Raw genomic sequence first — 144,179 nt, forward strand, 5'->3', positions numbered from 1 at the left:
TCCCACAAATAGCTCTCCTTATAGTGCTCCACAGATAGCCCAACCCTGTATATAGCCCCCCTGTAGATATAGCCCACCCCTGTATATAGTGCTCCACATATAGTCCACCCCTGTATATAGTGCTCCACAGAAAGCCCACCCCTGTATATAGCCCCCCGTAGATATAGCCCACCCCTGTATATAGTGCTCCATAGATAGCCCACCCCTGTATATAGCCCTCTATAGATATAGCCCACCCCTGTATATAGTGCTCCACAGATAGCCCACCCCTATATATAGCCCCCTGTAGATATAGCCCACCCCTGTATATAGTGCTCCACATATAGCCCACCCCAGTATATAGCCCCCCTGTAGATAGAGCCCCCCGTAGATAAAGCCCTCCCATAGATAAAGCCTCCCCCATAGATAAAGCCACACACTTTTTTATTACGATAAAATAACAAACTATTCAAACTCACCTTAATCCCGTTCCCACGCGGTCCGGCAGCAATGGAGACCTGCTCTCTTCTGCGCAGGTCTCCTGGGATTGATTAGAGCGTCTATGAAAGGCGCTGATGGCAGGGAAGAATGACTTTCCCTGTCAATCAGCGCCTTTCAAGGACGCAAGCGGCGCAAAGTATCGTGCCGCTTCACTCAGGCGCTGAGTGGCCGGGCACGGAACATACCCGGCCATTCATTGCTTCTAATTGTACCTGTGTCCTATAGACGCAGGTACAATTATAGTGCAGGAGGGGGTGGCGCTGGTGCCCCCTCTAAGATGCACCCAGGGCGCATGCCCCGTCTGCCCCACCTAGCTACGCCCCTGACGAGATCTAGCACATTATCCCCTATCAACCAACTGAGTGAAATTATTGTCTTGAATTGTGGTTAAAAATGTACAGCTTAAAGCACATCCGGCAGCCTCTATGTCCCAATTAATTTAAAGATAGTTAAAATCCCCTTTTTTATTTGTTGCAGCATTTAATCCTTTGCCTGTTCAGCTATATTAAGTGTCTTATAACAAACTAGAATTAGCAGTTTACCATTATTGCCCACCCCAAACATTCACAAATTTTTGGTATCATTTAGAGACTTCTCTAGAGATAGTAGCTTTTGTTGCTGATAATTTTTCAAGGGAGTAAGTGGCCTGGGACCTGGGTTGTTCACCAGAGATATTTTTTTAAATGGGAAAAATAAAAGAAGGTGGGTTTTAAAGGATGGATCAGGGAACAGAGATCAGTTTTATTAGGTATGCGGTTATCGAGGAGAACCTCTGAGATGGTGAGGTTCCTTAGTGTTCTCCACATAACACATGTACCCGAAAAAAAATAGGTCTAGGTCAGTCTTGGATCGGAGGCTTATCCCATGTAGCTGTAGAATCCCAGGGAATTTTTTATTTAAGGGAATATATAATGTACTTATTTTTAGTTTTCTTCATTAAATGTAAGGTTTTCTTCACACTTATGGTTTGTGGTTTCCATTGCAACAAGTGAACACATTGATTTACAATTGCATGCATTGCTATTTTTCTGGTAAAAATCTATCAGGCCTGCCAAAGGAGTCTCCAAAGGGTGACGACAGTGTGAACATAGTCTATATAAAGAAGAGAAGGCTGATGTGGTATATATAAAATATAAATATATAAATTACCCTATAAGAACCAACGCAATCAGTTATTCTTCTTGTGGACCCCACAAAAAACATAGGGTTACTGCTTGCAGTTAAACGAAGTGCAATTTTATCACAAAGTTCGAAAGCATTACTGTATGAATAGTTATGGTTAAAAATGCAAATTTTTTAAACATTTTGGGCAGACAAGTGGCAAATGAGTTTTAACACTGAAAAATGTAAGGCTATGCACTTGGGTAGGGAAAATACATGCCCCCATTACATACTAGATGGGGAAATACTGAGTAAAACTGACATAGAAAAAGACAGGAATTTTAGTAGACAGTAAATTTGAAGCCTACCTAACTTTTTCAGGTGACTTTCCAGAATAAGTTGTCATATGTGTGTTCATGAGAAATAACACCTTTTCTGGTCATTATATGACTCGTGTCATGCATTTTTTTTAATCAGTTTTCCCTTCTGCAGGCTCTCTCTAATTCTGAGTTTTCTCTAAGCAAGTGAGTGGAGCCAAACTGTTATCACGTCTGCTATACACTGCACACATAGAAAAGGAGAATCCTGCTCCGTTATCTCTATCACACAAACACGCACACGCACACACACACACACACACACACACACACACACACACACACACATATAGATATATATATATATATATATATATATATATATATATATATATATATATATATACATACACACTACCGTTCAAAAGTTTGGGGTCACACTTAGATTTATCAAATGAGTTGCAAAATGACTAGAAAATATAGTCAAGACATTGACAAGGTTAGAAATAATGATTTTTATTTTAAATAATAATTTTCTCCTTCAAACTTTGCTTTCGTCAAAGAATGCTCCATTTGCAGCAATTACAGCATTGCAGACCTTTGGCTTTCTAGCTTTTAATTTGCTGAGGTAATCGGGAGAAATTTCACCCCATGCTTCCAGAAGCCCTTCCCACAAGTTGCATTGGCTTGATGGGCACTTCTTGCGTACCATACGGTCAAGCTGCTCCCACAACAGCTCTATGGGGTTGAGATCTGGTAGGTGAGCTGGCCACTCCGTTACAGATAGAATACCAGCTGCCTGTTTCTTCCCTAAATAGTTCTTGCATAATTTGGAGGTGTGCTTTGGGTCATTGTCCTGTTGTAGGATGAAATTGGCTCCAATCAAGCGCTGTCCACAGGGTATGGCATGGCGTTGCAAAATGGAGTGATAGCCTTCCTTATTCAAAATCCCTTTACAATCTTCCTCTGTCCAATGTCTGTGTGCTTTTGCCCATATTAATCTTTTCCTTTTATTAGCCAGTCTCAGATATGGCTTTTTCTTTGCCACTCTGCCCTGAAGGCCAGCATCCCGGAGTCACCTCTTCACTGTAGACGTTGACACTGGCGTTTTGTGGGTACTTTTTAATGAAGCTGCCAGTTGAGGACCTGTGAGGCGTCTATTTCTCAAACTAGAGACTCTAATGTACTTGTCTTGTTGCTCAGTTGTGCAGCGGGGCCTCCCACTTCTCTTTCTACTCTGGTTAGAGCCTGTTTGTGCTGTCCTCTGAAGGGAGTAGTACACACCGTTGTAGGAAATCTTCAGTTTCTTGGCAATTTCTCGCATGGAATAGCCATCATTTCTAAGAACAAGAATAGACTGTCGAGTTTCACATGAAAGCTCTCTTTTTCTAGCCATTTTGAGAGTTTAATCGAACCCACAAATGTAATGCTCCAGATTCTCAACTAGCTCAAAAGGAAGGTAAGTTTTATAGCTCCTCTAAACAGCAAAAATATTTACAACGTTTTTAACATAATTGCGCAAGGGTTTTCAAGTGTTTTCTAATCACCCATTAGCCTTCTAACACAGTTAGCAAACACAATGTACCATTAGTGAACAGAAAAGCAAAAAGCACGGCGCCACATAGTGCAGGTCAATGAGGTTTAAAAGGAATGTTAGACGTGGTCTATTATGCTCACCACGTTAGTGCTTGGAAAAGACAATGAAAAAGTCCACAGGTGCTGCTGCCAGGATCCAAACCGGTAAACCGAGTGGTCACCACTAGTTAGAACGTAAGGAGGTAGTGGAAAAAGGGAGGATCCTATGAGGCGCTGCTGCGTGGCTGTTGAAGGAACTCAGCGATGATAGACAAAATGATATAAATAAATAAATGTTTATTGATAAACATTGATAATAATGGCTACGCGTTTCAACGCTGTACTAGCGGAAGACGCTAGTACAGCGTTGAAACGCGTAGCCATTATTATCAATGTTTATCAATAACCATTTATTTATTTATATCATTTTGTCTATCATCGCTGAGTTCCTTCAACAGCCACGCAGCAGCGCCTCATAGAATGTACCATTAGAACACTGGAGTGATGGTTGCTGGAAATGGGCCTCTATACACCTATGTAGATATTGCATTAAAAACCAGACGTTTGCAGCTAGAATAGTCATTTAGCACATTAACAATGTATAGAGTGTATTTCTAATTCATTTAATGCTATCTTCATTGAAAAAAACTGTGCTTTTCTTTAAAAAATAAGGGAATTTCTAAGTGACCCTAAACTTTTGAACGGTAGTGTATATATATATATATATATATATATATATATATATATATATATATATATATGTATGTATATACAGAAGCTGCAGCAACATGAAGGACATTATACAGCAGTAATAAACAGTGTAGCTCTGAATCCAGCACTAGGGTGAGATATAACTCTTACCAGCAGCCTTTGTCTCCTCTCTGCTCTCCTCTCCATAAACTTCTATGGACTGAGTCTGTGTCTCTCACTCTGCTCCCTCCTCTTGCCCCCCATACCTCTCTATATACTTCTACAGGCAGCGTGTCTGTAACTTTGCTCCTTCCTTTTGCTCCCTCTCCCCTCTTTATTGACTTATATTGGCAGCATGTCTGTGTCTTTTTCTGTATGCTCCCTCTTCCTGTTCCCTCTCCCCTCTCCATATACTTCTATGAGCAGGCTGTGAAGACACCCCCTCCCCACTTTCTGCAGTCCGTCTCCTCTCCTCTGATATTAAGGACGGATTTTGCTTAACAACTTGGGTGCACAGCAGATTACAGGAAGGGAGACTGCTAGTGACAGCAACTTTACACAGAATTTGCAAGGATAAAACAACTAAATTACAATTTTGATATATAACAGGAATACTATTATATTAGCATAAGTTGTTTGAAAAGTTAGTATTCATTTAGCTGTAGCAACCAGATGCACATGATGAGAACATGGCTGTATCACTTTATGAATCACTAGTCAGGCTAAACATGAAATATTTTGTACAATTATGGGCACCAATGCACAAGAATGACATAGTAAAGCTTGAATGGGTTCAAAGACGGACAACTAAAGTAATAATGGAATGGTAGAAGATAGTAATTAAAAAGATCATCAAAATTAGGCTTATTTAGTTTAGACCATAACTATGTTTAAATATATTAAAGGCCAATATAGAGATCTCAGGATCTATTAATACTTAGAACTTTAACTATAACAAGGGAGCATCCTTTACGTCTAGAGGAAAATAGGTTCCTACACAAAAATAGAATGGGCTTATTTAATTTGTCTTCCAGAGAAAGTTGTTACAGTGAAATCATTAAAAAAGTTCAAAAGGTACCTGGATGCTTTCTTGAGAATAATAATATTTCAAGTCAAGAGTACTAGATTACTGGAGATGGGTCGTTGATACAGGGATTTATTCTGATTGCCATATTGGGAAATAATTTTTCCCTAAGATGAGGAAAGTTGGCTTTTATTGGGTTTTGCTGTTTTCTGGACCAACATTGCGGAAGAATAGGCTGAACTGGATGGACGTATGTCTTTTTTGGGCCTTAAAAAGTATGTTACTATGCTACTATGGAACATGCTCCCACAAAATTTGATAATTGCTTAAAGATTTATGTAAAAGTTAAGGCCCATTAACATTAGTATGACAAGCTGAGAAGTCAGCTGCAGAAAACAGGAATTGCCATCCTATTCTGTGGGCTCCAGTGGCTAGTGTGAAATTTAAAAGATTTGAAGATTTTTTATATGGATATTCACATGAAAATACATAGTAATGTAGTATTATTATAGTAATGTAGTGTTGTTATAGTAATGTAGTGTTGTTATAGTAATGTAGTTTTGTTATAGTAATGTAGTATTATTATAGTAATGTAGTGTTGTTATAGTAATGTAGTATTGTTATAGTAATGTAGTATTATAGTAATGTAGTATTATAGTATTATTATATTAATGTAGTATTATTATAGTAATATAGTGTTGTTATAGTAATGTAGTATTATTATAGTAATGTGGTATTCTTATAGTAATGTATTATTATTATAGTAATGTAGTATTGTTATGGTAATGTAGTATTATTATAGTAATGTAGTATTGTTATAGTAATGTAGTATTATTATTGTAATGTAGTATTATTATAGTAATGTGGTATTCTTATAGTAATGTATTATTATTATAGTAATGTAGTATTGTTATGGTAATGTAGTATTATTATAGTAATGTAGTATTGTTATAGTAGTTTATTATTATAGTAATGTAGCATTATTATAGTAATGTAATAATAGTATTGTTAAAGTAATGTAGTATTATTAGGGCATGCCCAGACGTGGCGGAATTCTTCCGCAACTGTCCGCATCAATGCCGCATCAATGCATCAATGCCGCACAGAATCTGCGTTGCAGATTCTGTTGCGGATCTGCCCAAATGGGCATTAAATTGATGTGGACTAGCCTATGCGTATTGAGGGGAAAGTACTTCCCTTCTCTCTATCAGTGCAGAATAGAGAGAAGGGACAGCACTTTCCCTAGTGAAAGTAAAAGAATTTCATACTTACCGGCCGTTGTCTTGGTGACGCGTCCCTCTTTCGGCATCCAGCCCGACCTCCCTGGATGACGCGGCAGTCCATGTGACCGCTGCAGCCTGTGATTGGCTGCAGCCGTCACTTAGACTGAAACGTCATCCTGGGAAACCGGACTGGAGAAAGAAGCAGGGAGTTCTCGGTAAGTATGAACTTCTATTTTTTTACAGGTTGCTGTATATTGTGATCGGTAGTTACTGTCCAGGGTGCAGAAACAGTTACTGCCTATCGCTTAACTCTTTCAGCACCCTGGACAGTGACTATTTACTGACATCGCCTAGCAACGCTCCCGTAATTACGGGTGCATACACGTAGTCACCCGTAATTATGGGTGCACACACACGTAGTCACCCGTAATTCTGGGTGCACACACGTAGTCACCCGTAATTCTGGGAGCACACACGTAGTCACCCGTAATTATGGGTGCACACACGTAGTCACCCGTAATTACGGGAGCCCCATTGACTTCCTCAGTCTGGCTGTAGACCTAGAAATACACATAGGTCCAGCCAGAATGAAGAAATGTAATGTTAAAAAAACAATACGCTCCGCAGCACACATAACATCTACATTACATCTGCAGACTTCATTGCGGAATTTTGAATCTCCATTGAAGTCAATGGAGAAATTCCGCAATGAGTCCGCAACCAGTCCGCCACACGTCCGCAACAACCAGAGCAATTCCGCCACGTCTGGCCATGCCCTTATAGTTATGTAGTGTTGTTATAGTAATGTAGTATTATTATAGTAATGTAGTAGTATTTATAACGACTATGGCCGAGGGCCGTCGTTCAGACTTACCCTCTAACGGTCCTGGCCATGAATACCTGTGTCCTTGGCAACATCTTCCTCCAGGGAGATGCCGGCACTAACTTCCGGGTTCTCGGACTGTTTCCCGCAGGGCGCGCGCACCCGCGCGTGAACGGCCTTAAAGGCCTAGTACGCGTCAAGCTGTAATTACTCAATAATTAGCCCAAATGGCTGCTGGACTATAAAAAGGGCTCTGCCCACTTGATCCTTGCCTGAGCGTTGTTGTATACCTTAGTTTGTCTTGCAAATGGTCTCCCAGTTCCCAGTGTTACCCATTCCTGCTGCCTGTACCCTGTATCCCGTGCTATCGTATCTACAGTGCATCTACTAGCCATCTACAGTGAAAGTCAAGTTGTGTCTCCGCTACTGTCTACATTGCCTCAGGTACCCGTTCTGGACTATAGACATTGTTTTGTACCTAGTTGGCCAGCTGCTACCCCGCTACACGGTACGGCCCAGTGGGTCCACACCCCGCTCCGTGACCGTATTATAGTAATGTAGTACTATAGTAATGTAGTATTATTGTAGTAATGTAATATTGTTATAGTAATGTAAAATTATTATAGTAATGTAGTATTGTTATAGTAATGTAGTATTATAGTAATGTAGTATTATTATAGTAATGTGGTAATGTTATGGTAATGTAGAATTGTTATAGTAATGTAGTATTGTTATAGTAATGTAGTATTATTATAGTAATGTAGTATTGTTATAGTGATGTACAATTGTTATAGTAATATAGTATTGTTATAGTAATGTAGTATTATTCTAATAATGTAGTATTATAGTATTATTATAGTAATGTAGTATTATTATAGTAATGTGGTATTGTTATAGAAATGTAGAATTGTTATAGTAATGTAGTATTATTATAGTAATGTAGTATTACAGTATTATTATAGTAATGTAGTATTATTATAATAATGTAGTGTTGTTATAGTAATTTAGTATTGTTATGGTAATGTAGTATTATAGTAATGTTGTAGTATTATAGTAATGTAGTATTGTTATAGTAATGTAGTATTGTTATAGTAGTGTAATAATAGTATTGTTAGGGCATGACCACACATGGCGGAATTCCTCCGCAACTGTCCGCATCAATGCCGCACAGAATCTGCGTTGCAGATTCTGCAGCGGATCTGCACAAAATGTGCAGAAAATTGATGCGGACTGGCCGCTGCGGACTGCAGGAAAAGTGCTTCTCTTCTCCCTATTCAGTGCAGGATAGAGAGAAGGGACAGCACTTTCCCTAGTGAAAGTCAAAGAAATTCATACTTACCGCCCGTTGTCTTGGTGACGCGTCCCTCTTTCGGCATCCGGCCCGACCTCCCTGGATGACGCTCCAGTCCATGTGACCGCTGCAGCCTGTGCTTGGCCTGTGATTGGCTGCAGCCGTCACTTACACTGAAACGTCATCCTGGGAGGCCGGACTGTAGACAGACGCAGGGAGTTCTCGGTAAGTATGAACTTATATTTTTTTTTACAGATACATGTATATTGAGATCGGTAGTCACTGTCCCGGGTGCAGAAACAGTTACTGCCGATCGCGTAACTCTTTCAGCACCCTGGACAGTGACTATTTACAGACGTCTCCTAGCAACGCTCCCGTCATTACGGGAGCCCCATTGACTTCCTCAGTCTGGCTGTAGACCTAGAAATACATAGGTCCAGCCAGAATGAAGAAATGTCATGGTAGTAAAAACAATACGCTCCGCAGCACACATAAGATCTGCGGACTTCATTGCGGAATTTTGACTCTCCATTGAAGTCAATGGAGAAATTCCGCCATGAGTCCGCAACCAGTCCGCCACTGCTCCGCAACAGACAGAGCATGCTGCGGACACCAAATTCCGCTCCGCAGCCTATGCTCCGCAGCGGAATTGTACGCATCGTGTAAACGAACACTGCTAAATTAAAGTGAAAGTCAATGGAGAAACGGCTCCGCTGCGGATTAACGCTGCGGAGTGTCCGCAGCGGAATTTAAGTGAAATTCCGCTATGTGTGAACCCGCCCTTAAAGTAATGTAGTATTATTTTAGTTATGTAGTATTGTTATAGTATTGTAGTATTATTATAGTAATGTAGTATTGTTATAGTAATGTAGTATTATTATTATAATAATGTAGTATTATAGTATTATTATAGTAATGTAGTATTATTATAGTAATGTGGTATTGTTATAGAAATGTAGAATTGTTATAGTAATGTAGTTTTATTATAGTAATGTAGTATTACAGTATTATTATAGTAATGTAGTATTATTATAATAATGTAGTGTTGTTATAGTAATTTAGTATTGTTATGGTAATGTAGTATTATAGTAATGTTGTAGTATTATAGTAATGTAGTATTGTTATAGTAATGTAGTATTGTTATACTAGTGTAATAATAGTATTGTTAAAGTAATGTAGTATTATTTTAGTTATGTAGTATTGTTATAGTATTGTAGTATTATTATAGTAATGTAGTATTGTTATAGTAATATAGTATTATTATAGTAATGTAGTATTGTTATGGTAATGTAGTACTATAGTAATGTAGTATTATTGTAGTAATGTAATATTGTTACAGTAATGTAGTATTATTATAGTAATGTAGTATTGTTATAGTAATGTAGAATTGTTATAGTAATGTAGTATTGTTATAGTAATATAGTATTATTATAGTAATGTAGTATTGTTATGGTAATGTAGTACTATAGTAATGTAGTATTATTGTAGTAATGTAATATTGTTACAGTAATGTAGTATTATTATAGTAATGTAGTATTGTTATAGTAATGTAGAATTGTTATAGTAATGTAGTATTATTATAGTAATGTAGAATTATTATAGTAATATAGTATTATTATAGTAATGTAATATTGTTACAGTAATGTAGTATTATTATAGTAATGTAGTATTGTTATAGTAATGTAGAATTGTTATAGTAATGTAGTATTGTTATAGTAATGAAGTAGTATTATAGTAATGTAGTATTATTATAGTAATGTAGTATTGTTATAGTAATGTAGTATTGTTATAGTAATGTAGAATTGTTATAGTAATGTAGTATTGTTATAGTAATGAAGTAGTATTATAGTAATGAAGTAGTATTATAGTAATGTAGTATTATTATAGTAATGTAGTATTGCTATGGTAATATAGAATTGTTATAGTAATGAAGTAGTATTATAGTAATGTAGTATTATTATAGTAATGTAGTATTGTTACAGTAATGTAGTATTGTTATAGTAATGTAGAATTGTTATAGTAATGTAGTATTGTTATAGTAATGAAGTAGTATTATAGTAATGAAGTAGTATTATAGTAATGTAGAATTATTATAGTAATGTAGTATTATTATAGTAATGTAATATTGTTACAGTAATGTAGTATTATTATAGTAATGTAGTATTATTATAGTAATGTAGTATTATTATAGTAATGTAATATTGTTATAGTAATGTAGTATTAGTATAGTAATGTAGTATTGTTATAGTAATGTAGAATTGTTATAGTAATGTAGTATTGTTATAGTAATGAAGTAGTATTATAGTAATGAAGTAGTATTATAGTAATGTAGTATTGTTATAGTAATGTAGTATTAGTATAGTAATGTAGTATTATTACAGTAATGTAGTATTGTTATAGTAATGTAGTATTGTTATAGTAATGTAGAATTGTTATAGTAATGTAGTATTGTTATAGTAATGTAGAATTGTTATAGTAATGAAGTAGTATTATAGTAATGAAGTAGGATTATAGTAATGAAGTAGTATTATAGTAATGTAGTATTGTTATAGTAATGAAGTAGTATTATAGTAATGAAGTAGTATTATAGTAATGAAGTAGTATTATAGTAATGTAGTATTGTTATAGTAATGAAGTAGTATTATAGTAATGTAGTATTGTTATAGTAATGAAGTAGTATTATAGTAATGAAGTAGTATTATAGTAATGAAGTAGTATTATAGTAATGTAGTATTGTTATAGTAATGAAGTAGTATTATAGTAATGTAGTATTGTTATAGTAATGAAGTAGTATTATAGTAATGAAGTAGTATTATAGTAATGAAGTAGTATTATAGTAATGTAGTATTATTATAGTAATGTAGTATTGTTATAGTAATGTAGTATTGTTATAGTAATGTAGAATTGTTATAGTAATGTAGTATTGTTATAGTAATGAAGTAGTATTATAGTAATGAAGTAGTATTATAGTAATGTAGTATTATTATAGTAATGTAGTATTGCTATGGTAATATAGAATTGTTATAGTAATGAAGTAGTATTATAGTAATGTAGTATTATTATAGTAATGTAGTATTGTTACAGTAATGTAGTATTGTTATAGTAATGTAGAATTGTTATAGTAATGTAGTATTGTTATAGTAATGAAGTAGTATTATAGTAATGAAGTAGTATTATAGTAATGTAGAATTATTATAGTAATGTAGTATTATTATAGTAATGTAATATTGTTACAGTAATGTAGTATTATTATAGTAATGTAGTATTATTATAGTAATGTAGTATTATTATAGTAATGTAATATTGTTATAGTAATGTAGTATTAGTATAGTAATGTAGTATTGTTATAGTAATGTAGAATTGTTATAGTAATGTAGTATTGTTATAGTAATGAAGTAGTATTATAGTAATGAAGTAGTATTATAGTAATGTAGTATTGTTATAGTAATGTAGTATTAGTATAGTAATGTAGTATTATTACAGTAATGTAGTATTGTTATAGTAATGTAGTATTGTTATAGTAATGTAGAATTGTTATAGTAATGTAGTATTGTTATAGTAATGTAGAATTGTTATAGTAATGAAGTAGTATTATAGTAATGAAGTAGGATTATAGTAATGAAGTAGTATTATAGTAATGTAGTATTGTTATAGTAATGAAGTAGTATTATAGTAATGAAGTAGTATTATAGTAATGAAGTAGTATTATAGTAATGTAGTATTGTTATAGTAATGAAGTAGTATTATAGTAATGTAGTATTGTTATAGTAATGAAGTAGTATTATAGTAATGAAGTAGTATTATAGTAATGAAGTAGTATTATAGTAATGTAGTATTGTTATAGTAATGAAGTAGTATTATAGTAATGTAGTATTGTTATAGTAATGAAGTAGTATTATAGTAATGAAGTAGTATTATAGTAATGAAGTAGTATTATAGTAATGTAGTATTGCTATGGTAATATAGAATTGTTATAGTAATGTATTATTATAGTAATGTAGTGTTATAGTAGTTCAAATAACTAATTGATTAACAATAATTTTGTATGCTATCAAATTTGAATGTAATGCGGCCGTCAACTTCACATTTTTTCTATGTGCGGACCATTTACCCGGCCGAGTTTGAGACCCCTGATCTATAGCATTATTAAGAGCTGTGTTTTGGAACAACTATAAAGTTCATGCTGCTGAAAGGACTAGCAAATGGATGAAGATCTCAATATACTCATTGTAAGTAGCATGGGGAGCACTTATAAGCTGTGTTTCTAATGCATTTAAAATGGTGTATTGACACAATGATAACATTTTCACCAATATTTATTGTCATAATGGACTGCACACAAATTTAATGCAACACCGGCTAGATAGACAGAGCATGTATAAACCTTCGGAATTATTATATTTCTAAGATTTACTTAGAATGAAAGCAATGCACTCAACCAAGCATTAATATTTCATGAATTTCTATTATTTCCCTGTTACAGAAACAGCAACTTCTCGATCAACCACTTTAAGGCTTATATAGCTCTTGGAGCTGTGGCGAATAGCACAGGACAGGAAAGACATATCTGCTTGTGTCACTGAATTAGAGAAGTGCATAAACTTTCTACTACTACTACTCTACTATAGAGATACAAACACTTGAATACAGAACACATGTAAAATCCTTAGATACACAGAAGAGAGCTGGCCCAAACATAACTGCTAACATACCCAATATTGTATATTATATTATTCAAGTTTTGCAATAACATTTAGTGCTAATGTCTAAATAAACGTGTACAATAATGCATACAGGAATTCTATTTCTAGACAAGGTGTGCACCAGGGTGAAGTCTAATTGCAACCTCCTAAGATTATTTTGTATCTACAAACTTCAGTCTATTTATTGAGTTTGCTTCAAAAAGATTGCAAGTGTTTTCTTCTGGGTCTTTCATTCCTGAGACTCTGTTGACATCTCACGTTGTTCATGAGAACTGTAAGAATCTAATGTGTCATTTCTCTGCTTTAGAATTTGTTGCTTTTTTCATTTACATTCCCCACCTATTATAAGGTCAACTTGGTGGACATGCTTTTAAAATATTGTGGTCATTCATAGAGGTACAATGGTGAAACACGTACATTTTGTGGGGACCCCTTCCCGTTTTTTGGGGAAAAAAGTTACAGCTATAATATATTAAAAGTTTACAATTACCACAAATATCTTTATTTATTACCATAAAGTAAGAAAGTGACGGTACCATGCACTGTCCAAATAATGCCACCACAATGCCCCAATAGCAGAGTTACAATATGCCAAGAAATGATGCCATACAGTGCCCTAATAACACTGCCTAAAAAACATTGTTATACAATACCTACATAATAGCAGGGCCTTGTTTTTAACCTGTGGGTGACGCTTGACGTCTAGGCTCGTCATCAGCTTCATTACGTATCATTACAAGAATAGACACCATGCTAATTGGATCAGGAGCGGGTTAATGGCTGTAATACACAGTCACAGCCCCACTCTAACGGCAGAGATAAGAGAAAAATCTCATCTCTGCCGTTAACCCCTTGAATGCCGCGATCAAAGGAAAATGAGATGGGGGACCCCCTTTGATCGCATCACAGGGAATTCCTGTGACGCGATAGAGAAACACACCTTGTATGGCCAGACAGATCAGGGTCCATTATAGGACCCCAGGGCTGTCTAACCATATTTCCTGTTGTTAGGGCATACATAGGTATGTCCTAATAACTGCCTGTGTACTATCAGTACACAGGCTAATGTACTGGCATATAGATATATGCCAGTACATTATAGTTAGAAAATAAAAAATAAAAAATCCTGTTATGGGATTAAAAAACTAAAATTTATTCATTCAGCACTCAGCAGCTGCCTTCCCACCCGGGCGCTTGTTCTCTCAGTGGTGTCGCTGCCGCTGTAGCAGCCGTAGCATGCATGAGGGCGCCCGGACCACCCCATGGCCAGCGGCGCCGCTAGCAGCGACACCACATTCAATAGTATCTGTGACCTTAGGACTTAGGATACAGATACTTTTAAACACTATAGCAGAGCAGGGTGGTATCTCCCTGCTCTGCTGTTAGGGATCTGCCAGGTACTACGTCTAGGTATACTCCTGGGATTAAGCAATCCACACCTGAGGCCAGACCTCTTAGACTGACACCGGCTCCCACCAACCAGGGTGGCAGGCTCAGGAGTGGGAGAGCCTATCGCGGCCTGGTCAGTCGGAGTTAGCTCCGCCCCCTGTCCATTATTACCTGCCGTGTTCTCTTCCTCAGTGCTTGTAACTCTTCTGGATTCCTGGCCCCACTGCTGCTTGCTCCAGCCTGCTTCTGCCGTGCTTCTGCCTTGCTGCAGTTCCGCTTAACCTGCTTCGCTTTGCCCCTGGCTTGCTTCCTTCTCCGTGCTCACGTTGGTATACTCCACTTCATCCTGGTCCTGACTTCTCATTCACCGCTCCGTTTCCTCGCGGCGTTCCGTGGGCTACTGCCCCTTCCCTTGCGTGTTCCCTGTTTGTTCTCCCGTGCACTTAGACAGTGTAGGGATCGCCGCCCAGTTGTACCCCGTCGCCTAGGGCGGGTCGTTGCAAGTAGGCAGGGACAGGGCGGTGGGTAGATTAGGGCTCACTTTCCCTTCACCTCCTTCCTGCCATTACATCTGCTATCTACTAGCGCCACTATACCTCTCTGAAGGAGCGGAATCCCCCTGTGGCCCGGGATTCCGTTTCTAGACAGAGTGCTTGATGTCTCTGTCCATATGTGGACAGTGATATCAGGGGCAACTCCTGAATCAGAATCCCCGTCCACAGAGTTGCCGACATGGTGGCCGGTGATGCAGCTCCAGGAGAACCCCCTGACGTCACAGTCCATAAATGGACAGAGACGTCAGGGGCTCCTCCTGGAGTGGAATCCCCGGTCACAGTGTAGGCAACGCTGTGGACGGGGATTCCGCATCAGGAGTTGCCCCTGATGTCCCTGTCCATATATGGACAGAGACGTCAAGCGCTCCGTCCAGGAGCGGAATCCCCGGCCACAGGGGGATTCCGCTCCTTCAGGGAGCTAGAGTGGTGCTATCTACAGGAACGGGGGGGGGGGGGGGTTGCTATCTACAAGGAGGCTGTGTGGCACTACCTACATGGGGGTGTGTGGCACTACCTACAAGGGGGCTGTGTGGCACTACCTACAAGGGGGCTGTGTGGCACTACCTGCAAGGGGGCTGTGTGGCACTACCTACAAGGGGGCTGTGTGGCACTACCTACGAGGGGGCTGTGTGGCACTAACTACAAGGGGGCTGTGTGGCACTACCTGCAAGGGGGCAGTGTGGCACTACCTACAAGGGGGCTGTGTGGCACTACCTACAAGGGGGCTGTGTGGCACTACCTACAAGGGTCTGTGTGGCACTACCTACAGGGGGGCTGTGGCAGTAACTACAGAGGGCAGTGTGTAACATTATCTACAGAGGAAAGTGTGTGGCAAAAAATGTACAAATTCATCCATTTTTAAAACGGACAGGGAAAAAAAAACTGATGCAAAACGGGTCAAAATCGGCCGTTATAAGCGGAAACATGGCCCGGAACGGAAACGGATGCAAAGCGGCAGAGAAAAACAGACCAAAATGGCAGTTTTTATCGGCCGACACTCAGACCCTGTTGTGTGGCACTACCTACAAGGGGGCTGTGTGGCACTACCTACAAGGGGGCTGTGTGGCACTACCTACAAGGGGGCTGTGTGGCACTACCTACAAGGGGCTGTGTGGCACTATCTATAGGGGGCAGTGTGGCAGTATCTACAGGGGACATCTGTGAGTTGCGGGCTGATGATCATTTTAGTGAGAGTGGGGGGCTGAAGGACATTTTACTGTGAGTGGCGGGCTGATGGTCATTCATTTTACTGTGAGTAGGGGGCTGAAGGACATTTTACTGTGAGTGGCGGGCTGATGGTCATTTTACTGTGAATGGGGGGGCTGATGGTCTTCAAGTGGTTTAAACCTCTGACCTCCAATTGAAATTAATAGGAGGCAGAAAATACCTGCGGCGCCCGTTTGGAGTGCTTTTTTTGCCTGCGTCTTTTGCATTAGCTTCAACTGCTTAAAAAAACACAAAAAAGGTCAAATAACGCTGTCAATTCAAAATCTGCCTCAAAATTATCAGATTTCTGCCTTACAAAAATGGCTGTGTGAACATACCCTAAGGCCTCATGCACACGAACGTATTTTTTTCCTCCCGTAAATACACACGTATTCGACCCGTATTGCACCAGTATTTACGGACCCGTGCCTGTAAATACTGGTTCGGTGTCACCAGTATTCCACCCGTATTTACGGGCACGTTTTCGCTGCAAAATTGCACTGCAATAATCGGCAGACCCTTCTCTCTCTCAGTGCAGGATAGAGAGAAGGGGCAGCCCTTTCCGTGGTAAAAGTAAAAGAAATTCATACATACCCGGCCGTTGCCTTGGTGACGCGTCCCTTTTTCGACATCCAGCCCGTCCTCCCTGGATGACGCGGCAGTCCATGTGACCGCTGCAGCCTGTGATTGACCTGTAATTGGCTGCAGCGGTCACATGGGCTGAAACGTCATCCAGGGAGGCCGAACTGGAGGAAGAAGCAGGGAGTTCTGGGTAAGTATGAACTTCTATGTTTTTTACACGTTGATCTATATTGTGATCAGAAGTCACTGTTGAGGGTGCTGAAAGAGTTACTGCCGATCGTTTAACTCTTTCAGCACCCTGGACAGTGACTATCCCCTGACGTCGCCTAGCAACGCTCCCGTAATTACGGGTGCACACACGTAGTCACCCGTAATTATGGGAGCCCCATAGACTTCTATGGGCCTGCCCGTGCCGTTATTACGGCCTGAAATAGGACATGTTCTACATTTTTCAATGGCACGGGCATACGGGGAGGTACCCGTGGCCAATAGAAGTCTATGGGCCCGCAATTACGGGCCGTAATTACGGCCCGTGATTACAGGCATTTTTACGTTCGTGTGAATGGGGCCTAAGAGTGTAGTGCTTGTTTTTAGCCGTTTTCTGTCTTTCTCTAAACAAATGGTAGGGGTGCCCTGAGGTTTTTTTTTTTTCTGGGGTGCATTGAGTCTGAAAAGGTTGGGAAACTCTGTACTAAGCTGCAGGATCATGCCGGCCTACGCAAGGATCCCATCATCGGCGTTGAGGAGCAGCTCAGTTAATCGTGGGAACGGGGTCTAAGTGAGTATAATGCTTTTGTTTGGGGGCACTGTCTACAAGGGGAGATGAGGGGCTTTATGACACTGTCTACATGGGGGAGGTGGCTGGCGGTATGGCACTGTCTACAAGGGGGAGGTGGGGGATTATGACATTGTCTACAGGGAGGCTCTATGGCACAATCTGCAAGGGTGAGGCTGTGTGTGGCAGCCAGGGGAGGGGGGCATTATACTGTGTGGAGGCCACTAAGCGGATATTATACTGTGTAGGGGCACTACGGAGGGTAATCTACTGTGTGTGGCACTTAGAGGGCATAATACTTTGTGGGCACAATTAGAGGACAAAATACTGTGTCCTTGAAGGGGCTATAACATATTATATTATTAAAAATTATTATTATTATACTGTATAGGGGGAACTAAAGGGGCATTTTACTGTGTGGGGGCACTATATAGGGCATTATATTGTGGGGGCATTATACTTTTTATGGGGCATTTTTTTCATGATGGGGTGGGGCACTGAAAGATAATTTCCCACAGGGTGCCATCTATCCTAAGGCTGGCCCTGAAGCCAAGCATCAGAGACTTGTGGTTACACTCTTGCATTACTAACAGTGAGGAGGATGGTGGAGGCACTAGGTATTACCCCCTCCGTATTTGTACTCCCTATAATACAGCCCCGCTCTAGAGAATGTGGTCGACCTAAATGTAAACCAAAATACAGTGAGGGAGTAAAATAATCTAATGTTCATACTGCCAAAGCTCCACCAATTACTTTGGATCTAAATTCCTGACAGATTAATATTTTCAAAGATAATAAACTTTGTGATGTATCCTCCTACTTGTTAAATGCGATCTCTCCGTTAGACTAGCGTAAGTTCTAATAATTCTCAAATAGTCAATTGCTTCACATGATTGAGAATACGCAAGGGATTTTGTCAGACACCACTACAAAAATAAGGGAAAATGCGAAGTCACAAATATACTTTTTTGGCTGAAGATTATTATCTTGTTGGTGAGCTTGCCCCACACCTCATTGCTCATTCTAACGGAAGCTTTTAGAAGCATTTGAGTGATTCAAGTTCCAAAATCAATAACTCAAAATTCCAAGTGGGAAGGGAATTGATTTCATTAACTAAAACTTTAACTTTTAATGTCAGGTTATCTACTAAAACTTACTGCTCCATCTAGAAGAATTTTCCCTACATATCACAATGCATTGACCTGGGAAAACCAAATAGTTGGTCTCTAACAGGGGGAAACAGTTATGCTCTATGGGATCATAGCAGCAAACATTCGAACTCCGAAAATGCTATCAATTGTAGCTGCGATCATATTTTACCAGTGGTTTCTATCAGAAAAAGGTCTAAAATATAAGATATAAAATATCTGTGCCTTCTTTGGCACAGATCACGTCTGTTGGAACCTGCTGATGTTTTGTTCTACAAGGAGTATAAGGTAAAGTAAGGTAAATTCACACGCTGTACAAAAACTCTGCAGTGTATGCATGTGTTAACAATAGGTTACATTGGATAAAATCCAAGACCTTTCTGTTGTTGGATTTTTACAGATCACATTTGTTGAATGACACCTATTTTCTGTAAACCTAGTTAGAAACCTCATGCACACGGCATATCCATGTGCACAGAGCCTGTACGCCCGCAGGTGAATTTCCTACGACTCCATATGATAGACCTTACTCTGTGTTCTGCAATACGGTATCCCTGTGACACACTATATTCTCTTTAGGGGAGAATACCTCCATAATACAGCATGCAATGGAACATGGCACATATAAATTTGGAGGCCCATGGAGATATATTATGGGACCACAGGTTTCTATGGATGCTGTATTATGCATACTATGGCTATTTGCCTGAGGCCCTAATGTAATATAAAATAAGTTATTTATTTTATTTTTAGATAGAGAGCTTTGCCTTGCCCGATCTTCCATAAAAGTAATACTTGCACATATACTATATGGACAAGAGTATTGGGACACACCTCTTAATCATAGAATTCAGGGTTTCATTCAGTGCCATTGCCACAGGTGTATAAAATCCAGCACCTAGCCATGCAGTCGTCTTTACAAACATGTGTCAAAGAATAAGTCGTTCTAAAGAGATCACTGAATTCTAGCATAATACTGTAATGGAATGCCATCGATATGTCAGTTTGTGAACTTTCTTTCCTCCTAAATATTCCACTATCAACTGTGAGTGGTATTATTGCAAAGTGGAAGAGTTTAGGAACCACAGCAACTCAGCCACAAAGTGGCAGACCACAAGTTACAGGGCAGGGTCGCCGAGTGCTGAGGCGCATAGTGCATAAAAGGTGCCAACGCTCTGCTGACACAATAATTGCAGCGTTCCCCTCTGGCATTAACATCTGCATAAAACCTGTGCGTCTGGAGCTTCATGACAAGGGTTTTCATGGCCGAGCAGCTGCATGCAAGCCTTACCTCACCAAGCACAATGCCAGGTGTTGTATGGAGTGGAGTAAAGCCACTGGACTCTGGAGCAGTGGTAACGTGTTCTGTGGAGTGATGAATCATGTTTCTCTATCTAGCAGTCTGATGGACGAGTCTGGGTTTGGCGAATGCCAGGAGAACGTTACCTGCCTGACTGCATTGTGCCAACTGTACAGTTTGGTGGAGGAGGGATTATGCCATGGGGTTGTTTTTCAGGGGTCGGCCTGGGCCCCTTAGTTCTAGTGAAGGGAAATCTTAATTCTTCAGCATACCAAGACATTTTAGACAATTGTATGCTTCCAACTTTGTGGGGACAATTTGGGGAAAGCCCTTTTCTATTCCAGCATGACTGTGCCCCAGTGAACAAAGCAAGGTCCATAAAGGGATGGTTGGTGGAGTTTGGTGTGGAAGTACATGACTGGCCCGCACAGAGCCCTGACCTCAACCACTGGCCCGCATAGAGCCCTGACCTCAACCTCATCAAACAATTTTGGGATGAACTAGAACAAAGATTGCGATCCTCCAACATCAGTCGTCGACACTATCCTGCAACATCAGTGTCTGACCTCACAAATGCTCTTCCGGATGAATGGGCAAAAATTCCCAAAATCTTGTAGAAAGTCTTCCCAGAAGAGTGGAAGCTGTTTTAGCTGCAAATAGGGGACCAATTCTATATTAATGCTATGGATTTAGAATGGAATGTCATACAATCTCCCGTAGGTGTACCAATACTTTTGTCCATCTTTCTGATTATAAACTCCATGCCTTATGGAGACATATAGATATCTGAATGTTGCTTGCTGGTTATTTCTGGGTTAAATTGCAGGAGCATCCACTGACATGGAGATTTGTAGCTGTCTAGAATGTTGTTTTTTGATAAACAATTATGGTCTACAAAATGTGAACCATTAGTGGTTAGCAAAAGTGAATTCAGCATTGTTATACTCATCATACACAAAATGAAATATAACATAACATATTCTACATTTTCAACTATCATCTGGATATGAGTTTTGTCCATCTGCAAATCGTGTGCAGAACTATAGAGAAGAGGGTATGTCCTCTAAAGTAGAATGACGTGCGCTCCATCTGTATTGAGAACAGATTTGACCAGAGGTGTCAATCATATGTCCAATAATGGATTATTTACAAGTAAGCGCAACGCAGGCAGAACAAATTCTAAGCACTGATGAATTGGAGGAATGAGTTTAGGTAATTCCAGGGTTTGCACCATCCATCTCAACTACAGAGATGAATGCAATGTCATAGAGGGAGGTCTATGGGGTGATATACAATTGTGACCTCTTAATTTGGCCTTTGGCAAATTCATTCTCAAAAGAGGTTATTTTTATTAGTATAAAATAGTTAACATTTCCAGGGGTTACATCGTGTTTCCATTTAGTTTACAATTAAAGCGTTTACCCTGATATGTTGCATTTTACTGTTTTGTATAAATATATAAAATATATATTACTGTGTTAATATATAAATATTATATTGGAATTATGATGTAATATTTGTAATACATGGAATAAGTTTTAGTCGTTTGCTGTATTCTCCTTTGCTATGGTACATTGTACTTTATTATTATAGACACACAGACACACACACACACACACACATATAGTTCGATATTACATACATATCATCAGTCAGCACAGAAAACGACTGTTATATGAACGCTCGTCTGCGCGATAATCGTCCAGTGTAAAACCCCCTTTAAGTGGTTATTTCTTTATACTTTATCTGATAAGTACCATTGTAAAGCAGACTTTAGTGCAGATGATATCTTAACATCCAGCTCTCGATCACTTTAAACTTCAGGATGCTACTTAAAAGCTTTACTAATGAAGACAGGGCACTTTATCAGAAGAATAAAATATTGATCTGCACATTTTGCTTGCCCTTGCAAAATTCCTGGGGTCCTCCCACAGGTTGGGTTCATATAAATGACAGCCATCAGTCCTGGAAGCACAGGAGAAACAGATGCATGACTCCACAGTATAAGCTTGACACATCCATACAGGGTGAAAGGGTTACAGAGAATAGAGTCTGCCTCCACCTGCTGGATCCTGGACCGAGCACTGCAAGGACAAGCGGCCCCTAATTCAGGGAGTGACGCCTCTCCATTAGCTCCCAGCTCATATGACCAACAAGGGTGACATTGGAAGGGCAACATAGAGGAACATCATCTGCTGCTTTTGGGTTATGGCATAAAACACATCGATCTGCTGGTGAGCAGACAAACTTCAGCTCGAATCATCTTGGAATCAGGTTCTGGTTACCCCCCTTTATACATCAAGGCATCAGGCTACAAGAAAACCTCCATCACTTGTAGAAGACCAATTGTTGATCCAGCAGCAGCTTTGTCAAGGAAACGTGTTCTTCACATCTCAGCAACTTCCATCCTGTTCTCTACCTATGAAGAAGGGGCCTACGCGCTGCCTGGGAGGGAAAGGTCTTAATATTTGTGTGGGAAGGAATCTTAAGAACACAGCTCACGTGTAGAAGATAAAGGGGACTGCACAGTAAAGCTTGTCGCCGTCATTGTGTTAGTATTCATCCAGGTGTCCTCCCTGCAGCAGCTCCATTCTCAAAAAATGGTATTAGCACAGGTGGAGTAGGCTGCGTTCCGTGATCAGCATTGTCAATAAATATCATTCATATTAGCACAGGTGGAGTAGCCTGTCCTCCCTGCAGCAGTGTGACCAAGTAATCTTACAGGTGGAGTAGCCTGCATCAGCAACAGTGTCATTAAGTAGCATTAGTATTCGCACAGGTGGAGTAGTCTGCCCTCCCCGCATCAGGGTTCTACGGACAGTGCACTACAACCCCCAGCATCTGCAAGGTGCCCTTTTCCCCTCATTACCTCGTCAGAGAACTGTTTCCTCCAGCGATCGTGTTTGTTTTCGTTTGTGTCCATGATTGCTGAGCGAATTCTCCAATTGCCATAGACAATTTGTCCTCATCATCATCACAGTCACTCCCATCCTCGGCGCCTTGCTCTCTGCAGCTCTCTCCTCCTCTCTCTGTCACCTGTTGGAAGATCTGTGCTGTCTCATACCCCTTGACAGTCTCTCTGGAAACCCCTGAGACTGTCTAAAGGGGTCTTAGCCGGAGAAATCTATGATTAGTTCGGTGTGTGTCTCATCTTACCGTGGACGAAAGTCTGGGAACAAACCCCCCTCCAAAACATGTCTGAAGGAGGAGATGACAAAGGGGGAAGACTCTGGCAAGATTACCATCAATGTGGGGGGCACCCGGCATGAGACCTATAAGAGCACCTTGAGGACGCTGCCTGGCACTCGCCTGGCATGGTTGGCAGACCCTGACACCTCCAGTCAGTTGGATTTAGACTCGCAACAAAACGAGTTCTTCTTTGATAGACATCCAGGTATCTTCTCGTATGTCCTCAACTACTACCGCACCGGGAAGCTGCACTGCCCGGCGGACATCTGCGGACCTCTGTTTGAAGAAGAGTTGGCATTCTGGGGCATTGATGAGACCGATGTGGAGCCGTGTTGCTGGATGACATATCGACAACATCGGGAAGCAGAAGAGGCTTTGGATATTTTTGAAAACGTAGAAGCAGAAGATGGAGATGAGGAAAAGGACTCCACACCCGAGTTACTATGTATAGACGAGAGGCCAGACAGGTCCAGAGGTCGTTGGAAAAGATGGCAGTCCAAGATGTGGGCACTCTTTGAGGATCCCTATTCATCTAAAGCTGCTAGGGTGAGTTTTGTGCTTTGCTCTCTTTTTAAACTTCCCCCTTTATTAAGATCTGAAGGACTTGAGAAGAAGAATACCCCATAAGAGCTCATAGAACTGTTTCATTGGAGAATAGTTAATACTAAAAGTAATAAAAACATAAACGATTTTTATTCCTACTCCACAAGTCCATTGTTAAAAATGTATTCTGTGGAAGAGCAATCTGTTCAGGTATACCTGGACTAACTCCCAAAGGCTTTGATTCTTTCATTCATGGCTACAGCCGACTATAAACATAACAGTTTTATTAAAAATTATAAATTATTCACATTTTGGATCCACAGGTATATATAAAGATACCATGCAAACCATTGTGTACAAACTTGTCCTGGGACCAGTATAGTAATGTGGCTGACAGTGAATGATTGCTAGATACCACTAAAATGCTAACCACTGGTGCCCAACATTTTTTACAGGCAGCGAGCCCCATTCAAATATGATATTGATCCACACTGAGTATTAAAGGGGAAAGTTTATTATAACTATGACCACATGGTATGGCTTTTACACTAGTGTTAACTGCCAGTGATATGGTACCAAGTTCTAGTAATGATATGATCTCTAAGTTCCATTAAGACTCGGAGCTGTCAATAGCGACTCGGCATCTAAGTTGTTTGACAGAGGGAGTGGGGCTCCAACGTTCAGCACATAGAAGCCGATAGGTTACCTTGATAGTCAGGGGCCTGCCATAAGTATATGAAATTAGGAAATGTCAGAGACAGTGATACACTTGCCAGGCGATAAGTATTCCAAAACATTATACAAGTGATCGAAAAGTAAGTATGTACAATAAAATTGTATAATAAAAAATAAAAAAGTCTCCCCGCAATAAAATAAATAAATAAACCCCTTTTTACATAATAAATAAGATAAGATATTAGTTATACCACACGGCGCATGGCAAAAAACACCCACAAAAAACTGTCAAACGACGACGCGTAAATTACAGGTCGTCGGCACAGTACATCGGCAAACCCATTCAAATGAATGGGCAGATGTTTTCCGACGTATTGTAGCCCTATTTTCAGACGTAAAACGAGGCATAATACGCTTCGTTTACGTCTGAAAATAGGTCGTGTGAACCCAGCCTTAGGCTCATCGCTAAACAGCAGCCTGCCAGCAAATTTGTCCTTTCAATTTGGCCCTGCAAGTCAATGCAAAAGTCACGGCGTTTCCGTTTGTCGTCCGGTTTCAGCTCCTGAAGAAGATGTAATCTATATGGCCTACAGCGTAGACATTTTCGTAAGATACGCCATACTGTAGTTTGTGGCACCTGTAGTTCCATACTTGTCAGCCTGGTCGACTTTCTAGGACTACAGTCGTACACAGCTTAAATCATGTTCACTGTATCTTCCAAAGTCTTTGGGCGGCCCGGACTTTTCCCATGACATAAACACCCAGTGGTTTTGAATTGCTTCACCCATCGTGAAATGCAGTTTCTATGCGGATCACATTTACAAAATATATTCTGAAAGTTTCGCTGTACTGTCACAACAGACCGCTTTCTTGAAAATTCCAACACGCAAAAATCTTTTTCTTGCTACGATGTCGCCTTCTTATGTCACACTATGTAAGCACATTTCAAATTTGGCTCCTGAAAATGAAAGCTGTGTTGTGATTGGTTGCTATGGGCAACTAAGCCAGCTTTGCTTTCATTTTCAGTCACTGGCCATGTACCACTGATGTTACTTTAACTACAGACCTTTACTTTTGCACCATCCTGTTTGAATCACCCTGTATTTTGTGTTTTTTAGCACTTAAAAATGTTTTACTTTTTACGATACAGCTCAGATGTATGCTGTATACATAAAAGCTGTATTGTTCCCTCTCAGACAATTCCGTCAGTTCAGCGGAACTGACGGCTTGGCTCGGAGCGGGTACCGTGTGTCTCTGAAACCCAGGAACCACCTAATATCGTTCACATCTAAGTTCAGAAGTCAATTAGAAAGGTCCTTAAAAACACAAAAAACTTTGATTAAAAAAAACGATTCCATTCACAGGTATATAAATTTTCAAAAAAAGGCCTAATTTAGAGGATCGTGTTGTGACCGATTCTCTTTACCAAACTAAAACAGTTTTCCCCCGAAAAATCCTAAAAACATTCATATCCATACTTGTTCATATCAAGAACATAGTGTGGATGAGTTGATCTAAAATCATACAGTGTCAGTTTTTTCTTACATAGACCAAATAATAGAAACAGACTCTGGGTATCTCACTTTACTACTGGCTGAATGCCCAGCAATCAGAATGACCTAAGTGATTGCTCTGGAACTAGGCGGACTGAAGCTGCAAATGAAAAATGGTTCATTTTAGGACAAGTAAATAGGATACATGTTGCTCGCTGAAACCTCATGCAGACAGGTTTTTGTGTTTCATAGATACATTTTCCATAATTTGAATGTGTGCAAATGGAAAACCCGTGCTTGTCTTTTTATTTCTCTTGCAGGTAGTGGCATTTATTTCTCTTTTCTTTATCCTGATGTCTATTACCACTTTCTGCTTGGAGACCCATGAGGCTTTTATTGTGGACATAAATGTAACAGAACTGGTCATTGTGGGAAATGTGACAGAGGTCCTAGTGGTAAAGGAGGTGGAAACAGAACCAGTTTTGACATACATAGAGGGGGTTTGTGTTTTTTGGTTCACACTGGAATTCATTGTTCGAATTACCTGCTGCCCAGACAAGTTGGTATTTGTGAAAAACCTACTGAACATCATCGACTTTGTGGCCATTCTGCCTTTTTACCTAGAGGTGGGTCTTAGTGGCTTGTCATCCAAAGCTGCAAGGGATGTTCTGGGCTTTCTACGCGTAGTTCGCTTTGTTCGGATTTTACGTATATTCAAGCTGACAAGACATTTTGTTGGACTGCGAGTTTTAGGACACACTCTTCGTGCTAGTACAAATGAGTTCCTGCTTCTGATCATCTTTCTAGCTTTAGGGGTTCTAATTTTTGCCACCATGATCTATTATGCAGAACGAATAGGCGCAAAGTCATCAGACCCAACTGGAAGTAACCACACACACTTCAAGAACATTCCCATAGGATTCTGGTGGGCTGTGGTAACCATGACCACACTTGGGTATGGGGACATGTATCCACAGACCTGGTCTGGCATGCTGGTGGGGGCTTTGTGTGCCCTAGCTGGTGTGCTTACCATTGCAATGCCTGTTCCAGTCATTGTGAATAATTTTGGAATGTATTATTCTCTTGCTATGGCCAAACAAAAGCTTCCAAAGAAGAAAAAGAAACACGTCCCTAAGCCTATTCAGCTGGACTCACCAACTACTGCTAAATCTGAAGACACATCACATCGCAACAGCACCCAAAGTGAATCCTGCCCGTTGGCTGGAGAAGATGTCACAGAAAAGAGGACAGGTAAGATGCACAGCAGACATGTGCAATGATATGATATAATGCATGTATTAGTGGGTGAAATGTTCACATAAATCCTTGTACTGATTTCTAGAGTTTCTAATTCTCAATAATACAATTGTCTCTCAATATGGCCTACTGTATATATACAATCTCAGGAATAAAATGTGAGAACAATTATGGCATTACTTTAATCAAAAGATATAGTGTTAAAAAGGAGGAAGGTAAAAGCCCTTTTACCCCGGCCGACACTCGTTGATTGGCGCTTGTTTGCTCCGGTCACACGGAGCAATGGATGTGGACGAGCGGTCGTTACTCCGATCGCTTGTCCCCATCCATTATTATCATGTCGTTAGTGCTTCTCCATGTTTACACATTACATGACATCCCATTCTAAATCCATAGGCAATAATATGTAGTTGGTCCGCCTCTACAATTAAAACAGCTTCCACTCTTCTAAGGGTATGTGCACACGATAGCAGGCATTTACGTCTGAAAAGACAGACTGTTTTTAGGAGAAAACAGCTGCCTCGTTTCAGACGTAAATGCTCCTCCTTGCATTTTGCGAGGCTTCTCTGACAGCCGTACATTTTGAGCTGTGCTTCATTGAGTTCAATGAAGAACGGCTCAAATGACGTCTGAAAGAAGTGTCCTGCATATAATGTATATAAGTGTCCTGCACTTCTTTTGACGAGGCTGTATTTTTACGCGTCGTCGTTTGACAGCTGTCAAACGACGACGCGTAAATGACAGGTCGTCTGCACAGTACGTTGGCAAACGCATTCAAATGAATGGGCAGATGTTTGCCGACGTATTGTAGCCCTATTTTCAGACGTAAAACGAGGCATAATACGCCTCGTTTACGTCTGAAAATAGGTCGTGTGAACCAAGCCTAAGAAGGCTTTCCACAAGATTTTGGAGTGTCTGTGGGAGTTTTTTCCTATTCATCCATTTGTGAGATCAGATACTAATTTTGGACGAGAGGACCTGGTTCACAATCTCCTTTCTAGTTCATCCCAAAGGCGTTCGATGGTCAGAGCTATGTGCGGGCCAGTCAATTTTATACATCTGTGACAATGGCACTGAATGAAACACTTGAATTCAATGATTAAAAGGTGTGTCCCAATACTTATGTCCATATAGTGTACGTCCCAGGTCTTACCATAACAAAAGCCACTCTTCTGAGAAAGCTTGTGGATTTGTATCCATTAGGGCTTGCCCACACGTAACGGAATTGAGGACGGAGAATACACAGCAGAATACAGTAGCAGCAAAGTGGGTGAGATGTAACAAATCTCATCCACGTGCTGCGTAAAATTTCCGACTAGAAATTCACCTTCGGTGCATATTTTTCGTGCTACAGCATGTCAATTCCTGCTGCGGAAAGTGGACTGAATTGCTGCGTTTTTCAGAGGAGATGTCACCATGTCCTAGCATTGAAAAAAACGCAGCAAAATCCGCACCATTTTCTGTAGTAAAAAAAACAGAAAATGGTGCTGTTTTTCCGCAGTGGAATGTCTGCTAATTTTAACGGAAATACTGCAGAAATTTTCTGCAGCAATTCCGTTACGTGTGGAAAAGCCCTAACATGTAAAAGGTTACTGGTGCAGTCCCTCCCAATCTTTTAAGATTTTCCTTTCATTGGAAACAATGTGCCCAGTCCAAACAATGAAAAAATAGCCCAGACCATTATTGCTTGATAAGGCTTCGTTCACATCTGCATTGGGACTCCGTTCATGGGTTCCGTCTGAGCTTTCCGTCAGGGGAACCCATGAATGGAATCCAAACTGAAACAAACGGAAACCGTAGGATTCCGTTGCACAACGGCGACAAACGGAAACCATTTGCAGTGGATCGTCACCTTTGAAGTCAATGGTGATGCAAAGGAAACCTATGGTCTCCGTTTGTTTCAGTCTGGATTCTGTTCATGGGTTCCCCTGACGGAAAACTCAGACGGAACCCATGAACGGAGTCCCGACGCAGATGTGAACGAGGCCTAAAACAGTTTGCACTGTACCTTTAGAACTTGTTTTCAGTGCAATGGCATTGTGCTTTACACCAATCCATTAAAGGGGTTTTCCCATCACGGACATTTATGACATATCCACATCATATCCATGTCATAAATGTCAGATAGATGTGGGTTCCACCTCTGGGATTCGCACCTATCTCTAGTTCAGGGCCCGCTAAACCCCATTCTACCGCTCTCTGTTGTGGCTGAAGTGTGTGATTCCTGACCATGAATTACAGAAACTGAGACGCTGAGCTACGCTGTTTCCGTAACTCCCATAGTACTGAATGACAGTTACGGAAGCAGTGTAGCATGCGAGCTACGCTATTTCCAAAACTACCATTCAGTTGTATAGGACTCACGGAAACAGCGTAGCTCAGCATCTCAGTTTCCGTAATTCATGGTCAGGAATCACACGCGTCAGCCGCAACACAGAGCGGTAGAATGGGGTTTAGGGGGCCCTGAACTAGAGATAGGTGCAAGTCCCAGAGGTGGAACCCACATCTATCTGACATTTATGACATATATGGTGATCTCAGGTTTGTGCATGATTGTTTGACCATAGAATCCCAATCTGTAAAGTTTCTAATAGGCACTTAGTATGGTGATGTTGAGTGACGATATTTACACACTATGTACAGTACTTGGCAGTCCTGTTCTGTTGTGGCTGTCAAACATTTCCACATTTCTATTACCATCACCTGGCAGGGCAGATATTTGTTGAACTGGGTTATACTGAACTTTCTCCTCAGTACAGTCAGTTCTACTGCTGGTGTTTATCTATGGAAGGTACAAGACTGTGTGGTTGATTTCGCAAGTGTCTACATACTTTTGACCAGTTGAAGATAAAAATTTATTTCTTTATGATGTTTATTGAAAAATATTTTAAGCATGAATGTCTCCAAGAATGTATGAAGAAGTACCCACATTACTATGGTTCCCAAGGCAGACTATTTTCAGATTCCTGTGCATTAGACCATGGTCATCAAGACAAGGTCTTAATATTGTCTTCCAAACAATTTCATTGTCTACATTTCTGTAATGTCCATCTGCTAGGTCACCTAAAATACTTATCTGTATGTTGCAGTCTCATCAATCTTATGTCTAACTGATGATCATTGTGTTCTGTCATTGAGCCAATATGACAATATAAGTGATGTATATGTTTTTCAATAAACCCATCATATGTGTTCTAGCATGTTTTATATAGTAAGCAAAGTTTTTAATTGTATTTTATTAAAGAGGTTATCTGGTTTTGAAAAATTGTGTAAATTAATCAATCTTACAAAAATGTTACACTTGCTAATTACATTAATGTTGAGTGACATTTTTTTCCACTATAATCCACTCCCAGACCGAAACCCCACACGCCATGTGACTTTTATATTCCCGTATGAAACGCCTCGTGAACAAAATGTCACAGGTCTTGTGACATCTGCTGCGCTCTAATCGGCTCCCCTTAATAGTTACATCAGAAGAGTAGTGACCAGGATCTTATTAGAGCACCCTCTGGTCTTTAGTGTGCGGGACCAGAAGTGGACTACGGTGGGAGGGAAGCATAGAGTAACAGGGAGGAGAGAATGTGCAGGAGTGAGTAGAGTCAGCAACAGAGCGGAATCGTGGGAAATGTCGTTTTCAAGCCCAGACCAGCAGAGAGGGAGCGCCCTTCTAGAAGTGACGGTGCCGCAAGGCATCGTGAATTACCGGAATGTGCAAAAATAATGATCAAGGAAGAGTCACGAGGAAGAATAAAGTATAGTTTTAATGTAATCAGGGCTTTGTTTTTTTTTTAAAGTCGAATAACGCCTTCAAAGTTTTGCATATATATATATATATATATATATATATATATATATATATATATATACAGTGTATTAAAACTGTTAACCACTAAACGAAAAAAATTACTAGTAAATAACACAAAGTAGAATGAAATTATGTTAAAAAGTGATATTATTATGTGAACACATACATTATATAAGAAGGTGTACTGTGATACGCTTTAAGGGCACACTAAATATACAAAATATAAAAAAAAAAATTACATTTCATTTTTTTCATTCATGTTTTAGTTTAGTGTTCCTCTAAAGATAATATTAGGGAAGTTTTTATTATGTTATCGGAATCGCAGGAAGTTGGCAGCAATACATTAAAAGAAAAAAGCAAATGCATTTAGCAAAAAGTGTTATCAAGGATTTTAATAATTAAATTATATTATAGAATGACTACATCGTCAGTTCTGTAATATAATCATTAGTGTACTGAAACCAGAGCTTCACGTTAAGTTGCTTGATATAATTGAGAGAAATGATAGTGACTGCTTTGAGCAATGAATGCTGATTGGCTGGAGTAGGCACACAGCCGTCCGGCATTCATCTCACCAGGGTATTGGTAAGAGCACCATCAAAGTGGTTCCTGGAACTTCAGCAGGGGATGAGATCAACTTCATTCACAACAACAGTGTGAACAGTCTTAAGGATAGGACCTCACTGATGTTTTGTATGACCGATAAAAATAAGTATAGCATTTTTACAAAAGTATATCTACCCTTTTAAGAAATTTGAAAACAATTAAATCATTAATGTCATCTAAACATATGAAATAAAATAAAATATAATATTAATTGATTATGTAATGAATTACAAAGACTCTCATTTATCTCATTTATGTAATGAATTACAAAGACTCTCATTTATCTTTGAGTCCTGCTTTTTATGTTGGTTAGGCCTGATTCACACGAGCGCTGCGCATCTTGGATGTGAAAAACGGCAGTTTTTCACGTCCGAGGTGCATCCGCTCTCAGTGTCACGAATCCCCCATAGTTGAGAGTCTATGGAGGGATGCGTGATGCGTGAAAAGATAGGGCATGTCCTATTTTCGCACGGACCCTTCACACGGTCCGTTGAAACAACGGCTGTGTGAACGGCCACATTGAATTACAAAGGTTCGTGGGATGGCCGCTGTTTCAACGGACGTCCCACGGACGTTTAACACGTTCGTGTGAATCAGGCCTTAGAGTTGTGAGATTTAACTGCCTTGGAAATATAAGGGTAAGTTCACACAGAGTTTTTTGGAGGCTGAAATATCTGCCTCAACTCTTTCAGGAATTATGAGGCAGATTTTGACCTGCCTGCACTCTCTTTGCTAAGTTTTTTGCAGTGATTCGCTGCGTTTTTTGGCCGCGGCCATTGAGCGCAGTGGACATAAAAAGCTGCGAAAACCGCTTTCTCTGCCTCCCATTGATGTCAACGGGATGTCAGAGACGGAAACCCCTGAAGAAAGTGCATGTCACTTTTTTTTTCCCGCCAGCGTTTTTCTCTGCTCACAAGAAAATAACACCTCTCCCTCCTATGAAATGAATGGTAGGCGTTTTCTGCAGTTTTTTGGCGTGGTTTCAAGGTCAAAAACAGCGCAAAAAAACTCAGTTTGAACTAAGCCTAAAAATTACTGGTTACAACATATAGTGTCCTAAAATGTGAATACTTACAGTAATTTGAAGGAACGTATGAACTTGTAGATAACCGCGCTTAAGTTGTAATTGTGGTAAACTGGTGACCAAACTAACATTTGTCTACTTACCTCGTGCGTTGCCTGGAAGTGTTCATTATGTTCTCTAACTTTTATGACCAATTTGAGGATTGCCCTGTTTCTACCTTGACATAACAAATTGTTGTTATTCAGTTTACAAATTATGGGAAGAACTTTAGTCAATTAGTCATCGAATCAAAATCACAGTAGTACAACCTGTATCTAAAGCCACAGACATAGAAATAATACATAGTTTATGTAACTGATGGGTAGATATTATAGAAATAATAAAGATACTGGAAATTCTTTTGGACTTTCCTATAATGAAGTCTAAAATAGACATTATTTCAGTTACTTTCATAAAGAACATAATGAATTCAAATAACAGATACCAAACAGTTCATACGCCATCCATTCTACCGTAGGGTTATACTAGACAATGCTGGGGGCTTAAACATACAAAAAATAAATAGCTCTCCTGTTGCTTCTAGAATGGAGCTGGCGGGTAGGTAGATTTACTATTTTTTCCAAACCCACCCTAAAAAAATTATAAAGGTACCCCAATATGGTGCCATTAACAAATACAAACTTAAAGAAGAATCGTTGTGTCCTGAAGGACCGAAATAGGTTGCATCCTTAAAGGGGTTTTCCCATGAACATCACTTATCCCCTATCCATAGGACAGGTGATAAGTATATGGGATCTCTGGGACCCCACTGATCACAAAGTCTTTCGTTTGAAAGTAGCAAAGTTCGGACAGGCGCTCTGACGGTCTATTCAACTTCCATGAGACTAAAGGGGATCCGGCTATGGATAGATGATGTGTCCTTCATGGGAAAACCCCTTTAAGGAGTTATTGCTATGCAAAATAAGCATAAACCTGTAGTTGTTCATATGTATACATACACTATGCAGAAGAACATGGCAAAAACTACTAGAAAGAAGTAAGGAAAATCAGGTTTGAGCTGAAGAATTTTGAATCTATGAATTTGCGATTTTGTGCATTAAACTGTGATTCTGTCCTTTCAATGTTGTTTTGCAAACAAGCTCATATGCAAACTTGTCGGCACTTGCCAGATGTATTTAATTTCTTTCTGATTGTACTGTGGGGACAAAAGTCAAATGATGTCTCTGGACATTTTATATATGCAGTATACAATAAAAGTTTTAATATTATAGCCTTCATTTAATCAAATGAAATCCCCTTGATGCCTTTCTTGTTTTATGATAATTATGTCTTTGTACCTCGTTCTCTAAGCATGCCATCCCTAAACATCATTGTACTGACAAATATCATGCTTTATGATCATGTTTGGTGACATAATAAAAATCATTTTAAAGTAAAACCATGCTTCATTCGCAAACATAAATGCAAACTTCTCCTATTTTACCTATAAAGGAGATACAGACACCAATTTCAGTTTTTTATTCACCTTAGGCCTCATGCACAAAAAACGAAGCTACACTGTATGGGCCTATATCAGACGCACATAGAGTACATAGGGACTCTAAGGGTATGTTCACACGAGGTCATTACGTCCGTAATTGACGGACGTATTTCGGCAAAACGCTCACGTTCGTCTGAATCCGGCCTATTACTGTACTGAAATTTAATGCAAAGTAGCCAATGCCTCATCTACCCTTAACCAAATTTAATACAAGGGAATGAAGCCTCTACTGCAAACTGAATTTTGTATTAGATTTTTTTCCCACAGATGCTTGGAATAGATGCTTGGTAAAACACAGCAGGTTAAAATGTATGAAATATGAGAACTGCAGATGGTGTTAGGGCCTAGGCCCTATTAGGGTATGTTCACACGAGGTCATTACGTCCGTAATTGACGGACGTATTTCGGCCGCAAGTACCGGACCGAACACAGTGCAGGGAGCTGGGCTCCTAGCATTATAGTTATGTACGACGCTAGGAGTCCCTGCCTCGCTGCCGGACAACTGTCCCGTACTGTAATCATGTTTTCAGTACGACACAGTTGTCCGGCAGCGAGGCAGGGACTCCAAGCGTCGTACATAACTATGATGCTAGGAGCCCGGCTCCCTGCACTGTGTTCGGTCCGGTAATTGCGGCCGAAATACATCCGTCAATTACGGATGTAATGACCTCGTGTGAACATACCCTAATAGGGCCTAGGCCCTAACACCATCTGCAGTTCTCATATTTCATACATTTTAACCTGCTGTGTTTTACCAAGCATCTATTCCAAGCATCTGTGGGAAAAAAATCTAATACAAAATTCAATTTGCAGTAGAGGCTTCATTCCCTTGTATTAAATTTGGTTAAGGGTAGATGAGGCATTGGCTACTTTGCATTAAATTTCAGTACAGTAATAGGCCGGATTCAGACGAACGTGAGCGTTTTGCGCGCGCACAAAACGCTGCGTTTTGCACGCGTGGCAGCAGCGTGTCAGCTCCGTGTGCCCTGTTCATATGGATGCGCGGCTGCGTGCTTTCCGCGCAGCCGCCATTATTATGACACTCCGTTTGGATGTTTGTAAACAGAAAAGCACGTGGTGCTTTTATGTTTACATTCATTCTTTTACTGCTGTTGCGTGAATAACGCTTGTCCCACGGAAGTGCTTCCGTGGGGCATGCGTGATTTTCACGCACCCATTGACTTCAATGGGTGCGTGATGCGCGAAAAACGCCAAAATATAGAACATGTCGCGAGTTTTACGCAGCGGACTAACGCTGCGCAAAAAACACGGACTGTCTGCACTGCCCCATAGACTTGTATTGGTCTGCGCGAGCCTCGTGAAAACCACGCGGGCTGCACGGACGCAAATCACGTTCGTGTGAATCCGGCCATACTGTCAACAAAACAGTAACCTGTCAACAAAAGCACAAGTCATATCCTAAAAACACTGGGGGAAATTAGGGCCTGTTCACATCACGTTTTTCACTTTCGTCAAAGGTATACGTTGGGATGAGTGCCGACGTATACCTCCAACAGAAGGCACCGACGTATCCCACTGTATAGGCATACAGTGGGATACGTTGCCCGAAATCCCGGGGCACAGCGCTACTTTAATTCCATCCTCCAAAAAAAAGTATACTAGCGTATACCAGCCCAACAAAGGCCAAAAGGACACTCTTTTGGACTCCATCAGGCTAATGGAGCCCTATGGACACTTTCCCAGCTTTCCCAGCATGCAAGCTAAATGTAGGGCCAAAATGTGATGTGAACAGGTCCTTTTCCAGATATTAATTGGGCTTGGCTACAACTGCGAAAGGGGGAAATTTCCTCAACCTGTTGCAGGAAAATGTTATGGCCCAGTTTGTGGAAGACCCAACTAGAGGTGAAGCTCTGTTGGATCTGGTCATTTTGAACAATGCAGAGCTTCTGGAAATGTCACTGTTCGTGAAAAACTTGGTAACAGTGACCACCATATAGTCGCATTTTACCTATACTGTAAGAAACAAACACAGGCTGGGACGGCAAAAACACTTAATTTTAAGAAGGCCAATTTCCCCAGGATGAGGGCTGCAATTCAGGACATAGATTGGGAAGAACTAATGTCAAATAATGGTACAAATGATAAATGGGAAATATTAAAATCCACTTTGGGTAATTATAGTGCAAAATGTATTCCTTTAGGTAACAAGTATAAACAACTAAAATTAATCCCCACATGGCTTACACCTTCTGTAAAAAGGGCAATATATGACAAAAAAGGGTATTCGAAAAATACAAATCTGAGGGTACAGCTCTAGTCTTTGTAAATTAAAAAGAGCTTAAGAAAATCTGTAAAAAAGTAATATAATCAGCAAAAGTACAAAATGAAAGGCAAGTGATAGAGGCATAGCTAGGGGTTTAGCATGGGGGGGGGGGGCGTGAAATACGTCTGAGTGGGCCCCAACTCAGTGGGCACCCCACACAGTATAATGACTCCTTAGTGGCCCTCACACAGTTTAATGCCCTTATAGCTGCCCCCACACAGGATAATGCCCTTATGGTTGCCCCCACACAGAAAAATGCTCCCATAGCTGCCCCCACACAGTATAATTACCCTTTAGTGCCCCCACATAGAATGACCCCTTAGTGCCCCCCACATAGTATAATGACCACCTAGTGCCCCCCACACAGTATAATGCCCTTATAGGTGCCCCTCACACAAAATAATGCCCCTATAGCTTCCCCCAACACAGTATAATGAACCATTAGTGCCTCCACACAGTATAATGCCCCCATATGTGCCCCCACACAGTATAATGCCCCTATAGCTGTCCCACACAGTATAATGCCCCTATAGTGCCTCCCACACAGTGTAATGCCCCTATAGTGCCTCCCAAACAATATAATGCCCCCATAGCTGCCTGCAGACAGTATAATGGCCCATTGCTGCCCCCATACAGTATAATGCCGCCATAGCTGCCCTCATACAGTATAATGCCCCATAGCTGCCCCATACAGTATAATGCACCCCATAGCTGCCCCTACACAGTATAATGCCCCCAAAGCTTCCCCCAATCAGTATATTTCCCCATTCTGGCCCGCTATACTCAGTATAATTCCCCCTTAGCTGCTACCACACAGTATAATGCCCCATAGTGCCTAATTAAAAATAATGAGATGAGAGGAGATCCCTCTGCTCCTTCGCTCTGTGCAGTGTGTGGCTCTGCGCAGACAGGGGCGATGACGTCACTACATCGCGTCTGGGTCGAGCCGCTCACAGCTGCCACTACATAGTGAATGCTGGAGCAATGAGCCGTCAGCTCCCTGCTCCAGCACTGGATTCCGGGACATACCACCACTGGGCGACCGGCCCTGGGCCTCACCATCTCAGTGGGCCTGGGGACACCGCACCCACCTGCTCCCCCGCTAGCTACACCTCTGGCAGGTAACAAAGTATAGCAAAACATATCCCTAAAAATTATTTAAGTATATAAATGCAAAAAAGCCAAGGTCTCAACATGTAGGACCCCTATATAGTGGTGATGGGGAGTTGGTCACAGGGGATCAAGAAAAGTCATGTGTTCTTTAGATCTATATATACAACAGAAGAAAGAGCAGCTGATGTAGCCGGTGACAAAGCTGTTAATCCATCAATTAATATGCTAAATTGGCTGAATGTAGATATAGTTCAAGCTAAGTTACATAAAATAAATGTGCACAAGGCCCCGGGACCAGATAGGTTACACCCTAGAGTTCTTAAAGAGCTTAGTTCAGTTATTTCTGTCCCCCTCTTCATAATATTCAGAGATTCTTTAGTGACTGGTATAGTGCCAAGGGACTGGCGCTGGGCAAATGTGGTGCCTATTTTCAAAAAGGGCTCAAGGTCTTCCCCGATTAATTATACACCAGTAAGCTTAACATCCATCATGGGAAAAATTTTGAGGCGCTATTATGGAACTATATATACAAGATTATGTGACAAAAAAATGGTATTATAAGTGACAGCCAGTAATGATTTACTAAGGACAGAAGTTGTCAAACCAACCTGATTTGTTTTTATGGAGTGGTGAGCAGAAGCCTAGACAGAGTGGCTGCTGTGGATATAGTGTTTTTGAACTTTGCAAAGACATTTGACACTGTCCCCCATAGACATCTAATGGGTAAATTAAGGACTATAGGTGTAAAGGATCTGCCAGGCACAGCTTCTGTGTCAACGCCCATAGGTAATCAGTCTGCACCTGCTTCTATGTCTGTGAGACTGACTCCATCTTCCACCATCCTTCTTCCCTACGAAGAAGAAGCCAGCGCCTACCGGAGAAGTAGAGGGGCGAATGTAACCCTTGGCCAGGCATTCCTGGATATACTCTCTCATGGCTTCACATTCGGGACAAGAGAGATTAAATATCCTACCCTTAGGGAGCTTAGCTCCTGGTACCAAATCGATAGCGCAATCGTATTCTCTATGAGGAGGTAACACTTCGGAGGCCTCCTTAGAGAAAACATCAGCAAAGTCCTGAACAAACTCAGGTAGCGTGTTCACCTCCTCAGGGGGAGAAATAGAATTAACAGAAAAACATGACGTCAAGCATTCATTACCCCATTTGGTAAGCTCCCCAGTATTCCAGTCAAACGTGGGATTATGCAACTGCAACCAGGGAAGGCCTAAAACCAAATCGGACGATAATCCCTGCATCAACAGTACAGAGCACTGATCCGTTTCACCTGGTAGTTCCAACAATCCCGAGGTAGAGGTCGTTCATCGGGAACTGTGCACAGTCTTGGCCCAGGTTCAGAAGAACCTAGAGGCGTCCCAGAGCATACAAAAAACTCAGGCAGATAAAAGACGTTCTGCTAACCCCTTGTTTATGGTCGGGGATCTGGTGTGGCTATCGTCTAAGAACTTACGCCTTAAAGTCCCGTCCAAGAAGTTTGCTCCCCGGTTTATAGGGCCGTACAAGGTCATTGAAGTCCTCAATCCTGTCTCCTTCCGACTGGAGTTGCCCCCATCTTTTCGAGTACACGACGTGTTTCATGCCTCCCTCCTTAAACGCTCCCCGTCCTTGGCTCCCTCGAGGAAACCTCCTGTCCCCGTTCTCATCCTTGAGGGGGTGGAATTCGAGGTGGCCAAGATTGTGGACAGCAAGATGGTCCAAGGCTCCCTCCAGTACCTGGTCCATTGGAGAGGATACGGGCCTGAGGAGAGGACTTGGGTACCCGCCCGGGATGTTCACGCTGGGGTATTGGTCAGGAGGTTCCACCTTCGTTTCCCCAATAAACCAGGTCCACCTAGAAAGGGTCCGGTGGCCCCTCATAAAAGGGGGGGTACTGTAAATGATCTGCCAGGCACAGCTTCTGTTTCAACGCCCATAGGTAATCAGTCTGCACCTGCTTCTATGTCTGTGAGACTGACTCCATCTTCCACCACTCAGGATGGCAGGCTTAGGAGTGGGAGAGCCTATCACAGCCTGGCCAGACGGAGCTAGCTCCCGCCCTCTGTCTATTTATACCTGCCTTTCCTGTTCCTCCTTGCTTGTGAGTCTTCTCGTTGGTTTCCTGGCCCTGCTGCAGCTTCTGAACTATTTGACCCTGCTTCATATTGACCCTGGCTTACTGAATACTCTCCTGCTCTGCGTTTGGTACCTCGTACACTCCTGGTTTGACTCGGCTCGTTCACCACTCTTGTTGCTCACGGTGTTGCCGTGGGCAACTGCCCCATCTCCCTTAGCTTCTTTGTACCCTTGTCTGTTTGTCTGTCGTGCACTTATTGAGCGTAGGGACCGTCGCCCAGTTGTACCCCGTCGCCTAGGGCGGGTCGTTGCAAGTAGGCAGGGACTGAGTGGCGGGTAGATTAGGGCTCACTTGTCTGTTTCCCTACCCCCATCATTACAATAGGTTTAGAAAGTATCGTTTGTAATTGGATTGAGAATTGGCTCAAGGACCGTATCCAGAGAGTTGTGGTCAATGATTCCTACTCTGAATGGTTCCCGGTTATAAGTGTTGTACCCCAGGGTTCAGTGCTGGGACCACTATTATTCAACTTATTTATTAATGATATAGAGGATGGGATTAATAGCACTATTTCTATTTTTGCAGATGACACCAAGCTATTTAGTAATGTTCAGTCTATGGAAGATGTTCAGAAATTACTAGCCGATTTGGACACACTGAGTGTTTTGGCATCCACTTGGCAGATGAAGTTTAATGTAGATACATGTAAAGTTATGCATCTGGGTACCAACAACCTGCATGCATCATATGTCCTAGGGGGAGCTACACTGGGGGAGTCACTTGTTCAGAAGGATCTGGGTGTACTTGTAAATCATAAACTAAATAACAGCATGCAATGTCAATCAGCTGCTTCTAAGACCAGAAAGATATTGTCGTGTATTAACCCCTTAAGGACACAGCCTGTTTTGGCCTTAAGGACACAGCCAATTTTTTCAAATCTGACATGTGTCACTTTATGTAGTAATAACTTTGGAATGCTTTTATGTATCCAAGCGATTCTGAGATTGTTTTCTCGTGACACAATGTACTTTCTGTTAGTGGTAAAATTTGGTCGATATTTTCAGTGTTTATTTGTAAAAAACACCAAAATTCTGAGAACATTTTGACATTTTCTAAATTTAACCCATTACCGCTCCATGATCTACTATTAGGTCACATTAAGTAGAGTATTCGCGCTTTGTGACCTAATAGTAGGTCATGGAAATAACCGCCCTTTCGCCCACCCTCCCGGCACTTTTATGAGCTGTGACAACTGCTGTCTCATACAGCAGTTGCCGCAGCTCCTTCAGCGGGGAGCGATCGCGTTGTCCCCGCTGATTAACCCCATAGAAGCCGCTTTCAATAGCGATCGCGGCTTCTTAGAGGTTAAAGCACCATTGACGTCCCGCGACATTATCGCGGGCGGCGATGGTTGCTACGGCATCCGGAGGCCTAACAATGGCCTCCGGCTATGCCATCTACGGAAGCCTAGTGGGTCCTGACAAAGTCAGGACCCACTATGCTTGCTGTCAGCGAGTAGCTGATAGCTCTAATACACTGCACTACGCATGTAGTGCAGCGTATTAGAATTGCGATCAGGGCCTCCTGCAGTCAAGTCCCCTAGTGGGACAAAGTAAAAATAAGTTGTATAAAAATAAAAAAATAAAAGTTTTAAAGTAATAAAAGTAGAAATTCCACTTTTACCTTAGCAGTCCGCTATTATTAAAAGTATAATAAAATAAAATAAATAAATAAACTATACATAATTGGTATCGCTGCATCCGTAACAACCTGAACTACAAAAGTATTTTGTTATTTATCCCACACGGTGAATGGCGTAAAAAAAGAATAATAATAAACCGTACCAGAATCACAATTTTTTGTTCACTTGACCTTCCAAAAAATGTAATAAAAAGAGATCAAAAAGTTTCATGTAACTAAAAATGGCACGGATCGAAACTACAGTTCGTTACGCAAAAAACAAGTCCTCGCTCGGCTTTCTTGATGGAAAAATTAAGGCTCTTAAAATATGGCAACACAAAAAGTAAATGATTTTTTATAAAAAGTATTTTATCGTGCAAACGTCATAAGACATGAAAAAAACTATAAACATAAGGTATCGCCGTAATCGTATCGACCCACAAAATAAAGAGAATATGTCATTTATAGCGCACGGTGAACGCTGTAAAAAAAATTGAATAAAAAACAATAGTAGAATTGCTGGTGGTTAGTCACTACGCCTCTTAAAAAATAGAATAAATGCTCATCAAAAAGTCGCATGCACCCCATGAAAACTACAATTAATTCCTCAAGGGGTCTAGTTTCCAAAATGGGGTCACTTTTAAGGGGTTTCCCCTGTACTGGTACCTCAGAAGCTCTGCAAATGCGACATGGCGCCCAGAAACCAATCCAGCAACATCTACAGGCCAAATAGCGCTCTTGCCTTTCTGAGCTCTGCCGTTTGTCCAACCAGAAGTTTATGAACACATATGGGGTATTGCCGTAATCGGGAGAAATAGCTTTTCAAATGTTGGGATGTTTTTTTCCTGTATTCCTTGTAAAAATTAAAATTTTGTAACTTCTATCGGAAAAAATATGTGATTTTCAATTTCACAGCCTAATTCCACAAAATGCAGCAAAACAACCGTATTGTGTAAATGCCCACTATACACCTGGATAAATTCCTTGTGGGGTGTTGTTTGCCAAATGGTGTTTTTTTTGGGAGTGTTTCCACTGTTTTGGCACCACAAGAGCTCTTCAAACCAGACATGGTGCCTAAAATATAATCTAACATAAAGGAGGCCTCAAAATCCACTAGGGCCACATGTGGGATATTTCTAAAAACGGAAGAATCTGGGCAATAAGTATTGAGTTGCGTTTCCCTGGTAAACCCTTATATTTTACAGAAAAAAATTGAATCAAAAGGATTTTCTGTCAAAAAAAAATTACATTTCACCTCTACTCTGCTTTAAACTCATGTGAAACACCTAAAGGGTTAATAAACTTTCTATATGCTGTTTTGAATACTTTAATGGATCTCGTTTTTAAAATGGGGTATTTTATGGGGATTTCTAATATATAGGCCCCTCAAAGCCACTACAGAACTAAACTGGTACCTAAAAAAAAGTGGCTTTTGAAATTATTCAAAATATGAGAAATTGCTGCTTATGCTCTAAGCCTTGTAACATCCTAGAAAAATAAGAGAATGTTCAAAAAATGGTGCCAACATATAGTAGACATATGGGAAATGTGAACTAGTAACGATTTTGGGTGGTATAACCCTCTGTCTTAAAAGCAGATGCATTTAAATTCAGAAAAATGCTATTTTTTCCAAATTATCTCTAAATTTTGCTATTTTTCACAAATAAACACTGAATGTATCGACCAAATTTTACCACTAACATAAAGCCCAATGTCTCGTGAGAAAACAAACTCAGAATCGCTTGGATTGGTTTAAGCATTCTGAAGTTATTACCACATAAAGTGAAATATGTCAGATTTGAAAAATGGGCGCTGAGCCTTAAGGCCCAAACTAGGCTGCGTCCTTAATGGGGTTTTCCCACGAGAGACATTTATGACACATCCACAGGATATGTCATAAATGTCAGATAGATGCGGGTCCCACCTCTGGGACCCGCACCTATCTCCAGAACAGGGCACCCTAAGCCCCGTTCAGCCGCTGTGTGTTGCGACTGAATGAGGTGTTTTCCAACCATGAAAAACGTTATATGGTCGTGTGTTACGTAAACAGCGTAACTCCGCGAGTTACGCTGTTTACGTAACTCACGACCATATAAAGAGTCTTAAATGTCTCTCGTGGGAAAACCACTTTAATGGGTTAAATGTATTTGCTTGTAAGACAGATCGTAATACCACACAAAATAGTTACTAGTTAACATTTAGCATATGTCTACTATACGTTGGCATAGTTTTTTAAAAGTCCTTTTCTTTTTCTAGGACGTTACAAGGCTTCTAACTTTAGCAGCAATTTCTCACATTTTCAAGAAAACTTCAAAAGGCTATTTTTTCAGAGACCGTTCAGTTCTGAAGTGGCTTTGAGGGCCTTATATATTAGAAAGTCCCCATTAATCACCCCATTTTAAAAACTAGACCCCTCAAAGTATTCAAAACAGCATTCAGAAAGTTTTTTTTAACCCTTTAGGGGTTTCACATGAATTAAAGCAATGTAGAGGTGAAATTTACAATTTTAATTTTTTTTGCCAGAATTCATTGGTAATACATTTTTTTCTTTAATGCAAAAAGATTTACCAGAGAGATGCAACTCAATATTTATTGACCAGATTCTGCAGTTTTTAGAAATATCCCACATGTAGCCCTAGTGCGCTAACGGACTGAAACACAGGCCTCAGAACAAGGGAGCACCTAGTGGATTTTGGGGCCTCCTTTTTTTTTTAGAATATATTTTAGGCCCCATGTTAGGTTTGAAGAGGTCTTGTGGTGCCAAAACAGTGGAAACCCCACAAAAGTTACCCCATTTTTGAAACCACACCCCTCAAGAAATTTATCCAACAGTTTCTTTTTGCTAAACTAATTGTAATTAGTCTGTAAAAATGAAAATCTGAATAAATGAGAAAAAGCACCCCAACATTTGTAAAGCATCTTCTCCCGATTACGTCAATGCCCGATATCTGGTAATAAACTGCTGTTTGGACCCACGGCAGGGCTCACAAGGGAAGGAGCACCATTTGGATTTTAAAGAGCAGATTTTGCTGGAACAGTTTTCAGTGCCATGTCGTGTTTGCAACGCCCTGGAGGGACCAAAACATTGGAAACCCCCAAAAGTGACCCCATTTTGGAAACTACACCCCTCATGGAATATTTCTAGGGGTATAGTGAGCATTTTGACCACACTGTTTTTTTTAAAAATTTATAGGAATTTAAATCTACATTCTTTCAAACTAAAACGTTGAATTTTTTTAATTTTCACAAGGAATAAAGGAGAAAAAGCACCCCAACAATTACGCAATTTCTACCGCATAAAGCAATACTCCATATGTAGCAATAAACTGCTGTTTGGACACACGGCAGGGCACAGAATGGCAGGAGTGCTACTTGGCATGCAGATTTTGCTTGATTGGTTTTTGGGCGCCATGTGGCATTTGCTAAGCCCCTGAGGTACCAGTACAGTAGAAACCCCTGACAAGTGACTCCATTTGGAAACACTCATCTAGGGGTGTAGTGAGAGTTTCATAGATTGTATCAGAATTAGGTAGTAAAAATGAAAATAATTTTTTTTCCAAGAAAATGTCGATTTCCTCCCAATTTTTTATTTTCACAAGGGGTAATGGGAGAAAAAACAACGCACAATTTCTTACCCAATTTCTCCAGAGTACGGCAATACCCCCATGTGTGGCCCTAAACTGCTGTTTGGGCACATGGCATAGCTCAAAATGGAAGGAGCGCCACGCTTTTAGTGTGCAGATTTTGCTGGACTGGTGTACAGGCGCCATGTCAAATTAGCAGAGCTCCCTTAGGTACCAGAGTACAGTGGAAAACTCTGAGAAGTGACCCCATTTTGTAAACTACACCCCTCAAGGTGTAATTTATCATTTGCCTGGACATATGACAGGGCTTAGGAGTGAAAGAGCAAATGCGCATGTGGGACCTATTTTGGTGATTTTCGTAGCATTGGCCCACAATTGCAGGGCTCTGGGATCAAATAGTAAAACAAAACCCCAAGTAGTGACCTCTATTTTGGAAACTGTACCCCGCAAGGCATTTTTTCAGGGGTGTAGGGAGCATTTTTACCACACAGTTTTTTTTTAATTACAAATGAACACTCAGTGGATGGCGCAAAGTGAAAATTGCAATTTTCCACAGGTATATGCCATTTTAGTGCGCAGTATGTTGTGCCCAGTTTGTGCCACTGAAGACAAATACCTCAAACTGTTAAGAGGGTCCTCCCGGGTATGGCAATGCCATATCTGTGGACGTAAACTGCTGTTTGTGCACGCCATATGGTTCAGAAGGGAGGGAGCGCCACTTGGCTTTTGGAGCGCAAATTTTGCTCGGTAGTTGTTCTGTTTGAGGTTTTGCAGGTATTTCTGTTTATAATGTGGGGACATATGTAAGCTGTGCAGAGTACATCAGGGCATAATAAGAAGGTATAATAATGGGGTAAATAAATAATAATCCACAGATCTGGGGCTAGTGTCGCACTGATAAATAAAAAATCTTATCCGCTTTTGGAACACTGCACATTTTGCATCGCCATATTCTGAGAGTCAGAACTTTGTTATTTTTTTGTCTCCGGAGCTGTGTGAGGGCTTATTTGTTGCGGGACAATCTGTAGGTTTCATTGGTACCATTTTGGGGTACATGCGATTTTTTTGATCACTTTTTATTTCATTTTTTCACAAGCAAGGTGACCAAAAACCAGCAATTCTGACAATGTTTTTATTCTTTTTTTCTTTACGGTGTTCACCGTGTGCTATAGTTGACAATTTTACTTTATTCTGTGGGTCGATACGATTACGGCGATAGCAAATATTTATTTATATATATATATATATATATATTTATGCTTTGCAGTTGTTTGCACAATAAAATCACTTTTGTTTCAAATAATTAATTTTTTGTGTTGCCATTTTCTGAGAGCCATAACTTTTTTATTTTTCCGTCAATAAAGCTGTGGGAGGGCTTGTTTTTTGTGGGACGGGCTGTAGTTTTTAATAATAATTTTGTGGTAAATGCAACTTTTAGATAACTTTTTTTATTCTGTTTTGGGAGGGGTAGTGTCTATAAAACAGTGATTCTGGAATTGTTTTTTATTAAATTTTTTACGGTGTTCACCGGGCGGGTAAAATAGCATGATATTTTTATAGTTCGGGTCGTTATGGATGCGGTGATACCACATATGTGTACTTTTTTTTGTTTTAATGTTTTACGTTTTTCCCTATTATAAAAAACTTATGGGAAAAAATCCGGTTATTGTTTTTTTTTAACATGAAACTATTTTTAACTTCTTTACATTTTTGTAAACATTTTTTTTGTCCCACTAGGGGACTTGAAATCATGATGCCCTGATCGCTAATCTAATACACTGCATTACCTACATAGTGCAGTGTATTAGAGCTGTCAGGTATTCACTGGCAGCAAGCCTATTAGGCTTCGCCTCATGGCGGGGCCTAAAAGGTTTCCGTACTAGGAGGCTATTCTTAGGCCTCCGGTTGCCATAGGAACCATGAGCACCAACGCGGGTACGGATGGTTGCCATTAGCAACCATCGGGTGCGATCTAACCACCGCTTTTGATCGCTGCATCTAAGGGGTTAATCGGCCGGATCACAGACTAGCACCGGTCCTGGCCGTTAGAGCAGGATGTAAGCTGTGACAAACAGCTAACACCCGCGGTCATGGCAACCACCCGGGGTGCCGACGGGCTAGATACCACTTAGCTGCAGCGATCGCTTCATCTAAGGGATTAATCGGCTGGATCGGAGGCTAGCTCCAGTCCTGGCTATTACAGCTGGGTGTCGGCTGTAATATATAGCTGGAACCCGGCGGTGATGGCGCTGGCTCAGCTTCTGAGCCAGCGCCATCACATACACCTTCTCAAGGAGCTGTGATTGGTCAGTTTGCTGTGACTGACCAATCACAGCGATCACAGGCAGGGGACCGCTGTGACACCTGCCATCTTACTGTGCCGATCAACTGTCATAAACAGTTGATGGCACATTTCTGTCACCCTGTCCTTTGACAGGGTGACAGTGGTTAGCCAGGATGCATCGGTACGTCCTGGTGCCTTAAAGCTCTGCAATACAGGTTGTACTGGTGCGTCCTGGTGCTGTAAGGGGTTAAAAGAGGCATGGACTTGTGGGACAGAGATATAATATTACGACTTTACAAAGCCTTAGTGTGGCCTCATCTAGCATATGCAGTTCAGTTCTGGGCCCCTCCAGATGGATAAAATACAAAGAAGAGTAACTAAACTACTAAGGGGCGTAGACAATCTAAGTTATGAGAAAATATTAAAAGAATTAAACTTATTTAGCATTTAAAAGACAAGACTAAGGGGGGACATGATTAACATATAAATATATGAATAAAATAATAAAACAAGAAATATAGGGAAATCCCCTCAAAAGACAAGGGGGCACTTCCTCCGTCTGGAGAAAAAAAAGGTTCAATCTCGAGAGGCGACAAGTCTTCTTTACCGTAAGAAGTGTGAATCTGTGTAATAGTCTACCACAGGAGCTGGTCACAGCAGGAACAGTAGATGGTCACAGCAGGAACAGTAGATGGCTTCAAAAAAGGCTTAGGCTGGGTATACAGCATATCAGTAGCACTACGACCCTATAGCTATGGATAGAATTAGATATAAGGCACAGTAGACAGTATCACACATGATATGATTAAATATAGGGCCCAGCTCGCTGACATTGCGGCTCCAGCGCTGGACCCAGGAAAGGTAAGATAATAATTGCTTTGCTTTTTAATGTGTTACTAATTTTTTTTATGTGTTTGTGGTTTTTTACAGGTTCGGTTGTTGGACTACGTCAGATTCGAGGACTACTTCGATTACGGCTTTTTTATTATTAATAAAATGATTTATGAGGGTTGTGTGTTTTTTATTTGTTTCAATAAAATATTTTTTTAAGTCCTTGTATTTTTGGGAAACTTTATTAATACCGCCTTAGTAATGGCCGCAGATTGTCCATTACTAGGGCGGGGCTTAATGTTAGCTGGTGAAAACGCCTAATAATACCAGCCTGCGGCCACCCTAGTTCCCGGCCATCAATACAGATGGTCGGTTACTGGATAGTGACCGGCTCTTCTCGTCACCCCTGGTGGCGGTGGATATCGGGGTAATATTTGGGGGTATGTGTTAGCCTCTGCTTCAGCTAACACTAAGCCCCGCCTTCATAATGGACGCTGACAATCAGCAAGCAGCCATTACTAAGGTGGTAGTAATAAAGTTTAAAAGAAAATACAAAGACATAGAAGAAATATTTTATTGAAATAAAAAAAACACACACTCCTCATTAACCATTTTATTGAAAATAAAAAATGTCGACATCGAAGTAGTCCTCAAATCCGATGTAGTCCAACAACCGAACCAGTAAAAAAACACAAACACACAAAAAACCCATTAGTAACACAGGTGGTAGGCTTAGATACAGGGCCTATGTGCGATACTGGCTGTTAGACCATGTATCTAAGCCTACCACAAGGCAGGTTTATATACAGGACCCCAGCAGACCGTAATCTTATACTATATAGAATTACTGTCTGCTGGGTCCCTGTATCTAAGCCTACTATGTGGTAGGCTTAGATACAGGGCCCAGTAGACAGGATCACACCACGTGTGATCCTGTCTGATCAGCCCTGTATTTAAGCCTACCACCTGTTAGGCTTAGATACAGGGCCCCAGCAGACAGTATTCTTATACTGTATAAGATTAAAGTCTGCTGGGGCCCTGTATCTAAGCCTACAATGTGGTAGGCTTAGATACAGGGCCCATCAGAGAGTATCATACATGGCCATGTATCTAAACCTAATTTGTGATAGGCTTAGATACAGGGTCCATGTGTGATACTGTCTGTTATACCCTGTATCTAAGCCCACCACAAGGCAGACTTAGATACAGGACCCCAGCAGGCAGTAATGTTACACTTACCCTTCTCATTGGCTCCGGGTACAGCGGATGTCCCGACACCATCCAGCATCGTGCCGTCATGCGCGACGCACCTCGGGAAGACGTCAGGACTTCTGCTGCGCTCGGGAAGGAGGGTAAGCATAGTGGTATATTACTATAATAGGGGCCCGTGTATTTTATGTTATAGGCCCCAGTTACTACAGTACATTTTTATAGACGCGGTGCGGGGGGGGGGGGGCTGTAAGCGGCAGTGGCACAGGGATCTGGGGTAGGTGGACCAAAGATCTGGGGCTTGGGCCCCGGAGGCCCAGTGCTAGCGATGCCCCTGGGGTGCAGTGAGGAGAATCTTGTGTTTTCGGGACCCCAGTTTACATGTTTGGTGGAGGTTCCAGTGGTGGGGCCCCCAGTGATCAGAAAATAATCACTTATCCTGTGGATTGGTAATAATTTATGTTTCTGGGAAAACCCCTTTAATAAATATTTATAGTGTTCTAAACTTGTTTTTCGAATACAGAGCACCAAATCTCGTGCATAGACATAAATTCTGACTGGCTGCCTGCAGCCACCACTTGGGGAATTTAGGAGTTTACTGCATGCTGTTAATATGATGCTCAACTACAAATCTGTGTGCAGTAAGCTCCTAATCCCCTCAAGTAGTGGCTGTATGCAACCAAAACTTTGTCTTTATGTTATTGCCTCGGATTTACAACTCTGTAATAGCAAGTCAGAGCTCAGGCCACAATAAAGATAAATTAGGAAATGGATCAGTGCAGAATTCATAATCTAAGTACGACATTATGATAAAAGGTGGAGATTCACTTTAAAGATCATTGGGACAAACTCCTTATGCATGAAGCCCATTTGTTTATCTCACAGAGCGCTTAGATAGTAACATAGTACCTTGTCATATTTGCATAACCTCAACTATCATTTACATGGTAAAACCTATTAATATTATACAGCACTGCAGTTCAGTACTACCATTTTTTGTAGAACTATTAGAACACATTTAAGCCACTGTACAGTATAGCATCAGCAGCAAAGAGAATAAAAACAATAATAGTGGTGCACAGCTAGAAGTTGATCTATGCAAGTAATGACCATTAATGTCTCCACTCCAACAGCAATAATGCCAATTTATAAATGCACATAGTAATATCCACTAACAGCAATGGTGTAAGCCAGTTGTGTGCCAACACACAGTCTTGAAAACACATGATACTAGAGCAGGAATATAGAACAGTAATATTTGTCAGCTTTTAATTTTGAGTAATATAGAAAATTAGCTATACCGAAATATTCTCCAAACATACAGTAATCTATCCGGAGCCTATTCTTATGTCCTGTCTGTAAACAGAGCCCTTTCCAGTGCCTAGTCTAAGGAGATATTACACATATGCCTGTATTCTGCGAGCAGAAGGAAACACAAGGACAATATCAGAATGCTGCATAAATGGCATCTGACTGTAGAATCCAAATGTTTGATATTTAGTTATGATACCCACACCCTATTGATGGTGCCCACTCTTCTTTCTCAGATTCCATCAGTCATCTGAAATCATTGTGTACTGCTCATGCTCTGCAGTGACCTCTGGCAGCTAATAAGCAAGTCAATGGCTGGCATCTAGCGGCTCTCATGCACAGCTAAAATAGGCTGATAGATACTGTGAAAACAGTGGTTAATCCATTACAGGACACACCGGGTAGCTTCATTTATTAGAATATATTTAATTATTCAGTTTTCCGATATTGGTCATTTCTTGGTTAGCTAAAAAAGAAAAAGATCTATTTATGAAATGACAAGTAGAGAAAAAACCGTACAACATCTTAGGCCTCATGCAAATGACAGAGCAGCTGTGTGGTGCCTCTGTGCGGCACTGTAAATACTTTTAGAAGCAATGTAATGCGGCATGCCATGGAACATGCCACCATTTCGGTATAAATCCTACAGAAAAAATACAACATTATGTGCCTCTGTATGACTTCAAAGGCAAACAGAGGCACAGTAGGGCCTCATAGACTTCTATGGTTGCTGTATTATGACTGTACAACTTGTAGGTTGTAAGGGCCCATAATAAGACCATGTGCATAAGTTCTTATAACATTATTGGCTAGTAATTGGTGGCCAGTCAAGAATTCTCATATAGCACTCACATATAACAGAGCTGTTGTCAATGAAGTCTCAGATAAGGTACTGAATTGGGACATAAATTACAAGGTAACATAACTCTGTGTTTTGTTATATAAGCACAATTTAACAAAAATTGCAGAATTCCTTTACTGTGCACTGGAATGTGTACTGTGTATAACCGCACAGGGGCTGTAAATATGAGCAATTTGGAGTATATCGTAATAAGGATGGAAAAGAAACATAGCGGTCAAAGATGTTATTGTTTGAGTGGATTTTGGCTGTCCTTAGCCACCTTTACCCCTTAATGACAAGCCTATTTTAAACCTTAATGACCAAGCAATTTTTTACGTTTTTCCATCGTCGCATTCCAAGAGCTATAACCTTTTTATTTTTGCATCGACATAGCTGTATAAGGTCTTGTTTTTTGCGGGACAAGTTGTATTTTTTAATAGCACCATTTTGAGGTCCATATTATTTATTGATTAACTTTTATTAACTTTTATTTGGGGGGAAATAGAAAAAATCCTGAAATTTCGCCACTCTTTTTCGCATCTTAAATCTACGCCGTTTACCGTGTGATATAAATAACACAATAACTTTATTCAGCGGGTTGTTACGATTGCAACGATACCAAATTTGTATAGTTTTTGTATGTTTTACTACTTTTACACAGTAAAAACGCTTTTTTTTCAAAATGATTTGTTTTTGCGCTCCATATTTGAAGAGCCGTAACGTTTTTATTTTTTTGCCGATGTGGTTGTATGAGGGCTATTTTTTTGCGGGAAGACTTGTAGTTTTTATTGGTACCATTTTGGAGTAGATGCGACTTTTTGATCACTTTTTATCACATTTTTTTTAAGTCAGGATTCACAGAAAACAGCAATTTTTCCATAGTTTTTTATTAAATTTTTTACGGCGTTCACCGTGCGGGTTAAATAATGTAATAGATTTATAGTCGGGGTCGTTACGGATGCGGCGATACCAAATATGTGTAACTTTTTAACTTTATTTTGTTTTTTTAATAGTAAAGCATTTTGTAAGGGGAAAAGCTGGGTTTTTAATTTTTTTTTCACATTTTTTTTAAAATTAACTTAGTTAAACTTTTTTTTTACTTTTTTACTAGTCCCACTAGGGGACTTCACTATGCGATCCTCCGATCGCTATTATAATACACTGCAATACTTCTGTATTGCAGTGTATTACTGCCTGTCCGTTTACAACGGACAGGCATCTGCATGATCTAGCAGGTATTCGCTCCAGGCAGACCTGGGGGCCTTTATTAGGCCCCCGGCTGCCATTGGAGACACAGACACTCGGCGATCTTATCGCCGGGTGTCGGTGGGAGAGAGAGGGAGCTCCCTCCCTCTCTCCAAAACCACTCAGATGCGGTGCACGCTATTGTGCACCGCATCTGAGGGGTTAAACGGGTGAGATCGATACTAATATCGATCTCACCCGGCAGAGCAGGGACGCTCCCAGCCCTCAGCTGCCTCTGGCAGCTGAGAGCAGGGAGATTTGACAGCTCCCTGCTCTGTTTACTTATTCCGATGCCGCAACGTAAAAAGTCTATGGCATCGGAATAAGGCCCGTTAGTGACCGACGTAAAAAGACTATGGGCTGGTCATTAACGGGTTAAAGAGGCTCTGTTACCAGATTTTGCAACCCCTATCTGCTATGGCAGCAGATCGGCGCTGCAATGTAGAGTAACGTTTTTATTTTTAAAAAACAAGCATTTTTGGCCAAGTTATGACCATTTTTGTATTTATGCAAATGAGGCTTGCAAAAGTACAACTGGGCGTGTTTACAGTAAAAGTACAACTGGGCGTGTATTATGTGCGTACATCGGGGCGTTTTTACTTCTTTTACTAGCTGGGCGTTAGGAATGGGAGTCTATGATGCTGACGAATCAGCATCATCCACTTCTGTTCGTTAACACCCAGCTTCTGGCAGTGCACAGACACAGCGTGTTCTCGAGAGATCACGCTGTGACGTCACTCACTTCCTGCCCCAGGTCCTGCATCGTGTCGGCCACATCGGCACCAGAGGCTACAGTTGATTCTGCAGCAGCATCAGCGTTTGCAGGTAAGTAGCTACATCGACTTACCTGCAAACGCCGATGCTGCTGCAGAATAAACTGTAGCCTCTGGTGCCAATGTGTCCTCGCTCGTCCGACACGATGCAGGACCTGGGGCAGGAAGTGAGTGACGACACAGCGTGATCTCTCGAGAACACGCTGTGTCTGCACTGCCAGAAGCTGGGCGTTCTGAAGAGAAGTGGATGATACTTCTCGTCAGAACGCCCAGCTAGTAAAAGAAGTAAACACGCCCAGATGTAACACACATAATACACGCCCAGTTGGACTTTTACTTTAAACACGCCAGTTGGACTTTAGCAAGCATCATTTGCATAAATACAAAAATGGTCATAACTTGGCCAAAAATGCTCGTTTTTTAAAAATAAAAACGTTACTGTAATCTACATTGCAGCGCCGATCTGCTGCAATAGCAGATAGGGGTTGCAAAATCTGGTGACAGAGCCTCTTTAAGCTAGGTACACCTTTGCTTGCTTTATTTATTTAAACATATTTTTAATTGGTCTTAATTAAAAATTGTTTACTGTTTGTCTACTGTATCTGCAGTGTATTTCAGTACATGGCTAGCTGCTGTATTCAGTTCTCTCTATGATCCGTCAGTCTGCTCCCTGACGGCAAACTCAGCAGCTCCTCCTTTGTAGACTCATGTACGAGCATTTAGTGTGACATATGCGCATGTGCAAGGTCCTACTCACTGATGTGCATACCTCCCAACTTTGAAGTATCGTAAAGAGGGACAACCGATGTGGCGCACATATTTTTTCCTTCTAAGCCACGCCTCTAAGCCGCCCAATCCCCACCCATACACACTCATTTCAGCCCACACAGTATCATGCTCCCATAGTGCCTCCCCATAGTATAATGCCCCCATAGAACCCCCACACAGTATAATGCCACTATAGCTGCCCCCACACAGTATAATACCCCATAGTGCCTTCCACATAGTATATTGACAAATAGCTGCCCCTGCACATTATAATGCCCCTAAACTGTATAATACCTCCATAGATACACCCATACAGTATAAAGCCATCACAGACACCCCATACAGTATAATGCCCACACAGATGCCCCCATACAGTATAATGCCCGATAGCTGTCCCCATAAAGCATAATGCCCCCATAGCTGTCCCATACAGTATAATGCCCCCATAGCTGCCTCCATACAGTATAATGCCCCCATAGCTGCCTCCATAGAGTATAATGCACAAACAGATGCCCCCATACAGTATAATGCCTCATAGTGCCACAATGCCCCTGTAGATAGTGCCACAGTGCCCACTGTAGATAGTGCCCACTTAGATGGTGCCAGTGCCCACATACAACCACAGTGCTCACATAGTGCCACAGTGCACACATATATAGTGCCAGTGCCCACATATACAGTGCCAGTGTCCACATTGTGCCACAGTGTCCATGTAGATCGTGCCAAAATAGTGCCAGAGTGCCCATGTAGATAGTGCCACACCCCCATTGAAGATAGCACCACCCTGACTGTAGATAGCACTAACCCCCCGTCCTTGTAGATAGCTTCATTGGGGCTCCCTCTAGGAGTGGAATCCCCAGGCAGAGCATTGGCCAGTCTGTGGCTGGGGATTCCACTCCAGGAGGAGCCCCTGATGTCACTGTCCATATATGGATAGTGACGCCAGGGTCTTCTCCAGGAGGGGAATCCCTGGCCAGTGCATCGGCAATGCTCTGGCCGGGGATTCTGCTTCAGGAAGAGCCGCTTACATCATTGTCCAAATATAGACAGTAACGTCAGCGGCTCCCTCTTGGAGCGGACTCCCCGGCCAGAACATCGGCAATGCTCTGGCCAGGAAATTTCTCTCCAGGAGGAGCCCCTGACATCACTGTTTATATGTGGATAGTGATGTTAGGGGCTTTAAGACAACAGAATCCCCAGGCAGAGTGTCGGCAATGCTCTGGCCGGGAATTCGACTTCTAAAGGGGCCACTGACATCGCTGCCCATATATATATATATACATTGACATGAAGGGCTTTTCCAAGACAGGAGTCCTCAGCCAGCGAGCTTGCGCTGCTCCGGCCCAGGACTCCATAGTTGAATGCTGAAGCATTGGATTCAACTGTATCTGTGTCCTGTGGACTATCTGCACTGAAAGAGGAATGCTCCTCCCAGGACCATATTGTACTCTTAGTCCCGTCATAGGCATCGATGTGGCAGATCAGAAGGGAAGAACTCCAGTTACCCCTGAAAAGAGGCTCAACATCCGTCCAGAGTACCCACTCCAGATGATCCCACTTGGGTTTGGCACCGAACTGAAAAGCATGGTAGAGGATGTCGTGGACAAACTACAAAGATCACAGTGATTGTATCACATCGCTCATCCACCCTGTGATAATACTTCTGATTCTAGTAGCTATCATGTACTTTGGACTGTTCTTAGTCAGAGGCGTAGCTAGGTTTTCCAGCACCCGGGGCAAAGATTCAGTTTGGCGCCACCCCCAACCTCTTTCCCGACATCTCCTTCCCCCTCGCCATGTTTGTTTTCTCTACCAATCGACGTGTCATTTCTTTTCCACATTTCTTTTTATGTAACTCGAGCATAAAAACATGTGTACATTTTACAAGCAATATAGTTCTATACATAACACCAGAATAGTGCTCAGTACATAAATACAGCCCCAGAACCAAGCTCAGTACATATACACAGCACCAGCACAAATACAGTTCAATTTAGTGCAACCCCTGATGTATAGATTCACACTAAATTGTTTCCAGCTCCCAGCATGGCCCGAACAATGGTAAGGATATGCTGGGAGATGCTGTGTCACAAAAAAATAAATCATATCATAATCATACCACCCATCATCTCGCTGCAGATCATACAGTGACTACATTACTGATTAGAGAAATAAATGGAAAAAACACGGTGCCACATAGTGTGAGTAAGCCCAGAAATGACAAACGATGATTGACAAATGGACGCTTACCACAAGCAGATAGATCAAACACGTGGAATAGGTGAACAGGTGAGTGCTGCTGCCGAAATCCCAGCCGGTCAGGCCTGAACGGCCACCGTAATATGGTACTGTAAACTTCTTGAAAAACGGGAATAAGTACGGCGCTGCTACTCAATAATGATACAGTTGCTGTAAATGGTAATATTTATTGATCAAGGCTACGCGTTTCAATGCCGCACCGGCATCTTCCTCAGGCCATATGAATTGCAGTCTAAACACCAGCCCTTTAAAGAGCACCACGCGGAGAAAAAACCGCCAATGTAAACAGGGTCAGAGTGCACCAGTGACGTAATCGCTGGAGGAAATCATACTAAAAAATATATACATCAAAAGCATACATTTGTACATACTAACTACATCATTAATTAAACAAGGAAGGGAGAGGTTAGAAAAAACATAAAACATCAAATAGTAACATTTTGTAACATTTAAAAGACATTCGAACAACTTCAGTGGTATACTGACCGGCGAGTTAAACAGAAGTCCAAACTCAAACAATCATCTGGATGTGCAGAAATGTTTCTACATAACCATTGCGATACTAAACATTTAATTGGATGGTAAACAAAATGGAAAGAAATAAAGGAAATAAGTATAGCATCCGATGCGAGACTAAGCTGATGTTCATCCAAAACCAAGATAAGCTCAGCTAGGTGACATCCCTCATAATGTCTATAATGATAAAATTAATTAAATTAATAACCATCCATTTGAATGATCTTATTAATATTCTCTGTAGTATCTATTTGGATCTGAATGCGACGACTCAAGATTCCAAATGAGTCCCCAGCGGAGGCTTCGATCATGAATGAGGGGAAATATTAAGCATACAATTTGATGCAAATAACATGATATAGGTTACAAATTATAATGAATACTGGAAATTAGATGTTAGGATGATGGACGCCAACAAATTGATATATAAATAAATAAACATAATTAAAAGTACAAATTGCATAATAAATGAAATTGCATAAATATGAATTAAAAATGAACTGTAGACAAACTGTCTTATCAATAATGAAAATTATAAAAGTAACCACCGCAACCAATACAGTGACCCCGGAAACCCACCGCAGCCTCGGAAGTCCCAGAACCACGGAGTATAACCCAAAGGGGCACAAAGAGCAACCAAACCCAAGTAAATAAATAAATGAATATATATAGATAAATAAAAATATACGATAATAATTTCAGCGCATAAAAGATATTTTATATGTAAAAATGCATATTGAAAGATAAAAGGTAATGATCCCAGTCATGCTTCAATCCTGAATCAATCTAAAAGATATGTATCTAAATCATTAATGATGAGATGTTTCGGAAATGTCATTCAAACCCTTTGGATGCAGAGTCAACAGCTTAAAAATCCAAACATTTTCGTATTTATTCAATAGGGGTAATGATAATTCTATTAAATTGACAATTATGAGAAGAAGCACAGTGTCTCGAAACACTGTGCTTTAAAAACCCTTTTAGAACATTGTGTCTGTGTTTATTAATTCTGCTCCGCAGGCATTGGATAGTCCTCCCAATATACTGTAGTCGACACGAACATTCCAGGCGGTAAATAACAAACATGCTACCACAATTAAGGAAAGCCCTAATTGGGAATGTTTCATTGGTTATGTTAGAACAAAAAGTATGTTTTTTTATGTGAAATGTTATTACAACATAAACAACGCCCTTGGCTGCATTTGTAAGAACCATTTAGAACTGGGAGAATTTTTGTAATGGAAGACTTAGAATTATTAATACGACTAGGGGCTAGTATATTTTTCAAATTTGCTGACCGTCTGAAAGTGATACCTGGTTTGTCTGGTAAGGAATTTTTAAGGAATGGATCATTTTTCAAAATATGCCAGTGTTTGGACAGAATAGATCTCACAAATTTATGTCCACTATTATATGATGTAATAAAATTGTTTGTGTGTTTATTCTTATTTGTATTTACTTTTCCATTTTTGTTTGTGCAATCAGTGGTAACCTCCACCGTTTTTATTAAATTAACACAAGACTTTTGGGTTAATTCAGCCGCTCTAGAGCGCGCCCCCTTGATCAATTGCATAGGAAAATTCTTCTCTTTGAATCTACCTTCAAGAATATTACATTCCTTTAGGAAATTATGATCAGAGGTGCAATTCTTCCTCACTCTCCTGAACTGCCCTAAGGGTACATTTCTGATCCACGGAGGGTAGTGGGCACTTCTAAAATCAATATAACTATTAACATCAACGGTTTTAAAATGTGTTCTAGAATTAAAATTGCTAGTGGTTTCATCATAACAGATGGTTAGATCTAAAAAGTCAATGCTGGTAGTAGAAAAAGTATAGGTAAAAACTATTCCAAAATCATTACTATTTAATGCTTCCATAAAATCCGCAGCTTCTTTTTCATTACCGTTCCAAACTATAAATAAATCGTCGATAAAACGGCTATATAGTAAAATATTGTCTTTAAAATTATGACCATTGAGAATATGTTTATCCTCAAATTCTCCCATATATAAATTGGCATATGCCGAGGCAAACCTAAAGCCCATCGCACAGCCCTTTATTTGGTTGTAAAAATTTCTTCCAAAACTGAAGACATTGTGCTTGAGAATGTATTCCACACAGTTAGTTAAAAATTGAATTTGTACAGTTGGAATGTTGGGGTTCGAGGCTAAAACTGATTCTATCACTTCGAGACCTCTGTCATGGGGAATGTTACTATATAAGGCATTTATTATGCAATTTGTGCTTTTAATTATGTTTATTTATTTATATATCAATTTGTTGGCGTCCATCATCCTAACATCTAATTTCCAGTATTCAATATAATTTGTAACCTATATCATGTTATTTGCATCAAATTGTATGCTTAATATTTCTCCTCATTCATGATCGAAGCCTCCGCTGGGGACTCATTTGGAATCTTGAGTCGTTGCATTCAGATCCAAATAGATACTACAGAGAATATTAATAAGATCATTCAAATGGATGGTTATTAATTTTATTAATTTTATCATTATAGACATTATGAGGGATGTCATCTAGCTGAGCTTATCTTGGTTTTGGATGAACATCAGCTTAGTCTCGCATCGGATGCTATACTTATTTCCTTTATTTCTTTCCATTTTGTTTACCATCCAATTAAATGTTTAGTATCGCAATGGTTATGTAGAAACATTTCTGCACATCCAGATGATTGTTTGAGTTTGGACTTCTGTTTAACTCGCCGGTCAGTATACCACTGAAGTTGTTCGAATGTCTTTTAAATGTTACAAAATGTTACTATTTGATGTTTTATGTTTTTTCTAACCTCTCCCTTCCTTGTTTAATTAATGATGTAGTTAGTATGTACAAATGTATGCTTTTGATGTATATATTTTTTAGTATGATTTCCTCCAGCGATTACGTCACTGGTGCACTCTGACCCTGTTTACATTGGCGTTTTTTTCTCCGCGTGGTGCTCTTAAAAGGGCTGGTGTTTAGACTGCAATTCATATGGCCTGAGGAAGATGCCGATGCGGCATTGAAACGCGTAGCCTTGATCAATAAATATTACCATTTACAGCAACTGTATCATTATTGAGTAGCAGCGCCGTACTTATTCCCGTTTTTCAAGAAGTTTACAGTACATTACTGATTAGAGGCAGAATAAACATTTACATTAAGTGACTCACCGGTGACGTCTCAGATTCTACTTTTTCTCCATCCAGTACAGACCTCTATGATGACTTCTCCCGGTCACAGCCCATTTCTGCAGTTTGCCGCTCAGATGTCTTCAGCTTCTCACTTTTCCTACATTTCTACACCTATAAACAAAGATAAAGTTCTCATTATACCACATACTATGCCCCTAAATATAATAGTGTACCATACACCATACACTGTGTCACACACACACACACACACACACACACACACACACACACACACACACACACACACACACCGTGCCCCCTGTAGATAGTGCCCCCATATAGCCCACCCCAGTATAGTGTTCTACATATAGTTCCCCATATAGTACTCTACAGATAGCCCACCCCTGTATATAGCCCCCTGTAGATATAGCCCACCCCTGTATATAGTGCTCCACGTATAGCCCAACCCTGTATATAGCCCCCTGTAGATATAGCCCACCCCTGTATATAGTGCTCCACAGATAGCCCACCCCTGCATATAGCCACCTGTAGATATGGCCCACCCCTGTATATAGTGCTCCACAGATTGCCCACCCCTGTATATAGCCCCCTGTAGATATAGCCCACCCCTGTATATAGTGCTCCGCAGATAACCCACCCCTGTATATAGCCACCCTTGTAAATATAGCCCACCCCTGTATATAGCCCCACTGTAGATATAGCCCACCCCTGTATATAGTGCTCCACAGATAGCCCACCCCTGTATATAGCACCCCTGTAAATATAGCCCACCCCTGTATATAGCCCCACTGTAGATATAGCCCACCCCTGTATATAGTGCTCCACATATAGCCCACCCCAGTATATAGCCACCCCTGTAGATAGAGCGCCACCATAGAAAAAGCCCCCCCCTGGTAGATAAAGCCCCCCACCACGTAGGTAAAGACCCCCCTGTAGATAAAGCCACCCGCGTAGATAATGCCACACACTTTTTTATTATGATAAAATAACAAACTATTCAAACTTACCTTAATCCCGTTCCCACGTCATCCGGCAGCAATGGAGACCTGCTCTCTTCTGCGTAGGTCTCCTGGGGTTGAACGCTTCCTTGTCAATCAGCGCCTTTCATCGACGCAAGCGGCGCAAATTATCGCGCCGCCTCACTCGTAGAAAGTCGCTGAATTGCCAGCAGTGGCGGATTAAGTAGACCATAGGCTCTAGGCTGTTCCACAAACTTGGGCCCCCCTTCCCCACCGCCGCGTCTATAGTGAACACCACCTTTTTGTGTGACCATTGAGAAATGGTTGTTACGATTCCCCTTGTCAAAGGGCTGTGTCCCTACATACTGACAGTCTCCAACCATCGCTGACAGTATCACACTGTGTAGGGACACATCCTCCTGACAATGGGAATGGTAACACACATTTGTCTATTAGCTCTGGGTACACAGAAATATGTAGAATACAAGAATTACCTGCAACAGATGTGTCAGGAGAGGAGATCCCCTATAGATCCAGTGATGTCTTCTCTGATGGCAGCCGTTTTCTTTATTTCTCCATCTGACGCAGACCGTTATGGTGACTTCTCCTGATGAGACATCTTTGCCCATCACTTCTGCAGCCATTTCCAGCCCCTATAGAAACACACAAGGTCCAGGACCATACATTAAAGGGGTTGTCCGGGCACGGACCGTTTTTTATACTGATGACCTATCTATGTGCCCGGACAACCCCTTTTACTTAGACTAATAAATTTGGACCACAGACTAGATTATAGAATACATACAGACCCAGACCTTCTAAACTATTGCCGTCCCCAGACCAGACCCCTCCCTAAACAAATACAGACCCCAGAACAAGCACCCTGAATAAATACAGACCTCAGACCAGACCCCTAAATACAGACACCAGACCTGACCCCCTACACGAATAATGACCCCAGACCTGACTCCCTTAATACAGACCTCAGACCAGACCCTCTAAACGAATACAGACCCCTCTAAATAAAGACCCCAAAACTAATACAGACCCCTAAATACAGACCCCATAAACTAATACAGACCCCAGACCACACCCCCAAATACAGACCCCCTAAATACAGACACCAGAGCTCAAACTAATACAGACCCCCTAAATACAGACCCCAGACCAGACCCCCTATTCTAATAGAGACCCCTAACCTAATACAGACCCTAGAACAGGCCCCCTAAATAGACCCTATAAACTAATACAGACCCCAGATCAGACCCCCTAAATACAGACCCCTAAACTAATACAGACCCTAGAACAGGCCCCCTAAATAGACCCTATAAACTAATACAGACCCCAGACCTCAAATAAAAACAGACACCCTAAATACCGACCACCAGACCTCAAACTAAAACAGACCCCCTAAATACCGACCCCAGACCACTTAAACTAACACAGACCCCCTAAATATACAGACCCTAAACCCCTTAAACTGATACAGACCCCAGACCAGACCCCCTAAATACAGACCCCTTAAACGAATAAACACCAAACTTCCTAAATACAGTCCCCAAACCAGGCCCCCTAAATGCAGGCCCCCTAAATACAGGCCCCACACCAGACCCCCTAAATACAGTCCCCCTAAATACAGACCCATTAAACAAATCAATCCCCTTATACTCACAGTCAGTCTTCTCTGTGGAGTCTTCTCTGTGGAGTCTTGTCTTGCTTCTGCTGCAGCTCGAGCTCCTGCGGTCATGTGACCAGCCGGTCTCTAAGCAATAATAAAAACTTCAGAGATGAGGTCATGTGACCTTATGTCTAGAGGTCCTTTTGCAGGACATACACTTTGCAGTTTTGCCGCGGTTTTTGCCGCGATTCGCGGCAAAATCGCGACAGAACTACAATGTACCATGATAATTATAGTGCAGGAGGGGGTGGCGCTGGCGCCCCCTCTAAGTTGCGCCCGTGGCACATGCCCCGCCTGCCCCCCCCTAGCTACGCCCCTGTCTTAGTTTACAGACGAATGAAAGGAGTGGCCAACCAAATACTACGAAGTCAGGCAGAAAGTTCTGAACACATTCGAAGACTTTAAGGACGTAATGATACAGTCCTGCGACCCAAAATTGTCTACTATATATTTGTAAAGTGTAATGGGAATCAATGTGTGACAAAAACTTTCAAGGTGTACATATAGACATTCTAGGTGTAGATGTATATCCGCAACAGGGAGTGAGTGTGTATGTGTAGGCGGGCATATATTTGCAGCCTGTAGTCACCCCATTTACATGTGTACCTTGCACGTGTCTACGGATGAGTAGAGAGAGATACTGCTTAAGCATGATTCTCTTTATGTACATATACCTATGGTTTGGAGGGAATATTTTTGTATGTATGATTCTTTTACACTTTGTATGTCTGATTGGGAAGTATGTATGCAGGGACGGGTAAGGTACACACACACCCTTGTAGGTAATTGCCACCTCAACCTTAGAACTGGTATCGTTCATAATATGATGGATTGAATGTTAGGTAGAGGGGAAATGGAATGTGATGCTCGTCCTCACAATTAGATTCTAGGTACCGAGACATCACCTCCTACTCATGGATGCTAACCTGCCATGGTAGAGACCTGGGTACCGGCCCACAGAGATTGCGTTTCGTCTTCAATCAGGGTGTGGGAAGATTTGAAAAGCTAAATTGACCACGCACCCAGTTGAAGTTGCTGCCGTAAGGGTAGATTAATGGACTGTGTTTAACCCCTTTAGGATGCAGCCTGTTTTGGCCTTGTGGCACAGCTAAATTTTTCAAATCTGACATGTGTCACTTTATGTGGTAATGACTCCGGAATGCTTTTACCTATCCAAGCGATTCTGAGATTGTTTTCTCGTGACATATTGTACTTTATGATAGTGGAAAAATTTGGGCGATAAATTCAATATTTATTTGTGAAAAACACTAAAATTTTGAGAAAATTTGCAAACATTTGCATTTTTCTAAATTTAAATGTATCTGCTTGTAAAACCGATAGTAATACCACACAAAATAGTCACTAGTTACCATTTCCCATATGTGTACTTTATATTTGCATCGTTTTTTGAACATCCTTTTATTTTTCTAGGACGTTACAAGGCTTAGAACTTTAGCAGCAATTTCTCACATTTTCAAGAAAATTTCAAAAGGCGATTTTTACAAGGGCCAGTTCAGTTCTGAAGTGGTTTTGAGGGCCTTATATATTAGAATACCCCATTAAATTACCCCATTTTAAAAACTGCAAACCTCAAAGTATTCAAAACAGCATTCAGAAAGTATTTTAACCCTTTAGGCGTTTCACAGGAAATTTAGCAAAGTAGAGGGGAAATGTACAAATTTCTCCTTTTTTTGCCAAAATTCATTTGTAATAAAAAAAATTGTGTAACACAGAAGGTTTTACCAGAGAAATACAACTCAATATTTATTGCCCAGGTCCTGCAGTTTTTAGGAATATCCCACATATGGCCCTAGTGCGGTAATGGACTGAAACACTGGCCTTAGAAGCAAAGGAGCACCTAGTGGATTTTGGGGCCTGCTTATTTTTAGATTATATTTTAGGCACCATGTCGAGTTTGAAGAGGTCTTGTGGTGGCAAAACAGTGGAAACTCCCCAAAAGTGACCCCATTTTGAAAACTAGACCCCTCAAGGAATTTATCTAGTGGTATAGCTAGCACTTTGACCCCACAGGTATTTTGCTATATTTATTGGAGTTAGTCTGTGAAAATGAAAATCTACTTTTTTTCTGAAATAACATAGACATTTTTAATATTTACAAGGAATAAAGAAGAAAATTCACCCCAACATTTGTAAAGCATCTTCTCCCGATTACGGAAATACCTCATATGTGGTAATAAACTGCTGTTTGGACCCACGCCAGCGCTCAGAAGGGAGGGAGCGCCATTTGGATTTTGGAGCACAGATTTTGCTGGATTGGTTTTTAGTGCCATGTCGCGATTGCAACCCCCTGGAGGGAACAAAATAGTGGAAATACCCCAAAAGTGTCCCAATTTGGGAAACTACACCCCTCAAGGACTATTTCTAGGGGTTTAGTAAGCATTTATACCACACAGGTCTTTTGCAGAATTTAGTAGAATTAGGCCGTGAAAATGAATATAAACATTTTTGTCCACTAAAATGTTGAATTTTTTAATTTTCACAAGGGATAAAGGAGAAAAAGTCGCCCTAAATTTGTAACGCAATCTCTCCCGAGTACGACAATACCCTACATGTGGTAATAATTTATTTTTTTAATAGAAATTAATTAACCTTTGCAGAACTGATCCTTTTTTGCTTTTCCATTTTAGTTTTTCACTCCCCGCCTTCCAAACGCCATAACTTTTTTATTTTTCCATGAATTGAGTGGTGTGAGGGCTTATTTTTGGAAGCACGAGCTGTAGTTTTTATTGGTAAAATTTTTGGGTAAATGCAAATTTTTGATCACTTTTATTACATTTTATTTAGAGCTTTGGTGGCCAAAAACAGTGATTTTGGCGTTTTAAATTCTTTATTTCTTACGGCGTTCATAATGCGCTATAAATGACAATTGTACTTTATTCTGCGGGTCGGTACGATTACGGCGATACCATATGTATATAGGTTTTTTTATGTTTTGCAGCGCTTGCACAATAAAATCACTTCTTCATAAAATAATTTATTTTCTGTGTCACCGTATTCTGAGAGCCGTAACATTTTTATTTTTCAGTCAAAAAAGCGGTGTAAGGGCTTGTTTTTTGCGGGACAGGTTGTAGTTTTTATTGGTACTATTTTCGGGTACATGCGACTTTTTGATCACTTTTTATTCTATATTTTGGGAGGGGTGGTGACCAAAAAATAGTGATTCTGGCATTGTTTTTAGTTTGTTTTTTTGCGGCGTTCACCGTGCGGTAAAAACAACATTATAGTGTTATAGATTGGGTCGTTATGAACGCGGTGATACCAAATATGTGTACTGTTTTTTAACGGTTTAATTTTTTTCCTATAATAAGAGACTTATTATAGGAAAAAAAAATCTTTTATTTTTACACTTTTGTAAAACATTTTTATTAACTTTTTTTATTTTTTTTATTTTCTTTTTTACACTTTCTCTTTTACCTGCAGCTCTGATCGCTGCTAGAATACATTACACTACCTAGGTAGTGTAACGTATTCCAACTGTCAGTGTGATGTCACAGTCACTCTGACCGTTAGTCTACGAGGACCAACAGAGGCTGATCCTCATAGTCTTGCATACATGGCAGACCCGGGGGCCGTTGTCTTGCCCCCGGGTGCCATCACAAGCATCAGCAGCCCCCACAATTGCATGGGGGCTGCTGATGTGCCACAAACCCTGTACATGCGGGGATCGCAATCGAGCCCTGCATGTAACGGGTTAATTGCCGAAATCAGCGGCAATGAGCCGCTGATTGGCAACTAGTGGAGTGTCAGCTGTCAGAGACCACTGACCTCCCGGTTCCCGATGCACACTGTCGCCGACACTGTCACAGACACTGTCATCGACAGTGTGAATTGCGAACGGCAGTGACGTCCTGTCACTCTGACAGGAAGTCTATCAGGAGGCTGATCCTGATAGGCTTCCGTACATGGCAGACACGGAGGCCATTACTTAGCTGCCGATCGGCATGCTAGCCATCTGCAAACCTCACGATTTATCGTGAGGTCTGCCGATGAGCTAGAAACCCCTGAATGTGGTGATTGCAATCAATCACCGCAATCAAGGGGTTAATTGCCGATATCAGCGGAAATAAGCCGCTGATCGGCATACAGTGGAGTGTCAGCTGTCAGGGACAGCTGGCCTCCCGGTTACCAGTGCACACTGTCGCCGACAGTGTGCACCGGGAACCACTCAGTAACTGTACGCCCCTGTGCGCTAAGACACTGGCCGCATGGACGTACAGTTGCGTCCTCGTGCGCCTAGGGATTAAGAAAGGTTGTCGAAAAGCAGGACCAAGCCATTTCAAGGCTGACCATGTGAGGGAACTTGAACCAGACATTTGCGGCTAGAATAGTCATTTAGCACATTAACAATGTATAGAGTGTATTTCTGATTAATTTAATGTTATCTTCATTGAAAAAAACTGTGCTTTTCTTTAAAAAATAAGGACATTTCTAAGTGACCCTAAACTTTTGAACGGTAGTGTATATATATATATATACACTACCGTTCAAAAGTTTAGGGTCACTTAGAAATTTCCTTATTTTTGAAAGAAAAGCACAGTTTTTTTCAATGAAGATAACATTAAATTAAGCAGAAATACACTCTATACATTGTTAATGTGCTAAATGACTATTCTAGCTGCAAACGTCTGGATTTTAATGCAATATCTACATAGGTGTAGAGATGCCCATTTCCAGCAACCATCACTCCAGTGTTCTAATGGTACATTGTGATTGCTAACTGTGTTAGAAGGCTAATGGATGATTAGAAAACACTTGAAAACCCTTGTGCAATTATGTTAGCACCGCTGTAAACAGTTTTGCTGTTTAGAGGAGCTATAAAACTGACCTTCCTTTGAGCTAGTTGAGAATTTGGAGCATTACATTTGTGGGTTCGATTAAACTCTCAAAATGGCTAGAAAAATAGAGCTTTCATGTGAAACTCGACAGTCTATTCTTGTTCTTAGAAATGAAGGCTATTCCATGCGAGAAATTGCCAAAAAACTGAAGATTTCCTACAACGGTGTGTACTACTCCCTTCAGAGGACAGCACACACAGGCTCTAACCAGAGTAGAAAGAAAAGTGGGAGGCCCCGCTGCACAATTGAGCAACAAGACAAGTACATTAGAGTCTCTAGTTTGAGAAATAGACGCCTCACAGGTCCTCAACTGGCAGCTTCATTAAATAGTACCCGCAAAACGCCAGTGTCAACGTCTACAGTGAAGAGACGACTCCGGGATGCTGGCCTTCAGGGCAGAGTGGCAAAGAAAAAGCCATATCTGAGACTGGCTAATAAAAGGAAAAGATTAATATGGGCAAAAGCACACAGACATTGGACAGAGGAAGATTGGAAAAAAGTGTTATGGACAGACGAATCGAAGTTTGAGGTGTTTGGATCACACAGAAGAACATTTGTGAGACGCAGAACAACTGAAAAGATGCTGGAAGAGTGCCTGAAACCATCTGTCAAGCATGGTGGAGGTAATGTGATGCTCTGGGGTTGCTTTGGTGCTGGTAAAGTGGGAGATTTGTACAAGGTAAAAGGGATTTTGAATAAGGAAGGCTATCACTCCATTTTGCAACGCCATGCCATACCTTGTGGACAGCGCTTGATTGGAGCCAATTTCATCCTACAACAGGACAATGACCCAAAGCACACCTCCAAATTATGCAAGAACTATTTAGGGAAGAAGCAGGCAGCTGGTATTCTATCTGTAATGGAGTGGCCAGCGCAGTCACCAGATCTCAACCCCATATAGCTGTTGTGGGAGCAGCTTGACCGTATGGTACGCAAGAAGTGCCCATCAAGCCAATCCAACTTGTGGGAGGGCCTTCTGGAAGCATGGGGTGAAATTTCTCCCGATTTCCTCAGCAAATTAACAGTTAGAATGCCAAAGGTCTGCAATGCTGTAATTGCTGCAAATAAAGCATTCTTTGACGAAAGCAAAGTTTGAAGGAGAAAATTATTATTTCAAATAAAAATCATTATTTCTAACCTTGTCAATGTCTTGACTATATTTTCTAGTCATTTTGCAACTCATTTGATAAATATAAGTGTGAGTTTTCATGGAAAACACAAAATTGTCTGGGTGACCCCAAACTTTTGAACGGTAGTATATATATATATATTGTCCCTCCAGACATAGGTGTGTATTCACACATATTACCATGGAAAATTTCCCAGGTAATGAGATAAGATAGCTGGCTCCATCTGAATGCATTTTCTTATTTAAAGAGGCTCTGTCACCAGATTTTGCAGCCCCTATCTGCTATTGCATGTGATCGGCGCTGCAATGTAGATTACAGTAACGTTTTTATTTTTAAAAAACGAGCATTTTTGGCCAAGTTATGACCATTTTCGTATTTATGCAAATGAGGCTTGCAAAAGTACAACTGGGCGTGTTGAAAAGTAAAAGTCCAACTGGGCGTGTATTATGTGCGTACATCGGGGCGTTTTTACTACTTTTACTAGCTGGGCTTTCTGAAGAGAAGTATCATCCACTTCTCTTCACAACGCCCAGCTTCTGGCAGTGCAGATCTGTGACGTCACTCACAGGTCCTGCATCGTGTCGGCACCAGAGGCTACACTTGATTCTGCAGCAGCATCAGCATTTGCAGGTAAGTAGCTACATCGACTTACCTGCAAACGCCGATGCTGCTGCAGAATCATCTGTAGCCTCTGGTGCCGACACGATGCAGGACCTGTGAGTGACGTCACAGATCTGCACTGCCAGAAGCTGGGCGTTCTGAAGAGAAGTGGATGATACTTCTCTTCAGAAAGCCCAGCTAGTAAAAGTAGTAAACACGCCCCGATGTACGCACATAATACACGCCCAGTTGTACTTTTACTTTTCAACACGCCCAGTTGTACTTTTGCAAGCCTCATTTGCATAAATACGAAAATGGTCATAACTTGGCCAAAAATGCTCGTTTTTTAAAAATAAAAACGTTACTGTAATCTACATTGCAGCGCCGATCTGCTGCAATAGCAGATAGGGGCTGCAAAATCTGGTGACAGAGCCTCTTTAATTCCTCCCAGATTGTAAACATTTCCTTTGTTTCTCTTGCCTCCTACATGTGTGGGGCGGGGGGGGAGCCATGAACAGTGGACACATCCTGTGATGCATTTCCACGACACGGGAGGTTCCCAAGGCCCGTGCCCCCTCTGCACGTGAATGAGTATATGATGTCATACAGAAGTGTACAGTAGGGTTTGAATAATCCAGAGTACTACACGTCTCTCTCTCTCTTGCTTCCCTACCACCTCCAACGAAGGACCTCCTGCCTCCTCCGGATCTCCGCTAAGTATCCTCCCCTCTCCATGTTTTGGAGCAGCTGCACTTGACTCTTTCTCTTCCCCTAAACAGCGAGCATTTACCCTGATCCCCATTCATTTAATTCCTGGTCCCCTGGTATTATAATCACATCCCATAGCCCTGCACATTAAATCTACACTACCTGCACTTTGGTTTAACCCTTAAATCGCCCCTAGCCCTGGACACATTCACAAATACAGCAGAAGCTGTAATAACCCTACACTATGCTACCAAAATATCCCTACTGTCACCCTTTCATTGCCATACAGCTGCAACTGTTTCCCTACACCCCTTTTTGTGAACAAGATTAACCCCTTAGTTACAGGGACAGTTAGATTCAGGTGGGGTGGGACTGTATTTTATATGTATGCTTAGGTAAGTGGGTGGGCAGTGGCGTAACTACCGCCGTAGCAGCAGTAGCGGCTGCTACGGGGCCCGCGGCATGAGGTGGCCCTGTGTTGCCCGCCGGCACGGGCCCCCACCATGGCCGGAGGTTCCGCTAGCTGCCGCTATGGCTGCTACAGCGGGACGCCACTGAACACTACGGCAGAGCAGGGAGGTATCTCCCCGCTCTGCCATTAAACAAAAGACATGTATCCCCTATCCACAGGATAGGGGATACATGTGTGATCGCTGGCAGCGATAAGGAGAACAGGGGACTGAAAGTCCCCTGAAGTTCTCCATCACAAAACTCGGACTTCTGGGGTCTGTGTCGGCAGCTCCGGAGAAATGAATGGAGCGCCAGTCCCGCTTGTGCGCATGCGTGACCAGCGCTCCTTTCATTTTTAGTGAGCTGCGCAGACGCCGGAAGTCAGAGGTTAGTCATGGAGAACTTGGGGGGACTTTCGGTCCCCCGTTCTCCCTATCGATGCCAGCGATCACACATGTATCCCCTATCCTGTGGATAGGGGATACATGTCTTTTATTAGGACACTCTGTAGGTCGCATTTTTTTGGGAAGGGGAACGCTGTATGGCGTTCCCTACAGGGGGGGGGGCTGTATTGGGTTCCTTACATGGGGGGGGCGCTGTATGGCGTTCCCTACAGGGGGGGGGCTGTATGGCGTTCCCTACAGGGGGGGCTGTATGGCGTTCCCTACAGGGGGGGGGCTGTATGGCTTTCCCTACAGGGGGGGCTGTATAGCGTTCCCTACAGAGGGGGCTGTATGGCGTTCCCTACAGGGGGGGCTGTATGGCGTTCCCTACAGACCCCCCCTGTAGGGAACGCCATACACACTCCCTGTAGGTAACGCCATACAGTCCCCCTGTAGATAACGCCAGACAGCCCCCTCTGTAGGGAACGCCATACAGACCCCCCGTAGATAACGCCATACAGTCCCCTCTGTAGATAACACCATACAGTCCCCCCTGTAGATAACGCCATACAGTCCCCCCTGTAGATAGCGCCATACAGTCCCCCTGTAGATAGCGCCATACAGTCCCCCTGTAGATAGCGGCATACAGTCCCCCTGTAGATAGCGCCATACAGCCCACCCTGTAGATAGCGCCATACAGTCCCCCTGTAGATAACGCCATACAGCCCCCCTGTAGATAGCGCTATACAGCCCCCCTGTAGATAGCGCCATACAGTCCCCCCTGTAGATAGTGCCATACAGCCCCCTCTGTAGATATCTACAAAGAGGGCTGTATGGCGTTATCTACAGGGGGGGCTGTATGGCGTTATCTACAGGGGGGGTTTGTAAAAAAGGCACCATCTACAAGGGGGGGGGGTTGTGTGACACCCGGGGGAGGGGGGCCCCAGTCAAAAGTTTGCTATGGGGCCTAGTCTTTCCTAGTTACGCCCCTGTTGGTGGGTACTAGTATAGGAGTGTATTTTGTGTTTTAAGTCTTAGCGTGATTTGTAATAGTACTAAGCCTTTATTTACTGTACAATTTTGTCGTGAATCACCGCGTACACACACACTTAGTAGCAAGGCAAATTGATAAGCATTATACAAAGAAAAGGTATGGGAGCTAGGCATAAAGGAGGTAGTAAGAGTGGGTGACACGAGCCAGTGAACCCCACTAAATACTAGCCCTTTAACACTGTTATATGGCCAATCCACAGGATAGGGGATACATGTGTGATCGCTGGCAGCGATAAGGAGAACAGGGGACTGAAAGTCCCCTGAAGTTCTCCATCACAAAACTCGGACTTCTGGGGTCTGTGTCGGCAGCTCCGGAGAAATGAATGGAGCGCCAGTCCCGCTTGTGCGCATGCGTGACCAGCGCTCCTTTCATTTTTAGTGAGCTGCGCAGACGCCGGAAGTCAGAGGTTAGTCATGGAGAACTTGGGGGGACTTTCGGTCCCCCGTTCTCCCTATCGATGCCAGCGATCACACATGTATCCCCTATCCTGTGGATAGGGGATACATGTCTTTTATTAGGACACTCTGTAGGTCGCATTTTTTTGGGAAGGGGAACGCTGTATGGCGTTCCCTACAGGGGGGGGGGCTGTATTGGGTTCCTTACATGGGGGGGGGGCGCTGTATGGCGTTCCCTACAGGGGGGGGGCTGTATGGCGTTCCCTACAGGGGGGGCTGTATGGCGTTCCCTACAGGGGGGGGGGCTGTATGGCTTTCCCTACAGGGGGGGCTGTATAGCGTTCCCTACAGAGGGGGCTGTATGGCGTTCCCTACAGGGGGGGCTGTATGGCGTTCCCTACAGACCCCCCCTGTAGGGAACGCCATACACACTCCCTGTAGGTAACGCCATACAGTCCCCCTGTAGATAACGCCAGACAGCCCCCTCTGTAGGGAACGCCATACAGACCCCCCGTAGATAACGCCATACAGTCCCCTCTGTAGATAACACCATACAGTCCCCCCTGTAGATAACGCCATACAGTCCCCCCTGTAGATAGCGCCATACAGTCCCCCTGTAGATAGCGCCATACAGTCCCCCTGTAGATAGCGGCATACAGTCCCCCTGTAGATAGCGCCATACAGCCCACCCTGTAGATAGCGCCATACAGTCCCCCTGTAGATAACGCCATACAGCCCCCCTGTAGATAGCGCTATACAGCCCCCCTGTAGATAGCGCCATACAGTCCCCCCTGTAGATAGTGCCATACAGCCCCCTCTGTAGATATCTACAAAGAGGGCTGTATGGCGTTATCTACAGGGGGGGCTGTATGGCGTTATCTACAGGGGGGGTTTGTAAAAAAGGCACCATCTACAAGGGGGGGGGTTGTGTGACACCCGGGGGAGGGGGGCCCCAGTCAAAAGTTTGCTATGGGGCCTAGTCTTTCCTAGTTACGCCCCTGTTGGTGGGTACTAGTATAGGAGTGTATTTTGTGTTTTAAGTCTTAGCGTGATTTGTAATAGTACTAAGCCTTTATTTACTGTACAATTTTGTCGTGAATCACCGCGTACACACACACTTAGTAGCAAGGCAAATTGATAAGCATTATACAAAGAAAAGGTATGGGAGCTAGGCATAAAGGAGGTAGTAAGAGTGGGTGACACGAGCCAGTGAACCCCACTAAATACTAGCCCTTTAACACTGTTATATGGCCAATTTTTTAGATTGTGGGTGGAAATTTTCTTTAACCCCCTTAATGACCGCCGATACGCTTTTTCACGACGGTCATTAAGGGGCTTTATTCTAGACTGCCACCTTTTCACGTCGGCAGCCTAGAATAAAGCCTAATCAACATGGGTGTCCTGTGCAGGCTGGAGCCGGGGCTCGGCTGTCTGATGACAGCCGGGCTCCTGCTCTAACGGTAGCGATCGAAGTTTACTGAGATCGCGGTCGTTTTTCTCCTCAAATGCCGTAGTCATTAGCGACTGCTGCATTTGTGTTGTGTACAGAGGGATGGAGCCCTCTCTGTCACCCATTGGTGGCCTGCAAATGCAATTGCGGGCATCCAATGGGGTGCCATGGCAGCCGGGAGCCTAACAAAGGCCCCCAGGTCTGCCCTGGCTATATACTTATTACACAGACTGGCAGTATTGCTCTGGTATACCAAAGCATTATATATGCGATCTAAAGATCGCATAGTGAACTCCCCTAGTGGGACTGAAAAAATAATTAATGTGAAATAAAATTTAATAAAAAGGTACTCATTAAAAAAATAAAACCATTTTTTTCCCTATAAAAAAATGGTTTTATTTAGTAAAACTGTAAAAATAAAATAAACAGTACACATATATGGTATCCCCGCAATCATAATGACCAAAAAAATAAAGTTAACATATTATTTAAACCGCAGGATGAACGCCGTAAACAAAAACGCAAAAAACAAACGGCAAAATTGCTATTTTTTTTCCCATTCCCCCCCAAAATAATAATAATAAAAGGTTAATAAAGAAGTTCCATGTACCCCAAAATAGTAGCAATGAAGCCCCTCAAAAAGCAAGCCCTCATATGGCGACATTGAAGGAAAAATAAAAAAGTTATGGCTCTTGGAAAGCAGCGATGCAAAATAAAATTATTTTAGTTCAGAAGTGTTGTTATTCTGCAAAAGTATCAAAACATTAAAAAAACGATGCATATTTGGTATCGCCGTAATACCATAGAAAAAAAAAGTAGCATGTTATTTACACAGCAGGGTAAACGGCGTAAATGTAAAACGCATAGAACAATGGCTAAATTGCTGTTTGTTTTTATCCCCCCCAAAAAAAGTTTATAAAAGTTAATAAAAAAATCTATATAGCCCAAAACGATGCCATTCAAAAATACAACTCATCCCGCAAAAAAAAAAAATACAGCCATGTCCACATGAAAATAAAAAAGTTATAGCTCTTTGAACGTGACTTGCTCGATCATTAGGGCCCAGAATGGGGAAAGGGGTTAAATAAATAGCTTTGACAATATAAGGTAAAATACAAGAGAAGGGTGTACAGTCTATTATCAGCAGAAAAAAAAACAACAAATATATAATTCAGGTGATGTTCACACTTGCGCTAGGTTCCATTCTATCGGGGGCTGGTATTTTTGATGGGTAGAATAGCGTAGTCTGTCGTGCTATAATTCCTATCAGAAAAACCAGAACCTTGACAGTGTCCTGACCCCATTGTAGGTCAATGGCATTAATTTTTTGCAATCCATTTAAAAACATTTTACACACATATGTCATAGCTCTATTAAAGTTTACCTGTCGTTTGAGCAAACTTCTGACATGTCATAGTGACATGTTAGAAGTTTTGATCAATGGGAGTCCAGGTACGGAGACCCCCACAGAATGTTGGAACTAAGCAAAAGAAACATTCAGCTAAGTGCTGTGCCCTTTGGATTGTGATTGGCTTCAATACGCTGATACTTGTAGAGGAGAGCCGAAGGGGCATAGTATTCAGCTGAATGCTTATGCCCCTTAGCTACAGTGATCCGTGGGGGTCTCAGTACCAGGACACCCACTGATCAAAACTTCTGACATGTCACTATGATAAGTCAAAATTTTTTCTCAAACAATAGGTTCACTTGAAGAACCAAAGCCATGACACTATAGTGAACTAAAATGTATCCATTTGGATTTTAGCTAACATTTTGTAGCTTCAATTGTTTTTTTCAAGTATTTTTTTTAACTTCCATTAAATCTGTGACTGAGCAAAAGGTGTAAAAAAAATGAATAAAATCCTGGCATTATCAATTGTATGTTTAGTTTTTAGTTATGTGTCCCCTTTCTCTGGCATTTTGAAGTACTGGAAGATATGCTTTCAGGCGCACTCATATGCATGATCTAGCCTTGACATGGGTGTAAGGAGAGGCCATAGAATAGAATTATCTCCATTGTAAATATACAGTCTTCTTGGATTTTAGTTAATACAAGGGATAACTTACAATGTGACTGATCATTCTGTACCTTGGCACTGATGATTTGTAACATTTACAGCACTTTGTAGACCTGCATGTCAGATTAAATTGTATAAATGTATTATGTTACTTAACAATTCATGTCATTACAAAATAGCAAAATAGTTACAGTAATTAACCGGCCTGTACATGAGGATATTTCAGGCTCTTTGAGGATATTTTCATAGCTTTGAGGGTAAGAGCGCCGGAAATTTACATGACTCATTATATTGGACTGTATAAGAAAATAATTAAATTCTAATGCTTATACACATTCAACACAGTCAACAGTTTTAATATTACTATATGCAATAACAGGGTACAGTTATTTTATTAGTCATTATGATCAGGGCCGGCTCCAGTTTATGCGGGCCCTTGGGCAACACAGACTTGGTGGGCCCCTTTGTGGGGAAACCCACGGCGGCAGTAAAATGGAAGAAAACGTCACTTTGTGCCCCCATATAGACAATAGGCCCTGTTTATGCCCCCATATAGAAGTTAGGCCCCCAGTTTGTACCCCCATAAACTTAGTGTCCTCTGTAGATAGTGCCACACATCCCCCCTCACAGGTAGTGCCACACATCTCCCGTCTCAGGTAGTGCCACACAGCTCCCTCCTCAAAGGTAGTGCCACACAGCCCCCCAGGTAGTACCACACAACCCCACCTCCCAGGTAGTGCCCCACAGCCCCCTCCCTGGTAGTGCCACACAGCCCCCCTCCCCGGTAGTGCCACACAGCCCCCTCCCTGGTAGTGCCACACAGCCCCCCTCCCTGTAGGTAGCAACTTTGGTGTTCCCTCTTGGAGTGGAATCCCCAGCCAGAGCATTGCCGAAGCTCCTGTTGGGGATTCCGCTTCAGTAGATGCCCCAGGCCTGACGTCATTGTCCATATATGGACAGTGTTGTCAGTTGCTACTCCAGAGCCAAAGTCCCAGGCGGAGCACTACTAGCACTCTGCCTGGGACACTGCTCTGCTCCTGACAACACTGTCTATATATGTACAGTGATGTCAGGGGCTTCCCCAGAGACAGAGTTCCGGAGCAGAGCCACTTCCAGCATTCTGCCTGGGACACCTTCTCTCTTCCTGACATCAGAAGCGTCTCTGCTCCGGGACTCCATCTCTGAGGATGCCCCTGACAGTGATGCCGTGACGACGACGAAGGGTAGTGGGCCCCAGCACTTGCCCGTTTTCGCTCGGTGCTGACACCAGCCCTAATCATGATATTACATGAGCATCTCTCCGCTCCGGCTCATGGAGGGTCGTCCTGAGCAAGGCAACCCGCCTTTATGATATTCATATAGCATATAAGAGCATATGGAAAGAGTTTTTGAGATTGGACAAACCCTTTAATACAATAATATATAACTATTTTAGACCATATGCACATTTTTGACTGCAGGAAACTTATATGGTTAGTTTATATACAAGATTCCCTTGTAGATCATAAATGTAAGTAGTCCAGATGAGGTGAGAATTTAGATTAGTGGGTTCAGGGGGTTTTCCAGGAATTTAATAAATTACCCTGACAGCAGGAAATGTCATCAAATAAATAACTAATACTCACCGGTCAAATCTCCCACTGCTCCAGTGCCGGTTTATACTGACCGTCTTTGTTCACTTTTCCTGCAGTAATGATATCACGCAATCCCCATGCAAATTACTGGCCTCAGAGGTCTCTTGCCATACATGTAAGCATGACCGCTGAGGCCAATGTTTGCTGTTATTGCTGTAGCAAAGTAAACATGACCTGAGGGGGCCACTAAAGTGTAGGCGCCGGTGCAGCAGGGGATTTAGCATATAGCCACAACTCTAGAACACTATACTAAAAATTCTGTTAGTTTTGTGTGTATATGATAACATCACGCTATATAAGTTATATAGTCAGATAGTTAATTTGTGTGTGATTACGTCATCAAACAACTACTATAATGTTATATGTAATGATATTCATTTATATGCTCTTCTCTTATGTTCCAAGGAGGCTTGTGAACCCTCCCCCCCCCCCAAGTAATTGAACACTTTGCATCCCCTATAGCTACATCACAGCCTGTCCAAGTCAGTCTGTTGGTAGATTAAATTTTTAAGAGAAAAAAAAGTAGGTATTATCAAAGGGATATTCTAAAAAGGAATATTATATGTATACTGTTCATAAACAATATTCAATATTAAGTACAGCTTAACCAATTGCACGTATGCATAATTAATGGATGACATCAATTTAGGAAGAACAAATAATAAAATGAAATGTACCACAGAGAGAAACCATAATAGAATCTGCGGTTTGATAAAATGTATAGAGAATTTATGTTTATTACTGAATGTTTATAATATGATGTATATATGTAGCATCATATGTACACTTTCCTGGTGGTATAAAATGATGACAGCATTTCATACCTACTGTAGTACAGTAAAACAAAGCATTATTGTCCTTGGAAATAAGTAACCCCAGTGCTTCTTTCGCCTTGTGCTTGACTGCACTCTTGCCTCTTCCATTTACCACCTGTCCTAAGCACAGACTTAACCAGAGCCACTTGCTCCAGCTTTGAGCAGTCTTATTAAGTCTCTCAAGGCCTGGACTCCAATTGACCTCTAGTTTGTGAACAAGACTTTAGTTTAACCTGTCTGATTCCTTATTTACACAGTGATCAACCACAATATAATATGATCTGCTATATCTTGAGAATATCATCAAGTTGAATAATTACCTTTCTGGGCACGTTAATAGCAGTTTGTATTTAGCTGTGAGTGTCCAAAAACCTCTATGATGTATATTCGAGAAAATAGAGCAAATTAAGGGCCATTAAATTGCAGTAAGGACAAATAATATCCACAAATGTCCCCTTCAATTGGTATATCCATATACTGATGCAATGTGTACAATAAATTGTATACTCATGTGTAGACTCTCTATGGGGCACTGTTTTTCCCAAGCATATTTGAAATAGTAGAAGGCTTTAAGACCACCAGTATTTTCACACCGGACCTGGTTCGAATATCACCAAAGATATATACACTGGTCAAAATAATCCTTTACAGCTGCAATATAGATTTTCTCCAAATACCTTTATATAAACGTGGTAGCAGTCCCTTTCTTTTAGGGAACAAAGTACCATCCGGGTGTGTATTCCCAGGGTTAATTCAGGTCGTTCATGATCTGTGCAGTCCAAAATAGTTTTCACACTAAATAAAACAGATCTCGGTCTTTATATCCTGTAGATATTTTTATGCCATGATAGCTTAGCCTTAGACTTGTTAATACAGGGGCTATTACCAACCAAAATGACTAACCAGGTTCCTTTCGGAACGAGAGGTTCTGACCGCGTGGTGTAGCTTCGTGCTTTCCCAAGCCAGCATGGCGTGGGGTCATGCAGGTCACATATAGCGTGATGACGTAACTCACGTCTGTATCTGAGGAAGAAGCTTGTAAGCTAATTGGCTGACGCGTTTCGTCCCGTTAGAGACTTCCTCAATGCCGTCATAGGCATCATGATGTCCATTCCTTATATAGTGTTGAGCTTAAAGGTACAGTGCCGCTCCAAATTAAGCTACTACATAAGGGAGTTATAATAATCAAAACTGTTTAACTGGTATACCTATGTATACTACAAAATGTACTTTAAAAAATACAATCAATGTATCTCTGAATAGAATACAAAGCATGTTTTACATCAGTTAGCTACTTAAAGGCGCAATATCCCATCTGACAGAATGACGTTTCTTTATATAAAAACGGAAGCACTGATGTAGATGGTTGCAGCAGATAATGCCAAATGTGGCGGATGAAACAGGTGCAGCAGGTTGCGCCATATGTGGCGGATTCCTCTGGACGTGGCAGATGACACAGGAAGTGGCGGATTCCTCCGTACGTGGCAGATGACACAGGATGTGGCGGATTCCTCCGGACGTGGCAGATGAAACAGAACATGGCACGACTAGATACTAAAGGCACAGCACGGGAAACAGGATCAGGGAACAAGGCACGGGTAACAACTGGAATGGGAAACACTAAGGGACCATTTGCAAGACAGACTGGGAAAACTAACAATGCTCAGGCAAGGATCAGAAGGCCTGGGGCCTTTTTATAGACCAGGAAATCGTGGCAGTTGATGATGATGACAATTTCCTATGTGCGATTAAGGCCAGGCACGAGCGTGCGCGCGCACCCTACGGGACACAGCAGAACGGAGCGGAAGTGAGCGCTGGCGTCTCCTAGGAAGGAGATGGGGACCAGCGCTCACAGATCCATGGCTGCGGGCGTCGGGAGGTGAGTAAACCTAGTGAGTCCGAAGGGCATCACTAGGTATTCATAGTGCACGTCCCGGGTGTTAAAAGCCATCTTCCATTCATCACCCCGGCGAATCCGGACTAGATTATAAGCTGGTCTAGCTTAAAAACTGTTTTGGCTCCTCTCATGCGATCAAACAGCTCAGATATTAGTGGCAACGGGTATTTGTTCTTGACCGTGATCTGGTTGAGACCCCGGTAGTCAATGCAGGGTCGAAGGGATCTGTCCTTCTTTTTAACGAAGAAGAATCCAGCCCTGGCCGGAGAGGAAGACTTTCGTATGAAACCCCTTTCCAGATTCTCCTTGATATAGGCCGACATGGATAAAGACTCAGGCAAGGAGAGAGGATATACTCGGCCACGGGGAAGAGAGGCATTACGAACCAGTTCAATGGGGCAGTCATAAGTCCGATGTGGAGGCAGCGTCTCAGCCTCCCTTTTGCTCAAAACATCTGCATACTGAGCAAACTGGGGGGGGGGGGTAGTCCCGCCAATGACTGAGGCAGAGGAGGCTTGACAGGATGGATCTGCAACAGACAACGACCATGCCACTCGGAGCCCCATTGGAGAACCTTTCCAGAATTCCAGTCCAGGACTGGGGCATGTAGTCGAAGCCAAGGCAGGCCCAGCAGAACAGGATTGATGGCCTTGGGCAAAGCAAGGAAAGAAATTAGTTCAGAATGAAGTACTCCAACTTGGAGCTTCAACGGTTTGGTTTTAGAAATGATGGGATTCGGCAGAGGCAGTCCATTGACTGAGGCAACAGCCAAAGACGTCTCTAGGGGGACTGTGGGCAACTGAAGATGATCCACAAGCTCTTTCTGGATGAAGTTTGCAGCAGAACCAGAGTCAAGGTAGGCAGAAACTTGATGCGTCCCCTCGCCGGATACTAGGGTCACAGGAATAGTCAACTTGGAACAGAAGGCTTTATTAGGTACCGTTCCATCTAGGGTTGTCTCTCCAATCAGTCCTAGGCAATGGGGTCTCTCTGACCTCTGGGGACACAAACGCACAATATGGCCTCTGAGGCCGCAATACAGACAAAGTCCAGAAGTGCGTCTGCGTTGTCTCTCCTGGGTAGACAATTTGACAAAGTTACTCTGCATCAAATCCTCTGGTGGGACGACTGAGGAAGATTGCTGAAAAGTAGAATCCAGCTTAGGAAGTTCTCTCTCCCGGAGAACCTCTTGGGAACGTTCCCGGATCCTCATGTCAACCTGGGAGGCGAGTAGGATAAGATCGTCCAGGGTAGATGGCAGATCGCGAGCAGCCAGCTCGTCCTTGATCCCTGAAGACAGTCCCTGCCAGAATGTGGCCACCAAAGCCTCGTTGTTCCAGGTCAATTCAGCAGCCAGGATACGGAACTGAGTGGCATACTCGCCCACGGAGAGGTCTCCCTGATGTAGGGTCAGCAAGGATGCAGCAGCTGAAGAAACTCTCCCAGGTTCCTCAAAGATTGAGCGGAAGGTCTGTAAGAAGCACTGTGCTGGGTCTCTGGTCCCAGAAGTTCCCATAGAGGATTAGCCCATGCCAGGGCTTTGCCAGTAAGGAGAGAGATGATCAAGGCGATCCTGATGTCATCCGAAGAGAAGTACCTGGCATGTAGTCTGAAATGGATCAGGCACTGATTCAAAAATCCCCTGCAGGACCTGGGATCTCCGTCATAGCATGGAGGTAGCGGCAAGAAACACAGGGGGTTGGTACCGGTACAGACAGGAAGTGTAGCAGGTGGAACCGCAGGAATGGGTGCAGTGACGACTATGGTGGGAGCAAGCAGCCGATGGGCTATGGCGTTCACCGACAGGAAGAGTTGGTCTTGTCGTGACTGGAGATCCTCCATCTCGGCCAGCATGGCTTGTGTCGTCAAAGTCTCAGGTTGACCAGCGGGGTCCATGGCCTGAGCGTAATGTCACGAAGCGGGTTAGTGGACCCACTAGGCCGTACCGCCATAGTGGGGAGGCAGCTGGCCAAACAACAGGAAACCCCAGAAATACAATGTCCCGCACAAGGGTACCTGGATAGTCCAGACGGTGGCCGCAGCTCTGGCACTGATGTAGATGGTTGCAGCAGACGTGGCGGATGACACAGGTGCCGCAGGTTGCACCAGACTTGGCGGATTCCTCCAGACGTGGCAGATGACACAGGACGTGGTGGATTCCTCCGGACGTGGCAGATGACACAGGACGTGGCGGATTCCTCCTGACGTGGCAGATGACACAGGACGGGGCGGATTCCTCCGGACGTGGCAGATGACACAGGACGTGGCACGACTAGATACTACAGGCACAGCACGGGAAACAGGAACAGGAAGCAAGGCACGGGTAACAACTGGAATGGAAAAAACTAAGGAACCATTTGCAAGACAGACTGGGAAAACGAACAACGCTCAGGCAAGGATCAGAAGGCCTGGGGCCTTCTTATAGACCAGGAAATCGTGGCAGTTGATGATGAGGACGATTTCCTATGTGCGCGCGCTGGCCCTTTAAGGCCGGGCACGAGTGTGCGCGCGCACCCTACGGGACACAGCAGAACGGAGCGGAAGTGAGCGCTGGCGTCACCTAGGAAGGAGATGGGGACCAGCGCTCACGGATCCATGGCTGCGGGTGTCGGGAGGTGAGTAAACCCGACGGCCCGCGGCCATGGACGCTACAGCCCACCATGGAGAGAAGCAAGTCCAGGGCCACCACAGGTGACCCCGGGTCTGGCCACCACCACCGAGGGCCAGGTAAGCATTTCTGTTAGGAAACAGCCGTCACTTTAAGGTTGTCATGACTACTAGCTTAGCTTCTGGGTGGCCGTGCAGAGCCAATCTCACTTCTCTGTCTGCTGCTTATCAGGGCCAAGAGTGTAGTATTTGAATCAGTTCAGTCTTCTCATTGTTGCTTGTGATTCTCTTGTGTATGCATGTTCTGATCAAGCTCCTGGTTACACCCTGTATCACCTTGTTTGGATTCTTTGACCTGGACTTCAGTTGTCTTTGAATTTTCCCCCTGCTCACAGATTTAAACGTTTAGTATCTCCTGGTTTTGTACTCTGCTTGCTTATTACCCCTCTGGCTTGTCTGGTATCCTTTCTGTTATTGCCTGCAGTTGCACCTCCTGTCCAACACCGTATTCTGTAAAAGCAACCTTGGTTCTATGCAATCAAATCTAAACTGCCTTGCGGCGGGCTCTGGTGAAGACCCTGGATTAGCCTTAGACTCTGCTGACCAGAGTGGTGATAGACTTGAGGTAGCTGATTTGTCTGCATGCTTGTTCCAGACAGTCTCCAGCTGTCTTTGGGGAATTGCTTGAATAGCAATTCCATAAACTTGCACTCTGGGGAATTGCTCAAGTAGTGATTTCCTGACAATTTCAATCTCCATTATTCACGTTGCCATAATTATTTCCCCTTTTGTACACAAGTATCCCATAGTTATATATTTTTAGATTTTTAAAGGTGACAATCCACATATAGCAACCTATCTTCGCTGTAACGTCTATGGCCGCGGACCGTTGTCCTGACTTACCCTCTAACAGCCGCGGCCATGGACGAGCGAGTTCCCGGTGGCATCTCCCTCCTGAGAGATACCGACAACTCCTGGTCCGGACTCTGTCTCCCGCAGGGCGCGCGCGCCCGCGCGTGCATGGCCTTAAAGGGCCAGTAAGTGTACAGTTGCAGAATACTGCAATCAGCCCAGAATGCTTCTGAACTATAAAAGGGGTCCTGCCCTCTCTATCCTTGCCTGAGCGTTGTTGTGTTGCCTTTAATTTGTAATTGCAAATGGTCTCCTAGCGTTTTCCAGTTCCCAGTTGTAAAGGATCTGCCAGGCACTACTTCTGTGTATCCTCCCATAGGTAATCAGTCTGCACCTGAGTCTATGTCTCTGAGACTGACTCCATCTTCCACCACTCAGGATGGCAGGCTTAGGAGTGGGAGAGCCTGTCGCAGCCTGACCAGACGGAGCTAGCTCCCGCCCTCTGTCTATTTATACCTGTCTTTCCTGTTCCTCCTTTGCTTGTGATTCTTCTCGTGTCGTTTCCTGGCCCAGCTACAGCTTCTACTATTTGATCCTGCTCCATACTGACCCTGGCTTACTGACTACTCTCCTGCTCTGCGTTTGGTACCTTGTGCACTCCTGGTTTGACTCGGCTCGTTCGCCACTCTTGTTGCTCACGGTGTTGCTGTGGGCAACTGCCCCTTTCCCTTGTATAGCGCCCATGGCCGCGGGCTGTCGGGTTTACTCACCTCCCGACACCCGCAGCCATGGATCTGTGAGCGCTGGCCTCCGTCTCCTTCCTAGGTGACGCCAGCGCTCACTTCCGCTCCGTTCTGCTGTGTCCCGTAGGGTGCGCGCGCACACTCGTGCCCGGCCTTAAAGGGCCAGCGCGCGCAATTAGGAAATCGTCATCACCATCAACTGCCACGATTTCCTAGTCTATAAGAAGGCCCCTGGCCTTCTAATCCTTGCCTGAGCGCTGTTAGTCTTTCCCAGTCTGTCTCGCAAATGGTTCCGTAGTCTCTCCCGTTCCAGCTGTTACCCGTGCCCTGTTACCGTTCCTGTATTCCGTGTTGTTCCTGTGCCTACCCGCGTTCAAGTGTCTTCTGCCACGTCAAGTGCCATCTGCCACGTCAAGTGCCATCTGCCACATCAAGTGTCTTCTGCCACGTCAAGTGCCATCTGCCACGTCAAGTGCCATCTGCCACGTCAAGTGTCTTATGCCACGTCAAGTGCCATCTGCCACGTCAAGTGTCTTCTGCCACGTCAAGTGCCATCTGCCACGTCAAGTGCCATCTGCCACGTCAAGTTTCTTCTGCCACGTCAAGTGCCATCTGCCACGTCAAGTGCCATCTGCCACGTCAAGTGCCATCTGCCACGTCAAGTGTCATCGGATACTGCCCGCCACGTCTGGCGCCACTTGCCGCACTTGCCTCCATCCGTGCTGAAGCCACAGCCACCGCCCGGACTATTTCAGATACCCAAGCATACTGTCTGCCATTTACTTCTGCTTAGACTGTGACCCAGTCAGCTGCCTCCCCGCTACGGCGGAGCGGCCTAGTGGGTCCACATACCCTGTGTCCGTGACACCTTGCTTTGTTTTCCCTTGTCTGTTTGTCTCGTGCACTTACTGGGCGTAGGGACCGCCGCCCAGTTGTGCCCCGTCGCCTGGGGCGGGTCGTTGCAGGTGGGCAGGGGCGGAGTGGCGGGTAGATTATGGCTCACTTGTCCGTTTCCCTACCCCCGTCATTACATAATCACAAGCCAGTATACCTAGTCTACCCTGCTCCCTGACACTACTATGGACCCCCTTGAGACCCTGGCCCAGCAAATGCAGGGTCTCTCCCTACAGGTCCAGGCCCTGGCTCAGAGGGTCAATCAGCCTGACGCTACCATGGTAGTGCCCCTCACCTCACCTCTTGAACCCCACCTCAAGTTGCCTGACCGGTTCTCAGGGGACCGGAGGACTTTTCTCTCCTTTCGGGAGAGTTGTAGGCTCTACTTTCGCTTAAAGCCTCATTCCTCAGGTTCTGAGAGCCAGCGGGTGGGTATAATTATGTCCCGGCTCCAGGAAGGGTCCCAAGAGTGGGCCTTCTCCTTGGCTCCTGACGCCCCTGAACTTTCCTCCGTTGATCGTTTCTTTTCTGCTCTCAGATTCATTTATGACGAGACTGACAGGACTGCCTTTGCCGAGAGTCAGCTGGTGACCTTATGTCAGGGTAAGAGACCTGTTGAGGAGTATTGTTCTGACTTTAGGAAGTGGTGCGTAGCTTCTCGGTGGAATGACCCTGCCTTAAGGTGCCAGTTTAGGTTGGGTCTGTCGAACGCCCTGAAAGACCTGCTAGTTAGCTATCCCTCTTCTGACTCCCTAGATCAGGTTATGGCTTTAGCGGTACGACTTGACCGACGTCTCAGGGAACGACAGCTTGAACGTTTTTGTGTTTTCCCCTCTGACTCCCCCATGATGCCTCCCGAGGTCCCGTTGCTTCGCTCTTCCACGGAAGACTCGGAGGTACCTATGCAACTCGGGGCCTCCGTGTCCCCCCGACAACGTAGAGAGTTCCACAGGAAGAATAGTCTCTGCTTCTATTGTGAGGATGACAAGCATCAAGTGAACACCTGTCCTAGGCGTAAGAATAAGCAGCCGGAAAACTTCTGCGCCTAAGTGATCATCGGGGAGGTCACTTGGGCGCACAGGTATTTCCAGTAAATATGAAACGTAATAAAATATTGCTTCCCTTTCAGGTCTCTTTTGGTGGTAGGTCTGCTACCGGCAGTGCCTTCGTGGATTCAGGGTCTTCTGCTAATATCATGTCTGTGGAATTTGCTATGTCTCTAGCTATGCCTTTGATTGATTTGCCTAAACCTGTCCCGGTAGTGGGTATCGAATCCACTCCTGTTGCTAATGGTTATTTTACACAGCATACCCCTGTTTTCGAACTCCTTGTTGGCTCCATGCATTTGGAGCAGTGCTCTGTACTGTTGGTGCTGGCGCACTTCTGTGCCAGAGAGGTTCCAAAGGCAAAACTGTGGTATGTGGCTACTACCCTAAGATTTTTTCTCCCACAGAGCGCAACTACTCGATTGGGGATCGGGAGTTACTGCCCATCAAGCTGGCTCTGCAGAAGTGGAGACATCTACTAGAACCCGCAGCTCATCCAATCTGACTGCATGAAGAAAAAGTCAGACACTAGAAGACGAGAACCTCCCCAGTTTCTTCCAGGTACTAAGGTCTGGCTGCCTTCCAAGAATATCCGGCTAAGGGTGCCATCTTTCAAGTTTGCTCCCAGGTGCCTCGGACCGTTCGAGATTCTGTAGCAGATAAATTGTGTCTCTTACAAACTTCGGCTACCTCCCACCCTCAAGATCTCAAACTCCTTCCATGTCTCCCATCTCAAGCCTGTGTTCCTGAATCGCTACTCCAGGACTCCTAGTTCCGCAGTGGCTCCTGGCGGCTCGTCAGGGACATTTGAGGTGAGGGAGATCTTGGACACCAAGAAAGTAGGAGGAAAAACATTTTATTTGGTGGATTGGAGGGGATTTGGTCCAGAGGAGAGGTCTTGGGAGCCAGAAGAGAACATCGATGCTCCTGCCCTGAAGAAGTTTCTCTCCCGCTCTGGCCCCAAGAAGAGGGGGCGTAAGAGGGGGGATACTGTAACCTCTCTGGCCGCGAACTGTCGTCCTGACTTACCCTCTGACGGCCGCAGCCATGGATGAGCAGTTCCCGGCATCTCCCTCCTGGGAAAAGCTGGCACTCACTTCCTGGTCCGGACTATGTCTCCCGCAAGGCGCGCGCACCCACGCTTTCACAGCCTTTAAAGGGCCAGTACTCGCACAGTTGCAGAATACTGCAATTAGCCCAGAATGCTTCTGGACTATAAAAGGGGCCCTGTCCTCTCGATCCTTGCCTTAGCATTGTTGTGTTACCTTTAGTTTGTCATTGCAAAGGGTCTCCTAGTGTTTTCCAGTTCCCAGTGTTACCCGTTACTGCTGCCTGTACCCTGTATCCCATGCTACTGTACCTCCGTGCATTCAAGAGTTGGAGTTGTGTTGTGTCCTTCGCAGCATCTATTGTGTCGCACCCTGCCGGGTGTCCGTCTACTGTTGGAGGTCGCATCTTAGCCTGAATCCACCGCTACTGTCTACTTTGCATCAGGTACCCTCTCTGAACTATAGACATTACATTGTACATGTTTGGCCAGCTGCTATCCCGCTACATGGTACGGCCCAGTGGGTCCACACCCCGCACCGTGACATTCGCTAGATGACTCGAGACATATCTGACCACCCTTACCTACAGTTAGGTCCAGAATTATTTGAACAGTGACACAATCTTCATGATTTGGGGTCTGCATGCCACCACATTGGATTTGAAATTAAATAACTGAAATGCAATCGAAGTGTAGACTTTCAGGTTTAATTCAAGGAGTTGAACAAAAATATCCTGTGAAACGTTTAGGAATTGCAACCATTTTTCTACACAGCCTCCTCATTTCAGGGGCTCAAAAGTAATTGGACAAATTAACATTATCATAAATAAAATGGTTTTTTTTAAATACTTTGTAGAAAATCCTTTGCAGGCAATGACTGCGTGAAGTCTGGAACCCATGGACATCACCAAACGCTGGGTTTCCTCCTTTGTGATGCTTTGCCAGACCTTTACTGCAGCTGTCTTCAGTTGTTGCTTGTGTGTGGGTCTTTCTGCCTTAAGTTTTGTGTTAAGCAAGTAAAATGCATGCTCGATCGGGTTGAGATCTGGTGATTGACTTTGCCATTTCAGAATATTCCACATCTTTGCCTTAAAAAACTCTTGGGTTGCTTTCGCAGTATGTTTTGGGTCATTGTCCATCAGTACTGTGGAGCGACATCCAATCAACCTTGCTGCATTTGGTTGAATCCGACCAGAAAGTATATCCCTGAACAGTTCAGAATTCATCTGGCTGCTTCTGTCTTCAGTCACATCATCAATAAGCACTAATGACCCAGTGCCCTTGGCTGCCATGCAAACCCATACCATTACACTGCTTCCACCATGTTCTAAAGAGGATGTGGTGTGCTTTGGATCATGAGCCGTTCCAAGCCTTCTCCATACTTTCTTCCACCCATCATTCTGGTACAGGTTCATCTTAGTTTCATCTGTCCAAAGAATTCACCACTGTTGTCTTCCGTGGACGTCCAGGCCTTTTGGAGTTCACGAGATCACCAGTGCGCTCTTTTTTTCAGGAATGTACCAAACTGTTGATTTGGCCACTCCTAACATTTGTGCTATCTCTCTGATGGATTTCTTCATTTTTTTCAGCCTAACGATGGTCTGTTTCACTTGCATTGAGAACTTCTTTGACCTCATGTTGTGGGTTCACAGCAACACCTTTTATCTGCTTAATTGATGATGGATTAATGAGGCAATAGCCCATGCAGCTTATTAAATAGCTTTTAAAATAATTGTCCAATTACCTTTGTTCCCTTGAAAAAGAGGCAGCTACATATTAAAGAGCTGTAATTCCTAAACCCTTCCTCAAATTAGGATGTGAATACCCTCAAATTAAAGATGAGAGTCTGTACTTTAAGCCCATATTGATTATTCAATATGTTTTGGTAAACAGCTAAAATGCCAAAACTTGTGTCACTGTCCAAATTATTCTGGACCCAACTGTATATAAATATATTTTGGCTGTGTTGGTGCCTGCCGCAGTCGGTGGGGATCCGGTCTGGGACTGCCCAACGACCTTTGTCTCTAACTGGCCCCCTGCCGCCGCTGACTGACACTCTTTTAGCGCAATAGGTAAAATTATGGATAGTGCCGAGTATATACGTTTTCATAAATTGAACTTGTTTAACATGTTTCTTTAAAGGAAATGTGTCACCAAATAATTTTTTTAAAGTAATTACTCTTTTTTATTATAGTTTTTTAAGGTTTTTTTTGTGCATTTTGTTTTTTCCTTCCACAAAGTCGAAAGTATTAAAAATGATATAAGAATTTGACATGTTTTCCTATGTTGGCCACCAAAGAGAGCACCTCCCAGAATTACAGCAAGGTGAATAAGGCAAAAAATCCTGACTTACAGCTGCCGTAAATCTGGGAGGGAAACTTACCCCCTCCCTATTTTTGGCTACAAGCCAGGATAAGGTTTCTCCAAATTGCTAAGCAGTGTCCAGCTCCAATTTTGGGAGTGTTTTTGGCAGAAGCTACAGGACACACCAAAAGGCTAAGAATGATGAAAGTCAGGAGGAAAGACCCTGTGGTGAATGACTTTTCAGTTGACAGGTTCACACGGCATGTATTTGACTCAGTTTTTGACGCATTTTACGTGCCAATTAATGTGTCAAACGATTGATTAAGCTTCCCATTTACATCAATGGGAAAGCGCGCCATTAGTACATACAATTTTTCCGCAAGCGTTTTTAAAAAACACATTGCGGAAAAAAGAAGCTTCTTGTCAATTCTTTGGCACGTAAAGCACGCCAAATGTTCTCATAGTTAATTGCACACCTAATTACGCAAAATGCGTCAAAAAACACGTGAAAAATACGTAAAAAACTTCTGTATTTTAAAAGGCGCTTCACAAGAAATGCAAGTGTATTTTACACATCTACACATCTTGTTTTTTTTTTGGGCGGCATGTGAACATGCCCTATGGGAATTGTTTTTTCATTGGCCTGTAGGTTCTATTGTGGTGCAGGGAGAAGACAGAACTTTATTTTTTAATTTTGCAGGTTCGGCTCGACCATTTGGACTACGTCGTAGATACGCTGGACTACTTCGATGATCTACGTTTTAGAAAGAAAATATAATGGTTAACGAGGGTTGTGCGGGGGAGTTCTTATTTGAATAAAAAAAATTTCAAACAGTGCGGTTTTGCCACGTTTTTGTCACACAGCCGAAAACCACATAAAAAAAATTGTGCTAAAAATGCATGCGTTATTCGATGTGGTTTTCGGCCACGGGGGAAAGACGCGTCAAAACTGCACTGTATGAGTACACCCTTAGGCTCTGTTCACACAGAGTTTTTTTTCAGGCAGAAAAAAAATGTGCCTTTGAATTCCTACAGGAATTTTGAAGCCTATTTTAAACTGCCTGCACTTTTTTTCCACTGTTTTTGTGGCCATTGAAGCTAATGCAGGAACTATGGGCAAAAATGCCACGAAAAACGCCTCCAAAAAGATTTCAATGGGAGGTCAGAGGCGGAAGCCGCAAGAAAGGAAACTCCACTTTTTTTTTTTATCCGTGAGCGGTCAAAAGCCACCTGGAAAAAGACCTGCCTGTGCCCCCCATTGAAATCAATGCGGGGAGATTTCGGGGGTTTTATCGCGCTGGTTTCGACGTGATTTCCACATCAAAATCAGCGCCAGCAAGCTCTGTGTGAACAGGGAGTTTTATCTCTATTTTTTAATACTTTATTATCACCTTAGTAATCTAAGTTGACTGTTTGACGACGTCCATTACTAAGGCGGGCTTAGTGTTAGCGAGTAAAAAGGCTAACCCCCCATTATCACCACGGTACCCACCGCCACCAGGGGTACGTGGAAGAGCTAAGTACGATCCAGTATCTGAACATCTGTAGTGATGGTCGGGTACTGGGGTGGCTGCAGGCTGGAACTATTAGGCTGGGAAAGCCAAAAAACTGTGGCCCTTCCCACCCTGGCAATGCTGGGCTGCTGCTGCTGTGTTGTTTCTGGCTGGTTATGAAAAATGGGGTCAACGACCGTACAACGTTTATTCCATTTTAAAAAAAAATATTACGTAAGGTTCCCCCCATTTTTGATAACCAGCCAGATACAACATAGCAGCAGCAGCCTATCATTACCAGGATGGAAAGTTCACTGTTTTTGTCCCTTCCCAGCCTAATAATACCAGCCTGCGGTATTATAGATGGTCGGGTACTGGATTGTTCCCGGCTCTTCCCGATACACCTGGTGGCTGTGGGTCCCGGGGTAACAATGGGGGGTTAGTTGCAGCCTCTTTACTGGCTAACACTAAGGGCGGATTTACACGAGCGTGTGTGTTTTTGCGCACGCAAAAAAATGCAGCGTTTTGCGTGTGCAAAAGGCACTTAACAGCTCCGTGTGTCACCAGATAGGATGTGCGGCTGCGTGAGTTTCGCCATCATTATGGAACTCTGTTTCGATGTTTGTAAACAGAAAAGCACGTGGTGCTTTTCTGTTTCCAAACATACTTTTGACTGCTGTTGCATGAATAACGCGCGTCCCATGGAAGTGCTTCTGTGTGGTGCGTGTGATTTTCACGCACCCATTGACTTCAATGGGTGCGTGATGCACGAAAAACGCAGAAATATAGGACCTGTCGTGAGTTTTACGCAGCGGACTCATGCTGCGCAAAAATCACTGACAGTCTGCACTGCCCCATAGACTTGCATAGGTCCGTGCGACACGCGTGAAAAACAGGCGGGTGGCACGGACGTATATCGCTTTCGTGTAAATCCGCCCTAAGCCCCACCTTAGTAATGGGCATTGTCAAACAGACAACTGCCATTACCAAGCCGATAATAAAGTATTAAAAAAAACACAGAGACATAATAAAATTATTTTTTATTTAAAAAAAACTCCCCCACACAACCCTCTTTCACCATTTTATTTAAAAGAAAGTAGATCATCGAAGTAGTCCAATGAATCTACGACGTAGTCCAAATGGTCCAGTGGAACCTGCAAAACAAAAAAAAAGTTAGTAATATGCCGCTGTTTCTTCATTCCTTGCTCCTACTGTGAATCACCATAAAGTTACACACTGCTGATCTTTCAAAACAGCCCCCAATCAGCTGTTTTAAAGGAACAGCAGCAAGCACCGCTGCACCATCGAGCACCCCCCCACACACTAACCCCCCCAAACATGCAACCGCGCCACACACAAACCATGCATGCACACACCTTACCTACATGTTTGGGGACTTTGTGTGTGACGAGCACCGCTGCTTCGGCGAGCACCGCTGCTCCGTCGAGTGCCCCCCCACACTAACCGCCCCCCAACATGCAACAGTGCCACACACATACCCCAACACACAAAACCACACACGCACACACCTTACCTGCATGTTTGGGAAGGGCTTGTGCATGATGAGCACCGCTGACCCGGCGAGTGCCCCCACCCACAAATCCCCCCAAACATGCAACCGTGCCACACACAGAACCCCACATACATAAACCCCCCCCACAAACAAATACACAAACACTCCCCCCACCCTCACACACACACACACACACACACACACACACACACCTTACCTGCATGTTTGGGGGGGTTTGTGTGTGTGTGTGTGTAGGGGGGGCGCTTGACGGAGTAGTGGTACTCGCCGCTGATCCTTCAAAACAGGCGATAAGCGGCTGTGAAGGATCAGCAGCGCTCGTGTGCTGCTGATCTTTCATAGCCACCAACTAGCTGTTTTGAAGGAACTGCGGCGAGCGCCGCTGCTCTGTCGAGTAGCGCTGTTGCGTGGAGCAGCGGCGAGCACCGCTAGTCCGGCGAGCGCCCCCCCCTACACACACAAACCCACCCAAACATGCAACCGCGCCATACACAGCCACATACACAAACACACGCAAACCCCCTCACTCGCCCACGCACACACAAACGCACACACAAACGCACGCCGATTTTCTCCAAAACGGCGCCGGCTTTCCCCCTACAAACCAGCTTCTATGCTGGGTCGCTGTGAACTGCGCAGAACAGAGCGAAACGGCAGAAGCAGAGGATGTAACAAATGGCTCCCGTTCATTATGTCCTATGCCCTGTAGCTGCCATATTCCATCTGTGCATGTGTCGTTAAGAGACACAAAGACAGATGAAATAAAACATGGCAGCCCCCAGTACAGTAAAAATAAGTTAATAAAAAAAAACATTTTATGTGAAAAAATAAATAAAGTACATATAAAATTTTATTAATTAAAACACATAAATTAATTAAAAAAAAATTCATGACACCTTTCCTTTAAGAGAATTAATTTGATAAATAATTGGTCCATGTTGAATACCTCCTCTCTGAGATCACTACATAGTAGTGTCCCGGCGGACATGAATTGCATAGTAATACATGTATTGGAATACAGGATTTAACCATGTATACAACTTTATGATATGTAATCCAAACTTTAGCATGAGCAGTCCTTGTACAACAGACATCAGAAGCTCGATTTTACCACATACTTTATCCTCTATGGTGCATCAGACCATCTTGATACATTTTGGCTCTGTAGAAGTATTTCTTGGTGTACTATTATAGGTTGCTATATGTGAATGGTCCCCTTTAAAAATCTAAAAATATATAACTTTGGGATAATTTTGTACAAAAGGGGAAGTAATTATGGCAACGTAAATAATGTAAATTGAAATGCTTACCTGGCCCTCTGTGGTGGTGACCAGACCTGTGGTCACCTGTGGTGGCCCTGGACCTGCTTCTCTCCACGGTGGGCCATGTCTCCCCTGACCTTTGTCAGATATAAGCTGCTCTTTAGGTTGGGGATAATAATTGTAACTTGGCGTTTTTGTATTGTACACTGGGGATTCGTCTGCTGTCGATAGTATCATGATGCCTATGACGGCATGTCAGCCAATTAGCTTACAAGCTTCTTCCTTCGATATGGACGTGAGCGACGTCATTACACCATATGTGACCTGTGTGACCCCACGTCATGCTGGTTTGTGAAAGCACCAAGCTACACCACGCGGTCAGAACCTCTCGTTCCACAAGGAACTTGGCTAGCCATTTCGGTTGGTAATAGCCCCTTTATTGACCAGTCTAAGGCTAAGCTATCATGGCCTAAAAATATCTACAAGAAAGAGAGAACAGCAGCACATCACAATTTCAGCATTCATGGAGGGTAATTCTACCAATGCTTCATGCATCCGGTGGCTTGAAAAAGACCCACACTAGGGTCGAAATGTCGCTGTGATGGTGAATTAAACTTCCTGTGCCCTTTTGATACCTTCAATACACGTGTGCTGCAGTTTTCCTTTCTTTGACCTAAAAATATCTACAGGATATAAAGACCGAGATCAGTTGTATGTAGTTTGAAAACTATTTTGGACTGCACAGTTCATGAACAACCTGAATTGACCCTAGGCATACACACCTGGATGGTACTTTGTTCCCTAAAAGAAAGGGACTGCTACCACGTTTATATAAACGTATTTGGAGAAAATCTATATTGCAGCCGTAAAGGATTATTTATATCTTTGGTGATATTCGAACCAGGTCCGGTGAGATAATACTGGTGGTCTTAAAGCCTTCTTCTATTGCAAAGATGCTTGGGAAAAACCGCGCCCCATACATAGGGAGTCTACACATCAGTATACCATTGTTTGTACACATTGCATCAGTATATGGATATACCAATTGAAGGGGACATTTGTGGATATTATTTGTCCTTATTACAATTTAATGAACCTTAATTTGCTCTATTTTCTCAAAGATACATCATGGAGATTTTTTACTAAAGTAATACATGTATAGGAATTCTAGATTTAACCATGTATACAACTTTATGATATGTAATCCAAACTTTAGGGGTTCCTTTTTAATGCACTGTTTTTTGTATTAATTTATATATGGTATTTCCCGGGGAAATGGTTTCCTAGTAACTTATATAATAAATTTGATATACTTTTTGCATCTCATTGTGTGTTGGTTATGTCCTGGAATTTCGTTTTTCCCCCCTTTTTTCTACTTTTTATATTTTTGCTTGGACGGCACAATGTAATATTTATTACTTTTACTGGGATACTTAATTATATAGCATTTCTTGACTATAGATAGATATCATGCCAATCCACCACAAAAATATTTGTGATGTATTACTAAATAATGGATTACCAAGTAATACATTAGTTTATGATACTAGTGAATCAGTTTATGGTACTATTGGGAGGAATGCCTCCATTCATTATTTAGCAATTCATCAAATTCTTTGTCACGTTGGGTTCGTGGACCCACAGGGCGTACCGCCTTGGCGGTATGGCAGCTGGCCAACAGGGTGCAGGTTACAGTCTATAGTTCTTATAGGGTACCTGTGGCACCTCGGACAGTAGCAAGGCAGGCTCAGCTGGGACTAGGCAGCAGGTAGATGTCAGGCGTGGTGAAGCAGGACAGGCGTGGAATACAGCACAGCACGACTTCAGCTCAGCACGGCACTCTACCAGGATAGCACGGGATACAGGTAACAGGATACAGGAACAGGGAACACTGGGAACTGGGAAACACTAAGAGACCATTTGCTTAGACAAACTTAGGGTATGACAACAACTCTCAGGCATGGGAGGAAGGGGCTGGTCCCTTCTTATAGTCCAGGGTGCTATAGGCTAATTAAACATAAAAGTTTGGTGCCACCCTATGGAACCTGGCCGAGGTGAGCGGAAGTGAGCGCTGGCGTCTCCTGAGGAGGAGACTAGGGCCAGCAGTCGCAGATCCATGGCTGTGGGTGTCAGGAGGTGAGTGAGCCTGACAGCCTGTGGCCATGGGCATGACAGTATCCCCCCTCTTACGCCGCCTCTTCTTGGGACCAGAGTGAGAGAGAAACTTCTTCAGAAGGGTAGGAGCATTGAGGTTCTCCTCTGGCTCCCAGGACCTCTCTTTAGGACCAAACCCCTCCAATCCACCAAATAAAAAGTCTTTCCTCTCACTTTCTTGGTGTCCAAGATCTCCTTAACCTCGAAGGTGTCTGAAAGGCCACTGGAGGCAACCGCAAGGCTAGGAGTCTTGGTAAAGCGATTCAGGACCACCGGTTTTAGGAGAGAGACATGAAAGGAATTGGGGATCTTGAGGGCAGGGGGCAGCCGAAGCTTGTAGGTGACAGGGTTGATCCGTTGCAGGATCTCGAAGGGTCCGAGGAACCTGGGCGCAAACTTGCATGATGGCATCCTCAGTCTAATGTTTTTGGAGGACAGCCAGACCTTTGTTCCAGGAAGAAACTGGGGAGCCGCCAGCAGAATGGAGGATAGAGAGTGCTGCCAGATCTGTAGAAAGCCCCTAAAGGCTGTGTCAGTAGCTGGTACCTCAGACGTATCAGGCACCGGGAGAGGTATTCGTGGGTGTTGACCAAGGACAATGAAGAATGGTGTGTTCCTTGTTGACTCGCTGGTATGATTCTTATAAGAGAACTCAGGCCACGAAAGCAACTGCACCCAGTCATCATGCTGCTTAGAGACGAAATGGCGTAGGTAGTTCTCCAAGATCTGATTGATCCTCTCAACCTGACCATTGGACTGAGGATGGTAGGCTGAGGAAAAGTCCAACTTCACAACTAGGAGTCCGCAGAGGGCTTTCCAGAATCTTGAGGTGAACTGAACCCCCCAATCAGACAAAATATCCTGCGGCAAGCCGTGCAGGCGGAAGATGTGTTGGATAAATAGCTTGGCCAGTTGAGGAGCAGAAGGAACACCGGTCAGAGGAACGAAGTGGGCCATCTTTGAAAATTGTTCCACCACCACCCAGAGAGTACTGCATCCGGCAGAGAGAAGCAGGTCAGTAATAAAGTCCATAGCTATATGATGCCAGGGAGCATCGGGCACAGGCAATGGCTGGAGCAGTCCAGCAGGTCTGGAGTGAGCGACCTTGTTAGCTGCACACACAGAGCAGGAGGAAACAAAGTCCATAATGTCCTTGGGCAGCGTGGGCCACCAGAAATGATGGGCAATCAGATCCCGGGTCTTACAGGTCCCCGCGTGACCTGCCAGTCTAGAGGAGTGTCCCCAGTGAAGGATTCTCCCTCGGTCAGCCAGGCGCACAAAAGTCCTGCCTGGAGGAATGTCCCCAACTTGCAGTGGATTGACAAAGACAATGAAGGATGGGTCGATAATGTTCTGTGGCATTTCCATGGTGTCTTCTGTTTCGAAAGACCTAGATAAGGCATCGGCCCTTACATTCTTGCCAGCCGGGCGATAATGGAGCTCAAACTGGAACCTGGTAAGGAACAGCGACCACCTGGCCTGACGAGGATTCAGCCGTTGGGCCGTCTGGAGGTAGGTGGAGGTAGAGTGCACCAGCACCGACAGAGGAGGTGTCCACCTCCAACGAGAACTGTAGAGAAACGTCTGGATGATAGAGGCTGACGTCAAGGCAATCTTCAGGCTAGTAAATGCGGACTCTGCCTCAGGGGTCTACACCTTGGCGTTCATGCCCTTCTTGGTGAGGTTAGAGATAGGAGGTGTCAGTGAGGAGAAGTTTGGGAATGAACTGTCTGTATAAATTGGCGAATCCCAGAAAGCGCTGTATGGCCCTCAAGCCTTGAGGTCGTGGCCATTCCAGGACAGACTTTACCTTTTCAGGACCCATCTTGAGACCTCTATTCGAGATGATGTAGCCCAGGAAGGGTAGAGCATCTCTCTCAAACACGCACTTCTCCAACTTGGAGTACAGATGATTCTCCCTTAACTGCAGCAAGACTTGACGGACATGTCTCTGATGAGTTATAGGATCTGGAGAAAAAATCAAGATGTCATCAAAATAGACTACTACACAAACATAGAGGAGGTCACGGAAGATGTCATTAACGAACTCCTGGAAGACCGCAAGGGCATTACACAGGCCGAAGGGCATTACTAGATATTCATAGTGTCCGTCACGGGTGTTAAATGCTGTCTTCCATTCATCACTCTGGCGAATCCGGATTAGGTTGTAAGCCCCACGCAGGTCTAGTTTGGAAAAAATCTTGGCACCACGTGTACGGTCAAATTATTCTGAGATCAATGGCAATGGATACTTATTTTTCACCGTGATCTGGTTGAGACCCCGGTAGTCGATACAGGGACGTAGAGAACCATCTTTCTTCTTGACGAAGAAGAACCCGGCTCCTGCCGGGGAGGAAGACTTCCGTATGAAGCCCCGTATGAAGTTCTCTTTGACATAGGCGGACATGGACAGAGTCTCTGGCAAAGAGAGAGGATGTACCCTACCACGGGGAAGGGCTGCGCCAGGAATCAGCTCGATAGGACAGTCATACGCCCTGTGTGGGGGCAGCGTCCCTCTGGCTGAAGACATCCGAAAATGCAGCATAATGGCCAGGCAATCCTGCCAATGACTGAGGCAGAGGAGGCTGAGCTGAACGAATCTGTCCCAGGCAAAGGTTGTGACATTCGGGACCCCACTGGAGAACCTCCCCAGAGCTCCAGTCCAGGACTGGGGCATGAAGTCGAAGCCAAGGCAGGCCTAGCAGCATGGGGTTAACGGCCTTGGACAAGACAAAAAAATTATAGCAACTCAGGGTGGAGAGCTCCCACTTCGAGCCTCAGCGGTTTGGTCACATCAATAACTGGATCTGGCAGAGGAAGTCAATTTGCCGATGCCACCATCAACGGCCTCTCCAGAGGGGTAGTGGGCAATTGAAGAAGATCCACCAAGTCTCTACAAATGAAATTAGCAGCGGATCCAGAGTCCAGAGTCCAGAGTCCAGATACGCAGAGACCTGATGCGTTCTCGGGTAAGGACAATTTGGATGGAAGTCCTTTTTTACCCATGGTTGTCTCTCCTACAAACCCTAGGCTTTGGGGCTTTTGGGGACACAGGCGCACAAGATGGCCTCCGAGGCCGCAATATAGACAGAGTCCCGAAGTGTGTCTGCGTTGTCTCTCCTAAGAAGACAGCTTACACCGGTCCATGCTCACAGACTCCATATGGGGATCGGCATCAGAGGATAACAGAGGTTGCTGCAAGGATGGGACCGGACTAGGGAGTCTTCCCTCCTGACGTGCTTCTCGGAGCCGTTCTCGGATCCTCATATCAATACGGGCAGACAGAAGGATAAGATCATTCAGAGTAGACAGCATATCTTGGGCGGCAAGCCTGTCCTTAATTCTAGGAGACAGTCCATGCCAGAATTTTGCCGCCAGGGCCTCATTGTTCCACAACAGTTCTCCCGCCAGGGCGCGGAAGTGGATGGCGTACTCGCCCACGGAGGTGTCTCCTTGGCGTAGGTTCATCAAGGAGGCTGCTGCAGATGAGACTCATCCAGGCTCCTCAAACACCATGTGAAAAGTCAGGAGGAAGCCCTGGAAGTCACGGGTCTCTGGTCCTCGTCTCTCCCAGATAGGGTTCACCTATGCAAGGGCCTTTCCAGTGAGGAGAGTGATGATGAAAGCGCCTCTTGCGCTGTCAGATGAAAATGCACTTGCTTGCAGACGGAAGTAAATCTGGCACTGGTTCAAGAATCCACGACAGGTCCTCGTGTCTCCATCATAGCGGTCAGGAAGTGCCAAAGAAAAACGTGGGTCAACACTGCCAGGAGGTGTAGTAGGAGGATCGGCAGCTTGTGACGTCATCTTGGTCTTACAGATAATGAAAAGACCCTAGTGGTTGGCAGGCATATGACGGATACAAGAGAGAACAAATGTGCCAGAGGCACACTGAAAGCCAATTTCCCAACCACTAACAGATAGTATTAAAATGTAACTTTTATTATTTTACCATTAAAGATGTCCATGAGGACATACACGATAGGCACAGATGATTAAAATTTGTAGCCAATGTTGATTTAGCACACGCTCTATTTGGACTCTATCTGCATGGTTGCCAGATAGAGTGTGAAGTAATTAGATTTAGATGTGTCAGGCCAGCAGCTGCAGACTGCTCAGCCTAGATACACTGTAGTGTGCGTGCTCTGATTGCTAGTAGAACCTGGCTGTTTAAAAGATTGGATTTAGCCCCCCCCCCCGACATGTTTCGCTGTTAACACAGCGTCCTCAGGGGATCAAAACGGGGCTAGTGAGCGTGAGTACAGATTGTTGCTCCTTTTAAAGACTCCGATGTACGTCACACAGGGTTCACCTGTGTGAGAACCAATAGAAACTCTATCTGAAAGCCAAGCCTTCGTGTTAGAAGATTGGCATATGAGTTGGCCAATACCGGGAATATATGTTGAGCCAATTAGAATGTGCCGCGTGCGCCTGCGTACCAGAACTACGGCTGGACTTAGTAGATTTTGTAATAGCGATCTATGTGTGTAATGGGCGCATGCGCATATTGTCTTACAGCTATACTTAGCCGATCTCGATATTTATAGATACAAGTGCGCATGTCTGGGCACTTTGAAGATTTCGGTAAGAGAGTATACCGATCGCGCAAGCGCACCAAAGTCACGGCTGGACATAGCTGATTTTTGATAATAGTGATCTAAGTGTATTGGAGGCGCCTGCGCACTTGGTTCATAACCAAACTTAGCTGATTTCGACAGTTGTGGAGGCAGGTGCGCATGTCAGGGCACTTTAAACATATGGCAACAGTAGGATTCACAAAAAATAAGGTAAGTATTCTCATGTGTGTATACACAGACATATGTCCGATACGGACTGGGATGTAATTGGCAGATCTGACGGTAGATGCCATGAGGTTTAAAGGGGGTGATGATGATATCCCCATAGGCATTTTAAAGGAGTAAATATTATGCTATGAAGCAATGTATGGATTCCAATGGATCCCACCTGGGCAGCCTGTAAGGCTAAAGGGGGATAAATAGACAACAGGTATATCTTAGTATAAAATACATCGGTTTGTTAGAGAAAAGGAGAAACAAAAAGTCTACATGGACATATCTAGTGATACTGACTAGATTATACAGGGTGGGCCATTTATATGGATACACCTAAATAAAATGGGAATGGTTGGTGATATTAACTTCATGTTTGTGGCACATTAGTATATAGGAGGGGGGAAACTTTTCAAGCTGGGTGTTGACCATGGCGGCCATTTTGAAGTCGGCCATTTTGTATCCAACTTTAGTTTTTTCAATGGGAAGAGGGTCATGTGACATATCAAACTTATCGAGAATTTCACAAGAAAAACAATGGTGTGCTTGGTTTTAACGTTACTTTATTCATTCATGAGTTATTTATGTCATTATGGGTGTCAGGTCCGAGCATTCCTAGATGAACAGTTTCCTGGAAAGTGGATTGGTCGTCGTGGGCCAGTTGAATGGCCCCCTAGGTCTCCCGATCTGACCCCCTTAGACTTTTATCTTTGGGGTCATCTGAAGGCAATTGTCTATGCTGTGAAGATACGAGATGTGCAGCAACTGAAACTACGGATACTGGAAGCCTGTGCTAGCATTTCTTCTGCGGTGTTGCTATCAGTGTGTGAAGAGTGGGAGAAGAGGGTTGCATTGACAATCCAACACAATGGGCAGCACTTTGAACACATTTTATAAGCCTATATTGTATGTAAAAATATTGTAAGGCCATTGTAACTTGAGTGACCACCGTGTATGTGTATATGTATACTGTATGTCTGTATATATATATATATATATATATATATATATATATATACATACTCTACCGTTCAAAAGTTTGGGGTCACCCAGACAACTTTGTGTTTTCCATGAAAACTCACACTTATATTTATCAAATGAGTTGCAAAATGACTAGAAAATATAGTCAAGACATTGACAAGGTTAGAAATAATGATTTTTATTTGAAATAATAATTTTCTCCTTCAAACTTTGCTTTTGTCAAAGAATGCTCCATTTGCAGCAATTACAGCATCGGGAGAAATTTCACCCCATGCTTCCAGAAGCCCCTCCCACAAGTTGGATTGGCTTGATGGGCACTTCTTGCGTATCATACGGTCAAGCTGCTCCACAACAGCTCTATGGGGTTGAGATCTGGTGACTGCGCTGGCCACTCCATTACAAATAGAATACCAGCTGCCTGCTTCTTCCCTAAATAGATCTAGCATAATTTGGAGGTGTGCTTTGGGACATTGTCCTGTTGTAGGATGAAATTGGCTCCAATCAAGCGCTGTCCACAGGGTATGGCATGGCATTGCAAAATGGAGTGATAGCCTTCCTTAGTCAAAATCCCTTTTACCTTGTACAAATCTCCCACTTTACCAGCACCAAAGCAACCCCAGACCATCACATTACCTCCACCATGCTTGACAGATAGCGTCAGGCACTCTTCCAGCATCTTTTCAGTTGTTCTGCGTCTCACAAATGTTCTTCTGTGTGATCCAAACACCTCAAACTTCGATTCGTCTGTCCATAACTCTTTTTTCCAATCTTCCTCTGTCCAATGTCTGTGTGCTTTTGCCCATATTAATTTTTTCCTTTTATTAGCCAGTCTCAGATATGGCTTTTTCTTTGCCACTCTGCCGTGAGGGCCAGCATCCCGGAGTCGCCTCTTCACTGTAGACGTTGACACTGGCGTTTTGTGGGTACTATTTAATGAAGCTGCCAGTTCAGGACCTGTGAGGCGTCTATTTCTCAAACTAGAGACTCTAATGTACTTATCTTGTTGCTCAGTTGTGCAGTGGGGCCTCCCACTTCTCTTTCTACTTTGGTTAGAGCCTGTGTGTGCTGTCCTCTGAAGGGAGTAGTACACACCGTTGTAGGAAATCTTCCGTTTCTTGGCAATTTCTCGCATGGAATAGCCTTCATTTCTAAGAACAAGAATAGACTGTTGAGTTTCACATGAAAGCTCTCTTTTTCTAGCCATTTTGAGAGTTTAATCGAACCCACAAATGTAATGCTCCAGATTCTCAACTAGCTCAAAGGAAGGTCAGTTTTATAGCTCCTCTAAACAGCAAAACTGTTTACAGCGGTGCTAACATAATTGCACAAGGGTTTTCAAGTGTTTTCTAATCATCCATTAGCCTTCTAACACAGTTAGCAAACACAATGTACCATTAGAACACTGGAGTGATGGTTGCTGGAAATGGGCCTCTATACACACATGTAGATATTGCATTAAAAACCAGATGTTTGCAGCTAGAATAGTCATTTAGCACATTAACAATGTATAGAGTGTATTTCTGATTAATTTAATGTTATCTTCGTTGAAAAAAACTGTGCTTTTCTTTCAAAAATAAGGAAATTTCTAAGTGACCCATAACTTTTGAACGGTAGTATATATATATATATATATATATATATATATATATATATATATGATGGTCTTAAGCTAAATGATAACAAAGTGTTTGCTAGTGTAGATGACGTTTCTAGTGTATATAAATGGTTACGTGGAATGTGATAGATAAACCCTATGCAGTGATGGTGTTAATAGAAAAGTGCATCTCCCTATTTCACATGTTGCATTGGTGAGAAACTAAACTGTTTGTAAGACAAGAGGTGAGACCATTTCCCAAAAGAATAAAGCATTTTTTTTTTAAAGACAGAAGCAAGCCAAAGTCAAAAAGTCAACATATTCTTTCTATTTTTATCTTGTTACAGATGAATGTTGGCTGAGGCATACGTCTGCTACACTATTCTTTCTTCAAAAATAATGAAAACCTAAAGTTCTCTTATTTTTATTATTAAAGGGGTTGTTTAGGATTAGAAAAACATGGCTGTGTTCTTCCCAAAACCGCACCTATCCATGTGTTGTGCCCTGTATTGCATCTCTGCTCTGTTGAAGTGAATGGGGGTGAGCTGCAAAACCACACACAACCTGTGGACAAGTGTGGCACTGTTTTTAAAAGAAAGCAGCCATGTTTTTCTAATCCTGTACAACCCCTTTAAGCTCAATGGAGGAACAGATCCTAATAAAAGGTATCCATTGTCTTCTATATATAAATGCTATATTTTCCATTTTAGCACATTCAAAAATTGAGCCATAAAAATGGACAAGTGATATTAGTGTGAAGGTAAGCTAACCATAGTCTTCGCTATGAATACAGATATTGGTATTTACATAATATTGCTTTTTGATTGTTATATTGTTCCAATAACACGTGTAGTAGGATTGATGTATGTAACATAGAATGCAATTTATTGCATTATAATATTCTTATTTAAAATTTTGTGTTTTTCACAGATTCTAAGCAAAATGGGGATGCCAATACAGTAATGTCAGATGAGGATCATGAAGACCCACCCCAATTCCAACCGCTAGAAGACAAGAGAATTATTAGACGAGCCAGTGCCAAAGACAAAAACAAGTCAGGGGCCTCATGCTTTCTGCTGAGCTCTGGAGATTATACTTGTGCTGCTGATGGAGGAATAAAGAAAGGTATACGAGATATAGATATAGAGATGGACTCACAAATACTCCTAGGTCCCTCATAAAAAGAAATATTACATAGCCATTTTTAACCTGGATGTATCTTAATTCTCAATTTCATAGTCTTCCCATAGAAAATTAATGAGAACTACATAGGTGAAGTGTTACAATTTGTCTCTGGTCACCTGTGTGGTACAATGTTTCTTATTAGTATCTTTTATCTTTGTCTAAAGGAAAATCTAAATAAAGTTCATTCTGTGTAAAAAAATGAAATAATTGTTAGTAAGATTTTATTTATTATTGAAATTCCACAGAAAGAAGTCTGATCTTTAAAATAGTCATTATTCAATTACTGTATATTGAGCACCATTTGTGGCTTGGCTAATAAGGTGACTTGGCATCGGTGGGGGTTCATGAGCCATGATGCTCACCAATCACTGTAAAGAATGGGCTCATGCCCGATTTATATTGAATATTTCTGTACCCCTGAGCTATGTTGATGTTAGTCCTATTTATGATCACTACAGCTCCACTGAATTAAACATAACATGGAGATATGGCTATCTCCAAGCTAAAAGCTAACGGGTCATACCATACAAAAAAACGTAGGTCCACAGGTCCCTTTATTTTAGCAATCTGGGCCTTTTTAACATACTTCCATCGTTGCTATCTTCAGACATGGCAGAAAAACACCAAATTTATCAAAAATGTGAAAAAATGTGCAAGTTTGATTTTCACCACTTATAAGACAGATAAGTAACAAAACACAAAATAGTTACTAATTAAAATTTCCCATATATTTACTTTAAGATGACCTAATTTTTTTTTAACATTATTTTATTTTTTTGGGCCGTTATGAGGCTTAAAAGATTATCAATCATTTTTCAACTTTTTAAGAAAGTTTCCAAAATTTTAAAGAACCAATTTAGTTCTGCAGTTGTTTTAAGGGGTCTATATGTTAGAAACCCCCTATAAATCACCAAATTTTAAACAACTATACCCTTCAAAGTATTAAAAACAGTATATTGGAAGTTTCTTACACTGATTCTGCAGTTTTTAAAAATATCCCATATGTGGCCCTAATATACTACTTGACTGCACCACTACACGTTTGCAAAAGCCTTGAGGTGTCAAAACATAAGAAACACTTCCAAAAAGACCCAATTTTGTAAACTACATCCAACAAGGAATTCACCTAGGGGTATAGTGAGAAATTTGACCCCACAGGTGTTTCATAGATTTTATTAGAATTGGGCAGTGAAGAGTTTTAGCTCAACATTTCTCATTTCCACAAGAAATAAAGGAGAGAAAGCACCCCAACATTTGTAAAGCAATTTCAGTACAGCAATATGTGGTCATAAACTGCTGTTTGGGCACACAGCAGGGCCCAGGAGGAAAGAAGCGCTATTTGGCTTTTGGATCGCAAATTATTGGATTGGATTTTGGGCAACAAGTCGCATTTGTGGAGCCCCTGAGGTACCAGTATTCAATTCATCTAGGGGCATAGTGAGCATTTTGACCTCACAGGTTTTTTTCTGAACTTATTAGAAGTGGGCTGTGAAAATTGTTAAGTGGGTTCTACTAGGTATGGCAATGCCATATATGTAGATGTAAACGGCTGTTTGGGCACACTGCAGGGCTCAGAATGGAAGAAGCTATTTGGCTTTTGGAGTGTGGATTTTGCTTGGTAGTAGTTTTGTTTGTGGTATTTTAGTTCCTAATGTGGGAGCATATGTAAGCTGGGCAGTGTACTTCAGGGCATAATAAGGTAGTATAATAATGGGGTAAATAAATAATAAAACTATCCATAGATGTGTGTTATGCTGTGAAGCAATCCTTTATGCACAGGCCACACTGATAAATGGTGTCCTTTCTTATCCCTCTTTTGGTACTGTTATGGAATCATTAGTTGAACAATTCCCAGGGTGAAAGTTGATGGAATTGATATGTGAGCGATTCCCCAAAGGCACCTGGAGACTGTCTGGAACAAGCATGCAAGTAAGTCTGCTACTTCAAATCCGTCGCAACTCTGATCAGCAGAGTCTAGGGCTATTGCATGGTCTTCACCATAGCCCACCGCAAGGCAGGTTGGAATTAGCTGCACAGAACCCAGGTTGTTTTAACAGAGTACAGTGTTGGACAAGAGGTGCAATGCAGGCAATACAAGAACAGATAAGACAGCCAGAAGGAAAACAGAAAGCCCAAATCACAAAGCTAGAGTATATTAGGAATTGCCGAGGTCAAAACCAGCCAAATCAGTAAACAAAGGGGAAATCCAGAGACAAACCGAGGTCCAGTTCCAAAAGTCCAAATAGTCAAAGGTACAGGGTATAATTAGAAGCTTGATCAAACACGTGCAAACAAGGAAAATCACAAGCAAAGAAGACAGAACTAACCCAGACTTCAATACTTCAATCTTATAGGAAGAAAGACAGAGAAGTGGGATAGGCTCTGCAACTAAAACCAGATCCGCCAAGAAGCTAGACTTTTAGTCATGGCAATCTTAAGGGTATGGTCACACGTACACGTCTGATACGGCTGAAATTACGGAGCTGTTTTCAGGAGAAAACAGCTCCGGAATTTCAGACGTAAAGGCAAGTGCAGGCGTTTTTCGCAGCGTCCATTACTGACGTAATTGGAGTTGTTTTTCTATGGAGTCAATGGAAAACGGCTCCAATTACGTCCCAAGAAGTGACAGGCACTTCTTTGACGCGGGCGCCTTTTTTACGCGCCGTCTTTTGACAGCGGCGCGTAAAAAAAAATGACCGTCGGCACAGTACATTGTAAAACCCATTCAAATGAATGGGCAGATGTTTGCCGGCGCTTTGAAGCCGTATTTTCGGACGTGATTCGAGGTTAAAACGCCCGAATTACGTCCGTAAATAGGGTGTGTGAACCCAGCCTGAAGGGACGGACGTTTCCTAACAGGTACGCACCTTTGCATTTTGGGGAATTTTGCTGGGAAAGTGCTGCCCTGTTAGAATATGGGCACCTTCGCTTCCAGGAGATGTGCTTGAGCCCTCCTTTTCCTGGTTCCCAAATATTAGGGCCTTGATAATGACCCCTTGAAGCAGAAAAAAAGGTCCCCTCTGGCCTGTACTTCAGGATGTTTTTTCGTCCCTAACTTAAAGGGAATGTGTCGCTAGAAATTTTGTTATTTTTTTTTTAGTTAAACTGTTAGTATATAAATGATTAAACATTGTTCTAATTTTTTTAATTTTTTCACGAGTCAGGAAACATTATAAATTAGATTCTAATTTATAATATTTCCCTGTACTGGTCACTAGAGGGAGCAATTCCCAAAATTGCAGCATTGGCATGTGGTAAAGCAACCACATTGCTTTATGCTGCAAAATTTGAGAAGACACACTCGCTCTAGCGTCCTCAAACAATGCCCCCTCCTTTATCCTGGCTAGTGCCAGGAGAAAGGAGGGGATTGAATGTACAAACCTCCTACACTGTGTGTCGCCATTTTTTGAGCGAATACACAGTGTAGTAGGCTTGTATACAGTGGTAATCACACAGTAAAACACGAACAAACACAGACATAACTTACCTGCTCCTGCCGCCGCCACTCCCTCCGGTCCGTCCGCTCCGTCTGCTCCATCCGCTCCAAGTGCTTGCTTCAGAACACATGTCCGGAAGCCGCGACCGGAAGTAGTAATCTTACTGTCCGGCCGCGGCTTCTGGTCCACAAGAAAATGGCGCCGGATGTCGCTTGGCCGAAGACCTTCCATTTGGACTGTGTGGGAGCGGCGCATGCGCCGTTCCCACACAGACGGCGTACACCATAGTGAATGCGAACGGCTCCCGTTCGCATTCTCTATGAGGATGTGTATGCCGTATTCCATTTCTGTATGTGTCGTTAATCGACACATACAGAAATGAAAAAAAAAGTGGCAGCCCCCATAGAGAAGAAAAAGTTAGAAAGTAAAAAAAAGTAAAACACAAACACACAAATAAATAAAAACATTTTTAATAAAACACTAAAAGCAAATTGATATAAAAAATATTTTTTTCGCGACACCCTTCCTTTAAGGAATTCATGACTTTTTTTTTGTTTTTTGCAGGACAGGCTGTGGTTTTTACTGTTACAATTTTGGGGTACATTTGACTTTTTGATCACTTTTTATTACATTTTTTTGGGAGGAAAGGTGATAAAAAAAACGCCAATAATTCCTGTATAGTTTTTTAGTTTTTTTAATGTGGCATTCAAAGTGCTGTAAAAATGGCATGTAAGCTTTATTTTGCGGGTCAGCACCATTATGACAATACCAAATTTATATCGTTTTTTATGTTTGACTACTTTTACACAAAAAATATTTTTTGTTTTTTGCAACGAAGGTGGATGAAGGAGTATGTGTGAGGGATTATTTTTTGCGGGCCTAAATGTCGTTTTTCTTGGTACAATTTTGGGATATCACTTTTTATTCCATTTTGGCAAGTTAACTAAAAAGCAGCAATTTTGGCATTGTTGCTTAGGTTTTTTTTTACAGGGTTCACTGTGTGGGATAAATAACATAATATTTTTATAGCTCAGATCGTTATGGATGCGGCGATGCCAATTATGTATAGTCTACTCCTTCTTTCCTTTTTTTTCCAATAATAAAGTACTTGGTAAGGGAGAAAAGGTAATTTTTTATTTTAAACTAACATTTTTTTGTTTTTTATAAAAAAAAATGTTTTACCTTTTTTTACCTTTTTTCTTTTAGTCCCACAAAGGGACTTAAAGGCCTCAACCCCTAAACACGATTATAATGCATTGCTCTCTTTATGTAGTGCAATGTATTACAACTGTCAGTTGTACACTGACAGGTAGCCTATTAGGCCCTGGTTCTGTCTGGACCTGATAGGCTTCCATACATGGCAGACCTGGAGGCCATCATAAGGCCCCTGGTTGCCATAGCAACCATCGGCATCCTTGCGATCGTGTTGCCAGGGTGGGATATGGGTTTCAACCCACTAAGATGCCGCGGTCGCTATTGACTTTAACATGTAAGTGGTTAATCACCCGGGATCAGTGCTAGCTTCGGTTGCAGCTGTTACAGCGGAGTGTCAGGTGTAATATACAGTTGACACCCACATGTGATGGCACAGGCTCAGTTTCTGAGCCTGCACCATCAGCTTTTCGGAATTGTACAACAAATTGCGCCAACCCCTCTGCCTACCATGATGTTCAGTTATGACAATTGTCGGCAAGCGGTTAAAGAAACACCGATATTATGCCTGGGTGTGTGGTGCATGACAAATGGCTACAAAGAACACAAAAGAGAGGACCCCAATGTCATGCAACAACCCCTCATGTCCTGCAATCAGCTAACAAGATTAACATAAAAAACTAGGCTTGTTACCCATAGCAACCAATCACAGTGTAGCTATACTTTTTCCATAGCAGTTTAAGGAATGGAAACCGAGCTCTGATTGGTTGCTATGAGCAGCAAGGCCAGTTTTTCTGTTAGACAGTTTTGATAAATGAGGCTCAAAGTTTTACCCAGAGTGTTCCTTTAAACTCAACTGTGTTACATAGTTACATAGTTGGTATGGTTGAAAAAAGACACATGTCCATCAAGTTCAACCAAGGGATGGGAAAAGGGAAGTTAAAAAAAAATCTACACATAAGAGCTTACATTTTATTGCTCTAGGAAATTATCTAAGCATTTTTTAAAGCCATCTACTGTCCCTGCTGTGACCAGCTCCTGCGGTAGACTATTCCATAGATTCACAGTTCTCACAGTAAAGAAGGCTTGTCGCCTCTGCAGGTTGAACCTTTTTTTCTCCAGACGGAGGGAGTGTTCCTTGTTTTTTGAGGGGGTTTTACATGGAACAGGATTTCACCATATTTTTTGTATGTGCCATTCATATATTCATATAAGTTACACATGTCCCCCCTTAGTCGTCTTTTTTTAAGGCTAAATAGGTTTAATTCTTTTAAGCTTTCCTCAACTTAGATTCTCCATGCCCCTTATTAGCTTTGTTGCTCTTTGTATTTTTTCTAACTCCAGGGCATCTTTTCTATGAACTGTAGCCCAGAACTGAACTGCATATTCTAGATGAGGCCTTACTAATGCTTTGTAAAGTGGTAATATTACATCCCTATCCCGCGAGTCCATGCCTCTTTTAATACACGACAATATCTTGCTGGCCTTTGAAGCAGCTGGTTGACATTGCATGCTGTTATTTAGTTTATGATTTACAAGTAAACACAGATCCTTCTCTACAAGTGACTCCCCCAGTGTAGCTCCCCCTGGGACATATGATGCATGCAGATTGTTGGTACCCAGATGCATAACTTTACATTTATCTACATTAAACTTCATTTGCCAACTGGATGCCCAAACACTTAGTGTGTTCAAATCCGCTTGAAATTCACGAAGATCTTGCATAGACTGAACTATATTACATAGCTTGGTGTCATCTGCAAAAATAGAAATAGTGCTATTAATCCCATCCTCTATATCATTAATAAATAAATTGAATAATAGTGGTCCCAGCACGGAACCCTGGGGTACACCACTTATAACCGGGGACCATTCAGAGTAGGAATCATTTACCACAACTCTCTGGATACGGTCTTTGAGCCAATTCTCAATCCAATCACAAGCCATACTTTCTAAACCTATAGTCCTTAATTTGCTTGAGAAAGGTCCTGAGGGATTGAAACGTTGCATGGGTGATAAAAGGTTTTCCACGTTTTTGGAAGTGCTGCCTCCTTGTCCATTTTTTTTGCCTAATTTACCCATTAGACGTCTATGGGGGACAGTGTCTAATGCCTTTGCAAATTCCAAAAACACTATATCCACAGCGGCCCCTCTGTCTAGGCTTCTGCTCACCTCTTCATAAAAACAAATCAGGTTGCTTTGACAGCTTCTGTCCTTAGTAAAACCGTGCTGGCTGTCACTTATAATACTATTTTTTATCACATAATCCTGTATATAGTCCCTCAATAGCCCTGCAAACATTTTCTCCACAATGGATGTTAAGCTTACTGGTCTATAATTACCCGGGGAAGACCTAGAGCCCTTTTTGAAAATAGGCACCACATTTGCCCTGCGCCAATCCCTTGGCACTATACCAGTCACTAGAGAATCTCTAAATAATATGAAGAGGGGGACAGAAATAACTGAACTAAGCTCTTTAAGAACTCTAGGGTGTAACCCATCTGGTCCCGGGGCCTTGTGTACATTTATTTTGATTAATTTAGCTTGGACCAACTCTACATTCATCCAATTCAGTATATCAACTGATATATTAACAGCACTGTCACCGGCTACATCAGCTGCTCTTTCTTCTGTTGTATATACAGATCTTAAGAACCCATCCTTCTCTTGATCCCCTGTGACCAACTCCCCATTACCACTATCTAGGGGTCCTACATGTTCAGACCTTAGCTTTTTTGCATTTATATACTTGAAGAATTTTTGGGGGTTTCATTTTAGTCGTTTATACTTGTTACCTATAGGAATAAATTTTGCAATATAATTACCCAAAGTAGATTTGAAAATCTCCCATTTATCATTTGTACCATTGTTTAACATTAGTTCTTCCTAGTCTATATCTTGAATTGCAGTCTTCAACCTGGAGAAATTGGCCTTCTTAAAATTAAGTGTTTTTGCCCTCCCAGCCTGTGTTTTGTTTTTTACAGTATATATGTAAAATTTAACTATATTGTGATCACTGTTACCGAGGGTTTCACGAACATTGACGTTCCCAACAAGCTCTGTATTATTACAAATTACCAGATCCAACAGAGCTTCACCTCTAGTCGGGCCTTCCACAAACAGGCTCATAAAATTTTCCTGCAACAGGTTGAGGAAATGTCTCACCTTTGCAGTTGAAGCCGAACCATGACAACAATTAATATTCCGGTAATTAAAATCTCCCATTATCACTACAGTACCAGCCGGTGCAGCCCGCTCCATCTGTTTATATAGCTAACCTTCCATCTCCTCAGTTATATTGGGGGGTCTATAGATTACACCAAAAGTAATTTTTTTGTGTTTACCTCCCTTTGTAATTCCACCCTCAAGGTTTCAACCTCCTCACAATCTTCACCCTCAAATGTCTCTTTCACACTCACCTTCATATCACTTCTCACATACAGACATACACCACCACCTTTCCTATTCATCATGTTTTTCCGAAACAGTGTAAAACCCTGTAGATTTACAGCCCAGTCGTGTGAAGAGTCCAGCCATGTTTCAGCAACACCAACTATATCTATATTTTCCTCCAGTACCAAAGAATCCAGCTCCCCCATTTTGCTTGCTAGACTTCTGGCATTTGTGAACATACCCTTTAACTTGCCTTTAAGTGTTTCACTTTCAGTATCAGAAATGTGATTATTTGACATTATTTGGGCATTTTTATTTTCATTGCTGTTTTGTAACGAAAGGATCTCCTTATCCTGTTGCCTAGTCCTCTCCCCACAGTCTGTTCCCCCCCCCCACCAATATAGTCTGACCCCTCTCTAACCTGACTACCCCTTTATTTTCTACACTGTATGAGAAAGTTTTTCTTTACCATATGTTTAGGCAGGTGTTTAGAATAAGACTACTATTTCCCTCTCTCTACTTGCTTTCACACTTTATTAAATAAAGAACGGGTTAGGGGTTGGAAAAGGTATAGATTTGCTAATTTTTGGCTTTCTTAAAGTGGTTGTCAACTTTGAACAATCCCTTCTCAAACAAAAGTTTGAGCTGATTGATGAATGAGGAGGAAGGAGGAAAAGTTTGGGCTGGTGTACATTTCTCCAGCAGCAATGCTGAAGAAAAAATGAAAAATTGCATGTCACAAATTGGAATCCATGGGCTATTTATTTAATGTAGGGGATTCAAGGTGTTTTGCGGTGTATCGCGCAATTGAAAATTATTCTAATAATAAAATAAAGCAATTACGATATTCCAAATACCTCCTACATTAAAGTGAACTCTAAATAAAGAAATTCCCTGTCCAGAGTGTGGATTGCCACACTATGTATATAATTACATAAGCGTACATGCCCACTGACACATTATATTAAGCTCACCCATTACGTATAGACCTATATGCGCACATTCTATATCCTAATCGTGCTCAGCCCATTTAGTTAGGCTGTGCACATGAGACGGGTGGAGCCACGACGGATCTGGCAGCTAATGCACAGATGTAGTGCCAGGACCAAACTCAATACATATATACTGCACCACAACCAAGCTCAGTACATAAATACAACACCAGAACCAAGCTCAGTACATAAGTACAACACCGGAACAAAGCTCAGTACATATATACAGCACCAGTACAAAGCTCAGTACATATAAACAGCACCAGAACAAAGCTCAGTACATATACACAACACCAGAACCTCACTTATAACCTAAATACAACACCAGAACAAAGCTCCATACATATATACAGGACCAGAACAAAGCTAGGAACTTATATACAGCACCATAACATATCTCAGTACATATATACAGCACCAGAACAAAGCTCAGTACATATATATATATATATATATATATATATATATATATATATGTTTTGACCTTGGTTGTTCTGATATACAGTATATGTACTGAGCTTTGTTCTGGGGCTGTATTTATGTACTGAGCTTGGTTCTGGTGCTGTATATATGTACTAAGCTTTGTTGTGGTGCTTTATATATGTACTGAGCTTGGTTCTGTTGCTGTATATATGTACTGAGGTTTGTTCTGGTGCTGTAAATATGTAATGGTCATTATTCTGATGCTGTATATATGTACCGAGCTTGCTTCTGGGGCTGTATATATGTACTAAACTTTGTTGTGGTGCTGTATTTATATGCAGAGCTTAGTTCTGGAGTTGTATATATGTTTTGAGCTTCCCTTTGGTGCTGTATATATGTATTGAGCTTAGTTCTGGGGCTGTATATATGTAGTGAGCTTTGTTCTGGTGCTGTATACAGTGAAGGAAATAAGTATTTGATCCCTTGCTAATTTTGTACGTTTGCCCACTGTCAAAGACATGAATAGTCTATAATTTTTAGGCTAGGTTAATTTTACCAGTGAGAGATAGATTATATTTAAAAAAAAACAGAATATCACATTGTCAAAATTATATATATTTATTTGCATTGTGCACAGAGAAATAAGTATTTGATCCCTTTGGCAAACAAGACTTAATACTTGGTGGCAAAACCCTTGTTGGTAAGCACAGCAGTCAGACGTTTTTTGTAGTTGATGATGAGGTTTGCACACATGTTAGATGGAATTTTGGCCCACTCCTCTTTGCAGATCATCTGTAAATCATTAAGATTTTGAGGCTGTCGCTTGGCAACTCGGATCTTCAGCTCCCTCCATAAGTTTTCGATGGGATTAAGGTCTGGAGACTGGCTAGACCAATCCATGACCTTAATGTGCTTCTTTTTGAGCAACTCCTTTGTTGCCTTGGCTGTATGTTTCGGGTCATTGTCGTGCTGGAAGACCCAGCCACGAGCCATTTTTTATGTCCTGGTGGAGGGAAGGAGGTTGTCACTCAGGATTTGACGGTACATGGCTCCATCCATTCTCCCATTGATGCGGTGAAGTAGTCCTGTGCCCTTAGCAGAGAAACACCCCCAAAACATAATGTTTCCACCTCCATGCTTGACAGTGGGCACGGTGTTCTTTGGGTCATAGGCAGTATTTCTCTTCCTCCAAACACGGCGAGTTGAGTTAATGCCAAATTTTAGTCTCATCTGACCACAGCACCTTCTCCCAATCACTCTCAGAATCATCCAGATGTTCATTTGCAAACTTCAGACGGGCCTGTACATGTGCCTTCTTGAGCAGGGGGACCTTGCGGGCACTGCAGGATTTTAATCCATTACGGCGTAATGTGTTACCAATGGTTTTCTTGGTGACTGTGGTCCCTGCTGCCTTGAGATCATTAACAAGTTCCCCCCGTGTCGTTTTCGGCTGAGCTCTCACCTTCCTCAGGATCAAGGATACCCCACGAGGTGAGATTTTGCATGGAGCCCCAGATCGATGTCGATTGACAGTCATTTTGTATGTCTTCCATTTTCTTACTATTGCACCAACAGTTGTCTCCTTCTCACCCAGCGTCTTACTTATGGTTTTGTAGCCCATTCCAGCCTTGTGCAGGTCTATGATCTTGTCCCTGACATCCTTAGAATCTCTTTGGTCTTGCCCATGTTGTAGATGTTAGAGTCAGACTGATTAATTGAGTCTGCGGACAGGAGTCTTTTATACAGGTGACCATTTAAGACCGCTGTCTTTAATGCAGGCACCAAGTTGATTTGGAGCGTGTAACTGGTCTGAAGGAGGCTGAACTCTTAATGGTTGGTAGGGGATCAAATACTTATTTCTCTGTGCACAATGCAAATAAATATATATAATTTTGACTATGTGATTTTCTTTTTTTTTAAATATATAATCTATCTCTAACTGGTAAAATTAACCTAGCCTAAAAATTCTAGACTGTTCATGTCTTTGATAGTGGGCAAACTTACAAAATCAGCAAGGGATCAAATACTTATTTCCTCCACTGTATATGTACTGAGCTTTGTTCTGGTGCTGTATATATGTACTGAGCTTGGTTCTGGAGTTGTATGTATGTTCTGAGCTTCTCTTTGGTGCTGTATATATGTATTGAGCTTAGTTCTGGGGCTGTATATATGCGGTGAGCTTTGTTCTGGTGCTGTATTTATGTACTGAGCTTTGTTCTTGTGCTGTATATATGTACTGAGCTTGGTTCTGGAGTTGTATGTATGTTCTGAGCTTCTCTTTGGTGCTGTATATATGTATTGAGCTTGGTTGTTATGATGAATATAACTCCAAAACCAAGCTCAGTACATATATACAGCACCAGTACAAATACAGCTCAGTATAGAGATAATTTGCAAATTTAGTTTAACCCCTGCCATATAAGTTTGTATGGCATAAAACTACAGCTCCCAGTATAGCCAGAATGATGGTAATGATATGCTGGGAGTTGCTGTTCCACAAAAAAGAACGATACACACATCATCTCACTGCAGATCATGCAGTGACTACAGTACTGAGCAGTCACAAGGAGAATAAACATTTACAATTAGTGACTCACTGGTGACGACTTCTCCGATTCTAGTCGTTCTCTTTACTTTTCCATCTGGTCCAGAACTCTATGATGCCTCCTGGCCATGACCCATTTCTGCGGAAATGTGTCAATTTGCTGCTCAGATGTCTTCCGAAGCTCACTCTTTCAACATTTCTGCACCTATAAATGAAGAGAAAATTCTTATGGTACCACACTCTATGCCCCCAAATATAATAATATCATACATGTGTCCCCCGAATATAATAGTGCTACACACTGTGTCCCTGAATATAACAGTAACATACACTGTGCCCCTGAATAAAATTGTGTCAAAAGCTGTAAAGTAATGCACCACACACAGTGCCCTCTGTAGATAGTGCTCCCAGTAGAGCCCTCTATAGATAGTTCTCCCCATAGAGCCCTCTGTAGGTAGTAGCGTTCCCTATAAATAGTGCGCCCTGTAGCATTCCCTGCAGACAGGGCCCCCTGTAGTGTTCCCTGTAGATTGAGCCCCCTGTGGCATTCACTGTAGCATTCCCTGTATAGTGCCCCCTGTAGCGTTCCCTGTATAGTGCCCCCTGTAGATAGGCCCCCTTGTGGCGTTCCCTATGGATAGATCCCCTTGTGGCATTCCCTGTAGATAGAGCCCCCTGTGGCGTTCCCAGTAGATAGAGCCCCCTGTGCCCCTGTGGCAGTCCTTGTAGATAAGGCCCCATGTGGCATTCCCTGTAGATGGGGCCCTATCTAAAGGGAATGCCACATGGGGCCCTATCTACAGGGAATGCCACATGGGGACCTATCTACAGAGACTGCCACAGGGGCACCGGGGGCTCTATCTACAGGGAACGCCACAGGGGGCTCTATCTACAGAGAACGCCACAATGGGCTCTATCTACAGGAAACACCACAGGGTGCTATATCTACAGAGAACACCACATGGGGCCCTATGTGGCATTACCCTGTAGATAGGGCGCCCTGTGACCTTCCCTGTAGATAAGGGCCCCCTGAGTAGTTCCCTGTAGATCAAGGTCCCCTGAGGCGTTCCCTGTAGATAAGGGCCCCTATATAGTCCCCTGTAGTTACAGTTCCATATATAGTCCCCTGTAGCTAGTGTTCTCTATATAGTCCCTTGTAATTAGTCCCCTATATAGTCCCCTGTAGTTACTGTTCCCTATATAGTCCCCTGTAGTTACTGTTCTCTGTATAGTCCCCTGTAGTTACTGTTCACTAGATAGTCCCCTGTAGTTACTGTTCTCTATATAGTCCCCTGTAGTTACTCTTTCCTATATAGTCCCCTGTAGTTACTGTTCCTTATAGTCCCCTGTAGTTACTGTCTCCTATATAGTCCCCTGTAGTTACTGTTCCATATATAGTCCCCTGTAGTTAGTGTTCCCTATATAGTCCCCTGTAATTAGTCCCCTATATAGTCCCCTGTAGTTACTGTTCCCTATATAGTCCCCTGTAGTTACTGTTCTCTATATAGTCCCCTGTAATTACTGTTCCCTATATAGTCCCCTGTAGTTACTGTTCCCTATATAGTCCCCTGTCATTACTGTTCTCTATATAGTCCCCTGTAGTTACTGTTCCCTATAGTCCCCTGTAGTTACTGTCCCCTATATAGTCCCCTGTAGTTACGGTTTCATATATAGTCCCCTGTAGTTAGTGTTCCCTATATAGTCCCCTGTAATTAGTCCTCTATTTAGTCCCCTGTAGTTACTGTCCCCTATAGTCCCCTGTAGTTACTGTCCCCTATATAGTCCACTGTAGTTACTGTTCCATGTATAGTCCCCTGTAATTATTCCCCTATATAGTCCCCAGCAGTTAGTTCCCTATATAGTCTTCTGTAGTTCTTGTTCCCTATGTAGTGCCCTATAGTGCCCACAGTAGAAGGAAAAAAACAAATTTTCTTACCTGTCCCGTTGCCGCACCATCCTCCAGCGACGTCAGTCCTCCTCCATCGGAACGATGCAGCGACGCGATTACGTCATCGTCATCGCGCCGACTACATCATCACTAAAGCGCCGAATGGCGAGGCATCAGGTGCCTCGCCAGGGCAGCGGTAGTCAACTCAATTGTATCCGTGTCCTAAGGACGTGGATACAATTGAGTGCAGGGGACCGGTTCCAGCTTCCCGCTTCACCTGGTTCTGCGAACCGGCTGTCATTTTAACAACCGGTTCGGGAGAATCTGGGCGAACCGGCCGGATCCCACCACTCTGTATATCGGATCCATATTAACCCCTTAAGGACGCAGCCTAGTTTGGGCCTTAAGGCTTAGAGACCATTTTTCATATCTGACATATTTCACTTTATGTGGTAAAAACTTCAGAATGGTTAAACCTATCCAAGCGATTCTGAGAGAGTTTTCTCGTGGGACATTGGGCTCTATGTTAGTGGTAAAATTTTGTCAATATATTCAGTGTTTATTTGTGAAAAATGGCAAAATTTTTAGAAAAGATAGAATTTTTCGGAATTTAAATGCATCTTCTTTTAACCCCTTCCCGTCGTAAACAACTTTCAGATTTTAATTTTAGTTTTTTCCTCCCCACCTTCCAAAAGCCATAACGTGTTTTATTTTTCCGTCCATATAGTACTATGAGGACTTAAGTTTTGCGGGATGAGTTGTAGTTTTTTGTAGCACCATTATTGTGCCATATAATGTACTATAAAATGGGGGAAAAATTATTTGTGGGGTAGAAAATGAAAAAAACAGCGATTCCTCCATGGTTTTTTGCGCGTTTTTACAGAATTCACTGTGCAATCTAAACAACATGTTAACTTTACTCTGTGGGTCAATACGATTACGGCGATACGAAATATATATAGTTTTTTCTATATTTTACTACTTTTACAAAAATACCTAAGTGTAAAAAAGAAAATATATTTTGTGTCGCTAAATTCCAAGAGCCATAACTTTTTTTTTTTTCCGTCGATTAAGTGGTATGAGGGCTTATTTTTTGCGGGATAAGCAGTAGTTTTTAATAATACCATTTTGGTGTACATTTGACGGTTTGATCACTTTTTATTTCATTTTATGTGGGAGATTAGGTGACCAAAAAATAGACATTCTGGCGTTTCCAATTTTTTTTTTACGGCGTTGACCGTGCGGGTTAAATAATTATATATTGTAATAGTTCAGACTTACGGACGCAGCGATACCAAGTATGTTTATTTATTTATTTTTTTACTATGCTCTAGGTTGAAAATGGGAAAAGTTTTTTTTTTTTAACTTTTAAAATTTTTTATTTTTTTTTACACAAAAAAAAACTTTATTTAACTCATTTTTACTTTTTTTATTAGTCTCCCTAGGGGACTTCAACCAGCGATTGTTAGATCGCTTGCACAAAATACTACAATACTAATGTATTGCAGTATATCGTGATTCTGACAGGCATCCATTAGGCCCTGCCGGAGGCAGGGCTTAATAGGTGTACAAAGATGGCGGACCTGGAGGCCTCCATTAGGCCCCCAGGCAGCCATAACAACCATCGCCCCCTCGCGATTGCATTGCGGGGGGCGTGATGAGCTGCTAGGGGATTTCACCCCCTCTTTCTAACGATTTAAATGCTGCGGTCGCTATTGACCGCAGCATTTAACGAGTTAAACGAGCGGGACCGTGCTCGAGCATGATGCCGCTCATTACTCTGAAGTGTCGGCTGTAACAAACAGCCGACACCCGCATCGTATGGAGCGGGTTCACTCCGTGAGCCCGCTCCATACTTCCCCTACCCGGCTATGACATAACTGTATGTCATATGTCGGGAACGGTTTAAGACAGAGGGTTATACCACCCAAAATAATTACTAGTTCACATTTCTAATATGTCTACTATATGTTGGCATCATTTTTTGAACATTCTTTTATTTTTCTAGGACGTTACAAGGCTTAGAACATGAGCAGCAATTTCTCATATTGTGAATACAATTTCAAAAGCCATTTTTTTTTAGGTACCAGTTCAGTTCTGAAGTGGCTTTGAGGGGCCTATATATAGAAACCCCCATAAAACACCCCATTTTAGAAACTAGACCCATCAAAGTATTGAAAACAGCATTTAGAAAGTTTATTAACCCTATGGTTGATTCACAGGAATTTAAAGAGGCTCTGTCACCACATTATAAATGCCCTATCTTCTACATAATGTGATCGGCGCTGTAATGCAGATTACAGCAGTGTATTTTTATTTAGAAAACGATCATTTTTTTATGGAGTTACGACCTATTTTAGATTTATGCTAATGCATTTCTTAATGCCCAACTGGGCGTGTTTTACTTTTTGACCAAGTGGGTATTGTGGAGAAAAGTATATGATGCTGACCAATTAGCGTCATTCACTTCTCTCCATTCATTTACACAGCACATAATGTTCTTACTAGATCACTATGTGCAGCCACATACACACACATTAACGTTACTATAGTGTCCTGAGAGTTAATAGACATCACTACCAGCCAGGACGTTCTGTCTATTCAGAATCCTGACACTTTGGTAACGTTTGTGTGTGATTTACAGCAAGGCAAGCGTAATCTCGCGAGATTACGCTGCAAACTGTCATTTAAAATGAGATTACGCTTGCCTTGCTGTAAATCACACACAAACGTTACCGAAGTGTCAGGATTCTGAATAGACATCACGTCCTGGTTGGTAGTGATGTCTATTCACTGTCAGGACACTTGAGTAACGTTAATGTGTGTCTATGTGGCTGCACATAGTGATCTAGCAAGAACACTATGTGCTGTGTAAATGAATGGAGAGAAGTGTATGACGCTGATTGGTCAGTGTCATACACTTCTCTCCACAACGCCCACTTGGTCAAAAAGTAAAACACGCCCAGTTGTGCATTAAGAAACTCATTAGCATAAAGCTAAAATAGGTCATAACTCCATCAAAATTTTTTGTTTTTCTAAATAAAAAACACTGCTGTAATCTACATTACAGCGCCGATCATATTATGTACGAGATAGGGTATTTATAATGTGGTGACAGAGCCTCTTTAAAGCAGAGTAGAGGTGAAATTTACAAATTTCATTTTTTTGTCAGAAAATCCTTTTTATTCAATTTTTTTCTGTAAAAAAAGAATGGTTACCAGAGAAACGCAACTCGAAACTTATTGCCCAGATTCTTCCATTTTTAGAAATATCCCACAAGTGGCTCTAGTATGGTAATGGACTAAAGCACAGGCCTTCAAAGCAAAGGAGCACCTAGAGGATTTTGAGGCCTCCTTTTTGTTTGATTGTATTTCAGGCACCATGTCCGGTTTGAAGAGGTCTTGTGGTGCCAAAACAGTGGGAACCCCCAAAAGTGACCCCATTTGGCAGACTACACCCCTCAAGGAATTTATCGAGGGGTATAGTGGGCATTTAGACCATAAGTTTTTTTTTTTTTTGCTGCATTGTAATGACAGGGTAGGGAGACAGACCTACAGGTGAGCCCTAATCTACCCGCCACTCAGTCCCTGCCTACTTGCAACGACCCGTCCTAGCGACGGGGTACAACTGGGCAATGGTCCCTACGCTCAGTAAGTGCAATACAGACAAACAGACAGGGGTACACAGAAGCTAGGGAAACGGGGCAGCTGCCCACGGAGATGCCGTGAGCAACAAGAGTGGTGAACGAGCCGAGTCAAACCAGGAGAGAGCGAGGTACAAAACGCTGAGCAGGAGAGTGGTCAGAAAGCCAAGGTCAATAACAAGCAGAGGATCAGTAGTACAAACAGCAGCTGCAGCAAGCCAGGAAACAAGCATAGAAGAATCACAGGCAAAGGAGGAACAGGAAAGGCAGGTATAAATAGACAGTGGGTGGGAACTAGCTCCGTCTGGCCAGGCTGTGATAGGCTCTCCCACTCCTAAGCCTGCCATCCTGAGTGGTGGAAGATGGAGTCAGTCTCACAGATATAGGAGCAGGTGCAGACTGATTGCCCACGGGCGTCGACACAGAACCTGTGTCTGGTAAATCCTTTACAGTACCCCCCCCTTTTATGAGGGGCCACCGGACCCTTTCTAGGTGGACCTGGTTTATTGGGGAAACGAAGGTGGAACCTCCTGAGCAATACCCCAGTGTGAACATCCCGGGCGGGTACCCAAGTCCTCTCCTCAGGCCCGTATCCTCTCCAATGGACCAGGTACTGGAGGGAGCCTTGGACCATCCTGCTGTCCACAATCTTGGCCACCTCGAAGTCTAGCCCCTCAGGGGTGAGAACAGGGACCGGAGGTTTCCTCGAGGGAGCCAAGGACGGGGAGCAGCGTTTAAGGAGGGAGGCATGAAAGACGTTGTGCACTCGAAAAGACGGCGGCAACTCCAGTCGGAAGGAGACAGGGTTAAGGACTTCAATGACCTTGTACGGCCCTATAAACCGGGGAGCAAATTTCTTAGACGGGACTTTAAGGCGCAAATTTTTAGAAGATAGCCACACCAGATCCCCGACCACAAACAAGGGGTTAGCAGAACGTCTTCTATCTGCCTGAGTCTTTTGTATGATCTGGGACGCCTCTAGGTTCTTCTGAACCTGGGCCCAGACTGTGCACAGTTCCTGATTAACAACATCTACCTCGGAATTGTTGGAACTACCAGGTGAAACGGAGGAGAACCGTGGATTAAACCCAAAATTACAGAAAAAGGGGGAGACCCCTGACGAGTTACTGACCCGGTTATTAAGGGAAAATTCAGCGAGGGGAATGAATGAGACCCAATCATATTGACAGTCAGAGCTAAAACACCTTAAATATTGTTCTAGAGACTGATTAGTCCCCTCCGTTTGGCCATTAGTTTCAGGATTGAAAGCCGAGGAGAAGCACAGAACAATCTCCAAATTTTTACAGAAGGCTCTCCAAAACAATGAAACAAATTGTACCCCTCTGTCAGAAACAATATTGACAGGAACCCCATGGAGACGCAGGATGTGTTTGATAAACAAGGTAGCTAACGTCTTAGCATTGGGTAGTTTCTTGAGGGGCACAAAGTGGCACATCTTTCTGAAGCGGTCTACTACAACCCACACCACCGACTTGCCTTGAGATGGAGGCAAATCGGTGATAAAATCCATGGAGATATGGGTCCAAGGTCTCTGGGGAATGGGCAAAGAACATAGTAAGCCCGCTGGTCGGGACCTGGGTGTCTTGGACCTAGCACAAACCTCACAAGCGGCGACGTAGGCCTTAACGTCTTTAAGCAACCCAGGCCACCAGTAGTTTCTGGCAATGAGGTGCTTGGTACCCAGGATGCCTGGATGGCCAGATAGTGCAGAGTCATGATTTTCCCTAAGTACCCTTAGACGGAGTTGCAGGGGAACAAACAGCTTGTTCTCAGGAAGGTTCCCGGGAGCTGAACCTTGATCAGCCGAAATTTCGGAGATTAAATCAGAATCAATAGAGGAAATGATTATACCTGGAGGCAATACACAAGCAGGATCCTCCTCCGAAGGAGAGCTGGCCATGAAGCTACACGACAGTGCGTCAGCCTTAATATTTTTAGACCCAGCCCTATAGGTGACCAAAAAGTTGAATCTGGTAAAAAATAGCGCCCATCGAGCTTGTCTCGGGTTTAGCCTCCGGGCAGATTCTAAGAAAACCAGATTCTTGTGGTCGGTAAGGACCGTTACCTGGTCCCTAGCCCCCTCCAGGAAGTGGCGCCACTCTTCAAATGCCCATTTAATGGCTAAGAGTTCGCGGTTGCCAATATCATAGTTACTCTCAGTGGGCGAAAACTTCCTGGAGAAGTAGGGACGGAGATGGGTGAGGGACCTGGTACCCTGGGACAAGACAGCACCCACTCCCACCTCGGAGGCGTCAACCTCCACGATGAATGGCTCCATTTGGTTGGGCTGAACCAGCACTGGGGCCGAGATAAAGCACTTCTTAAGGACCTCAAAAGCATGGACAGCCTCAGGAGGCCAGTGGAGGAGATCAGCACCTTTACGAGTGAGATCCGTAAGAGGCTTAGCGATGACCGAGAAGTTAGCAATAAATCTCCTGTAATAATTAGCGAATCCCAGGAAGCACTGTAACACCTTCAGGGAGGCAGGTTGGACCCATTCCGCCACAGCCTGGACCTTGGCGGGGTCCATGCGGAATTCATGAGGAGTGAGGATTTGACCCAAAAATTGTATCTCTTGCACCCCAAAGACACATTTTTCGGTCTTAGCAAACAGTTTGTTTTCCCGAAAGACCTGGAGCACCTTCCTGACATGCTCAATGTGGGAGGACCAGTCCTTGGAAAACACAAGTATGTCATCAAGGTACACTACAAGAAATACCCCCAGATAGTCTCTTAAAATCTCATTTATGAAATTCTGGAAGACCGCGTGAGCATTACACAACCCAAAGGGCATGACGAGGTATTCAAAATGACCTTCGGGCGTGTTAAATGCAGTCTTCCACTCATCCCCCTCTTTGATGCGGATAAGGTTATAAGCCCCCCGTAGATCAAACTTAGAGAACAATTGGGCCCCCTGAACCTGATTGAAGAGATCAGGAATCAAAGGAAGGGGGTACTGGTTCCTTACAGTGACCTTATACAAGTTCCGGTAGCCGATGCACGGCCTAAGACCACCCTACGAAGAAGAAGCCAGCACCTACCGGAGAAGTAGAGGGGCGAATGTAACCCTTGGCCAGGCATTCCTGGATATACTCTCTCATGGCTTCACGTTCGGGACAAGAGAGATTGAATATCCTACCCTTAGGGAGCTTAGCTCCTGGTACCAAATCGATTGCGCAATCGTATTCTCTATGAGGAGGTAACACTTCGGAGGCCTCTTTAGAGAAAACATCAGCGAAGTCCTGAACAAACTCAGGTAGAGTGCTCACCTCCTCAGGGAGAGAAATAGAATTAACAGAAAAACATGACGTCATGCATTCATTACCCCATTTGGTAAGATCCCCAGTATTCCAGTTAAACGTGGGACTATGCAACTGCAACCAGGGAAGGCCTAAAACCAAATCGGACAATAATCCCTTCATCACCAGTACAGAGCACTGCTCCAAATGCATGGAGCCAACAAGGAGTTCAAAAACAGGAGTATGCTGTGTAAAATAACCATTAGCAAGAGGAGTGGAGTCGATACCCACTACCGGGACAGGTTTAGGCAAATCAATCAATGGCATAGCTAGAGACATAGCAAATTCCACAGACATAATATTAGCAGAAGACCCTGAATCCACGAAGGCACTGCCGGTAGCAGACCTACCACCAAAAGAGACCTGAAAGGGAAGCAAGATTTTATTAGGTTTCATCTTTACGGGAAATACCTGTTCGCCCAAGTGACCTCCCCGATGGTCACTTAGGCGCGGAAGTTCTTCCGACTGCTTATTCTTACGCCTAGGACAGTTGTTCACTTGATGCTTGTCATCCCCACAGTAGAAGCAGAGACCATTCTTTCTGCGGAACTCTCTGCGTTGTTGGGGAGAGACGAAGGCCCCAAGTTGCATAGGTTCATCCGAGTTTTCCGTGGAAGAATGAAGCAACAGAACCTCGGGAGCCATCATGGGGGGGGGGGTCAGAGGGGAAGGCACAAAAACATTCCAGTCGTCGTTCCCTGAGACGTCGGTCAAGATGCACCGCTAAAGCCATAACCTGATCTAGGGAGTCAGAAGAGGGATAGCTAACTAACAGGTCATTCAGGGCGTTCGACAGACCCAATCTAAACTGGCACGACAAGGCAGGGTCATTCCACCGAGAAACTACACACCACTTCCTAAAGTCAGAACAGTACTCCTCAACGGGTCTCTTACCCTGACGTAAGGTCACCAGCTGACTCTCAGCAAAATATTAAGGCTGGTGCACTGTCGCGTAGCTTCATGGCCAGTCCTTCTTCGGAGGAAGATCCTGCACGTGTTTTGCCTCCAGGTATAATAATTTCCTCTGTTGATTCTGACTTAGTCTCCGAAATTGCGGCTGATCAAGGTTCAGCTCCCGGGAACCTTCCTGAGAACAAGCTGTTTGTTCCCCTGCAATTCCGGCTAAGGGTACTCAGGGAAAATCATGACTCTGCACTATCTGGCCATCCAGGCATCCTGGGTACCAAGCATCTCATTGCCAGAAACTATTGTTGGCCTGGGTTGCTTAAAGACGTTAAGGCCTACGTCGCCGCTTGTGAAATTTGTGCTAGGTCCAAGACTCCCAGGTCCCGACCAGCGGGCTTACTATGTTCTTTGCCCATTCCCCAGAGACCTTGGACCCATATCTCCATGGATTTTATCACCGATTTGCCTCCATCTCAAGGCAAGTCGGTGGTGTGGGTTGTAGTAGACTGTTTCATTAAGATGTGCCACTTTGTGCCCCTCAAGAAACTACCCAATGCTAAGACGTTAGCTACCTTGTTTGTCAAACACATCCTGCGTCTCCATGGGGTTCCTGTCAATATTTCTCGAAACACGAGGCGTCCAATTCAAAGCGCATAATGAACTGGTTTTGACCCGATTGAACTTCGTCCTCACCAAAAACAATTTTTTATTTGGGGGACAACTCTTCCACCAGCTCAAAGGTACAGCTATGGGCAGCCCATGTGCCCCCAGCTATGCTAACTTATATCTGGGCTGGTGGGAGGATCAAGTGGTCTTTACAGAGAACATGGCATCATATAACTCGTCCATCATTCTGTGGGCAAGATTTATAGATGACGTGCTGATACTATGGGATGACTCTATCGACCATTTTAATAAATTTGTCGACGACCTGAATGTGAACGACTTAGGCCTATATTTCACATCAGAGATAGGGGAAACTTCAATCAACTTTCTGGACATTACGGTGACTAAGAACACAATGGGAAACTTGACCACGAGCCTGTTCTGTAAACCTACGGCCACTAATAACCTACTCGCATGGGATAGCCATCACCTAGTACCTCTCAAAAGGGGGATCCCCAAAGGACAGTATTTAAGACTCAGGCGAAACTGTTCCAGCCTGGGGGACTTCATGGAGAAATCCCAACAACTTCGTAAAAGATTTGGGAGTAGAGGATACCCAGATAGGACATTGAGGGATGCTTATCATCATGCATTATCTGTGAACAGACCAAGCTTACTGGTCCCCAAATCAAAAGAGGTGGAGACACTCCCGCCAATTAGAATAGTAGGTACTTTTGACCACAGACATAGGGAGGTCAAAAACATCCTATGTAAATATTGGGGGAACCTAACGGCCGATCAAGATCTAAATAAAGTAGTTCATTCCCATCCACTGATTACCTTCAGGAGGGGAAAAAATCTCGAAGACCGTTTGGTCCATAGTCATTTCAATGAACCTCCCTCCCAATTGACATGGCTCCCTAATAGACCATTAGGCACCTTTAAATGCGGCGCCTGCAAGGCGTGCAGATATATCGCTAAAAGTAGCACATTCATCAGTGCAGCGACGGGAAAAATCTATGAAAATAGGGAATTTGCCAATTGTAGAACTAAGGGGGTCATTTACATGGCTACCTGTGCCTGTGAGCAAAATTATATAGGCAAAACAATTCGGGAATTTCGGAGGAGAATCTTGGACCAGATCGGCAACATACGTAGGAAAGATGATACTTGCTTAGCAAGACATATGAGAGAAAAACATACAGATAAACAAGATGAAATTACATTCAAAGTCATAGAAGTGATCAGACCCTCTATCAGAGGAGGTAACCTAGACAGGTTACTTTTACAGAAGGAATGTAGATGGATTTATCGTTTGAAAACACTACATCCATATGGAATCAATGACTATATGTCATACGTAAGCTTTATCTAAATTTCAGCATAATACATGACATATAATTCCATATCCACCTTTAATACAAGAAGATAAGGGATTATGTGCTACTAATAATATAATCCGATATCAGCATCAAAACACAAGGGATGTACCACTAATAATATGACTCGATATCTGCATCATAATACAGATCAAATAGGGGACTATGCGCTATTAATAACATGATCTGACATCTACATCAAACATAACTAGAAAAGGGATGTGCTGATATATCACTGTATATCACTCCCTGAAATATATACTACACACACCCCCAGGGCATTGGAATATGCCATCTATTATATGTGCTGATAGCCTGACACACGCTATATATTACCCCATACTGTTATAACATATGCATTGGACAGACAGATTCAGACAGGTCTGGCATCACTCACTATGTATATAGTGAATCCTGGTGCTGTCTCTCTGCTCTAACGTGGAGGAACAGTCTTTACAGCACATTCCTGCAGTTTAGTGTGGAGAGACAGGGCATGCCCATTTCCAACAGGGCTGACTCTGGTACTCGGACCACGCCCCCTCATGACATAAAGGGAGGCTGCAAGGGTGCAGACCATTGATTGGCCAGCACAGCCACACCCCCAAAAATCGGGGCGGGATTCCAGCAAAGACGTGATGCCAGTTCATTGGCTGAAGATAACAGTGAGCTCATGAGGAGGAGGGTACTCTGTCTTTAAAAGACAGAGCATTTTGCCACTGACAGTGGCTAGCAACTATGTCCACGTTTGATCATAGAATCAGTGCATTGTCTACACAGACCTCTGGAATGCCAGAAGGTCTAATCTATTAACTCTGTGAGCCCCTGATGAATTACTGCAGAGTTACTTATGAGTAAGGAAACGCGTAGGGCTAGATAACTACAGATAGGCAGGATTAGTGTTTTGCTAAACACGAGATCTTCACAGTGGAATCCACAGCAGCAGCAGCTGAAGCTGTATCAGCTCCTGGCACGCACTGTGCTTGATAAAGCAGCTGATCTGCTGATAAGAGAGCGGCACAGAGATCTCTATAGCAGCAGTAGCTGAAATACAAGAGATTCATATAGAGGAACTCCTAGAGCAGCTGCTCATGTTGCATCAGTTCCTGGCACACACCTTGTGACAAGGAGGGTACCGGTCCCAACTTGGAACTAAAATATTTAAACATAATATTTTTTGAAAAAATATAAAAAAATATAAAAATATAAAAATAAATTAAAACCAGGAAAATTCTAAAATAAAATATAAATACTAGAGTGTGATGGTATTAACCATTTAAATCTCATCCTTGTCCTATCTGAACTTATTACATATGTCAATGTAAAGTGCGCAAGCGCTAGTGAACGAACTTTATGGATACAATTGTATCACTATCTTAAATTGCTAAAAAGTGAAATAAATCTCTCATTAAAGGTTAGGCTCTAACCAAAAAATTCCCATTGGTATTCATCCAGTGAAACGCATATATTACTCAAGGGAAAAACCACGTATATTTACTATTGCACAGTGAATAAAAACCGATATATAGGGCCGTACAAGGTCATTAAAGTCCTTAACCCTGTCTCCTTCCGACTGGAGTTACCCCCGTCTTTTCGTATACACGACGTGTTTCATGCCTCCCTCCTTAAACGCTGCTCCACGTCCTTGGCTCCCTCAAGGAAACCTCCGGTCCCTGTTCTCATCCCTGAAGGGGTGGAATTCGAGGTGGCCAAGATTGTGGACAGCAGGATGGTCCAAGGCTCCCTCCAGTACCTGGTCCATTGGAGAGGATACAAGCCTGAGGAGAGGACTTGGGTACCCGCCCGGGATGTTCACGCTGGGGTATTGCTCAGGAGGTTCCATCTTTGCTTCTCCAATAAGCCAGGTCCACCTACAAAGGGTTCAGTGGCCCCTCTTAAAAGGGGGGTACTGTAAAGGATCTGCCAGACACAGCTTCTGTGTCGACGCCCGTGGGTAATCAGTCTGCACCTGCTCCTGCTGCCTGTGATTCTTTTCTGTTTCCTGGCTCTGCTGCTCCTGCTATGATTATTGACCTTGCTTCATTTTTGACCCTGGCTTTACTACTACTCTCCTGCTCTGCGATTTGTACCTCGTGCACTCCTGGTTTGACTCGGCTCATTCACTACTCTTGTTGCTCACTGTGTTGCCGTGGGCAACTGCCCCATTTCCCTTAGCTTCTGTGTACCCTTGTCTGTTTGTCTGTCGTGCACTTATTGAGCGTAGGGACCGTCGCCCAGTTGTACGCCGTCGCCTAGGACGGGCCGTTGCAAGTAGGCAGGGACTGAGTGGCGGGTAGATTAGGGCTCACCTGTCTGTCTCCCTACCCCGTCATTACAATTGGTTTCTGGGCGCCATGTCACATTTGCAGAGCTTCTGAGGCACCAGTACAGGGGAAACCCCTTAAAAGTGACCCCATTTTGGAAACTAATTCATTGTAGTTTTCATGGGATGCATGCGACTTTTTGATGAGCATTTATTCTATTTTTTAAGAGTGTGGTGACTAAAAAAACAGCAATTCTACTATGTTTTTTTATTCCTTTTTATTTTACAGCGTTCACCGTGCGCTATAAATGACATTCACTTTATTCTGCGGGGTGATATGATTACGGCGATACCATATGTTTATAGTTATTTTTATGTCTTACTGCAATTGCACAATAAAATATTTTTATAAAAAATCATTTACTTTTGGTGTTGCCATATTCTAAGAGCCATAACTTTTTAATTTTTCAATCAAGAAAGCAGTGTGAGGACTTATTTTTTGCGTAACAAACTGTAGTTTCGATCAGTACCATGTTTAGGTACATGCGACTTTTTGATCTGTTTTTATTCCAATTTTTTGGAAGGTCAAGTGACCCAAAAAATTTTGATTTTGGTATGGTTTATTATTATTATTTTTTACAGCCTTTACCGTGCGGGATAATAGCAAAATACTTTTGTAGTTCAAGTTGTTACGGACGCAGCAATACCAATTATGTATAGTTTATTTATTTTATTTATATTTTTAATAAAAACAGACTGCTAAGGGAAAAGGGAGATACTTTTATTACTTTAAAACTTTTATTTTTATACAACTTATTTTAAAGTTTTTACTTTATCCCACAAGGGGACTCGATGGCAGGAAGCCCTGACCGCAATTCCAATACACTGCACTACTCGCTGACAGCAAGCATAGTGGGTCCTGACTCAGGACCCACTAGGCTTCCGAAGATGGCATAGCCGGAGGCCATTGTTAGGCCTCCGGATGCCGTAGCAACCATCGCCGCCTGCGATAATGTCGCGAGACGTCAATGGTGCTTTAACCCTTAAGAAGCTGCGATCGCTATTGAACGCAGCTTCTAAGGGGTTAATCAGCGGGGACAACGCGATCGGTCCCTGCTGAAGGTGCTGCGGCAACTGCTGTTCAAGACAGCAGTTGTAACAGCTCCTAAAAGTGCCGGGAGTGGGGGTGGAAGGGTGGTTATTCCCATGACCTACTATTAGGTCACGGTGCGCGAACGCTCTACTTAGCGTGACCTAATAGTAGGTAATGGAGTGTTATTAATGCCGGTTTTTTATTCATTGAAAGAAAAGTGCCAAATTTTTTTATATACTTTTTTTTAGTATGCTGCAACCGATTTGTATTAGTAGCGTTTTTAGATAATAAAAGTCTGTGTGTTGATTTTAAAACACATGTTCAGCTTTTTACATCCGTATTTCAGCAACATTACAAAAACAGCAAAAAAATGTTTAATCCTTTAACAAAAAACTGAACGAATATAGGTAAAAACAGACCACTCATAACAAAATGCTGAGCAGAAACGGATACAAAACTGAAAACTGAACAAATTGTAAAAGAATGATCCGTATTGCGCATTCATATTTCAACTATATTTTTATACGCAAGTGTGTAAGAGCCCTAAGGGCATGACCAGACGTGGCGGAATTGCTCTGGAATTCCGCTGCGGACAGTCCGCAGCGGAAGTCCGCAGCTTACACGTTTCTCCATTGCCTTCCACAGCTTTGTGGTTGCGTTCGTTTACACGTTGTGGACAATTCCGCTGCGTAGCATAGGCTGCGGTGTGGAATTTGGTGTCCGCAGCATACAATGGTTGTTGCGGACGTGTAGCGGACTTGTTGCGGACTCATTGCGGAATTTCTCCATTGACTTCAATGAAGAGTCAAAATTCGCCAATGAAGTCCGCAGATGTTATGTGTGCTGCGGAGCGTATTGGTTTTACTAACATGACATTTCTTCATTCTGGCTGGACCTATGTATTTCTAGGTCTACAGCCAGACTGAGGAAGTCAATGGGGCTCCCGTAATTACGGGTGACTACGTGTGTGCACCCGTAATTACGGGTGACTACGTGTGTGCACCCGTAATTACGGGAGCGTTGCAAGGCGACGTCAGTAAATAGTCACTGTCCAGGGTGCTGAAGAGTTAAGCGATCGGCAGTAACTGTTTCAGCACCCTTGACAGTGACTTCCAATCACAATATACATCAACCTGTAAAAAAAATAGAAGTTCATACTTACCGAGAACTCCCTGCTTCTTCCTCCAGTCCGGCCTCCCAGGATGACGTTTCAGTCCAAGTGACGGCTGCAGCCAATCACAGGCTGCAGCGGTCACATGGACTGCCGCGTCATCCAGGGACTTCGGGCTGGATGGCGAAAGAGGGACGCGTCACCAAGACAACGGCCAGGTAAGTATGAATTTCTTTTTACTTTTACTAGGGAAAGGGCTGTCCCTTCTCTCTATCCTGCACTGATAGAGAGAAGGGAAGCCCTCTTCCCCTCAATACGCAACGGCTGGTCCGCATCAATTTAATGCCCATTTTAGGCAAAGCCGCAACAGAATCTGCAACGCAGATTCTGTGCGGCATTGATGCGGACAGTGGCGGAAGAACTCCGCCACGTCTGGGCATGCCCTAAGTCTCAGCTATTGCCAACATTTGGAAAATTATGCAAGACCAAAAGTTTGGCACAAATTGTTTGTAGATTGCTGATATGAAGTTGGCATGTGCAGTAGGATTGAAGGTTACTTCAGGTTACTTCCCGCACGAAGACGTACAGTTACTGAGACGTTTCCGTTGAGCACTGTCCTAACGCACAGTGTCCTGGAGCTGGGAGAGCAGTAAAACGCTGGTGATTTTGGCAATTAACCCCTTAAATGTGGTGATCGATAGACCTCCGGCAGGTCCTGATAGGCTTCCTATCAGTGTCACGCTTATAGCTGTAATACATTACATTACCTAGGTAGTGTAATATATTATAGCAGAGATCAGTGCTGCAGGTCCTCAAGTCCCCTAGAGGGACAAAACATTTTTTTTGTATAAATGTGTAAAAATAAAAGGTAGAAATTAATTTGACACATTCTAAGAAATCAGGAGGAATAGGCTTACCAGAGTTTGAGAATTAAAGAGACTCTGTTCATCTTAGTAAAATTATTGAATGTTACCTATATCCCGGATGAAAATTATGGTCGAATATTGAATTATCCATACTGGATAAAAACCTGGATAGCTATATTTGGCTCACTCCATATAATAGATTTCAATATAACTCAGTTGTACTTGTAGAACTTGGAATATACCTAATAAAAAGCATAACCTCCTACTAATGACTCGTAATATTACTCCCTTTTCACTCCTTATCCTGAATAAATTCAGATCTCTAAAACAAAAATTAACTAGAGATAAAGGTTTAGCTATGCTCCCGGTTATGCACTTCATTGTAAATAATGACATTACTCTAGATCTGAAATCGATACCTATTTTTGGGGACATGATTTAACCACTCAAGAAGTTGAGATTATATTAGGCTCTATCAGACCTTTTCTCCCAGACATTATAGACTGAAACCTGAGTAACCTATTAACCATACTTTGACCCCAAATCAAGACACTCAAAGGCCTAATAGCAAAATTATATAAATTATATAAATGACTTATACCACATACATTCCCCTCATACTTATTGAAATGGGAAAATTATTTTAACACCTCCTTTACGGCTGAACAATCCAAACTGATTCTGAAGATTTCTCACTCTTTCTCAATCTCCACAAGAATCCAAGAACTTAATTATAAAATCATTACAAGATGGTATAAAACCCCAGAATTCTTAAATAAAATTGACCATAATCAATCATCTACATGTTGGAGATGCAATAAAGAAAAAGGTACTATGCTACATATATGGTTTAAATGTTGTGGGATCTCCTCTTTCTGGCAAATTATTGAATCAATCTTAAACAAATATAGTGGGAAAACCATCACCCTCACGCCAGAATTAGTGTTACTCAATCTAGATATTACTCATCAACATATTAATTCAAAATCCATTATACCACACCATTTAAATGCAGCTAGAACGACTGGTCTATATTCTATAAAGAACCCTTATTTACTCACAGATACAGTGAGTTACTACAACAAGAGTAAAGGGGATTTTACACAGGACGATTATCGGGCAGACGAGCGTTAATATAATGCTTGTTGCCAGTAATTGCCCTGTGTAAACAGGGGAACGATCAGCAGATGAAGCAAACGCTCGATCATCTGCTGGTCGTATCGTTTTAAAAAAGTAAAAGTTTATTGTTGTCGGCAGCACATCTCCCGGTGTAAAAAGGGAGACGCACTGCCGACATGATAATAATGTATGGGGGCGAGCGATCGGAGTAATGACCGCTTGTCCCCATCCATAGTTCCGTGTGACCGGAGCAAACGAGCGCTAATCAATGATGTCTCGTTGATCGGCGAATATCTAAAATCTCAACTTTTTTAGATTTCTCGCAAACATCTCTCAATATACTTTCTTTTTGATTACAAACAATTTAACTAGACAGTTAACTGTAATTTTAAATAGCTTATCCTCTTAGGATGAAAACGCTTAACAAAATATGTTAATATGGTATTAACACATCCCCTTTTTCCTTTCTATACCCGAACCCCTTGAATTCTAATTCCTGATGTAACCTATGCTGCCTAATCACCTTTTTATTTTCCATTTTGTATGTTTAAAAAATCTCAAATATAAATATATTTACAAAAAAAAGGTATAAGTTAAAAAAAAACCACTGCATTTTTTCCTATAAGGCTTTTATTATTTGAAAAAATTAAAAACATTAAAAAAAAGTACATATATTTTTTATCGACCCAAGCTATAAAACTTTAATGTTATTTTTCCCGCATGGTGAACACTGCAAAAAAACCAATGCCAGAATCGCTACAACCCATCCCACAAAACAAAAAAAACTATATACATATGATATTGCCATAATCGTATCGACCCACAGAATGAAGTAAAATTTTTAATTTATAAAAAACATTGTCAGAATTGCTTGTTTTTTGTCACCTTGCTTACAAAAAAATGTAATAAAAAATGATCAAAATATTGCATGTACCCCAAAATGGTAGCAATGAAAACTACAGATTGTACTGCAACAAATAAGTCCTAAAAGCTCCTTTGGAGAAAAAATTAAAAAATTAAAAAAAGTTCTGGCTCTCAGAATATGGCAAAAAAGTGCAGTGTTCCAAAAGCGGATAAGTTTGGGCACCATCTATCAGCGCCATACTGGCCACATATCTGTGGATTATTATTTATCTACCACATTATTATACCCTTTTATTATGCCCTGATGTACTGTGCCCAGCTTACATATGCCCCCACATTATAAACTGAAATACCAGTAAAACCCCAAACAGAACAACTACCAAGCAAAACCTGCGCTCCAAACCAAATAGCGCTCCCTCCCTTCTGAACCCTACAGTGTGCCCAAACAGCAGTTTACGTCCACATACAGTGGATACACACCCCTGCTACAATGCCAGGTTTTTGTCATGTTACAAAATCAGTCCAAGATTAATAATTTCAGAACTATTTCCACCTTTAATGTCACTTATAATCTGTACAATTTTATTGAAAAACAAACTGAAATCTTTAATTAACCCCTTCCCGCACCTTGGCGTTTAATGAATGCCCAGATGAGCAGTAACTTTGCGCACCTTGTCGTGCAGTTACGTTCGCTCTTTAACAGTTAACCGCCGCACGACACTACACCGCAGCGGCGGATAACGGTGCAGGGTGTCTGCCCTGCTCTCCTCGTTGCCGATAAGCATCCTGTCGCCGCTGAAATCGCCAATTAACCCATTCGATGCGGTGGTCAATTGCGATCGCCGCATTTAAGAGGTTTAGAGCAGATCGGCAGCCCCCCACATACATTTGCGGGGGCTGGCGATCCTTATCACGGCAACCAGAGGCCAGACAATGGCCTCCGGGCTGCCATGTACAGAAGCCTCGGAGGAGCAGCCTCCGGCCGGTCCTCCGAGGCTTCCTATCAATGTGACTGTCACGTCACAATGACAGTTAGAACACAATACACTACGTAGGTAGTGTAATGTGTACTAGCAGCGATCAAAGCTGCAAGTCTAAATGTCCCCTAGTGGGACAAGTAAAAAAAAGTACAAAAAAGATAATAAAAATGTTTTTAAAAAGTGTAAAAATAAAAGTTATAAGTGACATAAACAAAAAAATGCTTTTTTCCCCCTATAATAAGTCTTTTATTATAGGAAAAAAATTAACACGTTAAAAAAAGTACACATATTTGGTATCACCGCGTTCGTAACAACCCCAACCATAAAACGGTAATATTATTTTTCCCGCACGGTGAACACCGAAAAAATAAATAAATAAAAAAACAATGCCAGAATCACTATTTTTTGGTCACCACTCCTCCCAAAATATACAATAAAAAGTGATCAAAAACTCGCATGTATGCCAAAATATTACCAATACAAGCTACAACCCGTCCCGCAAAAAACAAGCCCTTACATAGCTTTTTTGACTGAAAAATAAAAAAGATATGGCTCTCAGAATATGGTGACACAAATAAGAATTTATTTTATAAACAAGTGATTTTATTGCACAAACGCTGCAAAACGTAAAAAAATTATATACATATGGTATCGCCGTAATCGTACCGACCCGCAGAATAAAGTAAAATGGTCATTTATAGCCCAGGGTAAACGCCATTATAAAAAAAAGAATAAAAGACATTGTCAGAATTGATGTTTTTTGGTCACCTTGCTTCCCAAAAAATGGAATAAAAAGTGATCAAATAAATTGCATGTGCCCCAAAATGGTACCAATGAAAACTACAAATTGTCCCGCAAAGAATAAGCCCTCACACAGCTCCGGTGGTGAAAAAATAAAGAAGTTCTGGCTCTCAGAATATGGCGATGCAAAATGTGCAGAGTGTTCCAAAAGCGGATAAGATTGGGCGCCATTTATCAGTGCGACACTGGCCACATATCTGCAGGATTATTATTTATTTACCCCTTTATTATACCCTCTTATTATGCCCTGATGTTCTCCACGCAGATTACATATGCCCCCATATTATAAACTGAAATACCGGTAAAACACCAAACAGAACTAACAAGCTAAATCTGTGCGCCAAATGCCGCTCCCTCCCTTCTGAGCCCTACAGCGTGCCCAAACAGCAGTTTACGTCCACTGATATGGCGTCGCCATACCCGGGAGAACCCAGTTAATATTTTATGAGATATTTGTCTTCAGTGACACAAACTGGGCATAACATGTAGTGCACTAAAATGGCATATCAGTGGAAAATTGTAATTTTCACTCTGCACCATCCGCTGCACATTAACCCCTTCGCGCACCATGACATAGCATGTCGTAGTATGGGGGTGATGTATGGAGCGGGCTCACGTGAAAAATAAAGAATATAAAACGGCAAAATCACTGTTTTTTGGTCACCTTGGCTCTACCAAAAAATGTAATAAAAAGTGCTCGAAAAGTTGTATGTACCAAAAAATGGTACCAATAAAAACGACCACTTGTCCTTCAAAAAATAAGCCCTCACACCACTCTATTGATGGAAAAAGAAAAAAGTTATGGCTTTTGGAAAGCGGGGAGGGAAAAATTAAAAAGGAAAAGAAAAAAAATGGTTCAGTCCGGATAGGGTTAATTACTTTCTAATGAAAAAACATTTATGACCACATGTGGGGTATTGCCTTAATTGGGAGAAATTGCTTTACAAATGTTGGGCGGCTTTTTCCTCCTTTATCCTTTGTGAAATTGAAAAAATGCAACATTTTAGTGGAAGAAATGTTGATATTCATTTTCACGGCCTAATTCTAATAAATCCTGCAAAAGACTTGTGGGATCTAAATGCCCACAATACCCCTAGATAGATTCTTTAAGTGGTGTAATTTCCAAAATTGGGGTCACTTTTGGGGGGTTTCCACTGTTTTGTTCCACTCAAAGCCAAATAGCGCTCCTTCCCTTCTAAGCCCTGCCGTGGGTCCAAACAGCAGTTTATTACAACATATGGCATATTTCCGTAATCGGGAGAAATTGTTTTACAAATGTTGGGGTGCTTTTTCTCCTTTATTCCTTGTAAAAATTAAAAATTGCTACCTTTTTTCAGAAAAAAAGTAGATTTTTACCTTTACAGAATAATTTAAATGAATTCAGCAAAACAACAGTAGGGTCAAAATGATAACTTTACCCCTAGAAAAATTACTTGATGAGTGTAGTTTACAAAATGGGGTACTTTTGGGGGGTTTCCACTATTTTGTTCCCTCCAGTGCATTGCAGACGCGACATGGCACTGAAAACTATTCCAGCGAAATCAGAAATCCAAAATCCAAATGGTGCTCCTTCCCTTCTGAGTCCTGCTGTGGGTCCAAACAGCAGTTTATTACCACATATGGGGTATTTCTATAATCGGGAAAAATTGCTTTACATATGTTGGGGTGTTTTTTCTCTTTTATTCCTTGAAAAAATTAAAAATGTCAAAGTTTTTTTCAGAAAAAAAGTAGATTTTCATCTTCACATACTAATTCAAATAAATTTAGCAAAAAAACTGTGGGTTCAAAATGCTAACTATACCCCTAGATAAATTCCAAGAGGGGTTTAGTTTACAAAATGGGGTAACTTTTGGGGGCCTTTATTGTTTTGGCCCCACAAGACCTCTTCAAATCTGACATTGTACCTAAAATATATTCAAAAATTTGTACATTTCACCTCTACTTTGCTTTAATTCCTGTGAAACGCCTAAAGATTTAAAACACTTTCTGAATGCTGTTTTGAATACTTTGAGGGATGCAGTTTTCAAAATGGGGTGATCTATGGGGACTTTCTAATATATAAGGCCCTCAAAGCCACTTCAGAACTGAACTGGTCCTTGTAAAAATAGCCTTTTGAAATTTTCTTGAAAATTTGAGAAATCACTGCTAAAGTTCTAAGTCTAAGTTCTAATGTCCTAGAAAAATAAAAGAATGTTCAAAAAACGATGCAAACATAAAGTAGACATATGGGAAATGTAAACTAGTAACTGTTTTGTGTGGTATTACTATCTGTTTTACAAGCAGATACATTTAAATTTAGAAAAATGCTAATTTTTGCAAATTCTCTCCAAATCTTGGTATTTTTTACAAATAAATATTGAATTTATCGACCAAATTTTTTCACTAACATAAAGTACAATATGTCACCAGAAAACAATCTCAGAATCACTTTGATAGGTAAAAGCATTCCCAAGTTATTACCACATAAAGTGACACTTCAGATTTGAAAAATCATTTTCGTCCTGAAGGCCAAAACAGGCTCAGACCTGAAGGGGTTAAGGGTGAAAAAAACAAAAACAAATAAAGAACAACAATAATGTGGTAAATATGCACACCCTTAAACTAGTATTTTGTTGAATTACCCTTTGACTTTATGACAGCCAGGGCCGACCTTAGGTTTCGATGGCGCCCTGTGCGGGATTCTCTATTGCCGCCCCCTACACAAACCAAAAATTAACCACATATATAAGCACGCACATTCTGGAACATATATACTGTACATTCATAAAGACAGATATTTAGACATACAGGCAAATATACATGCACACATTCTGGAATATATATATACACACACACACATACACACACACACACACACACACGCACACGCACACGCACACGCACACACACACACACACACATACACACACACACACACACACACACACAACAGCAAATAAATAAATGTGTGTGTGTGTGTGTGTGTGTGTGTGTGTATATGTATGTATATTATTCCAAAAAGAAAATGAGGCAGCACTACCAAATATTTGGATGAAGATCCTTTTATTCCACGTGTGTGCAACGTTTCAGCTCGGTGTGAGCCTTTCTCAAAGAGAAAGGCTCACACCGAGCTGAAACGTTGCACACACGTGGAATAAAAGGATCTTCATCCAAATATTGAGAAAGGCTCACACCGAGCTGAAACGTTGCACACACGTGGAATAAAAGGATCTTCATCCAAATATTTGGTAGTGCTGCCTCATTTTCTTTTTGTCCTGATTGAGGGGTCACTCTTGGACTGTGACCTACGAGGCGTGCACCCGCTTTAGAAAAATCATCCTGTGCTGCTGATTTGCATCCATCTATGTATATTATGCAGTGCACTTACAAGCTGGAGATACACTTAAAAAAAATAATATTTCTGTTAATTTATTGCCATGAATTGGGTAAAGTTTTATAGATTACTATATATGAAAATGGTAAGGGCAGCAGAGTATATAAAGGGCAGCAGGGTATATAACTGACAGCAGAGTATATAAGAGGTAGCAGGGTATATAAAGGGCAGCAGAGTATATAAGGTGTAGCAGAGCATATAAGGGGCAGCAGGGTGTATAAGGCACAGCATAGTATATAAGGGTCAGCAGGGTATATAAGGGGCAGCAGAGTATATAAGGGGGAGCAGTGTATATAAGGGGCAGCAGGGTATATAGGGGTAGCAGGGTATATAGGGGCAGCAGGGCATATAGGGGACAGCAGGGCATATTGGGGCAGCAGGGTATATAGAGGCAGCAAATTTCATAAGGGGCAGCAGGGTATATAAGGAACAGCAGGGTATATAAGGGCAGCAGGGTATATAAGGGGCTGCAGTGTATATAAGGGGCAGCAGTGTATATAAGGGGCAGTAGGGTATATAAGGGGCAGCAGAGTATATAAGGGTCAGAAGATAATATACGGAGCAGCAGGATATATAGAGGGCAGCAGGATATAGAGGGGTAGCAGGGCATATAAAGGGAAGCCGGGTATATAAGGGGCGGCAGGGTACATAGGGGACAACAGGGTATATTAGGTGAATCAGGGTATACAACCAGATATATAGGGGTAATGGGGTATATAGGGGGTAGCAGGGTATGTAGGGGCAGCAGGGTACATAGGGGGCAGAAGGATATATAGGGGGCAGCACAGATATCTTCATTTTATCTGTTCTACTTTAATATTGAACACACACTTTTACAAAGAGACATAAACACATGCAGACAGATATATACACACATACTGTAACATATACACATACAAACACAGAGACACATACTGTATACACACTACACACACATAGAAACTTACCATTTCTCCATGCATTCAAGTCTGGGCTCTGGCTGGGCCATTCCAAAACTTTGATCTTTTTCTGATGAAGTCATTCTTTTGTTGATTTGGAGGTATGCCTTGGGTCGTTGTCGTTCTGAAATGTGAAATTCCTCTTCATCTTCAGCTTTTTAGCAGAGGAGTGCAGGTTTTGTGCCAATATTGACTGATATATGGAACTGTTCATAATTCCCTCCACCTTGACTAAAGCCCCAGTTCCAGCTGCAGAAAAACAGCCCCAAAGCATAATGCTGCCTCCACCATGCTTCACTGTGGGTATGGTATTCTTTTGGTGATGTGCAATATTGGCTTTGCGCCAAACATACCTGTTGGAATTATGGCCAAAAAGTTCAACAATGGTCTCATCAGACCATAACACTGTTTCCCACATGCTTTTGGCAGACTTGATGTAGGTCTTTGCAAAACATAGCCAGGCTTGGATGTTTTTCTTTCTTAGAAAAGGCTGCCGTCTTGCCAACCTACCTCACAGCCCAGACATATGAAGAGTATGGGAGATTATTGTCACCTGCACTACACAACCAGTACCCGCCATAAAAGTCCTGCAGCTCCTTTAATGTTGCTGTAGGCCTCTTGGTAGCCTCCCGGACCAATTTTCATCATTTCATGTCTTTTCATCAAGTTTTGAAGGACATCCAGTTCTTGGTAATGTCACTGTTGTGCCAAATGTAATCCACTTCTTGATGACAATCTTCACTGTGTTCTAAGGTCTTGGAAATTCTTTGGTACCCTTCTCCTGACTGATGCCTTTCAACAATCAGATCCCTTTGATGTGTTGTAAGCTCTTTACGGACCATGGCTTTTCCTGTCACATGCAACAAAGAAAAGGTCAGGGAAATCCTAATAGAACAGCTGAACTTTATATTGGGTTACTTAGAATCACTTTAAATAATGGCAGCTGTGTACTGACTACTATTTAACATGAGTTTGAATGTGATTGGCTATTCTGAACACAACCACATCCCCAATTATAAGAAGGTGTTCACACTTAGGCAACCACGTTATTTTTGTTTTTCATTTTATTTTTGTTTGTTTTTCAATGGAATTGTACAGATTATGGGTCACATTAAAGGTGGAAAAAGTTCTGAAATTATTCATCTTGTACTGATTTTTTGACATGACAAAAAACTGCCATTTTAGCAGCGGAGTGTAGACGTTTTATATCCACAGTATATGGCATCGCCATACCCCCGAGAGAACATGCTTAATATTTTATGAGGTATTTCTCTTCAGTGGCACAAACTGTGTGAGCGCTGATCTCAGAGGAGCCTATTGAACACAGCTGGGGTTGGAAAACATTCGGACATCAGCTGTTTAACCATTTGATTGCCACGGTCTGAGACCGCGGCATAATCAAAGGGAATTCCCCTCTTTGATCGCATCACCGGCGGATCAATCCCTCTGCAGTCAAACTGTGGGGGAAAAAAATACTATTTCTCTCGCATAAAACAAGGCCTCATATAGCCACGTCAATGAAAAAATAAAAAAGTTATGGCTGCTGAAAGGCAGAGAGGCAAAACCTGAAAAATTTGAATGTGTCGCTAGAAATTATTATTATTTTTTTTCAGTTAAAAGTATTTGAGTGATTACACATTGTTTTAATTTTTTTTATTTTTTCACAAGTCAGGAAATATTATAACTTAGATTCTAATTTATAACATTTCCATGTGCTGGTCACTAGAGGGAGCAGTTCCCAAAATTTCAGCATGGTCACTGTGGTAAAGTAACCTCATTGATTTATTCTGCAAATTTGGGGTGGACACACTCTCCTCTAGCGTCCTCACACAATCCCCCCCTCCCTTCTTCTGGCTAGTGCCAGGAGAAGGAGGGGTTTGAAGGTCTTCAAACCTCCTATACTGCGTGCCGCCATTTTCTGAGCGACTGCACAGTGTCGGAGGATTAGATATAGGGCTCAGCAGACAGTATCACATGAACAAACACGAACATAATACACACATCACATACACCAACATAAATTATCTGCTCCTGCCGCTGCCTCCGCTGGTCTACGCTCTTTGCACCTTCGCTTCGTTGAACATATGGCCGGAAGCTGCGGCCGGAAGTCGTCATCTTACTGTCCGGCAGCGGCTTCCGGTCCACATGAAAATGGCGCCGGATTTTGCTCTACGAACTAGCTTAATTTTGGTCTATGTGGGAGCGGCGCATGCGCCGTTCCCACACAGACGACATACGCTTCTGAGAATGGAACGGCTCCCGTTCGCATTTTCTATGGGTTTGTATGTGCCGTATTCCATCTCTGTATGTGCAGGGCCGGCCCTAGGGTAGGTGGCGCCC

At 42.5% G+C, this 144,179-nt stretch overlaps 1 protein-coding gene across 1 annotated transcript; it reads left to right on the forward strand.

Annotated features, from left to right (window-relative positions):
- Window positions 1–22,220: 22,220 nt before the first annotated feature.
- On the forward strand, window positions 22,221–104,935 carry KCNC4 (potassium voltage-gated channel subfamily C member 4). Its single transcript, XM_075853670.1, has 3 exons — window positions 22,221–23,916; window positions 26,402–27,332; window positions 104,496–104,935. The coding sequence occupies exons 1-3, from the start codon at window positions 23,308–23,310 to the stop codon at window positions 104,744–104,746; spliced, it is 1,791 nt and encodes a 596-aa protein (XP_075709785.1). The 5' UTR covers window positions 22,221–23,307; the 3' UTR covers window positions 104,747–104,935.
- The last annotated feature ends 39,244 nt before the right edge of the window (window positions 104,936–144,179 follow it).

The sequence above is a fragment of the Rhinoderma darwinii genome, chromosome 2 (assembly GCF_050947455.1).
Source record: "Rhinoderma darwinii isolate aRhiDar2 chromosome 2, aRhiDar2.hap1, whole genome shotgun sequence".
In the NCBI taxonomy this organism is placed as follows: Eukaryota; Metazoa; Chordata; class Amphibia; order Anura; family Rhinodermatidae; genus Rhinoderma; species Rhinoderma darwinii.

What these genes read in the sequence shown, in the direction of transcription:
- KCNC4 (XM_075853670.1), top strand. Translation starts at nt 23,308, where the DNA reads ATGATTAGTTCGGTGTGTGTCTCATCTTACCGTGGACGAAAGTCTGGG. An exon ending in ATTCATCTAAAGCTGCTAGG is followed by an intron (nt 23,917 to 26,401) that starts GTGAGTTTTGTG and finishes TTTCTCTTGCAG; the next exon opens with GTAGTGGCATTTATTTCTCT. An exon ending in TGTCACAGAAAAGAGGACAG is followed by an intron (nt 27,333 to 104,495) that starts GTAAGATGCACA and finishes TGTTTTTCACAG; the next exon opens with ATTCTAAGCAAAATGGGGAT.